The 144,179-nt window shown below is 40.2% G+C and overlaps 4 protein-coding genes and 1 pseudogene across 11 annotated transcripts; 2 read left to right on the forward strand and 3 right to left on the reverse strand.

The window, feature by feature from the left end:
* Positions 1–7,191: 7,191 nt before the first annotated feature.
* Prp4k (pre-mRNA processing factor kinase PRP4K) lies at positions 7,192–45,616 on the forward strand. 6 transcript variants are annotated; one of them, XR_011372257.1, is made up of 17 exons: positions 8,238–8,425; positions 16,724–17,923; positions 22,009–22,185; positions 26,380–26,535; positions 27,862–27,943; positions 28,886–29,096; positions 31,595–31,668; positions 33,489–33,579; positions 34,186–34,333; positions 35,086–35,223; positions 35,969–36,122; positions 38,422–38,536; positions 39,126–39,277; positions 39,839–39,925; positions 41,094–41,831; positions 42,900–42,986; positions 43,750–45,616. XR_011372257.1 is itself a non-coding variant. In XM_070024667.1 (16 exons), the coding sequence occupies exons 2-16, from the start codon at positions 8,385–8,387 to the stop codon at positions 41,295–41,297; spliced, it is 3,030 nt and encodes a 1,009-aa protein (XP_069880768.1). In that variant the 5' UTR covers positions 7,192–7,267; positions 8,344–8,384; the 3' UTR covers positions 41,298–42,586. The 6 variants fall into 6 exon arrangements, 2 of the variants coding, with proteins under 2 accessions (XP_069880768.1, XP_069880767.1); XR_011372258.1 differs by lacking the exons at positions 42,900–42,986; positions 43,750–45,616 and adding an exon at positions 42,342–42,387 and having other exon boundaries at positions 41,094–41,375; positions 41,697–41,831; XM_070024667.1 differs by lacking the exons at positions 42,900–42,986; positions 43,750–45,616 and adding an exon at positions 7,192–7,267 and having other exon boundaries at positions 8,344–8,425; positions 41,094–42,586.
* A 4,342-nt stretch (positions 45,617–49,958) lies between these two features.
* Positions 49,959–61,729, reverse strand: Fam217a (family with sequence similarity 217 member A). Its single transcript, XM_070023488.1, is given in 8 exon segments — positions 49,959–51,344; positions 53,777–53,844; positions 54,268–54,308; positions 54,893–55,037; positions 56,246–56,333; positions 57,626–57,742; positions 57,838–58,070; positions 61,380–61,729. Coding segments are annotated over 8 exon segments (1,908 nt in total). The 5' UTR covers positions 61,398–61,729; the 3' UTR covers positions 49,959–50,146.
* Positions 61,730–61,833: 104 nt separating this feature from the next.
* On the forward strand, positions 61,834–94,493 carry LOC138828483 (testis expressed protein 56-like). Of its 2 annotated transcripts, none has more exons than XM_070024671.1 (5): positions 61,834–62,125; positions 74,695–74,887; positions 80,218–80,450; positions 87,500–87,608; positions 94,009–94,493. In XM_070024671.1, exons 1-4 carry the CDS (start codon positions 61,945–61,947, stop codon positions 87,523–87,525), a joined length of 633 nt encoding a protein of 210 aa, XP_069880772.1. In that variant the 5' UTR covers positions 61,834–61,944; the 3' UTR covers positions 87,526–87,608; positions 94,009–94,493. The 2 variants fall into 2 exon arrangements, with proteins under 2 accessions (XP_069880772.1, XP_069880773.1); XM_070024672.1 differs by having other exon boundaries at positions 80,218–80,334.
* On the reverse strand, positions 72,589–73,458 carry LOC138827882 (protein tyrosine phosphatase type IVA 1 pseudogene; annotated as a pseudogene).
* Positions 80,727–99,775, reverse strand: Eci2 (enoyl-CoA delta isomerase 2). 2 transcript variants are annotated; one of them, XM_070024669.1, is made up of 10 exons: positions 99,655–99,775; positions 97,416–97,560; positions 95,079–95,177; positions 94,209–94,397; positions 90,986–91,055; positions 90,707–90,809; positions 89,676–89,796; positions 83,674–83,763; positions 81,894–82,037; positions 80,727–81,044 (listed from the first exon to the last, which is right to left on the reverse strand). In XM_070024669.1, the coding sequence occupies exons 1-10, from the start codon at positions 99,696–99,698 to the stop codon at positions 80,889–80,891; spliced, it is 1,161 nt and encodes a 386-aa protein (XP_069880770.1). In that variant the 5' UTR covers positions 99,699–99,775; the 3' UTR covers positions 80,727–80,888. The 2 variants fall into 2 exon arrangements, with proteins under 2 accessions (XP_069880770.1, XP_069880771.1); XM_070024670.1 differs by having other exon boundaries at positions 97,416–97,550; positions 99,655–99,735.
* Positions 99,776–144,179: the final 44,404 nt, after the last annotated feature.

The raw sequence follows: 144,179 nt of genomic DNA on the forward strand, positions 1-144,179 counted from the left end.
AACTGTCAGTGAGAAAATCATAGGACTCATCTATCTCTGTATACCACTTGAGGTATATTTTACAAAGGCACAAATAAAACAAAAGCTAACAGAAATCTCAGGCTGAAATTTTATTTCTTGAACTACAAGTACACCACTAGGGAGGATTGGAAAATGAAATCAGGAAAAAATATTTTGAGAGTTAGGCACTAACGAATTCTCACTATTGACAATAAGGTATATTTCAAACATCATACAAAATGGGCTGGGAAGTTGGCTCAGTGGTAGAGTGCTTGCCTCACATGCATGAGGCCCTAGGTTCGATTAGTCAGCACCACATAAGCAGAAAAAAGCTGGAGTAGAACTGTGGCTCAAATGGTAGAGCGCTAGCCTTGAGCTGAAGAGAGGGACAAGGCCTAGGCCCAGAGTTCAGGCCCCATGACCGGATCCCCCCCCCCAAAAAAAACATAGTACAAAATTACAAAGAACCATAACTAGTAAAGCTTTATAGACTAAGGGAAGAAAATAATCAAGAGATTATGTGGTAATTGCTTCTTGAGAATGAATTTTTAATGCTATACTCCATTCTCTCATCAAATCAGGGAGGATATTTTAAATGCTTGTGTACACTTCTTTGCTAACTGTCTCTCTGGATAACTGGCCACTTTGGTAAATTCATACTACTATAGCTTAACAATAAACATCAGAACTAAGGAGAACCATCAACTCTGACCATAAATTGTGGAACTATAAAATATGAACTCAGTCTCTTATATATTATGTTCACTTAGAAAACTTAAAGTGACCAAATTGAAATATGCCATTTTAGTAAATGATTTATTAGTATTCACATGAATTTAATTGCCTTTACTAATCATGTGAATAGATCATGAGTAGCCACAGAGAGTAAAGACCTATTTTTTTCACCAGACCCTAAACAGGACTTTAAGTTAATAGCATCCATCCTAGACTAGGGGGCCATCAGTTTCTAGCTCCAATCGTTTGTTTCTAGGGCTTTCAGAATATAGAATTCTATTTTATTAAAACAATGTGATAGTAGTCACTACTATTCTCTCCCAATCTTCTCATCATTTTCAGTTTGAGGAAACAAGGCTTGGAAAGATTAGTCTTCCCAGGTTAAGGTACTCAAATATCGGCTTACTGAGTGCCTACATTCCAATACCAGGTTATCCCTGACATAGTTGACTATGCAGCAAAAATTGTATTAGACCACATAGGTCAATCTAGAAGTGAAGTAAAATGATAATCATGCCCTCTATTTCCCCTTACTCTTGAAAGATTTTCTATTAACTTTACAATATGGATGAATCATTGTTATTAGATTACATGGTAAGAACAAAATACTTTGCTGCCCTCTTATGGTAGATATACCTAGATAACTAAAACTAACTTGCCATAACAATTTCACACGTTCTGAGCTTTACATAATAGAATTTTCTAGAAGAATGCAATTGGCATATAATAGGCTTACAATGAACATTTGTAGAACTGAACTGTAAGCTCTATTTATTGAATCTTTAATAAGTACTATGAGCTTCCTTTTAATGAGAATCCATTGGTTATGCATTTAAATGATTATTTGCCCTTCAACAGCCTTTTCAGTATTCATATTTGCATATTATGTTAAAAATTTTAGATTTAATCATATAGCCAGCTCAGGTGCAACAAAGGTATAAATGGAAATATAATCACCTCCAGTTTTCCATTCGACCACTTGTTTCAATCATCTTTTTTAAATGCTGAAACTGAAGAAATAGTGGAGAGACTTAAGTTTCTTGTAATTTCCTGCTCTTTAGCTTGTCTCTACTGTCAGTGATGATATTGCTTCTCAGGGAAGACTAAGTGACTTGAAGCATTAAAAGTAAATAGTTAAAGTTCTATAATAGACAGGAATAATCAACTCTCAGCAAAATCCAGGAAGAACAACATTGCTTGAAGTTTGAATGTTTCCATCCTACCTACTTCAGTTTTTACAAGGCTAACAAACACTATAGCCCATAATCTTAAGAATTATCAATCAATAAAGATCCTGTTACAGATAGATGTAAAAAAAAAGAATTATCAAAATTCCAATGTAACCTTACAGAAATAGTAAAAATGAATCTTTTTTTTTTTTAATTTATTTTTTGTCAGTCATGGGCCTGGGCATTGTCTCTGAGCTCTTCAGCTCATGACAAACACTCTACCGCTTGGGCCACAGTGCCACTTCTGGTTTTCTGGTCTCAAGGACTTTCCTACCCAGGCTGGCTTTGAACCTTGATACTCAGATCTCAGCCTCCTGAGTAGATAGGATTACAGACATGAGCCACCAGCACCCAGCTAAATCCTAAAATTAATATGTAACATATAATCATATAAAATGATGTTTACTGAAATTAACTCCAAGAAATGGAACCAAGAGGCTTTTTATTGTACCATTTGTGGGTTGTTTCTTTTCTTCTTTCCATTTTTCTTTGCTTTATTGCCTTCTGTTGCTGTTTTTTTCTGTACCCTTTGCCTTTTATGTAAGTTTATCTGATTTGGGAGGAGAAGGGAAAGCACAGAAACGGTGGGACAAAGGGTGAAAACCACTAGACACTATGTTGTAAATAAAGTGTAGAACTTATGGGGGGAGGGAAGTCAGGAAAGGAAAAATTGGGAGAGAATGACTCATTACCTGATGTATGTAACTGTAAACCCTCTGTACATCATCTTTAAAATAATTTTTTTTTAATATATGTAACAGGGCTGGGAAGGGGGCTCAGTGGTAGAGCGCTTGCCTTGCATGCCTGAGGCCCTGGGTTCGATTCCTCAGCACCACATAAGCAAAAAGAAAAAAGCCAGAAGTGGCACTGTGGCTCAAGGGGTAGAGTGCTAGCCTTGAGCTGAAGAGCTGAGGGACAGCACCCAGGCCCAGAGTTCAGGCTCCACGACCGGACCCAAAAAACAAAACAAAACAAAACAAAAATACACGTAACGTAAGAGATCCTTAAGCAAAAAGAGCAATGCTGTAGGTATCAGAATACCAAACTTCAAAGTATAGTACCAGAGTCATGGTAACAAAAACAGCATGGTACTGGCCCAAAAACAGACATGAAGACAAATGGAACAGAAAAAAATACCTACACAAAATTCTTCACAAAAAATATTGTTTTTTGATAAAGGAGCTAAAAATACACCAGTGAGAAAAGGCAGCCTCTTCAACAAATAGTACTGGGAAAACTGGTTATCTACATTAAGACTGAAATTAGACCCAAATCACTAATCTTCTACAAAAATCCATACAAAATGGATCAAAGATACTGTGTGTGTGGACACACACACACACACATATACACACACTCAAAGAAAGTAGAATTATATTCTCCCTTTGATAAAGGAAGGTAGTAAGGGAGTGGTTAAAGAATTATAACAAAGTGGGTAAACTTGAACAAAGTACACTATGAGCATGGAGTTATTACAATGAAATCTCCTTGGCACTCCCAATGTATGCTAATAAAGCCCATAAACTTAGGAACTCAAAATATTCAGTGGTTGTATGACTAAACAGACACAGTAATTGACTCACTAACTCAGGGGTGAGTATTCTTCCCTGGATGGACTTAAACAGTTTACTTCTATAGATTTTCCACAGGAGTGGACTGTTAAATCCTTGGAATTTGACCCCATCTGGCTGAGTACTGGGAAACACACTAAGATGTGTGCTGTGTACTGTTCACAGATATTGGGTAGATATTACAAATATCATCATTCCTATATATTGAGTAGTTAGAAGTTTTTAATGTTGCAGGCATATTCACCAAAAATATTTCCTAAATTCCCCAACTCTATTGCAACATCTATTATTCCTAGTTTTTCAAGAACTTTGCTACTCACGTCTTCCTATTTTTACTGATAACACACTAGGTTCATGCTCTTATCTTATATTCTTCCATCAATCTCATGAGGACTCAAGTCCATCAACAGATTAATCCCGACGAGTTCATAACTTGATTGGAAGTGAAAGAAATTTAGGAGATAGGACCTAGTCAGGGAGAGTGGGTTCTTAGGGTCCTACCTTGGGGTGGGGGGTTATATCTTGTCCCCAGACCTTTCCTCCCCTCCCCCTACTGGATACAATGAGGTAAGTAGCTTTATTCTCTGCTATGATGCAAACTCCTCACAGAAATGGAGGAACCAAATGACTGTTTGAAGTCCCTAAAACTTTATCCAAAATAAATATTTCCTTAAGTTGACTTTCTCAGGTAGTTTGTCACAAAGATAGAAAGCTGAGTACTAGAACAATGACAAACAGTCCCGTAAGGTTTTATTAAGGAAATCAGGATGCTTTATAGAAGCTGTAGCAAAGATTGTTCCCACTTTATATGTATCAGATCTAGAAGGAAGTCTATCATTCAAAGAAGTGCTTTCTGTGGAACTGATATTTAAGAGTAGAATGAATTGTGGTAATCAAGGTTAAAAGAGAAATCCAAACAGTGGAAACAGCACAAACCTAAGCCTTAAGATAGGAAAAAGTATGGCATATTTTAGAATTAACATGCTCATATCGAGGTAGAAGGATGAGACTGAAAACAGGCTGAGCTCAAATCATCAAGGCTTATTATAGGTCATATTAAGAAGCTGCATTTTAAGTCACACATTTCAAGTGCTATAGTCCCATTAAGTGATTTTTTAAGCTCAAAAGTGACAAACTCTGATCATGCTTTAGAAAGATTGCTCCAGTTTCTGGGTTGAGCAGTTTGGAGTATAGCCAAGGCAGAAGCAAATAGAAAAGACGGCTGTAACAAGATGGATGTAACAAGATGGAGGCTTAAAGTGGTGACAATGGAATTAGAAAAAAAAAGATAAACATAGACACACACTTACATCCAGCCCTACAGGCCATTCTGCCATTCACTTGAACAACCTTGTCATTGATAGCATTTATGGATTTCTACCCAGAAGACTAAGTGGATTAAGCCAGGCACAGAAAGGGAAATATCACTTACATGTGGAATATTAAAAAAAAAAAAAGTGGAACTCACAGAAGCAGAACAGAAAGATGGATATAGGTGTGGAGGTAGAGATAAATGCAGACAAGTTGGACAAAAGGTACAAAGTTGCAGGTATAAAAAGCCAAGCACCAGTGGCTTACACTTGTAATCCTAGTTAACCAGTAGGCTGAGATCAAAGCTAATCCAGGCAGACACATCTCAGACACATCTCTCATCTCCAATTAACCGGCAAAAAGCCAGAAGGAAAGAAAGTTGTAGAGTACCAGCTTTGAGCAAAAAAAGTCTTTAAGACTCAGCTTTCAACAAGACATTTAACACCTACCAAGACTGGAAAACTTACAGCTTTCCCTTCACCTAATATCTACTCTTCATTTAGCTTGTCACTTTTTTGGGGGGGGTCGGTCATGGGGCTTGAACTCTGGGTTTGGGCGCTGTCCCTGTGCTCTTCAGCTCAAGGCGAGGGCTCTACCGCTTGAACCACAGCGCCACTTCCAGTTTTCTAGTGGTTTATTGGAGATAAGAGTCTCATGGACTTTCCTGCCCCGGCTGGCTTTGAACCATGATCCTCAGATCTCAGCCTCCTGAGTAGATAGGATTACAGGTGTGAGCCACCTACGCCGGGCTTTAGCTTGTCACTTTTAAATACATCCATTCAATTGTTCAGGCCAAAAGCTTTTCAGTCTTTTCTCTGAAACCCTCATCCAATAAATCCATGAATTCTATAATCTCTCCATTCAAAACATATTATTTCACATGAAAAAGGCTAAAGGAATCAGCATTAAAAAGGCATTAAAATGTTGGCTCAGCTCAGTATAGGTAAAGGGTTTTTTTTTTCTTCCACTTTATATTGGCCTGTTTTTCATAAATAACAAATCCCAAGCAAATCAAACAAATAACAAATCAAAACAAATCAAATCAAAACAAATCAAAACAAATCCCAAGCAAAACGAAACCCAAACCATAAATTAAGCCAGGCATAGTGGTTCTGATTTATAATCTTACAACTCAGGGGCAGAGGGAGAACAGTGAATTAAAACCAGCCTGGCTTACATAGTGTGTTTGTTTTCTGTTTGGGAGGTTACTGAGGTTTCAAGTCAGAGCTTTGCACTTGCTGAAAGCGTTTTGTAATAAAGGAAACAGTTCATTTGCTTTCTCAAACAGTTCCACATTCCCTATTCAGATCTCAAGTAAATAGACCGTTAAGGACCATCTAAATTTTAGTAATCTACATGCTTTTAGTTGATTTGGGGTGTGTTTACATAGATTAATAAAGGTCTTTAAAGGATTTCTTGACTCTAGGTTACGTTTGTTTGTAGCCTGTCCCCCCATAGGCTGCTAACACGGGATTGATGTAGTTTGGAAGGAGCAAAATCAATCCCTTTCTACCAAAGCGGGGGGGGGGGGGGGGGGGGGGAGACGGAATATATCTTGTAATTGTAGTGAAGAGGAAACCAAGGTGGATAAAAAAGACTAAGACGTTCGCGAACGCACGTTTGTGCCCTAAACCTCATCCCCAGGCCTGTGAACTTTTCACGGGTGGATTAGACCACGGCGAGAGCCAACAAGCCGAGGGCTCATCGTGAACCTGAGCCTTGTTCCCCGGTGATCGAGGGCTGTTCGCCTGCTGTGGGCGCCGGGCATAGGGATCCCCGGTGATCGAGGGCTTTGGCCGGCGGCGGGCTGCAGGCTCCCCGGTGATCGAGCGCTGTTGGCCCGCGGCGGGCGCCGGGCGTAGGGCTCCCCGGTGAATGAGGGCTGGCCGCGGCGGGCGCCGGGCTCCAGGGTCCCCGATGCACGAGAGCTGTTAACCCGCACAGGCGCGGGGCTCCCCGGTGACCAGGGCTGCTAGCGGCGGGCGCAGGGCTCCCGGGTCTATCCTCAAGTAGCTTCACCCACCGCGGCCTCGCCGTGGACAGCGGAAGGTGTCGACCGCAGGGTCCGGGAACAGCAGCAACGGCGCCCCGGCATCTCGAGCGGCAGTGAGCGAGAGTGGAGCCCCGGACCAGGGAAAGATGGTGGGTAGGCGCCAAGCTGAGCCGGAGAGTGCCGGAACTAACGAGAACACACCAGCGGGACAACGGCTCGCGGGCAGAGCCAGGGGCGTGGACGGCGCTCGTCAGAACCCCCACCCCCCACTACTCGAGTACGCAGGCGCCGGCCGCCGCCGCACGCCAACACGCAGGCGCCGGCCGGCCCACCCTCCTCCCACACTTCCGGGAGCCGCTCTGCCGCCGGACGGTCCCGGCCCCGCCTGTCCGCCGTTAACGGCGCCTTCTTTCCTGGAAGGCCTTAAGGTACGAAGGTACTCGCGCGAGGATGCGATAAGGAGCTGAAGTTCCTAGCTTCGCAGATGTTTTTGATGCTTAAGATGACTGGTACTTCCTTAGTTTTAACACAGCCTTAAAATAAATGCCAAATCTACCACAGAACATTGGGGTATTCTTGAAACATCCCTCCTTCAGTCTTTGCGCTGGCTGTATCTCCCGTTCAAAGGATCTTTTTTCTTTTCTTTTTTTTTTTTTTTTTTTTTTTTTTTTTTGCTGGTCCTGACCTTTGAACTCAGGGCCTGCGTACTTTTGTGTTCAAAGCTGGCACGCTATCATTTGAGCCACAGTTGCACTTCCGGCGTGTGTGTGTGTGTGTGTGTGTGTGTGTGTGTGTGTGGCACACGGCTCATTGTAGATGAGAGTATCTCGGACGGTTTTGCCCCGCCTGGCTTCGATCAGTCTCCTAAGTAGCTAGCATTAGACATGAGCCGATGGCGCCCGGCTCGGTGAGCATAATTTCCCTGTAAGAATGCTTTTTACAGTCTGAACTTCATATAGCACGGCATCAAGCAGGAACCACGTAAGCATCTGTTCTATTTCCCACAATCACAACGCATCATTCCACATAAAGCACATTGCAAAAGTTGCACACAACAAAAGTCCACTAGAAGGGCCCTGGGAGATAAAATTGTGGTTGAGAAAATTAAGACAGGTCTATAACCTCTCTACCAGTCGGCACAAAGAGGGAAAATAAAACAATGTCTAAACCACTTCCAAGCCCCCAAGCGAACCAACTTTGGGAGCTCATACAGGACGTCAGCATGCCTCTCTGCTTTTACTCCCCCTGGCACAGCTCATGGAATAAAATGGCCAATTCCTGCGTTACCCAGTGCCCGGGCTTCACAAATCCCCGCCCTTAATCTTAGCAAGCACCGCCCCCAACGCCCTGGAAATTGCGTCATTACGCCACGCATCCCGCCCCCGGATGTAGAGTTTTATATCCGGATTGTTAGCGCGGACGCAGAATCCAGTTTTCCCTACGCGCTTTGCACATGCGCTGCGGGTTTTTCCTTCTTCCACTTCCACTGTATTTCCCTGTCCAGGGAGCCGCCGCCACCGCCGCGGAGGAGTCGGGAAGTTCAAGATGGCCGCTGCAGAGACTCAGGCGTTGCGAGAGCAGCCAGAGTAAGTAGTACCTGTCATTGGGCCGGAGGCCGGGGCCCTGGGGACGCTCGAGAGGGAGAGACGGCGAAGACCCGCACCGGCGGGCGGGAAAGTTCAGGCCTAACGGCCAGAGCCAAACTTTGCGTTTCCCCCGGGCGTTAGTTCCACCGTGGGGCGGTAGGCGTGGAGCGTCGGAGGGCGGCCTGAGGAACCGGACTAGCCCAGAGGCCGCGGCTGCTGTTGGGGCGAAGGCGGCCGTGGCCTGCCGCGCGTCGTTGCCCCGGGAGGCGGAGTCGCGAGCGGCCTCTACAGGTCTGGTGCGCGTGGCGCCTTCCCTCGCTCGGGTCGCGCCCTCCCGCCCCTCCATCGGGACGCAGCACAGCGCCGCACCGGGTGGCATCGCGCTTGGAGACCCGAGGGGCCGTGGCCCTGACGGAGAGAGCCCCACTTTTCTGTCTCAAACAGTCCTCCTCATTGTCCCGCTTGCCACGGGTTGCAGCCTTAGGACCCTCGAGTCGGAAGAGGTCTCTTTTGACTGTCCCTGAAGTAGTTAACTATAGCCAGCGAGCTTTCTCCTCCCTCCCTCGCGATACATTTATCTTCCCCCCTCCCCTCCCCCATGCAAACTTGCAAAAGGTAGAGCCCTTCATTTTGAGTTCTGGCATATTTTTTTCATTTTTATTTTTTTTAGCCAGCCCTTCTTCGGGAGGACGAGTGGAAAAAGTAGTCAAAATTACTAGTTACTTCCAAACCAAACCACCATGAGGCCGAGCGAACACTTATCTCTGTAAGCAGAGACTAACTATTGCTTAACCAAAAAGCAGTATTTCGTTTTACATGTTTTGCGAGGAAATGGTATTTAAACAAGGAAATGGTATTTAAAACAGTCTTACTCCAGCGACCTTCTTTTCTTTTGCACCATCTGATTTCTTTCCAGCCATCTTAGGAAAAGATAGTCCCTAGCTACTGTGACAGATTAGGAGGAATCTTTAACATGCAGAGTCTGACGTTTCATTGTGGTACATAAGTTCTGTACTCTTCAGTTATTTGTTTGACGCAGCTAGACAGAGTTACACAGTTCGTTTTTTTCCCTCAAGTTATTAATAAGGACATTTGAAAGTTGCATTATTATTTTCACAATCTGACTTTGCAGAAACACAAATTCCAAAGTTTTAACTAGGCTTGTTTTATTGGCTCTCAGAAAATTCACTGTGTGGCAGTATTTATGCCAATCTAGAAAATATTATTTGGTCTTAATTTCTAGTAGTATGAAAAGTTATTAGTATTAAAGTACCCATTTGTGTGATTTTTATGGACAAATTATATTCATTTTGAAGAGTGGGTCAGCTGCATTTCATTTTACATATTCCAATATACTACATTTAATTATAAATAAGTATTTATGTGAGCCTTTATCCTGTGGCTCTCACTTAGTCTTCAATTTCCCCCTCCTCCCTTCACTGGTCTAATTGCCCTGTTTTCACGAATTTGAAGATAGTTAACAAAGACACAGTTTGATACGAAAACATACTTTGTGTGCTGACAAAAGTGTTTGTCCAAATAGTGTCTAAATCATTCTTTACAGGACGAGTAGTTTGTATGGAATCTAGTCAGATGTTATATAGAAAAAGGTTTATAAGCTCCCAAAAGGCTTTTTAATGTAGTGGCTTTTACATTTATTTTTGTTCCTTCCATTCAGGTTTTTTTAAACTTATTTGCAAATACCCAAGACCAGGTGCCGTGCAAATCCTTTGGCAAATATTAAACTCAGTGCTTGTAACAACCTTTTGCTGATACTGTTATCTTTCATAGTTTTACAAATAATGACAACCAAAGCACAGAAAAATTAAGTAGTTTGCTAAAGGTCACACTCAGTGATAAATTCTTTAAACCTCAGTCAGTCTGGATCGAAAGCTCTACACCTATGGTAGTGTCTGGCCTTCTACTACATTGTTGTAGTCCTTTTTCTATTACCTTTAAAGCTTGAAATCATTTTTACTATATACCTCCTGTCCCTGCTGTTTCTTTTCTTTTCTTTTTGTTGTGCTACTGGGGGTGGAATCCAGGGCCTCACACATGTTAAGCATAAATTACCACAAAGCTACACCTCCACCTAAAAATCCTTGTTTTTGTGTTTGAGACAAGGTTTCATTTTGTGGGCCCAGTCTGGCCTTGAGCTTGGGACCCTCCTGCCGTAGACTCTCACAGGTTAGGAGTGTAAAGGTCAAAGATTATTTTTTGATGTGATAGTGCTAAAAAAAAATTGCCTAGCTTAAAAACTTAAAATTTGAGCATTCATGCTCAAATTTAATAATTTCTGTGTCTCCAAAGAACAGATTGTGTGCTTGCTAAATAAATTCATTAAGACTCTTCATTGAGTTGAATGTAATGTCCTATAAGAAAGAGTAAGCTAAAATAATACTAGTGATTGGTAATTTATCACTTTTATTAATTTAGAGGTGTTCCAGACTTTTCCATTGTGTCAGATACCCTATACCTTTGTTTAGTTGGTAAAAATTAGCAAAACAAATACCATTAAACACTCCTATATTATCTGTACTTCCAAATCAGCTTTGCTTCCAAATGATTCTGTTCAAAAGATGTTACCCAGTACCTAATAATTTATTTAACAATCCCAACTTATTCCTAAACTCTTAGAAAAAGTTGGGGGTAATGAATCTAATTTAGTTACCTTTTGTTTTTTAAAAACTATAAATAGTTGTATAGAATGGTTTTAACTTGTCAATTTATGAATATAATGCAACTTTATCAATGTCACCCCTTCCATAATACTCCTATCTGTGCCAACCTCACCCATATCCTCAAGTCATTCAGTTCCATTTTCATATGTACATTTTGAATATTATGTGTTTGTCCACCATTCCTCTTGTGTGTGTCTGTGCCTGTGCTAGAACCCAGGGCCTGGCTTATGCTAGGCATGCTGTCTGAGCTATACCCCCAACCAGACTGCAATTTTTTTTTTCTTTCCTGTTGAGTATTTGGTGGACATTCACCTTTTTTTTTTTTCTTTTTTAATTTTATTGTCAAGGTGATGTAAAGAGGCATTACAAGTTACATAAGTTAGTGAGTACATTTCTTGTCTGACTTTTTACTCCCTCCATTTTTCTCCCACTTTCCCTCCCTCCCAACCCCACCAGTTGTACTGATCATTTCCAACATATTGTCTTGTGAGTATTGCTGTTGCATTGGTGCCCGTTTGTCCTTTGTCTCACCATTTAGTTGTTCCCTTCCCTGCCTTAATTCAGATAAATGTATATACAGTACCCAGGGTACCAAAATCAAATACAGTGACAACGAGGGATAAGCCATAGGGGGGGAAATACAAAAGAAAAAAATCACATAGTACATTAAAAACAACAGCAACAACAAAAACCTCTTGTGTCCATGTCTTGGAATTCATTTCGCTTAGCATCATCTTAATGTGGTCATATATACATAACTATTGAGCTATTCTGCTCATCAGCCAGCATTATCCTAGATATACACTAATTATTACAAATGAGGGAAACCATGGGACCTATGTCTCTTTGGCAGACTGCAGTTTTTGTTCGATGTAAAATTTGTTTTGAGAGATCAACCAAAGAGTATGTCAGTACTGGGACAATCAAGGCCTCGAAGTCTCATTGGCCTATCTTGTTAACAGCTGTCCCTCTACCGTCTTGGCCATTCCTCTACCTAGACTTTGGCCAGCTAATTGGAGATGGAGTCTCATCTACACAGGCTAGTTTCAAACCTAGATCCTCCAGGTCTCAGTCTCCTGAATAGCTAGGATTAGAGATGTGAGCCATGGTGATGTAGATCTTGATATCCAAAAGCTCTAGCAGCTTGAGTTCTCCTTACATCTTTGTGGACAAGATTTTTTAAGAATTTGAAGTGAACTGTAAACTATCTGTAAAAATCATTAGAAATGATAAGGGTTCCAAAGCAGTTTTTTTCTTTGGGAAGTAGTTATTTTCAATTTATTTCAAGCTGGTGGTTCAGTCCTGTAATCCTTAGCTACACAGGAGGCTGAGATTTCAGGATCACAGTTTGAACCCAATCCAGGCAGGTAAGTCTGTGATGTGAGACTCTTATTTCCAAATAAGCAACAACAATATCAGCAAAAAAGAGGGAGGAGAAGAAAAGAAAGAAAGGAAGAAAAGAGGGAGGAAGGGAGGAAAAACAGAAGCGGGGCTGTTGCCCAAGTGGTAGAGCTCTAGTCTTGAGCACAGTAGTTCAGGGACAGCATCCAGGCCCTGAGTTCAAGCCCTAGGACAGGCACCAAGAAACAAAATGTTTCCTGTATTGTACAATAAACAAGTATACTCTTACGTGTGCACTCTGTAAGGTACTAGATAGAACTGAACAAAAGCATAATCTTCTTACCCTTCTGGAACAATAGTAGTAAAAACCAACTTTGGCCTAGTGAGTACTGCTTTTAAGTTATTTTGTTACTGTTATTTTATACATTATTTATCTCAATACGTAACTTACTGAAATAACTTACTGCTATGAGCTAGATAAATTTCTTGGCCCTAGGGATAAAATAGTGACCTAAATCGATAATTCTTATTTTTACAGTACTCTGCTTATGACAAAGACAAATAAGAATTATGTTAAATGGATGGTGATTACCTTAACAGTTAAGCTTGGGACCGCATTACCGTTAATTTTTGGTCAAGTAAATTTGACTGAGGAAACATTTGAGGAAAGAACCTGAGTGCGACTAAAGGGACAAGCAGTAAAGAGTACATGTGTGGGTGGAAGTGCTAGTACAAACACTGGGTCCTGAGGTGGGAGGCTACCTGTCCAAAGTAGACATTGTGGCAGAGCAAGGGGAGTGTGGATGGACAGTACAGCACCAGCTAAAGGATTTTTAGCTTTTACTCCGAAAAAGATAATAAGAAATAAGCAAATTTCATGAGCAACAGTGACATAATCTCAAATGTATAATCCGATGTAGAACTTTTTACTGATTGGGAATAAAATACTAGGTTGGTGTGTGTTAAGTCTTAGGCAAGCTTCTTTGAACTCAAACTCTTACCTGTCACGTGCACTTAATGTGAACTCATCCAATTGTTACCACAAACCTATAATTTATCTGCACTGTTATTTCCTTAGTTTTTACAGTTGAAGAAAATGAGGCATAAACTAGCATTTTGAACCAGGTAATTTGTCTCCAAAATCCAAAAAACATTCTCAGTAAGCACACTTTCAGCTCCACAGAGGTTTTGTGAATAAATATATTTACCCAGTAATCTGTACAATAATAATAGCTTACTTTGAGGGGAGAAGGTGGTCACTAAGTTCATGCTTCAGCACTGTTTTTAAGCATTTAACATCTGGTAGCTGTGTAAGCCTCACCTTTTCAGGTAGATACTGTTTTTTCTCCTCTAACATGAAATATACCTGTGGATCCAGAAATCCCACACTTGTCAAAGCCTCACAAGTAAGGATCAGAAACAAGATTTCTAATCCAGGCAGTATGGCTCTAGAGGCTGCCTTTCTACTCTTTATTTTTCCTTTATCTTAAAGGCAGTTGGAGGTAATTTCTAGCTTAATTATTAGAATTTTGTGCTTTGACAACTCATATATCTAAAAATTATTCTCAATCTATAGAAAGGTGGTTGAAATACAGTATGTAATATATATACAGAATATACACTCTATATAGTATTTGTGAAGTATATATATATATATTCTTTTGAGGAAAAAAGTATAATCTGGAGAATATTAGATTTATCCTATGGCTTTTCCTACTCTATAAGTTAGCCTAGACTAAAGCCTTTCAGACTAAAGCCACTCACTGGAGGTTGCAGCTTCCTCTGCAAATCTCCTTTTCCTTTCCCATACGCCACTTAACTCAGGAATGGAGGTTGGCAGAATCAGACCTCTGTTTGGTGACATGCAGTGACTGTGTATTTTCTATTCCCACTTTTTTAGTCCCTTCCCCCATCATGATATAACTTATATATGGAGGGTCAGATTCTAATACCCCAAGTCTTGCCATAATCCCCAGAAATGGCAGATACATTATGGACAACCCAAACAACACTCCAGCCTTGCAGTTTTTAACTGTAATGAACATTTAATTGTACTCCAGGCACTTACTCCAAAGACATAAATACTGTGTTTTGTCATCTCCTAGAATTGGTCTACCTGGGATCTTCTGTTCATGTCTTCCATATATGATATCTTAGCCCCAGTGATCTGTTTGAAATTTGCTGTACATATCTTTTGTTAACTTGCTTTTTCGATTTTAAACACCCCATTCCCCCTCTTTAAATTCTTTGCTTATACTCTATGACCAGTGTTCTCAATCTTTTTTTTTAATTCACATTCTATTTCCTCCCAAATTCCTGCTTATCCCCCCAAACACGTGTACATATATATATATATACATATACATATATATGTAATTAAAAAATATATACACACTTGTCTGCCCTGGTATACAAAAAATCCTCCTTGACCATTCTCAATATGAGTTTAGCTTATCCTTCAGTGTTTCCATAGTGCCCTATTCCTCTCTGTTGTACTTTAATCTTTTGTTTCTATGGTATGGCTTTCTTTTTTAATGCCTAGAGATTAATGAATAGGCTCATGAGTGTGAGTGTGTGTGTGTGTGTGTGTGTGTGTGTGTGTGTGTGTGTGTGTTTGCAAGGGATGATTGGAGTATATAGTACAAATGGTAAACTTTTAAAGTTAAAAGCATGTATAGTTTGAAGTACTGACAAAACTAACCCATATTTGCCTACAAAAATAGTAAGATGGACATAATCCATACTAAAAACTTTAGTTTGGGCCTCAAATTTAGCTGTTAGTTTATTATGAAGTGATTTTAAAGGGGAAAGATACATGCATACTGGATTGCTAAACTATGATGTTTGGTATGATTAGTGTATTAAGTACATTTTCCACTTAGAACATTTTCAAATTACAATGGGCTTCTGGGACATAATCCCATTTCAAGAAGCTTCTGTAATGCTATTAAAGTGGTATTTCACTTGAAATTATTGACCACTACAGCATTGATAAATGAGAATCTTTAAATTAGAATATCTCAGACATTTAACCATATACTTCCCATAAGTTTTTATTACATGGTATCTGTTAATATGACCATTTTTGAAAACCAGTTTCTCATTTAAAATTAAGAGAGGTTAATTTGCAGAACAAATACTAGGTTGAATGATGTGAAATTACTGGTATTAGACTTCATTTGACCTATATATACAGTGTCCTCCTCTGTGGATCAACTTAGTGTTACATAATTGCTTAGTGATAGCTAGCCAGCTACTAGCCAGCTACTGACTGACTCCCAGTTAGTTCTCTATGAAGTTTTTTTTGTTTCCTTGTTTTTTGGTTTGGGGGGTTTTGGGGTTTTTTTTGCCAGTCCTGGCTTGAACTCAGGGCCTGGGCACTGTCCCTGAGCTTCTTTGGCTCAGCCACAGTGCCACTCTTAGCTTTTTCTGTGTATGTGGTACTGAGGAATCAAACCCAGGGCTTCATGCATGTGAGGCAAGCACTCTACCACTAAGCCACATTCCAGCCCTCTCTGCTGTTTTAATGCTTCAGAGTTTTATCTATATTCTCTACTTAATCACTGTCAGCTACCAGCGACATTTATTGCTTTGTTTGAGGTATAGCTTATTATTAGGCCTAGAGACTTACTTTGAGGAGGAGCAATTAGGTTAGGTAAGATACACTCAAAATAAGTAACGTCTTGGGGCTGAGAAGGTGGCTTAGTAGTAGAGTGCTTGCCTCGCATGCCTGAGGCCCTGGGTTCGATTCCTCAGCACCACATATGCAGAAAAAGCTGGAAGTGGCACTGTGGCTCAAGTGGTAGAGCACTAACCTTGAGCTGAAGAGCTAAGGGACAGAGTTCAGGCCCCACGACCGACCAAAAAAAAGTAACATCTTAAATTTGTTAGTTTAAACTTGACAAGTTTTCTTAATTGCAGTGTATATCAGGACGTTTTGTGGGAAAAGAAAATAAGTTCTTAAAACATTATGTGTGAGAAATTTTAAAACTCAAGGTACTAAGTGGCCATTATAACTAAATCATTGTTTATGGGATTTTCCTGTGCCAGGCTTGGATTTTATTTAATTTTTTAAATGTTCGTCTATTAAGTATTCCCTCTTAATACTTATGGTTTGTGAGTCAAGCTGTTACAAACAAAAACTGTATATTACTCAGTTGTTGCTATGTACCTTCTTTATACTAAATTATCTGAAGCTCATAAAAATTTTTAGTGACCAGCTTACTGAATGCTGATAAATATTGTGATTTTAAGATGTGTTTTCATACGTTTATAGGATAGAAGATGCTGATAATTCAGAAAAGAGTATAAATGAAGAAAATGGAGAAGTATCAGAAGACCAGTCTCAAAATAAACATAGTCGTCACAAAAAAAAGAAACATAAACACAGAAGTAAACATAAGAAACATAAACATTCCTCAGAAGAAGACAAAGATAAAAAACATAAACATAAACATAAACATAAGAAGCACAAAAGAAAAGAAGTTATTGATGCTTCTGACAAAGAAGGTATGTCTCCAGCAAAAAGAACTAAACTTGATGATTTAGCTTTGCTAGAAGACTTGGAAAAACAGAGAGCCTTGATTAAAGCTGAACTTGATAATGAATTAATGGAGGGAAAGGTCCAATCTGGGATGGGGCTTATTTTACAAGGTTATGAGTCTGGCTCTGAAGAAGAAGGGGAGATTCACGAAAAGGCAAGAAATGGAAATAGATCTAGTACTAAATCTTCAAGTACAAAGGGGAAACTTGAACTTATGGACAATAAAAATAGTACAAAAAAACGAAGTAAAAGCAGATCCAAAGAACGGACTAGACATAGGTCTGATAAAAAGAAAAGTAAGGCAGGTATTGAAATAATTAAAGAGAAAACAACTAGAAGCAAGTCAAAGGAGAGGAAAAAGTCCAAAAGCCCATCCAAAAGAAGTAAATCACAAGATCAAGCCAGAAAATCAAAGTCCCCTACCCTTCGGCGTCGATCTCAAGAAAAAATTGGAAAGGCTAGATCTCCTACTGATGAGAAAATTAAAATTGAAGATAAAAGTAAGATGAAAGATAGAAAAAAATCCCCAATTGTCAATGAAAGTAGAAGTCGTGATCGAGGTAAAAAGTCCAGATCCCCAGTTGACTTCAGCAGTAAATCCAAAGATAGAAGGTCAAGGTCCAAAGAGAGGAAATCGAAAAGATCTGAAACCGATAAAGAAAAAAAGCCAATAAAATCTCCTTCTAAGGATGCTTCCTCTGGAAAAGAAAACAGGTCACCCAGTAGAAGACCTGGTCGTAGTCCTAAAAGAAGAAGTTTGTCTCCAAAACAACGGGATAAATCAAGAAGAAGTAGATCTCCACTTCTAAATGATAGAAGATCTAAGCAGAGCAAATCACCATCTCGAACTCTGTCTCCTGGAAGAAGAGCCAAGAGCCGATCCTTGGATAGAAAGCGAAGAGAACCAGAGAGAAGACGACTTTCTTCTCCAAGGTATTTTGTCTTTATAACGTTAACACCTTTTTACTATTGTATTATATTAAAAGGAGAAGGGAAAGCAGAACTCAAGAGCAGTTAAAAATAAGATAACAATGAGTTTTGTAACCTACAATATATTAACCCTTAAACTTTTTGTTGTTGTTGTTGTTTGGTCTTTTGTGGGGCTTGAACTCTGGGCCTGGGCACTGTCCCTCAGCTCTTGAACTCATAGCCACTTCACACATTTTCTGTTTTATGTGGTGCTGAGGAATTGAACCCAGGGCCTCATGTATGTGAAGCAAGCACTGTACCACTGAGCCACCTTCTCAGCCCTACCCTTAAACTTTAGCAATGAGTATTTTATGGGTGTTTGCAAATGTTGAGCTTGATGACTGATGATTTTTTTTTTCAATTTCTTGATAATTTAGTATCTATTTGCCAACCACTTCTTTAAACCCAAGTGATTTAATTGATAAATCCTCATAGGATTATCTCAACTCATCAGATGTTACATAAAGGTTACACAGATTCAGCATTCTATGATTTACTTAACAAATTTTAGAGAATTGATTAGACCACTCCAAAGTACTTTGAGATCTTCTGCATATTTGGTAATTACAGTTTGAAATGGTCGCTTTGCTTATTAAAAGAATGTTACCTTGTAAAGATAAATTTATTTACTGTATTCATGTTAATATTTTCAGTATTCTGCTATAGATATAAATGATTTTAAAGTTTATACCATTACAAAAATGTTGTTTTTAGAATGTTCTTAAGATACTGTGTGTGTGTGGGGGGGGGGGGGAGAGACTGGTTTCTGGGGCGTAAACTCAGAACCTCTAGCACTTGCTTGGCTTTCCTGATCGACCACTTTAGCTATACCTCCACTCCTGGCTTTTTGCTGGTAATTGAAGATAGGCTCTCATATTTATCTGTCTAGAATGGCTTTGAACCACAATACTTAGATCTTAGCCTCCTGAGTAGGTAGGATTACAAGCAGGAGCCAGCACTTGGCTTAAGATATACTTTTTTTCCTGTATTCTTCGCTTCTAAGTATTATGAAATATCTTCCTTTTTTCTTCTGCTGTCTGCACTGAAGCATTTGTTAGTTTTTCTGATTATTTTATGTGAATTTCTTCTTTTTTTTCTTTCTTTTTTTGGGGGGGGGGTCCAGTCGTGGAGCCTGAACTCTTGGCCTGGACTCTTCTGCTCAAGGCTCTACCACTTGAGCCACTTCTGGCTTTTTTTCTTTTTGCTTATGTGGTACTGAGGAATCGAACCCAGGGCCTCATGCATGGAAGGCAAGCGCTCTACCACTGAGCCACCTTTCCAGCCCCGCTTTTTATTTTTTAACTTATTCTGGTAGCCTTTTAATTTGCTTTCAGTTAAGAGAAAATAATGACTTGTTTATTTCGCTGCTAGTCTTGGGGCTGGCACTCAGCCTGGACCCTATCTCTGAGCTTTTTTACTGAAGGCTAGTTAGTACTCTACCACCTGAACCACAGTTCCATTTCTGGGTTTTTGGTGTTTAATTGGAGATAAGAGTCTCAGAGACTTTCCTGCCCAATTTGAAGCCCAGGCTGGCTTCAAACCATGATTCTCAGATCTCAGCATCAGAGTAGCTAAGATTACAGGCATGAGCTACTGCTGGCAGCCCGGCTAATAAAGTTATTATTTTAAGACCAGACCTCAGTTTTGAAACAAATTAATTTAAAATTTAGTGATAGAATTTCCTAGTTAAAGAACAATCCAAATAATGCCAAACCCTATGAATTATTTGCCTCATCCATCTACAACCATTCCTAAAGTTAGTTCTGTTAGCCCAGTTTCTGTACACATACAGTTATGTGAATACAAATATTCCTACAAATGAAATCATAGCAAATTGTATGCTTTTTCATGAAATGTTTCAGTGACATCACATGAATTTTTTTTTATTTTTGTCTGAGACTGGTACTCAAATTTGGTACATGTTGCTTTTGCTCATTGGTTAGTGCTCTGTTACTTGAGCCTTGAACCAAGCCTTCAATCTCTATATATAAATTCTTTTTTTTTCTTTCTTTTTGTCATAAGGCTTGAACTCTGGGCTTGGGCGCTGTCCCTCAGCTCCTTAGCTTAAGGCTTATGCTCTACCATTTGAGCTACAGCACCGCTTCCAGTTTTCTGGTGGTTTATTGGAGAATAGAGTCTCACAGACTTTCTTGCCTGGGCGTGAGCGCCCAGCATCTGGCTTAAATTCTTTTATTATTAACATCAGTAACATTGTTTGACAGTGTAGCTGTGTTGTGTTGTTGTTGAAACTGATGAAAATGGATTTTTTTATTTTACTCTGTACAAAGAAGTCCACTGATTCTGTGTAAAGTTTGTCTGTGGAATAGATTGATAAAATAAATTTGCAATCTCCTGTATTCCCATATGTCCTTCCAGAAAAGTTACACCACCTGTGCTTAAGTAGTATATAATACCATCTTGTCATTCTCTTAATATTAAAATAATTTTGGGCTGGGCTCAAGTAGTATTTGCCTAGCAAGAACAAAGCTGAAAATTCAAAACTCACTACCCCAAAAAGAAACAATATTTTCATCTGAATTTTTTCTATATTTTATTTCATTTATTTTACAATTTTTAGCCAGTGTTTGAATAGACGTCTTCTATAAGCAGATTGTATATGGATTAAAAAAGAATTTTCTCAAGTGACCCTCAGTGTTTACCATAAAGAACTACAGATCTGAATCAAGTCTACTTGTTAACTTTGACTGAAGAGAGAAAGTTTGAGGTGTTTTTTGGGGGGCGGGGGTAGTTCTAGATAGCATGTCCAAGCAAGTAGGTCATGTTGTATTTTTACCAAGTGGAGAATTGTTCTTGTGATGTGATGATATTACATTGTGATGGCAAACCTTATGTATAACTTATCCTCATGAGATTAAATGGGGTTTTTGTTGTTGTTTGATGGTACTAGGATTTAAAGTCAGAGTTTGACATTTGCTAGCAGGCTTTCTACCACTGAAGCTACACTTCTAGTACAGCATTTTGCTGATTATTTGGTAGATGGAATCTTAGAAGTTTTTTTTCTGCTCAGGCTAGAAGAAATTAAGTTTTATAGAAAGGCCTATGATGATCATATTTTTTGTGGTTAAATAAGAATGAATTCACTGGGTGGTACTTATGAGAAAATTGTTGAAAAGTTGATTTTAAGTGAAAGAGGCTGAAATAACTCCCTTAGTTCTAAGGTTAATTGTAAGGCTGTCATTCAGTTGACATTAAAAATAAAATGCCATGGTTTCCGTCATTTGCAATAGCTAGTATATGTCTAGGACAAGAGGAAAAGGTGGATAAAATACCATGGTTTCCCTTATTTGCAATAATATTAGTATATGTCTAGGACAAGCAGAAAAGGTGAGATAAGATGATGTTAAGTGAAATGAACCCCAATATAGGGACACAAGTGGTTTTTTTCTTCCTTGCTATTGTTTCTAACAGACTTATAAGGTAACGTGATCTTTTTTGGTGCTTTGTATGTCCCTCCCCCACAATATAACCCCTGTTTTCACTGTATTTGATGTTGGTATAATTTTGGGAGGGGAAGGGAAAAAACAAATTGTTTAGGGATACAGTTTGGTCTGTTGCAACAATGAGATGTACAAGACACTAGGTCGAAAAACAAACTTTACAATTTAGATGTGGGGGAGGGGGAAATGTAGCTGAGGAGGTCGGAGAGAAGGGATGGTAGGGGAAAAACAAAGGAGGAGGCAACAATGCTGGATAAGAAATGTACTAATTTACCTTGCTCATGTAACTGCAACCGCTCTGTACAGTATTTTCACAATAAAAACTTAAAAAATAAAATGCTTAATTACAGAAATGGCAAGATACAAAAAGAAACTGAAATTGAGCTTATCTGAAATTTGAATCAGTAGTCCAACTTTAATATTAATAGCTTTTAGTTATTCTATTAACACCAAAATCTCATTGTCATCATCTGAATTTAAATTGGACACAAATTAAATTGACCAGTGTTTACTGTCATGAGATCAGTGTTGTCTTTTCTAGATATCCTTTTGGTTTGAATTTCTTTTAACTTTGATTTGCTCCCCTTAAAGAACACGACCTCGAGATGATATACTGAGTAGACGTGAAAGATCAAAAGATGCCAGCCCCATCAATAGGTGGTCTCCATCCCGAAGAAGAACAAGTAGATCTCCCATTAGAAGGAGGTCCCGTTCTCCACTAAGACGTAGCAGGTCTCCAAGAAGAAGAAGCAGGTCTCCCCGGAGGAGGTAAAAATGTTAAATTTTTGATTTACTAATGTTTTTGAGCCTTTAATTAGCTCAGTTGATAGATTTTCCTGTACATCATTTTTCTCTCAAATTTTGGCTGTGATCCAGTTTCCTTCTTCCAACAAATGGTATTTCAATGCCAGTTTTTCTTCAGTATAGTTTTCCTTCAGATTTACATAATTATTAATTAATAAAACCTCGTTAATCTGGACAATAGTAGAGTTTGAACTAAGGGCCTGGTACTTCCTACCACTTGTACCATACCCCCAGGTAAAATCTCAAATTATTCTTTTAGAAACAGGACTTTTTACCTCTTTTAACACAGAGGTAAACACTAAATGAACTAGGCTTTAGTTATTTATTTATTTTTAACTAGCAAAATCATAAATAAGTAGCCCAGTTTCTTTTCTATTTCTTCCTCAACAACTGGCAAAAACCTATTCACTGTTAGAAAACTATTTAACCTGAGGCCATGTACTTATAAGATTAATCAAAAAGATCGTTTTTTAAAGCAGGTAATCATTTTTTTTAATCCATATATACATTAACCGGAACCACTCTTTCAATATTTTCCATTGAATATAGTTTGAAAAGACAACAACCAAAGACTTGTATTTTAGCTATCTTTCCATATTTCTGAGGATTTTTTTCACTAGCTTCCTAGAATTGAAAACACATGGTCTGAAAGTACTGTGGTAGTTCTGGGATTTTTTTTTTTAACACATTTATTTTCTTCTGCTTAATGTGAATGAACTTTTGTGTATTCCAAGGGTGCATAATCATTGTGATCAGATGTTCTTTATTAATCAAATGCTGGAGGGAAGAAAAAGAACACCTTCCTTTGATTGCTCCTGGTCTTCTACTCCACACTGATCTCTCACTGTTAATTGTTTTTCTAGGTTCCAGTATTGGTCTTTGAGGGTCCTATTCTGACTCCTGAACATTTTAAAAAGACTTTCCCTTCTTTCATTCCACCATAATGTGATGCAGTGTGTTGATTTTTTTCCTCTCACCCTATTTATTTTGCTGGTTCATACTTACGCCTTCTTATACAGCAAGAAGTATAGACTTCTATTTTCTATTTTCTTTTCTATTTTCTATTTTTGGAGTACCTCCTCCCAGAAAAGACGGTCTCCCTTATTCTACTTGCTTTTATTTTCTCACTCTTATTCCTGTTTATTATTTTATTCTATGTTCAGTTTAGATATTTTCTTTCTACCTTCTTATCCCCTTTTATTTTTCTACCTTCTTATTCTCTTATTTTTCTAAGCACCTTATTGTTTTGAGGAATAGCATGTTTTGTCTCTCAGATAATGTTGTTTATAAACCTTTTTTTATCTTTCTTTTTTAATACTTTGATATTCCCTGGTTCTCTTTGCTGTTTTCCTCAGTCAGCAGGGAGCTTCATTTTTTACTTTTGCTTTTTTGCCAGTCCTAGGGCTTGAACACTTGGCCTGAGCTGCTTTGGCTCAAGGCTAGCTCTCACCACTTGAGCCACAGTGCCACTTCCAGCTTTTTCTGAGTAGTTTTTGGAGGTAAGAGTCTCAGATACTTTCTTGCCCAAGCTGGCTTTGAACCTTGATCCTCAGAACTCAGCCTTCTGAGTAACTAGGATTACAGGTATGAGCCATCAGCATCCAGCAGGGTGCTTCATTATTATCTGTTTTGATAGCTATGCACTAGGAAAGCTGGATAGAAGCAGTCTTGCATATAGGCAATATAGAATTCTACATTCTGGCTATCATTTGGGGATAAGTAGAGACTAGGATATTAGTTACTACAGTTTTCTCTTGGGCATTTTCCCAGAACTTTATAATCTCTTGGCGTGTTTGGACATGGCTACTAGTAGAAGTCTAGTCATTCATATTGTAAGAAAGTAAACCTTAAATGCTATTGCACTGTGAAGGGAGTGATGACCATTTTCCATTGAGTCAAGTGTTTTAGAACGTTTTTGCCTCTCACTTTTTCCTTTAGAGAATACAATGACTAGTTCCTAGGCATGCATTGGTATAACTATTCCTATTATACTAAGATTCTGCATAATTTTCATGTTACTTCTCCATCTGGTTGGCATGTTTCAATTGTTTTTTGCTGTCTTATGTCTTTGCATTCTGCTTGTGGATTTTCTTAAGTTGTTTCTTTGCTGTGATCATTTTTAGTAAGACTTCAGAAGAAATCTGAGGTTAATATGGTTAGATGTAATATTAACAGGAAGCTTGCTAATCCTTTGTAGACCATTTGAAGGGTTGCAGTATTTTTCTAAATTCATAATGCTTAAAGTATGTATGATAGTAGTTTCTCTTTGTTTTTGTTTGATAAGGGCCAAGACCTCAGGGCATTTATAAAAATGTCTGATAGCATTAAACTTAAGGTTTCGGGGCTGGGAAGGTGGCTCAGTGGTAGAGTGCTTGCCTTGCATTCATGAGGCCCTGGGTTCGATTCCTCAGCACCACATAAGCAAAAGAAAAAAGCCAGGAGTGGTGCTGTGGCTCAAGTGGTAGAGCACTGGCCTTGAGCTGAAGAGCTGAGGGACAGCGCCCAGGCCCAGAGTTCAGGCCCCACGACTGGACCCCCCAAAAAAAAAAAAAAAAAAAAACTTAAGGTTTCATTACATTCTTTCTTGTACTTAGCAACAGTCTTCCATTAAATTATAGTTTTTGAAACATAACACTCTTGATAGTTTTCCTGATTAGTAATGTAATTAAAAACAAGTATAGAGCCAGGATGTAACCCTAACTAGAGATCAGGAAGTTTGAGGCCAGGAAAGAGGTTAACAAGACTCCTATCTTAATAAGCTATGTGTGGTAAGTGTCTATAGTGCTAGATACTCAGGAAGCATAGGTAGGATTGCCTGTCTGGCCCTGCCAAAAACAGAAAACCTTGTCTAAAATACAAGTAAAAGTAAAAGGACTTGAGTATGACTAAAGTGGTAGAGTGCCTGAGCGCCACCTTCCCTATTCTCTTCTGAGACATACTGTATTGACCAGTTGCCACATGGGGACTTAACCAATCCTGACCCTGACCACCGCGCCTCCCCCCCCCTTCCTGAGTTCCAGTTTGGCACAGTGGTTGAGTGTTGTCTGTCCTGTTTAGGACTTAGTCTCTGGGGCCTGGATCAATGTCCCTTTCCCTATGCCAGCAACTTGAGTTTAAACCTTATTACTACTCCCTCACAAAAGAACAACATTAACTAGACAACAAACAATTGACTCTTAGTGATTGTATATTTCTACTGGGGAGACCAGAAAGACCTCATATTTACTATATTAATCTACAAATACAGGTTAAACATTTTTCTATGCAACATAGAGCAAGTGTGGTCTTTAGCCCAAACGTATAATCCCAGTACTTAGGAGGCTGAGCAAGGAGGATCACAAGTATTAAGGCCAGCCTGGGCTACACAGTGAGAACATATAAAAACATATAAAAGGAGGTGGTGGTTGTGATGTTTAGTGGTAGAATACTTGACTAGCAAGTGCAAGGCCCTGGTGGGTCCCTAGAACCAGCAGAGGGGAAAAATGCAAAGTATTAACAATAGATTCTTGTTCTAATGGAGCTCACAGTCAAGTTCATATTCATGAGAAACATTTTTTAACTTAAAAGTTGGTAAGAATACTAGCTGTTTCACTTATCTTTAATTAAACTGATGGTTCAGTCTTAATGTTTTGTTATTTTATTTTTTATAGAATTGGGGTTTGTACGTAGGACCTTGAGTTTGCTTCTCCACTTGAACTATGCCTCCAGTTCTGATGATCTACTGTTTGCCCTTTTTTTTGTTTTAGTGTTGGTCCTGGGGCTTAAACTCAGGGCCTGTGCATTGTCTCTGATCTTTTATTTGTTGTTCAAGGCTAGCATTCTACCATTTGAGCCACAGCTCCACTTCTAGCCTTTTAAGACTCAATCTCAACTTCCCTAAGTAACTAGGTGTTTTTATTTGTTTGTTTGGCTTTTTGAGGTTGGACTTTCCTGTGTAGCATAAAATAGTCTTAAACTCATGATTCTCCACTTGAGCCTTCTGGTAGCTAAGATTACAGGTCAGTACCTGTTGATAGATTTTTTTTTTTTAAGGACTTTCAGGTTTACAGCTTTTGAGTAGAGTACAGAGTTCTCATATTCACTGCCTTGAACATGTGCCTTTTTTCCACTTTAATTGGCTTTTTTTTAAATGTAGGTATCTGTTTTTCTTTGAAACAGGGATAGAGGTCGGAGGAGCAGATCACGCTTGAGAAGGAGATCTCGATCACGGGGTGGTCGTAGACGAAGGAGCAGAAGCAAAGTAAAAGAAGACAAATTTAAAGGAAGTCTTTCAGAAGGAATGAAGGTTGAGCAAGAGTCTTCATCTGATGATAAGTAAGAATAGAGCCTTCCCATAATTTAATTATTCTAGTTTAGAGAAACTGTTTAAATGCAAATTATAAAGTGATTTCCACCTGACTTTGTAAGTGAATCTAAGTGATTTTTATCCTGAGTTTAAAAGTTAATCTTCGCTACCTCTCCAGGAGGTTTATGACAGGTAGTAGTGGTTTTCTAAATTTAGGGGTGTCCAGTTTGGCCTGAGTGAATATTTGGCCATCATTTCTCATAAACTTTTTATTAACAACAGAAATATTCTTTAGTGCTACCAGTCTGCATTACTAGTTTACAGGGAACTTTTTCTGTACCAAATTTAAACCTTTTAATTTACATCAAATGTTGTGTACTTTGAATACTACATTGGATGGTAGTAAGTATGTCTATTGCAACATGAATATGGATAAAGTTTCAGTGACTAATGGAATATTAGAAAAAAATTTTAGATGCAAACAAAACTAGTAGTTCTCAGCAAGTGCCTGTTGCCTTCCTGGAGCCATTTGTGGGCAGCATCTAGTGATAGAAGGTCAGGAATTCAGCATCCTTTGCTAATGTTGAGAAGCCCAGATTAAAGCTTAATGACAAAGAGTATTGGGTTATAGAAGGCTGGGCTATATAGTTCCTAGTAGAGTCACAGAATAGATGGCTTGTTGGGTCCCTTATAAAGATTAATGAGGTCTTTGGGGGGGAAACAATGACAGGATTTCCCCCCCCACACACACACTGGTCCTGGGGCTTGAACTCAGGGCCTGGGCTCTGTCTCTGATCCTCTTTGTGTTCAAAGCCAGCATTCTACCACTTGAGTCGCAGTGCCACTTTGGGTTTATTGGAGATAAGTCTTTACAGAGTTTCCTGTTCAGGCTGGCTTTGAACTGTGATCCTCAGATCTCAGCCTCCTGCGTAGCTAGGATTACAGGTCTGAGCCACCAATGCCTGTTCATTTTTGATAGAGTAGACTGATAGTTTTCAGAGTTTTGTGACCCAGAAAAAGTTAACAGTGTACTTGTCCTAGTCCTCTCATTTTGTAGGTGATAAAACAAAAGTGAGAGAGGTAACCTTTTCTTGGGTCACAAGAATGCTAGTAGTGACATTTTAGAAGTTTGAGATCTTTTCCCCAATTGTAGTGTCATGAAATAGGCAAGGAGAAAGCTTAAAACAGAGAAAGAATGTGCTATCGGGTTTCTAGCCGAGCTCTCAGAGATACTTCAGTACTGAGTGATAGGGTATAAGACTTTGTTCTAGCTTAATAATGATTACATTTAACCTTAAATTTTAAGATGTGTAAATTTCAGTTTTAGAATCTAAGGATGTTTGAATTTTTTTAAGCCTTGAAGATTTTGATGTGGAGGAAGAAGATGAGGAAGCTCTAATAGAACAGAGAAGAATACAAAGGCAGGCGATTGTTCAGGTATGTGTTATTAGCAAAAAGAATTGTTTAGTCAGTACTCTTCCTAAGTAATCTCTGTTTTAATAAAGGTGTTTTGCTCGTTCAAAGAAGTAACAGTGCAACTGACCAGGCTTTTAGAAAAGGGTTAGATATAAACAACTTGTGAAGTGGGAGTTGGGTGGCTCATACCTGTAATCCTAGCTACTCAGAAAGCTGAGTTTTAAAGATCAAGTTTCAAAGCTAGCCAGGGCAGAAAAATCTGTGAGTCTTACTGCCAGTTAACCAGCAAAAAGTTAGTAGTGGAGGTGTGGCTCAAGGGGTTAAGTACCAGCCTTGAGCAAAAAAGCCAAGAGGGAGCATGAGGCCCTGAGTTCAAGCCCCAGTATCAGCACCATAAAAAGTTTCTTTAGTTGTTTTGTATACATAGAATTCTGACATAAACTTATTTATTTCATAATAGATGTGAAAATTCAAATAATAAATGTAGAATATACTTATACCCTGAAAATTTGGTTGAATCATCTTTGTCCTTGCTCAGGTCCACAATCCCTTATCTCTAAGTCTTGGTCAAGTGTGCTTCAAAACTCAAGAGTATTTTGAATTTAGAAAGATAATGTGGTGCATCTGTATATCACTTAGGGCCATCTGTAGGGTCTAAAGATGTTTGTATTCCTACCTAAAATTTACTAACAGTCACATGGTGGAGGGGAAAGGATAAATAGAAAAATAAACATCATCTCACCCATTCAGGTAGGTTTTCTACCTGATTAGTATGCACCAAACATAGGAAAACTTGGAAAATTTTGGGAATTTATATAAGAGAGTGTGGCTATCACTCAATCAAGATATTGATACCATGTTTGTTGTTTTACATTGACATTAATTTTGCAAATGTAGCAACTCATAGCAAATTAATATGTTCAGATAGCATTTGTTTATGAACATGGTATATTGTTATTACAGAAATATAAGTATCTTGCTGAAGACAGCAATATATCTGTGCCATCTGAACCAAGCAGTCCCCAAAGCAGTACCAGAACACGGTCACCTTCTCCAGATGATATCCTAGAGAGGGTAGCTGCTGATGTCAAAGAGTATGAACGGGAAAATGTTGATACATTTGAAGCTTCAGTGAAAGCGAAGCATAATCTAATGACAGTTGAACAGAATAACGGTGAGTGATGCTTTTTTTACATACCAGTGAGACTTGGGGTTTGGGGGAAGAATGAGAGGAAATAATATTGCTGTGCTGGATACTTAGTGTACCTTAATGTAATAGTAAGTTTAGCCTTTATAAATGGGTTTCTACTAATTCACTTCCTGGATAGTATACTGAACTTCCCACATTTTCATCTCCTTATATTCTTGGTGTAGAGTATTTTAAAATAAATTCCAGCCATGACTTCATTTCACCTGCAAATACTTAAATCTCTGACAGATAATGACATGAATGTTCTGTATTTTCAATGTTTGTTTACAGTTACTGGGTTTAATTCTAAATCCAGAGAAGATACACACAATGCATAGAGGATGTCTGTCTATCTCCTAAACTTCACTTCATCCCCAAGAATTCTTATACCTTTTTATTTTTCCCCTCTTTTCATTTACTCGGGAGGATGCTTTGCTGTGTCCTATGACATTTTCCTCTGGGTGTCATTATTTTCTTCATCTTTAGTATATCTTGAATAATAGCATTAGATTTAATGTTTGTTTGTTAAGAATACTTCATAAGAACTACTGAATTTTTGAATCACATTTGATGTCTGATTACTGTATTTTTATTGACATTGAAGTTGTGTGTTTAGATGTGATGAACTACATTTATCCAGTATAGTTACACTTTGCCTACTGACTTAATTTTAGCAGTTCTAACTATTATTTTCTTCCATAAAAGAAGTTCCCATTCACTGATTACTCTGGAATATACTTTGGGTATGAAAACAAGCTAAATATGTAAATTATTTTCCATTAATCACCAGTCTTTAGAAGAAAATACAGCTATTTCCCCAAGCTACCACCAGAGATGACTAAATCTTGAGTTTCTGATGAGTTTTTACTGCTTAATATCAGTCTATTTTTGTTATTTTTTCATTTTAAAGCTCATCTATTCTCTCTACAATTAGCCTATGGGTGAAGCCCTTTGAAAAAGGTTTCCAATGAACATTAAATTAATTCCTTCAGTATTTAAGAGCTTTTTTACTTTCCAGGGCATTTCCAGGGCAGATACCACGAACTTTCTTGTGTATAAGGTCATATAGTAATTTAGTAATTATTTTAGATGCTTCTTTCTAACCAGTGTATTGCCACAGATAATGTGTCAGTCCTTGAATATGCGTTTAAAAAAATAATCTTCATGTTCATTGAGATTTGAATTTTGTACGTTTGGTTTTCACAAAGTATTTGTTTACTTGTTTTGCCTCTTAAATAAGGAGTGAACTAGGATTTAGTTAAGTTTGTATATGTAGTAACTTCTTGATTTTCTGTTTCTCTTTTCTCTTGCAATGAAGAATTTAATTCCTAATAACACAGTTACTGACAGGTTATTGTAGTCAGACTGTCCTACACAATGATTTACTACTGACATCAGTAAATAAATGTACTGTCACTGGAAATTTCAGTGGAATTTCTGTCCTTAGAACCCATATTAAGGTATAGGCATGATTCTGTGCTTTAAAATTGTTTGAAATAATTCTCTGTGTGGCTCCACCAACTAACATGATAGGATTCTTCCTTCTTCCCATCCTCCACAATCCCCTTTGAGCCAGAATCTCCAATAGATCAAACTGGCCTCAAATTGGAGATCCTTCAGCCTCTGCCCCCTATATGTTGGAATTACAAGTATGCACTACCACACATTTAAAAATTAGTTATATATATATATATATATATATATATATATACACACACACACACACACACACATACTTTAGTTTCTACTACAATAAACATGGTACAAACCTATATTAGTATAATCTTTCTTATTTCTCCCTAGTCATCTGGATATGAGCATGTATTCAAATTGTTGGCTACTCATTAGATACTAAGTAGCTTCCTAAGTCATTTTTAGTGGTGCATGTACTGCCATACTTCACTCCCCTGGAAAAGGAATAAGGTGCAAGTTTAAAAATAGGTTTTTGTTTTAAGAACTTTCATTTGAGCCGGGTGCCAGTGGCTCATGCCTGTAATCCTAGCTTAGCTACTCAGGAGGCTGAGATCTGAGGATCACGGTTCAAAGTCAGCCCGGGCAGGAAAGTCCACATGAGACTCTTATCTCCAATAAAAACCACTAGAAAACCAGAAGTGGTGCTGTGGCTCAAGTGGTAGAGCACTCACCTTGAGCTGAAGAGTTGAGGGATAGCACCCAAGCCCAGAGTTCAAGCCCCACAGCTGACAAAAAAAAAAAAAAACAACTTTCATTTGAATAGTTACTATTTAACTATTTGCTTATTCATTTAAAGTAATAATAGCTAAAGTTGATATTAGTTCTTTTTGAAATACGGCTTTTTAGTAAAAACATATTGTTTTATATATTAAGTATAGTAAATGATTCTGAATTTAGTATTAATTGAAAACTAAAACTAATATGCTATAATGAAAACAAGCATGAATTACTATTGTTTTTGTTTTGTTTTTGTGTGTCTTCATTTTTCAAATACGTACATTTCCTTTAAGGTTCATCTCAGAAGAAGCTGTTAGCACCTGATATGTTTACAGAATCTGATGATATGTTCGCTGCATATTTTGATGTAAGTTTAAATCAACTATTGACAGAAAAATAGTATAACACATGTGGTCATGCATAGAGAGAGAAAATAAGAATAGCAGTCTGAGTCAACAGTATCCAGAAACCATACCTTACCCTGCTATACTATTTGCACATTTTCTGAAAGTCTAAACTTACGCTGAAAATTTGAAAACAGGTACAGCAGAACAATTTGAGAGTTTCATGAAAGTTACACACAAAGTGACTTAATGTGCAACAGTTGTTTATGTACATATGTATTCATATATCAGTGTACATGTAAATAGGGATGTTTGCATACATCTGTATGTGACATAAGGGATACCTTTATTCGAGCAGAGTCGTTGTGCCTCTGTATTTAGATAGTTGAGGACCTTTAGGATTTAAGGATTTATAGGCATTGAAGGGTAGTTTAAGAAATTTTGGCGGCTTTTTGTTTTTCCTTAATGATTTACCAGTGCCTTTTGAAAGGCATTGATGTCTTTCAAAGATACGTTAAAATATGAGCACATTCAAAAGTGAAGCCACTGTCCATATATCTGTAGTATGAGGCTCTATTAAGAGAAAGGAAGTGAGGACAAATGGAACATGGAAAATAAATTTGTGTAGCATGAGCAATTAAGTGTTTGGGACCTCAAATTCTTTAGTGTTTGGGTCAAATTGGCTCAAGTAATCTGTGATGTCTTACATGGTACAACAAGAGCCAGGAAAGGTTAAGAGAGCTTGGCTTACATGGTAGAACACTTGCCCAGCATGCATGAGGCCCTGGCCTAGTACCACCAAAAAGGGATGTAGGGAAGGACTGCTGTCATTGGTGAAAGGAAGAGAGATAAGGAGAAATGAATGAATATTGAGCTAGTCTTAAGTGTCCCCCACCATCATTTGCCTAGATGGTATGTGTGTGATTCTGCTTTCCATCACCAGAACAAAATACCTGATACAATCAACTTCTAAAGAGAAAAGATCTCTTTGGCTAAGTTTTTGCAGTTCAGGACCATAATCTGTTGTCCATATGGCTTTGGGCCATGCCAAGAGTATGTAGCAGAGCAAAACTGCTTATTTCATGGCCAGAAAGGAAAAATCCTGAAGAGAAGCAGGGGCCCTGCTGTGTCTTCAAGGGCATACCTCAGTGATCTAAGATTTTCCACCAGAGACCATGTCTAAAAGGTTCCACCACATCTCAATAGCACTACCTTGGGGACCAGACTTTTCTCACAGGGGCCTTTGGGAAAGGAAGGGATGGGGAAATATCTAATATTTAAACTATAGTATTGTAGAAAGATCTGGGTATCACAGAGTAATGTACAATAAAGATTCTTCCCAAGTACTAGATATTCTTATTTTTTAATTTTCCACACAGGCTCAACTAGTGCAGCCAGTGAATGTCACTACGTTTCATGCATATATGGGAAGAGTACAAATGTTGACTACGTGGACAGGGCAGTGAAAGAAATGGTGAAAATTGGTAGGCAAGAGTTGCCACTATGGTTGTTAACTGAGCGCCAGTCTGTAGTTTTTGTCACAATCTGTCTATCATCAGCTTAAGAAAACCAGATCTGATTTTCAGTTTTTATTTTAATTTATAATGCCCTAATCATGTTCACAAAAGTTTTTGAAGATATATTAAATTGTTTCCCTAAGTGTTCTTTGATGAGACTTTGATGTTTCAGCTATATTGCATTTGCAATATATTACTTACTGCATAAATGGTAGTAATTGCTTACTAATTCAGAATAAAATACTGCTTTTGCTATTTTTTACTATAAAGGAAATGTTATAGGTGTTGGATTTATAGGTAAGCAACTCATGTTACATCTATTTCAGAGTGCTCGTCTTCGAGCTGCTGGCATTGGAAAAGATTTCAAAGAGAATCCTAACCTCAGAGATAACTGGACTGATGCTGAAGGCTATTATCGTGAGTTGTCATTTCTTACTATGTTTATGGTAATGTAAGCATTGTGTTTATTGTAAATATACATTTATTAAAGACTTAATGCAGTGACTTGTTTTAGGGAATTGTGATAAATCACATCACAGTGCCATCACTTAAAAAGTATGCCACATCCAGCTGCTGCACGGACTTGTGTTGTGCTCTACTAAGCAGCCCAGAGTGTTGGATGGAAGTAAGGTAGCCTGTGTGATGTGCTGCCTAAATCTAAGCAGTTGATAATTTCTCCACCCAGAGATAATTCTCAGAAGGAAAAGATGTATCTCTGCTTATCTTTCTCTGAAACAAGAAATACAATATACAAAGAATTCTGCATGCTAGTCATGCAGCACTACAAATTGAAACAGTTCCATAAGCACATTTTCTTTATTTAATGCTAAACTTGTTCCAGTTGATGGGCTCACAGCTCTTCCAGCCATCTGAAATGGACATGAAAAGAATGACCATAGAGGCCTGACTTTTGACTTCTTTTGTGTCTAGAAAACTACATAGTAGAGATCTGATAGTTTTTAAGTGATTGCATGGTGTTTTCTACTTTGTGATTTACAATATTTGTAATTTGGCTTTTTTCAGGTGTGAACATAGGTGAAGTCCTAGATAAGCGTTACAATGTATATGGCTACACTGGGCAAGGTGTATTCAGTAATGTCGTAAGAGCCAGAGATAATGCAAGAGCCAATCAAGAAGTGGCTGTAAAGATCATCAGAAACAATGAGCTCATGTAAGTTCAAAAGACATTTTGAGTTGAAACTGTTAACACAGTTTACAGATGGTTATCTGCAAGTGAGCATGATTTCTATATCATTTTTTTAATGGCACAATCTAAGACAGTTACTACATTTGTTAAGTGCCATAAATAGTTTTCTTTGGTTAGACATTTAATTTATAACCATGTATTATAATGTGAGGTACTAGAATCATAGGCTGGTCATATTTAACTTATTTCACTACCTGTTCTGCATTATTTTCTTCTGTTGCTTATCTGGTTCTTTCTTTTGTTGTGATAGTCTTAAAACCAGAAATGAGAGATGAGAAGATCTTATTTCAGCTGTCACTGAACATAGGGTAGCTGACAAAAAATTAAATGATAGGATATATTTGTAGCTTTTATCTTTATTCCTTGAATAAGCAGTTACCATACTCATGTTTTAATGCACATTGAAATGAACTTGTTTTGAAATGTTAGAAGTATTGAAATACTAAATCAAGTATAAACTATTAAGAGAATGATACACACCTTTTCCTCAATAGCTAATTAGATTTTCTTTAAAAAAAACTACAAACTAAAGAGGCATGTTGGTGCATATTAGTATTCAGGAGGCCAAGGGAGGAGAATCTTAAGTTTGAGATCAGCTTTTGAATACTTAGGTGCGTCTGAAAACAAAATAAGGCAAAACACTCAACCACATTATCTTTGATGTGCTAGAGGGGGTCCATCTATTTGTTTTAGCCTCATTTTCTTTTTAATTTTAGGCAAAAGACTGGTTTGAAAGAACTAGAGTTCTTGAAAAAACTTAATGATGCTGATCCTGATGACAAATTTCATTGTCTTCGACTCTTCAGACACTTTTATCATAAGCAGCATCTCTGTCTCGTATTTGAGCCTCTCAGGTACAATGTCAAAACCCGGGTATTAAATTAAATTGAAATGCATATTTTCCTTCCTCTCTACTAACCTCATTTTACGTAAATGTTGTAATACATTTACTGAGTATTTGAGTAGTTTTTTTTTTTCCTTCCTCAGTTGACTCTAGTTTTTATATTTTAGCTTTGGGTTATTACTGGGCCTATAATCCAGTTACTTAGGAGGCAGAAACAAGGAGGATCATAGTTCAAGGCCAGCCTGGATTTTTAAAAAATGAGCTGGACACTCCCCATCATATCTTAACCAGTAAATCAGGCTTGTGGTATGCTTCTGTAATCATAGCTATGGAGGAGGCATAAGTAGAAGGACCAGGACAGTCCTTAGGCTAAAACATAAAAACCTTTCCAAAAAAGTAAAGTAAAATGTATGGGGGAGGTATGGTTTGGGTGTTAAGAGTACCTACCTTACAAACATGAGGCCCTGTGTTCAAACCCCAGTACCTTTAAGAAAAATAAATGTAAACTTATTCTAAAATCAAAATAGTTTTTACCGTATATATCTTTATTTTGAAATTTGTGTTTGAGTGAGAAGTTGTGTTGTACTACCACAACTAAGATTCAGGTGCTCATTTCACCCGAATCTGTTCAAAAGAAGCACTAGGGAGAGGCATTTTCAAACAGAATATTTTGCACTTAATTTTACTGTGTGTTTTTGCCTTTATATTCTATTTACATTTTGACCTTTGCTACTTTGTTTTGTCTTTCCTTAAAGTATGAATTTACGAGAAGTATTAAAAAAGTATGGTAAAGATGTTGGTCTTCACATTAAAGCTGTCAGGTCCTATAGCCAACAGTTGTTCCTGGCATTGAAACTTCTTAAAAGATGCAATATCCTGCATGCCGACATTAAACCAGACAATATCCTGGTAAGTCAGTCGAATAGCTAGGCTACCTCATATGCCATACCTGTTTTTAGGAGTATTGCCTCAGCAGTGCCATTTTACAAGCATAATTCAGCCATTGTGAATGACTTTACTAGTTTGTATGTTTTAGAAGTTGGGTCTGTGAAAGTTTTTGGATCTATTGACCCCCTCCCCTTTTGTTTGGAATAATGATCAGAGTATATACCACCCCAAGAATGCTCTACTGCAGTAATAATGGATTGGATTTCCTTTCTTTTGTAAAAATGCTACATATTGTTACTATTTTGAAAGAAGTGTTTATGGATCTCTTAATTTTGTGGACCTATAGAGTTAAAGATATCTTAAAGAAATTACCTTTCTTGAACCTACAGATGTAGAATTCAGTTTTCAAAATGCCTCAGTAACTTGTCCCCCTTCTGCTCTTCTTTGCTTTTGAAGCTGTGGCTTCTGGTAACCCACAGTGTAGGGTTGGTGTATTGAAAGGCATAACATCCAAATTTTACAATAAATTTAATGTTTTTGAATCTGGAAGCATGTTATTCCAGTGGTGTCACTGAGGCACACACTTCTTTTCCCAGCCCCATTCCTGTTCTGTGCTCTTTGAGGGTTCAGGCATGTTTACAACTTGGGGAATTCCTAGTTTAGATACTAGTAACATATTCTGCATTTCATTTTTTTAATGAATGTATTATATCAAGTCTTGTACAGTTAATGCCTAGGAGAAATCCTTTAGAAAGCCAAAGTCCTCTACTAGGAATTTATCCTTTAGAAAGCCAAAGTCCTCTACTAGAAATTTGTTTGAGCTATGATGATTAATTCTTAAAAGATTGTGACCTCATTGAAATTCACTTAAGCTGCTTAGTTCCCATTTCTCTACTGTCTTAAAATATTACTTTCCAGACTATGACAATAATGACATTATAACTAGGACTTGTCATTTTCATGCATTGTGTTGCATATCTAATATAATCTGGGGATAGGATTAGTGGGTAATTATAGTGAAATACGAGGTACGTTGTAAATGAATGGGAGAGTTGTCTAGACATCATCGTTGTTTTCTTTTAACCTCAAACTTGTCTGTCTTTTTAAAATTGTGAATACAGCATCCACAGCAAATACTATGTAAAATAGAGTATTTTTAAAGTTATTCATTGAATACCTGTGTATACTCTATGGAATTTACAGAATAAGATATTTGCTATTGTCTTAGAAGTTTTCAACACCACCCTTTTCCCTAAATTAATGCTAACCTATATAGAATTTATCATGGATTTTAGAGAGTGTTTTACCTTCTTCCTGAAGGGGGGAAATAGATCCCATAGCCTGTTAGTGGAAATCCAATGTTTTTAGCCCAAGGCTGCAGTCACTGATGTTATAGACATACCATTCCTCATAGGGTATTTTTTGAATAACTTAATGTGGATATCCTTTACCATGTCTGTAACATCAACCGTGCATATGGCATTTCCCTAGAGAGCTCCTAGGGTTATTAAAAATGTTACATTTCCTTGGGATGGAAATGGTAGGCCAGGTCCAAGTCCCAATTCGGAGTTTGTGTGTGTCTCTTTTGAAGTGGGGAAGGGACTCTGGAATGTGAATTATCTGCACTTGTTAATCCTGAACATGCTTCTGACTGATGAGTAGCAGCAGTCATGGGAGCAGCTCCGCCGTTTCTCAGCAGATGTCACTCTTACTGTGTATGTGGAAATATTTACAAAGGCACAAGAGCAAATGACTAATACAGAGGTCATGCTTATCACTTTTGCCAGATTTAACATATTCATAACTAATATCTTCTCTATGTTGAAGAGATTAGTGTTTTCTAGACTTCAAAAGTGATTACTAAATTTAGGGGGGTCTAGATGAGCTTTGGATGAAGAGTATTTTGATATTTTCTTTGGTCCAAATTTATCTACCTCATCGTTTTGCTTTCATTGCCATTGTAATTTTGACAACTGAAAGTTTAGTCTGAATTCTTTATTAGTGAATGTTTTCATGTTGTTCTAGAAGGTTAGAAAGTTACTGAGATTTCTAGAAGATGAAGTGAGATTTTTCTCTGCCCTACTTTTCTAAACCTGCTGGCTGTTAAATGCTTGGTATTACTGGAAAAGTTTCACTAATTGTAAAAAAAAATTTTGAGTGCTCATAATATTTTATAATTAGAAATTTGGGTTAAATAGAAAAGGAATTTTTAATTGAGTGTCTTGTTATCAGTAGTGAAATTAATGTAATTTCTTAAAGCCCATTTTATTTGCTTGTCTCAATTTTTGGCATGAATTAAATTTTGGAAAATGTCTTTCAGGTTAATGAATCAAAAACCATTTTAAAGCTTTGCGACTTTGGGTCGGCTTCCCATGTTGCGGATAATGACATAACGCCGTATCTTGTCAGTAGATTTTATCGTGCTCCTGAGATCAGTAAGTTTTTTATGGTGTTCTTTGACCTGGGCCATCGTGTGGTGGAAACAGCATGTTTAATGTCTAAGAACTGTTTTCCATCACACTTCAGCAGCTGCACGAGTTCATTCATGAGGAAGGGAACCGTAGCAAGTTCATCCTCCTCAGGTGGAATGAAGGTAGTTGGGACAGGAGTCTTGATCATGTCGAGCAAGAGTAGCACAGTTGTGGAAAATCCTCGACTTTAGAAGACTGCTCTTGATTATTCAAGGTCTGATTATCACATTTATGGATTGTATGGGACCTTTGGTTTTTCTCTTCCTGTTGCCTTGGTTGAGGTTGATAAGCACCCTCTCCAAAGGTAAAAATGCAAAGAGAGAAGAGATACATATGTTTGCCCCTTTAATTCCTTTCTTATGCCTCTGGTTTTTTAAGGTTTTTAAGTTTTAGAATCTCTATTAAGAATTAGTGGGAAAGAACATGAAACTAACTGCCAAACTGAGGTTAAAGTTATGGTTATAGACCAAGCTAAGTCCCCAGTTATTGGAAATAAAATGAACAATGGTCAGTCGTTCTTACCCACATATATTAAAGCTTCTCTTGTTTTCAGTTATAGGCAAAAGCTATGACTATGGTATAGACATGTGGTCTGTAGGTTGTACCTTATATGAACTCTATACTGGAAAAATTTTGTTTCCTGGCAAAACAAATAACCATATGTTGAAGCTTGCCATGGATCTCAAAGGAAAGATGCCAAATAAGGTAAGATACTAACACCAGTTTGTTTCCAATAGCCTGAGGGACTGCTGCTTAGTCAGCACTGTAGCTGTAAAACAAAGATTTATAGAAGCCAGTGTGCAGCTACCATGCTTCCTTAGCTCCTTTCCTGTTTCTGGTATTTAAATACTGGATCTAATCATCCAAAGCCATCAAAAGAAAAACGTTAGTAAGAGAACTGCTTCACTAATAGACAGAGTAGTACATCTTGATGTAATTTACAAACATATTTGGGAGACTGCATGAAAAAAGATGCAGGTCATGTTGAGAGGTAAGGAAGTACCTGGTCATCAGAGAATGAATGTTACTTGTTAGTCCATTTTGGATAATGAAAGTACAGCTTGATGCTACAGTTGCTTTAAATCACCATCTCAGAGATGTCATTTCATTTCATTAAATGATTTTAGGTGAAACGTGGATTAGCTTTACCAAAGATATTTACAATTAAGAGTTCTGAGAACACACTAGAGTCTAAATTGTGTGAATTGGTAGTAGTCAGGCTGTTTCATAATAGTTTAAAGCCAACTTTTCTGTTTTATTTTGTAGATGATTCGGAAAGGTGTATTTAAAGACCAACATTTTGATCAAAACCTCAACTTCATGTATACAGAAGTCGATAAAGTAACAGAGAGGGTAAGTAGTTTTTAAGTGCATTAAGTGCTTTATTGTTAATTGACTACTAGGTATTACACAAAACTGTGGATGTTTAAAACTCCTTACATAATTTCTTTTGCTGTTGGCCAGTTTCTGAATGAAACTCCTCAGGTCATGAAAAGAGGAGAGATTAAAATGTCCTTCTAGCATCGCGAGTCCCTTAGATCCCATTGTTGGGCATCCTATTCAGTCTTGGTACTTCTGTTGGATAATCTTTCTCCTTGCTTAAAACCCTGTTGGCTCATTCTTTTCTATAAGACGATGTTTGAGTTCTCCAGAGAGACAAACTAAGTACTTCATGGCATGACCTCTGCTTTCTTTTTTTTTTTTTTTTTTTTTTTTTTTTTTTTGTCGGTTGTGGGGCTTAAACTCCGGGCCTGCGCGCTGTCCCTCAGCTATTCAGCTCAAGGCGAGCACTCTACCACTTGAGCCACAGCGCCACTTCCGGTTTTCTAGTGATTTATTGGAGATAAGAGTCTCACAGACTTTCCTGCCTGGGCTGGCCTTGAACCGTGATCCTCAGATCTCAGCCTCCTGAGTAGCTAGGATTACAGGCTCGAGCCACCAGCACCCAGCATGACCTCTGCTTTCTTGAGCAGTTCCCTACATCCCCACTGTTTTGCACTTGGCTGACAGGTTTGCTGGTTCAGATCTTGGTGCCTTTACCCCCAGATTTCCCTGAGCTTATTGCTCCTATACTGCTCCAGTTCCTAATGTGTGTGTACATATATATCCAAAGTCTCATTAGAATATATAGTCTGTATGTGGGTTGAAATAATGGTTTCTTAGTATTTGCCCTCACTGTATTTTATCCGTTTTTCATCATAGCACTCCATAACATTTATGGTATTGGGTTGTTTAGGTGCCTGCCTCTAGCCACCTGAGTAGGATTAGGGAAAGCACAGATTAGGCAGTGAGTTCTTACTGTCGGTTTTCATTGTTCACTATGGAGTCATTTCCATTCCAGTTTTTCAGTTGCCGTTTAAAAAGATGTAGAAGATAGAGAATACGTGTAAACATTTTAAAAGTAGTTTATCAAGATTTATATAAATACCTTCCTACTGTTGATGGTAGACAAAAATCTGATTTATGTTAACATACATTTAGTAACTTATTTAGAGACATGCATTGTAAAAATTATTTTTAGGAGAAAGTTACTGTCATGAGCACCATTAACCCAACTAAGGACCTGTTGGCTGATTTGATTGGGTGCCAGCGACTTCCTGAAGACCAACGTAAAAAAGTACACCAGCTAAAGGACTTGTTGGACCAGATTCTAATGTTGGACCCAGCCAAACGAATTAGCATCAACCAGGCCCTACAGCATGCATTCATCCAGGAAAAAATTTAAAATGAGATGAAGAAACTCCAAGGGTTTGAGTAATTAAATACAAAGACTGAAGAAATTTCACAGCAGTTTATTATTAATGTATATAAACTTATAAATATATTTCTCCAGCAAATTTGAGGAAGCATGATATATTTGAATTAACACCAAGGGTGATACTCCTTTTAGAAATGCTAGTTAATTGTTTTGTGTCTTATGTGAAATTTCACTATTGAACTGTTTAATTGGCAAGACTGCACAAAGTTACAGTACTAATGTATATGGTTGCAGTTCCCATAAAAGACAAAAGCATCTGTTTCAAGTAGTAATATTGGGTGGTTGATTTGTTAGCAGACTTGGCTTCATTTTGGTCTTCGGATACAATGGCCAGCATAAATGCTGTTTATATTCACGTTTTCCTAGGTGTGTGTGTGCAGGCCACAGCAGCATGCCCTTGGTGTAGTCAGTGCCGAAGGGGGTCTGTTCCTTCTTGAGCCTGCCTGCAGGGATGGTCTCCTCTTTTAAAGCAGGTTGTGTACAACATTCAGTACACTGAAGGTAAGCTAAACCATCAACATCACTGGTGTTTTAAGATGTTATTTTATTGGAATAATAATTGACAAATGAGGGATATTAGCTTTGTGGCAGAATTCCCTGCATGTTTGATAACTGATCTTGTTTTATTTTTTTGGCATTGCAACTGTGGCATACTTACAATTTCTGTTCTGTTCATCACATGTAAAATTTGAAGAGTACGCGCTTGATGGGTAGAGCGCCTTCAGTGTACTGTTTCTTATTTCCTTTTTTAAAATCAACTTGCTATAGACTTTCTATACATTTTGTTAAATACAGTTCCTAGCGACATAGAAACAATGCAGTTTTCATTTACTAATTACAAATGTTGAGGCCTGCTTCTGAAAGTCCTCATATTTAAAGGTTAGATAGACAACATAATGAAATTTTTAACTATTTGTATGTCATTTTTGAAAGTGTACTGCTTTATGGTAAAAATGTTTTTCATTTGTTCATTGTTTTCATTATTTGTGATCATGTTGTCTTTCGATACAGGCATAAACCTTCCACTCTTGAACAAAGCAGCTGCTTTTTAAAAGCGGTAATTGCTTCTTTACCTTTTATTTCTTTTGTAAATGAAGCTTTTCTTTAAAAATGTGACTTTGAAGTGTTGTCTATTGCATAAAACAGTTGACACTCACTGTAAAGTGAAGATTGTTCCTCTGCATGTGGTGGACCATGCAGGTTTCTGTATGTTCTCAGTATGCATCACTAGATAATAAAGGCTTTTGTGAACAAGGCATTTGTAGCCATTTTTAAAAGATTTTTGTCTTCAGTGCTGGTAAGTCAGGTAAACTGTAAATAGTTAAAAGTAACCTTTATCGTTCTCCTGAAAGTAACTGAAAGTATTATTTCTTAAAGACATAGATCTGGCCAAAATTTATCATTTTATTAATAATTAGGGTCCTATACTTATTTCATCCCAAAATAAGTCCTACAGATATTGTCAGCTTACAGTTTAGTGAGATTATTCCTGTAGGTTACAGGGTATCATTCAGGATTTAACTAATGTTTCTGCTATTTTCTCACTTTTCCTTTTGATGGTGCGGAAAGAGAAAAAGGAAAACGGGGCACAGGCCATTCGACGCCTTCTCCAAGGGGTCTGATTTGCTGAGACACCAGCTTCACCTTCTTAACAAGGTTATTTCTGACAGCATGTGTAGATAAACATTTAGCAACAATTTTAAACAAAATCATGTAAATCAGCTTGGTTTTGCAACACAAAGGATTTCATATTTTTACCATGGTAGAAAAGAATTCTGAAAACCGTATGTAATCATTTCTGTTTGGGGGGTAAGTTAATGTTTTGTCTCCCTGAGGAGTATGGAGAGCAAACAGATTTTAGGGGTTTAAATAATATTTTAAAATTGTAAATGGGATTTTTTTTATTTACCCAGGCACCTAATTACAACAAGCATGCACATTTTGGTGCATTCAAGAATGGAAAATCAGAATAGCATTCTCCTGGTGGGTTTTGTTCCATTTAAAGACATGAAATGAACTACACAGCCAGGAAGGTGATAGAGATATAATAAGCCACCTCTGAACCTACACCCATCTCTTCGTGGTTTAGACTTACTAAAATCAATGTAAGGTGATTTCATCTGCAGGTCGAGTGAAGCCTTTAAATTAAGGCATCACAGGTGCAGCTTCTCCACCTTAATGACTGGATAGTGATTCTCCCACCATTACTTTATCTGGTGATAATATGCTGCGTATTCAAATCTTTTGTAGTTATTTACCCTCAAAATAGTTGATATTTTGATGTTTCTGGTGGTTTTCATGGCTTCATTTTATGTAATTATTTAGTAAGTTAACTTCCACTAGAAACAGTTCATGCCTCAGAACTATTAGTCATTCTTTAAAAAACAAAGTTGCTTGTTACTTGTTCTTTGTGTTTTAGGTGCAGCTCAGTGGAAGATGATGACAACCAGAAGACATGAGCTCAGGTTTCTGTCCTATAAAAGATTTAAAAAAAAATGAATTCTCCATTTAATTCTTGTCTTAATTTTTTAAGTTTTCAGCATTATGATTTGGGTTTCATTGGTGTTTGGTATTTAGAGTGGTGATGCTACTGTAGTATTTTGTTTGTAAAGTGCTCATTTGGCCATATTTCCTGCCATGTCCCCTCCCTCAAAAAAAAAACCAACAGTGCTCAACTTTAGTGGTATGAAAGACTGGGGCAGTAAGATCACATATAACTGGTGGTCAAATAATCCTAAGGATTATTAGAAAGACCACAGCTGCCGAAGTAGTGGGCATCTAAAGATGCCCTGCAGCTTTAGGCAGATGCAAGAGAGAAAGAACTAAGTTCTTAAGATCATTGTTCAATTTTAGTATCTATTCTCTGACTTTTAGCAAGTCATGGTTGTAAAACAGGTAAATTATTCACAGCCACTACCAGTTTTTCTTTAAGAAAAGAAAAAGATGATACTATATGTTGGTTATTCATGTTTCCAAACTTAACCATTCCTAGATTTATCTGTTTGGAAGGAACCTTGTAAACTGCCTGGCACACATAAACATAGTTTTGATTTCAAAATTTTGCTGAGGCAGAATTCTTGGAATTCTTAAGACCTTTTTTAAATTGAGGTAAGTTAGGAAGTGATCCTACTTAACAAACCTGTATTCGTGTTTCAGAATAATACTTTTCAAATTCAGTTGTCTGTCACGAAATTTTGGCTTTTTACGTGCTTTATGGATTAAAAAAAAATCTTAAGTGATTATCAGATTTGAGGCCTCCTGAGTCAGGCATAGCTATCAAAGATGTCATAGTTTTTTCCCTAGGGTAGAAGGAGTATATAGGTCTACATTCTATGTAAACTTGGTCCTCCGAGGCCATCAGAAATGGTGGGCTATTGAGGTTTTAAACAAGGAGAGTCTCCTGTCAAAAATAAGACCCTGTAATATCTGTATTTAGCCTTTTAACATCCTGTGGATTCAGGGTGATAGCTTACTGGTAAGAGTACTTGCCTAGTATGCCCAAGGTCCTGGGTTCATGTCCTAACACTACCAAAAATAATCAGCATCCTGTTCATTTTCCAATGGCTGTCTCATTTCACTCACCTTTCTCAATTGTTCTGTGTTGTAAGGTAATATAATCTTGACTTGACATTGTAATTACTCCTTTTTTAAAAATTTCCTAACAAAAGTTAATACCCAAGACATTTTTACAATACAAAGTATGTGATGCTTTATAGGATGTGGTAGAGGTGGTGAGATGTAATGTTCTGTTTTATTCCAGATCTGCATTCCTACTACTCTGCTTTACTTGTACTTCCTCATCATTCATAAGCAGAAAGCTAAAAGAACTCTGAAGTGAAACAAAGTAATTAAAATTTAGGCCAAACATTTAAATACTGGACATACAAAACCATATCGTCAAATTTGTAATTTCCCTCCTTTAGTTATGACACCATTAACAATTGGGCTCCACCATGAGTATACTTTTAATAGTGTGTTAGTGCCAGCATAAATTCATGGCTGTTTTTTACATGTCAGTGATATACACAAAATTGACAGTATTAATGTTTTTCAGTTACTTTGAGATATTGTGGATTTCTTACTTTTTCTTCTTCTGTATATAGGGTAAGGGACTGTTCTTCTGAAGAATCTTTCCATTTAGTGGTCAAGATACAGAAGCTGGTCTCTGAAAGTGCTCACTGTGTATCCCAATTGTCCTTGTTAGCATTTGAATTGTAACTTGGATTTAAACAACTTATGTTCCCAAATGACTTGTGGGTAAGCTCAATAAAGAAGCCTCTTGGTAACATCTTGCCTGCTGTTTGCTTTTTTTTTTTTTTTTCCCTTTTGCTTGAGTTTAGCGTTTTACATTTAGTTTTGAGTTATCTGGTGTTTCTTAGTTGCTTTGAAAAGTATTGTGGTGTTCAAATTAGGTTAGGGACTGGGGCGGGGGTGGGGGGCTTGGGGGTGGTGATTGAAGTGATGGAGAGTTATGGAGTGTCAAACTACTGAGCAGAACCTGCCCTTCAGAAAACCCCCAGCATGGAAATAGTTTGTCATTTTCCTCAGGGACATCAGAATGTTTTCAAAGCAGTAAGGGCAGGACACCGAAGACTAGTATATTCATGAGTCTGTTATATATTCCAGTGCTCTTGTATCCAGCTATGGAAATGTGAGTGATAAGCTAACTCCATTTTCTACAACGGTTTAAATAGGTTGGTTCATTGCTTGTGTGGAAACCTTTTACACTGGGCTCTGACTGTCATTGTGCCCACATTTTTCTCAAGTCAGAATAAGGGAGTATGCAAGTATGACTATGTGGTACATGCAAAGCAAAATTGGAGGATTGGGGGGTAGAAGTGTCTGCCTTGTAGATAAGGCTCAGTCCAGCTGGAGCAAGCACTGCAACTTAGGCTGATAGGGATCAGGATCTACCTAATAACCTACCTCAGGTGGTCTTGTGGGCATTGGATTGGTACACAGTCAGGTGTATAGTGTGTGTGTTGAAATGAGTACTATAAAACCTAGACAAACTTACATGGCCTCTGAAGAGAACCTAGAAAGATCCACATGAGGAACAAGCTGACATAAGGATAGGATGTATGTGCAAAGTTAATTTAAATTTTCCTGGATAAGGCTGGGAATGTGGCTTAGTGGTAGAGTGCTTGCTTAACATGCATGAAGCCCTGGGTTCTATTCCTTAGTACCACATACAGAGAAAAAGCTAGAAATGGCGCTGTGGCTCAAGTGGGTTAGAGTGCTAGCCTTGAGCAAAAAGGAGCTCAGAGATAATGCCCAGGGCCCTGAGTTCAAGCCCCCGGACTGGCCAAAAAAAAAAATCCTGGATGGAACTGCTTTATATTAATTTGTGTGATAAAAAAATTACAAAATGTTTCCAGTCCAACGAAAATTATGGTAAAGTTGGTTTTCAACAATTTTCTGTTACCTTCTAATTTTCTCACAGTGGTGAATTCACCTTGTTTTTTTTGTTGTTTGTTTGTTGGTCATGGTGCTTTAACTCTGGGCCTGGGCGCTGTCCCTTAGCTCGTCCGCTCAAGGCTAGCACTCTGCCACTTGAGTCACAGTGCCACTTCTGGGTTTCTGGTGGTTTATTGGACATAAGAATCTCACCGACTTTCCTGCCAGGGCTGGCTTTAAACTATGATCCTTAGATCTCAGCCTTCTGAGTCCCTAGGATTAAAAGCAAGAGCTACCTACACCTTTCTCACCTTGTTCTTGAGCCGAGTATCTCCAGCATCAAACTGACATTGCTACTTGTGTGCTTTCTACAGAATTACTTGGTCTAGTTTTAGGAGCCAGACACAGAAAAATATTCCGTTAATTTATTGAATGATCTTAAAAAAATGTCAGTTCCTTTGCTCCATAGTTGAGATGGCAGTACTTCTGCCATATCCCTGAAATTTCAAGCCATTTTAGAGTATAGTTGGGGGAACCTCTGCTAAACGTTTACCTAGCTTTTGCTTTTAAATTTTGTTTTGCAGTACTAGGGTTTGAGTACTAGCGCCTCACACTTGCTAAGTAGCTAGGGCTATGTGTGTGAACCATGGGTGTCTGGCTCATTAGCTCCTTCCCCTCCCCCACTTTTTAGGCCCCTGGCTCATTAGCACTCCCTCTCAGGCCCCGTCCTGCTTATATTGCCAGTACGAATTTGGTGCTTGGCTGGGTGCTGGTGGCTCATGCCTGTAATTCTAATTACTCAGGAGGCTGAGGTCTGAAGATCAAAGTTGGAAGCCAGCTTGGGGAAGAAAAGTCCATGAGATTTTTTTTTATCTTAGTTAACAAGCAAAAAGCTATGGCTTAGAGCCCTTTAGTGAAAAGGCCATTAAGAATGTGAGGCGTGACTGGTATACACGCACACAATGGTGCTTAACTTCGTTTTCATTGGCTTGCCATATGTTTCCATGTGACCTAGAAGGTGGGTTCATATTAAAGCTAATATTAATATATGTATATATTCTTAGCAGATATTAAAGCCCAGGATGAATTTCTTTTCCTTCATTCAAAAGAACTGAAGCTGTCCTTCCATACAGAATCTGTCCAATGGCTCTGGATACTCTTACCTGCATGGCCTCTGCCTCCATGGTGCACTTCCCTGTCATTTCTTTCTATCTCTAAGGCCCTCTTCAGCCCCTGGTCTTCGAACTTTGGGCTTGTGTCTTTGTTGACCTATACCATGTCCTTCCTGACATGTTCCTTGCAAGAAGTAGGTTGTAGTTGTAGTTTGTTTGACATTGTCATTCCTCCACCGTTCTCACAATTGCATGAAATAAAGGGTAATCCATCTGTTTTACCAATTAAAAAAAAAGCACAAAGAAGTCAAGGAAAACTTCAAAGTATTAGCACTGTTCAGTGACAGGTCTGGCCTAGAATTCTCAGAACAAGTCATGGCTGTGGCCATAGTCTCATAACTATCCCAAAGATGGAAGCAGTCCATTTGCCAGGCAGATACTTAGTGTCTGCTGATCACTAGTTAAAAGTACTGCTACCTATCAGGACGCTGGTGAAGTAGGCAGGCATGTCTATTGCTAAAGGTCTTAGGAAAATTAGATCATTATAAACCTAAAGGCAAGGGGGTGAAATCCAGGTAAGTAAAGAGCAGTCAAAGAGCTTAAAGAGTAATGTTGAGGACTTGAATTACATGGATATCAAAGATGAGAGTAAAAATGATCGAACAGAAACAAGAGGGGTCATTGTGAGTTGGAACTGAGTGAAAATAGTCTTATGAAAGGATTGCTACCTTGAGACCCATTTTATGGGATGCAGGTCAATTCAATTAAGGTGCCCTGGCTGTTTGCATTACTGTGGTTCCAGAAATTTCCTTGAGGTTACCTAAAAGCTGTAAACCCCCCTCCCCTTGCTCTCCCCCCTCAGGAAATTTATTTAAGCCTTGCTCTCTTACAAAGGTAAAAAAGAGGAAACAGCTGGGCACTGGTGGTGGTTCACAGCTGTAATCCTAGCTACTCAGGAGGGTGAGATGTAAGGACCAGGGTTCAAAGCCAGTCTGGGCAGAAAAGTCCATGAGTCTCATCTCCAATTAACCACCAGAAAACCAGAAGTGACACTAGCTTTGAGCGAAAAGGCTCAGGGATAACACCCAGACCATGAGTTCAAGCCCCACAACTGACCAAAAAAAAATTTATTTTGTAATATATTTATGAGTTGCCCTTTAATCTAGATCATGCAACCCTAATTCAAATATTCCATCTCACATGGGAAGATGTTACACAAAATCAATAACAGCCAACTTGGCAGCATTACTTAGTACCTGGGAGTATGTGAAATTTTAACTTACTTTGTACTGTTTAGAACTAGTTTTGAATTCCGTTATCCACTTAAAACCAAGTTACATTGTGCCAAAGCACACACACTATACAAGCTGCAGTAGTTTCCCTTCACATTTTTTGAAGTGTGATCTACAAACATTCTGCATTAGAATCACATGGAGTGGACAGATGTTGATCCTACTCCCCAAAACTTGGGTTTTCATATATACCTTGAAATCAGGACTTACTTTTAACTGTTCCCTGATTTTTAGGTGCTCTAAAGTTTGTCCATCACATCCCTTCCTTACCTGCCAGTTAGTGGGTGAGCTTTTAGTTGTTTGGGTTTCCTTTAGCCAGGGTTAAGACTCACAGCAATATAGAGCCTTGGGAGAAAAATAAACCAATAACATGGTTTTGGCTACTTTGTGAACTGTGGTCTTACTGCTCCTCCAACACTTTTTAACTATTAGGTCTAAATGGGAAAATGTTATTTTCTACCTAAGAGAATTAATAGTTCCTGTAGATTACAAAGAAGGATCTAAGAAATAGTTGCTAAGGATTTGGAAGAACCTAGTAAAATCCCTTAACGGAACAGGAGCTTCTTTAACTGAAGGGCCAGATGACCAGAGATAGCTTTGTGGAGATAGAGGAGAGGGAAAAGGTGTCAAAGAGAGGACTAAGGAAAATCTGCAGCTAACTATATCTTACATGATTGTATAATGGGATATAACAAAAGAAAAACAGCAGGAAGTCAATTATACCATTTATTGACTAGAATTATACCAGAAAAACAATCACAAAAGATTGATTTTCCTGAATACAATAGTTTGCTAAGAAAACTATCTTTGAAATCTAACATGCAAAAAAACAGTCAAATGTCAAGTGTGGAAGCCATCTCAACAGTGATTTTCCCACATGTCCACTCCATATGCCAAGCAATCATTTGGGGGTTGAGGAGGTTGTTCTTAATACTCGTTTCTCAATGATAAACTGTGTTTTGGCTGGGCTTCTTAAAGCAGATTTACTTGTACAGTATGGTTCTATATGAAAGAGTTACTTTTGAGCAATAGGAGAGTGCTTACCCTTAGCTATAAATGAAGGTGACAAACAGTTTAGTTTCTGAATATAGAATGGTCTGTTCAATAGTATACTTCTTCTGTAAGGTTTCTTTTTGTTCTTTGGTGCCTTAATTTCTTCCCTTTGATTTTCAGGAAAAGACAAGGATATAGGTGAAATCGGTCCTGGGGACGGTGGTGGCAGACATCTTGTTGAGACCATTTTAATTAATGATTGAGTTGTTTGCCCAGTAGTAAGTTTGGGTGACAGTTCCTGGCATGGATTTAAAATGGAATTTTTGGGATTCTTGAAATCATCACAAGTCGCAGTCAACTGTTTTGTGGTGGATAAATTTTTAAAAGATGATGGTCTAGAATTCCATTTGTATTTGCCAGCATTGCTCCAGCTCCATCTTGAAGCATTTTGTTCAGGCTTGCTAGATCCAGAATTGTTTTTTCTCTTTTCTCGACTTTTATCTATACAAGCTATCGGCAAACTTGAAGGGTCAGGAAGTTTTGGCTGTCTCAGTTTCAACACAGTTTTGGAAGAGGAGGGTCGCTCAGAAACAATGGGAGTATAGAAAGTTGACTGTGGTCGTGGCCTCTCTTTTTGTATAGTGGCATGTTGTAATTTTTCCAGTTCCAATAAACGATTTATCAGGTTCCCTAGGGGGTTTTCTGGAGGTTCCACTATCATCTTCCAACTTTCACATTTAGAGATGGCGAGTCTGTGCAAGTCCAGAGTATTGAAAGGAGGGGGCAGGAAATCTGGATATAGAAACGCTTCGGCTGGTTCCTCAGTGAAAAAGTCTTCCATGTTTTCTATTGTTTCTGGCTTTAAGTTCAGCTCCATCTTTTGAAAATAGCTGAGTAAACTATCACTGGTCTTCTCACCTTCCGATAAATCACTTTCATCTGTTAAATTTTCTTCTAAACTGCTGTGTCCAGATTTTAAGTTCCAACGTGGGATGGATAAAGTATCACCACTATAGCTTTCTATAGTTGAGTTTGAATTAATATGAGAATCATTTCTGGCTTTTAAAAAGTCTCCATCCGCATAGGGCCAGTAGAGACCTAAGGGTATCATCACTGGGTGGTCAGCTAGAGCATTTGCTAAGGAGTGGCTTAGACTGAAGATCCTTGAGGTATTTGTGGTTATTTTAGCACCACTTTCCACTGAAGAGTTTTCTAATTCCCTTAAAAAGAAAAAAAAGTCATTAATGGTTTGTTGACTAGAATTAAAATGCCATTAAATGATAAGTGACTTTTGTCAAGGAATGGTTAAGATACCTGACATAGAAATAGGTTAACTTTCAAATTACATCCGTGTGTGTGTGTGTGTGTGTGTGTGTGTGTGTGTGTGTGTGTGTGTGTGTGTGTGTGTGTGTGTGTGTGTGTGTGTGTGTGTGTGTGTGTGTGTACACACATTTGTTTTAAGAAAAGACTGAAACATTGGGTACCCTTGTGGAAACATAGAAAGATTGTAGTTTGTTTTTGGGGGGGCAGTTTGTGTGTGTGTGTGTGTGTGTGTGTGTGTGTGTGTGTGTGTGTGTGTGTGTGTGTGTGTGTGCGTGCGTGCGCGTGTGCACGCACGCACGCACCAGTACTGGAGCTTGAACTCAGGGCCTTGTACCCTCATTTGGCTTTTTTGCTGTTTAATTGGAGCTAAAAGTCTCATGGAATTTCCTGTCCCACCTGATCTTGAACTGAAATACTCAGATTTCAGCCTCCTGAGTAGCTAGGATTACAGGCATAAGCCACCAGCACACAGCAATGGGTAGTTATGATATCTGAGAATGGTTAACTGTGTTTATGAATAGACACTAGTTAACAATGGCTAGCTATATGTATTTGTCTGTGTTGTATGTGCAGTTCTGGTGTCTGCAGATGAGGCTATCAAACTGAAATTATAGTAAAGTGTTTTTAACTTGGAATTAGATAAAAGGAACCTAGGGAGAATGGGGGTGGGGATAGCAGTGGCACGGAAGTTTGAACTTAGGACCTTGTCCTTGCTGAGCAAGTACCATCTGAGCCATGTCTTCAGATTGGTAAAAAGAAAAAAAAACGTGTGCCAGTCCTGGGGTTTGAACTCAGGGCCCAGGAGCTGTCCTTGAACTTTTCTGCTCTAGGCTAGAGCTCTACCACTTGAGCCACAGCTGTACTTCTGGCTGTTATAGTAGTTAAGTAGACATAAGACTGTCAGACTTTCCTACCAGGGCTGGGAAAAAACAAACACCATGATCCTCAGATCTCAGCCTCCTGAGTAGATAGAATTACAGACATTAGCCACCAGCACTTGGCAAAAAGAAAATTTTAAAGAAAGGTTTCCGTGTTAGCCACTGCAGGTTTAACAATTCTAACAAGAAACGAAGTCAACAGTGCCTATGAAACAAAAATTGGCTTCAACAGTTCCTAGAAATTTCTCCATTAGCAGAAATACTATTTTTAAAAAGAAACTGTAGAGCTGAGAAGGTGGCTCAGTGGTAGAGCGCTTGCCTTGCATGCATGAGGCCCTGGGTTCAATTCCTCAGCACCACATAAACAGAATAAGCCAGAAAGTGGCTCAAGTGGTAGAATGCTAGCCTTGAGCTGCAGAGCTGAGGGACAGTGCCTAGGCAAGAGTTCAAGCCCCACAACCGACAAAAATAAACTATAAAAGTACAAAAACAAAACATAAAATGCTGAGTTTCTAGTTTGTTTTAAAGCACTTAGAGAAGAAGGTGTTACAGTTCACACCTGTGGTGCCTGCAGAAGGATCATGTGAACTCAGGAGTTCAAGTTGAGTCTGGGCAACATTTCAGAAAAAAAAAAAAAAAAGATATCTAGAAATGCTAACATTGAAAGATTTGAAGCATTTAGTTGATGGGCAGTCTCAACATCTTTTAATAAAGAAAATCTTAAAGATAGCATAATCTAAGTCTTGGGGAAATGCTTTCATTTTTACAGAAAGTGATATGATGTATTCATTTAGCTAAACAGGTATACTGCCTTATTTTTGAAAAAGTTCAGGCAAATCACTTCAAATCTATACCAGTTAACAGTTATAGTCCATGTACTATATACTGTAAAAGGAGAAAGAAATCTGCAGGAGGAAGGCAGTAGTGGATGGAGGGGGTAGAGAACAACATGAATTAATAGGAATCTCTGAAATATCTAACACTACATGAAAATATATTTATTGATACTCTTTGTGTATGACATGTGGAAGAGAAAAATTTCAAATAAAATACTTCATTGAAGACCGGTGCTGATAGGTCACACCTGTGTTGTTAGCTAATAAGGCTGAGATCTTAGGATCACAATTCAAAGCTATCCCAGGCAGGAAAGTCCATGAGATTCGTATCACCAATTAACTACTAAATAGCCAAGAGGAGCTGTGACTCAAGTCATAGGGCACCAACCTTCAGTGAAAAAGCTAAGGGACAGCTCCTAGACTTTGAGTTAGAGCATCAGCAGCACAATAATTTTTTTCTATTGGTATCAAAACTTTCATCCCTGAGACATCATGATTATTCAATTTTATAATCCCAACATCCCTAAGAAAGCTCTTTTATTTTCCACTTGTCATGGAGAAGGAAGCTGAGGTATAGAGAGGATAAGATCACCTCTGAAGAATCTATTCTCTTACCTGTTCTCCATGGTATTTCCTTCATTAAAAGGATAACTCCATAAATGAAATATCCTTTGTTTACTGTTCTGGCAATAGAAAAATCATGGACAATATTTCAGAAACTGCAAGGTATTTTTCTTTTCTCTCCCTTCCTTCACTCCCCTCCCTCTTTCTATCTCCCTGTCTCCCTTCCTTCATCCTTCCCTTCCTCCCTTCCTCCTTCCCTCTCTTTCTTTTTCTTTCTCCTTCCTTCCTCCCTTCCTCCCTCCCTCCCTCCCTCTCTCTCTCTCTCTCTTTCTTTCTTTCTTTCTTTCTTTCTTTCTTTCTCTCTTTCTCTCTGTCTCTCTTTCTTTCTTTCTTTCTTTCTTTCTTTCTTTCTTTCTTTCTTTCTTTCTTTCTTTCTTTCTTTCTCTCTTTCTCTCTTTCTCTTCCTTCCTTCTTTCCTTCCTTCCTTCCTTCCTTTCTCTTTCTTTCCTTCTTTCTTTCATACTGGGGCTTGAACTCACTGCCTGGGTGCTCTTCCTTATTACTTTTTCACTCGTAACTAGTACTCTACCACTTGAGTCACAGCTCCACTTCTGACTTTCTGGTGGTTAACTGGAGATAAGAATCTCATGGACTTTCCTGCCCAGACTGGCTTCAAACCCTGATCCTCAGATCTCAGCCTCCTGAGTAGCTAGGATTACAGGTGTGAGCCACTAGCACCCTGCTTAGCTTAGTTTTTAAATAAGATCCTGCATTTTGCCCGGGCTGGCCTGGATACAGTCTTCCTAGTTACTCTTTCTGTGTGGCTGAGATGACAGGGGTACACTAATATGCCCAGATTTTATTAGTTGGGAAGAGGACTCAAGAACTTTTTACCAAGCTAGCCTCAAACCATGATCCTCTCAATTCCTGCCTTCAGAGTAGCTAGAGTAGCAAGTGCAAGCCACCATGCCCAGCTTATAGAAATAAAGTTTTAAGTTTGAGGAGGAAGAAAAACAAAAATTTTAAAGAACATATATATTATTTCAGACAATATATTTTGTGAATGAATTATTTTAAACCAAATATCCTTACCTTGTTAATTTTGCCTGGAAGAATGTATATAAAAATGACAATTAATAGTTATATAAAACAAGCAATAATCCATACAACCTCCCTTCAATATAAATAATTATTCCAGCATAAATATATACATCCAGAATTTCTTACCACCTGTTGCATTATCCCTTCCAGATGGGAGGATTTTATTTTCAAGAACAGGTACTTCCAAATCCAATTTCCAGTGAGATAAGTTCTAAAACAATATTTGTTACTCGTTTTAGGATAAACTTCAAGAGTAAGAAAATTGTAAAGCTCAAGTACACAATTTTATACACTCTTTGGGGGAGATATGAAAACAGGAACGGAGCTCCATAACCCTCTGCTTCCCCAATGACAGAAGCAGTGGTGTGATAAGATTTTTCTCCTACCAAACCAATACAAGCTTGGGAACACCTGCTATTCAGGAAATGGAAAGAATTTTCCAATCATTTAAGGCTTCAGTCTCATTTTGGTTAAAAATGATGGCAGTAGGATTTGAACATTGATTTAAAATATTAACAAGGCATGGTGCTGGTGGCTCAAACCAGGGATCCTAGCTACTCACGAGGCTCAGATCTAAGGGTCATACTTCGAAGCCAGCCAAGGCAAGTAAGGGTAGTAAAACTCTTAAACTGAACTAGAACTGTAACTCAAGTGGTAGAGTACATACAGTCTTGAGCACAAAAGCTCAGGGACAGCCCCAGGCCCTGAGTTCAAGCCTCAGGATTGGAAATAATAATAATAACAATAAGAAAGGAATAACAGTTGGGGATTAGGGTGTGGCTTAGTGGCAGAGCACTTGAGCATGTATGAGGCCCTGTCTCTGGTCCCCAGCACTGGGAAAATAAAATAAAATTGAAAAATTGCTATAGATTCTGATTCAAGAGGATGAGTAGGAGGTCCAGTTTTTATGCTCTGTGTTTTGGGAAGTCATATATGAGAGAAACAGCTGTATATTTAACCCAGTAAAGCAAAGTTTGTGAAAACTGAGCTTTTTACACAGTGAAATTAGCATATCAACTGGTAAGGAAGGCTAGTCCTCTGGTTTGTAAAATTTCCTAAGGTTGGGAAGTTGTTGGATATCTTTGATATCCCACCTGCCTAATTTCCCGCCAAAATACCTTGCGGAAAAAGTAAAAAAGTAAAAAAGTGATCCTTGCTTGACAAGAGAGCATCTTTATACTGAAACATTTGCAAGAGATTTAGGGAGAAGCTACATTTCTCTTTGTTAAAAGAAACCAAATCCCCCCCACCCACCCACCCACACCGGCTATCTCAAATATGCTCAGGGGAAAACTCAGTACAAAGTGCACAAGAAGAGCCAGCAGAGCAAAATTACCTCTGCAGGAAGACTCAGTGAGAGTTATGTGTCAGCTATGGGAGCTGCTGCCTAAAGCTCAAGTGCAAGAGCATCTGCCATACCTCCTGAGTGATGCTTGACTCCTGGAGGTTAGTGTCGTAACTCTCACCGTTTCTTCTCTCCATTTTGTTGTAGCTACTCCTCTGTCTCCTATACAGGTTGTAGGATAAGCACACTTAGGGGTAAGGTCTACATTTGTATGTGGAAAGTATAAGCTTGAGTTGGGTGGCTCACGCCTGTTATCCTAGCTACTGGGGAGGCTGAAATCTAAGGATCCTATTTTGAAGCCATTCTGGACAAAAAAGTGAGACTCTGGTCTCAAATAAACCACCAAAAGCTGGAAGTGGAACTATGGTTCAAGTGGTAGGGTGCCAGCCTGGAGTGAAAAAGCTGAAGGACAGCATCCAGGCCCTGAGTTTGAGTCCTAGGCCAGACCCTAAGTTTGAGTTCCATAGAGAAACAGCAAGAGACAATCAGACACAGGGAGAGAGAGAGAAACAGAGACAAAGAGAGACAGAAACAGAGAGTGTATATCTTGGCTCCCCATCTAAAGGAAGCTAAGAAAAATGCTTAGAGGTCCTGAGAGAGTGCTTGCCTAACCTGCTCATGCCCTGGGTTCCATCTTCAGTTCACCTCTACCCCTACTTACAAAGCAGAGGAGAACTGTGGGGGTAGGGTGGAGGTAACCCTATGAATTCACCCTATGAACCAGAAACAGCATACAAGAGTGAACTGGGAGGTCTAACTGTCAGAGATTAAGAAATTAAGCTTAGAGGTGAGAAAGAAGCTATTAGATAAGGAAATGGAATACAAATTGGAAAAAAAAAAACATAGGATGGAATTTATAAAACTGGGCCCATGTTGTTGACCATGCAAAACAAAAAGTAATGCATTTGAAAGCAAAGCCAGCCTCACCTATGGACAAAATAAGAACTTCAGGCAGGTTCAGGAGATACTAACCATCCTATGGGACTGACAACTTCCTCCTCACTAAATTATTATCCTGTCTAAAATACCCATTATCATTTAAGGGAAAAAAAAGTTGTGAAGTAAAGGAGAACCATCAGTGGACTGAAATAAGGCTATCTGAAAAAAATGACAAAGCCATTGTAATAATCCCTGGTGGATGATTTACCTTGTATTGTTGTCTACGGGAGAAAAAGCTCTATCTAGATCCACCTGCTATTTGCTCTGGAGTTGAAACAGGCAGGAGGAAGCCAGCTGCTGAGTAGGGTAAGCTGCTTGGGCCTCCCCTCAGGTGTGTGTCCTGGGAAGGGACCCTGGAAGAGGCCCTATGACTGCATTCCAGGGGTAGGAACTTCTGGGCTGCATAGGGTAGGGAGGCAATGAGTGGAGGAGACTCCTTTGGGAGAGGTTCCTGATCATGATCAGCCTCAATGGCAGCAGGTGGGGTGCAAGTGGCTAGGGCTGGGGCTTCTTACCCCTCAGTGTGGCTGGTCCATGTGTCATTCCCGTTGTCTTCTCTGGGGGTACCCCAAGGCCCGGGTCCCTCCCTGTGTGCCCCAGTCTGTGCAGGTGCCCCATCCACCTCGGTCTTCCTGCAGCAGGAGGATGTCTGGACTTAGTTGTTTTCCTAGCCATACAGCACAAGTTCATGTTGCACTTTCATCTAATTTTCAGTGTCAGAACTTACTTTCTGGAACCAGGAAAAGTGGGGCTGGAATCCTCTCTCTGGTCCTCCAGATTCTCCCACCTCATTTGGTGTGAGCCAAACACTCTCTTCAGGACACTTCCTTTGAGAAACTTTGATATCATCTTCTCTCTCTGAACGTTACTGAACACTCTGCCTTCTGGAAGCCAGCTGACCTTGTCCCATCCACTGTGGCCCAACGACAGGGAAAGATGCTCAGGAGAATCAAGAGTCCTCTTTGGAACAAAAAAATAGCAATTGCCATTTACCTAAGAATCACAAAGATCTACCTAACTTGAAAAACGATCCAGAGTTCTGTTACCCTGAAGGATCAATTTAGTCAATAATGAGCTGCCAGGATAAATAGGTAAACATGCTTGGTCGGGCATGGAAGACTCTTGGCAGCAAGGAGAAGAGCTTGGCAGAGCTCTAATCTGTCCTTGGAAAGGAAATCATGGTCTTGCAGGGCACTGGTGGCTCACACCTGTGATCTTAGTTACTCAGGAGGCAGAGATCTAAGGATTGCAGTTTACAGCCAGACGGGCTAGAAGTGGAGGAGTGGCTTAAATGGTATAACATCAGCCTTGAGTGAAAAAAATCAAGGGAGAGTGAGAGGCCCTTAGTTCAAGCTTCAGGACAGCACATGACCAAAAAATAAAAACAAATAAGGAAAATAAAACATAGTCTTGAAAAACTCAATATACAGGATGCAATTGCAAATCAGACAAGCTGATCCTGTGATACTCAGCCTCTTAGCCTGAGACCTGGTGGCTCAAACTACAGTTGCACAGCAGATCACTTTGCCAGGCTGGTCCATGGTTGTTAGCCATCACTCTGAACAGGGTTTTTTCTACCACATCAGAATTAGAGAAAAATGAATGATTGATCCCTTGAAATCTTACTCATTTAAAAAGCTGAACCATGGCTAGCTTATTTGGCTGAGTGATATTCTATTCAAAGCATGTGTATATGTGTGTGTGTGTGTGTGTGTGTGTGTGTGTGTGTGTGTATACACACATACATCTGTGTATATATGTTAATAAAATATATGCAAAATATATATAAATTATATATATTTGTATATGATACATATTAAAATCTATTATCTCACATCATATTTTCTTCCTCCATTTATCCACTGATGGACACTTGGGTTGATTACTTATCCTTGTGGTTGCAATGAACCTAGAAGTTTGGGTGTTTCTTCCACACACGGATTTTATTCCCTTTTGTGAATGCCTGGCAGTGGGATTGCTGAGTTTGCAGCAGTTGCACTTCCATAGTGCTTTGCACAATGATTGTGCTCATTTACATTCACCTTCGATGCATTTTTTTTCTTCATCCTTGCTAGCAGTTTTTATTTGACACTAGAAATGTTCATGGGACATCATCTCTTGCTCCCTTTCTTTCCTTTTCTCTCCCATTCCTCTCTAATTGTTTTTTTTTCCTAGAGAGAATGTGGAGGCCATGCTTTAAGGAACTATAGAAGAGAGAGAAACACCAAGGGCCAGGTGGAATGTGTAATGTTGAGGTGAGCTAGTGCAGAAAATGTGCTGTGTGGATTGCACATGGAATATTCTTTTGCTGTTCTCTCCTATGTGAAATTCAAATCATGGTCTGAGTCCACGGAAAGGAAGACAGCCTGAGGGGTAAATGGTAAGCTAGATTTCTCTCACCATAATTTTGGAGGGCTTGGGCCTGCACTTCCCAAGGCCTAGGATTCAACTGGTTCTGCAAATTCACCTAGCCTGGACACACACACATATACACATGTGCTACGTTAAGTAACTTCACATAGCCTTGAGAATGATCGCACATGAGCATGCAGTCTTATGTTGCTATCCTTGGCCAGATGTCACTTTTGTCTAGAGAAGGTATAAATAAGCATCACTGGAGGACCGGGGGTGATGGGGTGCTGCTACTTCTGAGGAATAGAATGTGAACATGTGAGCAGAATGACACTGAGGCTGCTTGGCAGAGTCTGAATCTATGCTGGGATGGGACAGCAACTTCATTTGGCCTAATGATGAAATCTATGGACAGAGTTTGGAATAAACATGACCTCTATCCATCTGGTATCTTTCTGTGGCTTTACCTAAAAACCACCTGTTTAAGACAATCCCCCTAAACCCATAAAAGCATAAAATCTGTACCCAAACCCCACTCCTGCAGAGCAGCGACAGTGCTAGTTTCATCTGGCTAGCTGCCTGTGTGTGTGTCTCTCTCTTCTCTCCTTTTTTCCTGTCTCAATTTTTTTCCTAATCATTCACAGCTCCCAAAAATTCACAGAAGCCCCCCTCCTACCCTCACCCATTAGGTTTTGATAGTATAGCTGCAGGATATTGAAGTTCATGTGATATCCTTACCAAGAAGAGGACAGAAGACCCACCCTTGGGTGAGAACACCACCCAACATCTGGGCATCCTGCCCATGCTCTTTCTGGACACTCTTTTTGCTCCTAGAAAACCTCTGTGCCCTAAATGTTCTAGAGTTGCTTTGAGATGAAGAATGGCCTTTGTCTTCTTCAGAGCTGGTTTGGAATAAGCCTCTTTCTTTCCATCAGTTTCTGTCTTCATAATGTTCAGCAGAACAGTGATCAGTGCAAACCTTAACATTCCATTAGCTATAATAAGTGGATTTAAAAGTGCATCTTAATTATTTGTGATCTACTTCTGATTTCAGCCAGGCCAACAATCTTCAGACAGCTAGAGGAATTCCAGCCCTTGCCGTTTAGATCACATTTGGGTTAATTTACATGGCATATACAGAATCACTTTTTTTCATTTTAATGGTTACAGAATTTAAATGTGCAATAACTAATGTAACAGAAGTCCTTAAGAACTACAATGGAATAGATCACATTGTTTGGTATGTGGTAGATCACTACATTGGTATGGCTTGTTCTTTTCTAATTATGAAAATGAAGTTTTAGAGTAATGTATTCTACTTTGCTTGGAAAAAATAAACTAAGGGATCTGTGTTTCAGATGCTAGAGTTCTGCCAAAAATACCCATATAATCACAAGATTTACATTGTGTTTAAGTGATTAGTTCACAAACTATTTTAAAGATTTTTAAGTTAAAAGTACTACTTTTGCTTATTGCATGTGTGTGCGTGTGTTTGCACACGTATGTGCAAATACGAGTTAATACTAGAACTTAAATTCCAGGCCAACACTAGCTGCCACCACCATCCAGGTTTTAGATGTTCTTCCTGGTTTCCTAACCATTTTGCAATGTTTCCCTACTCTATTCACAACAGTGAGTAATTACAGAGAGCTTGCCTCACTGGCTGGCCACTGAAATCAAAGAGTACTTCTAACCAATCCTGCCATTTGTATTTTTCTCCTAAATCAGGAGTAATTCTTGGTAGCTTCTAACTTGTTTAGAGCAATGCTAAAGTTGGTGGTTTCTGATTATTTAGTACCTTTTGAGTACACTGAAGAATGGCCTTTTATCAGAAATGCTCCTATTAAACATTTTTGTTGGCTTACTTTGTTTCTTCAATGTTAGTTTAGATAAGAGAATCAGAAATAGTCCTCTTACCTGTGCTAATCTGGACATTTCCTTAGTTTTGGACCATGAAGCTCTTCTTCAGTTGTCACAGAATATGCTGTGTTAACACCTCTCTCTCTCTCTCTCTCTCTCTCTCTCTCTCTCTCTCTCTCTCTCTCTGCCTTGTAGGTCTATGAAGTCTTAATTATACATATACATTCATGGGTGCTAAGCCTCTCTGAAGTGCCAGATGGGAAAATATTATGGGCTGTGTTCCTAGCAATCTCCCTCCTTCCCTTTAGGAAAGCTATCTTTTCTCCTTAGAACTCATCCATATTCAGAAAGGAAGCTGGAATTTCTGTGGAAAATCCCTGAAGAAGGACTTGGCAGGATAATTTCCATGGACTGTTTTTCCCTGCTTTGAAGATGCAAGATGAACACTTAAGAGTTCCAGGCTCAACTGTGGACCATTGTGACTCTCAGAATGTGAAGCTGTCAGAGACCATGAAGTAGGTTCTATGGTCTCCTCTTGCATATGGAGGGATGCTGAGAGGAACAACCCCAAGACACCTCACTCATCAAAGTCTGTTTCTTCTTTGTAACTCAACAAGCCATCATGGGAACACACAAGGACAATACCCCTCTATTCAAATTTCCACTCCTTGACACAACACCCAAAAACTATGCCAATTCTGATGTCCTGATTGATACCTTCGAGAAACTATCCAACCTTCACAATCTGCTTCCCAATCACCTGTCAGACATGCTACAGTCTGATAAGAGCAAGGAGCCCGAAGGTAAATATACATGGGGTAGAGGGCAACTGAATCATTTTTGGAAGCAAATATTTTATCTTGGTACAAATTGCCTGTTTTAGCCACGAGTAGGTAAAAACATCGTCGTCGTCCTCCTCCTCCTCCTCTTCCACTTCCTCCTCCTCCTCCTCTTAACTTTTGTGCCAGTATGGGTCTTGAACTCTGGGGGCCTAAGCACTGTCCCTTAGTTTTTTCATTCAAGGTTAGTGCTCTACCCCTTGAGCCACAATTCCACTTCCACCTATGCTACCAGTTAATTGGAGATACTAGTCTCACGAACATTTTTTCTCTGGCTGGCTTTGGACTGTGATCTTTATATCACAGCCTCCTAGTAGAAGACTTTATTCTTGACATAGAAGAGGTGAGGAGTTTTTGAGACCCAAGGACCACTTATGGACTTCCAGGCCCAAGTTCTCAGAGCTCACTGTAGAACTGACTCTGGCACTGAGGTCACTGTCCCTTCCTCATGGCTTTTTGATGTTTGTAGTCTTTTTATGAGCCAAGATACATTCATTAGTGTTGTTGGTAAAACTTAATTGTGGAATGATGGAAAAGATCACAGGGAAATATACCAAACATATGAATTAAGCTTTAGGTTTGATTGTAAAATTAGTCTGAGATCAGGGTGCTTGTGACCTATGCCTCTAATCCTAGCTGCTCAGGAGGCTGTGATTGTAGTTCAAAGCCAGCCCACGTAAGAAAGTCTGCGACACTCTTATCTCCAACTAACCACCAGAAAAGTGAAAGTAGAGCTATGGCTCAAAGTGGTAGAGTGCTAGCCTTAAGCAAAAATGCTCAAGGACAGTGCCTAGATCCTGAGTTCAAGCCCCATGATCAATGACAACAAAAATTAGTTGAGAGAACTTCCAAGTTGAAAGTTTTTAAACCAATTCCTTCACTGTTTTCTACCATTCCTTTCTTCTATTGCTATTTGATACAGCTCAGAATATTTTGTCTGATGATTGGAAATAACCTGCAATTTAATTATTGCTGCTGCTGTTTTGAGATACATACACTGTAGTTACATTGTTCAAGCTGGCTTCAGACTTTGGGCTTATGTGGTCTTCCTGCCTCAGCTGCCTGAGAAGTTGAGACTGAGACCATAGGCATTCCTCATCCCACCCAGCTTGGAATATTTTATTTGTAGTTTGGGGTAGCCTGCTATTCCTAAAATTTGCACAGGGTGGTTGACAATATGATTGCCTTGTGGAACTGTGTGAATCTTTCTTTAATTGTTAATGATTAAGTGGAAGACATAGGTAGATTATGGCCACCTGTGCCTATGAACTTAGAAGACAAATAGAAGGCTGAAGATTTGACCTAAGTGACAGATCATCTGCCTAGCAAGAATGAAACCTTGAATTCAAAACTTGTGCAGAAGAGAGAGAGAGAGAGAGAGAGAGAGAGAGAGAGAGAGAGAGAGAGAGAGAGAGAGAGAGAGAGAGAGAAAGGAAGGAAGGAAGGAAGGAAGGAGAGAGAGCAAGGAAGGAAGGAAGGAAGGGAGAGAGAGAAAGGAAAGAAAGAAAGAAAGAAAGAAAGAAAGAAAGAAAGAAAGAAAGAGAAAAAGAAAGAAGGAAGGAAAGAAAGAAAGAAAGAAAGAAAGAACAAAAGAAAGAAAGAAAGAAAGAAAGAAAGAAAGAAAGAAAGAAAGAAAGAAAGAAAGAAAGAAAGGAAAGGAAAGGAAGGAAGGAAGGAAGGAAGGAAGGAAGGAAGGAAGGAAGGAAGGAAGGAAGGAAGGAAAAGAGTTCTGGGGGGCGCTGGGAAGGTGGCTCAGTGGTAGAGCGCTTGCCTTGCATGCCTGAGGCTCTGAGTTTGATTCCTCAGCACCACATAAGCAAAAAGAAAAAAGCCGGAAGTGGCGCTGTGGCTCAAGTGGTAGAGCGCTAGCCTTGAGCTGAAGAGCCGAGGGACAGCGCCCAGGCCCAGAGTTCAGGCCCCACGACCGGACCCCCAAAAAAAAAAAATTAAAAAAAAGAAAAAGAAAAAGAAAAGAGTTCTGGGCTGGGAAGGTGGCTCAGTGGTAGAGCACTTGCTTTGCATGCATGAGGCCCTGGGTTCGATTCCTCAGCACCACATAAGCAGAAAATAAAAAAGCCGGAAGTGGTGCTATGGCTCAAGTGGTAGAGCGCTAGCCTTGAGCTGAAGAGCTGAGGGACAGCGCCCAGGCCCAGAGTTCAGGCCCCATGACCAGACCAAAAAAAAAAAAAAAAAAAAAGAGTTCTGCTGACTTTTGGATGTCTTTTAATCTTCAAAAGTGTTCTTGAAAGAAACAAAGGTAGTCAGTAAGCTAGCAAGCAGTCTGTGTGTGTACCAGTCCTTCATGAGTGAGTCAACCAAATCAAGAGTTAGTTAAGAATTTAACTGGGACCATTAGTATATTCCATTCATTTTCTGGCCATTTTCAGCAGTCCTGTGCATTGAGCCAAAATGCAATTTTGTAGCATTAGTTAGTACGGAAACTTTAACAATCATGTTTGTTATTACTGCCCAATTGCATTCTCCTCCCATCCTTTTTCCATTTCTACTGTATGCTCACTTCAATTCTGGCATTATTTCTATGCCATTTGTTGTTGCCCTCATCTAAAAGTACCTTAAGATTATATTGAAAGTGGAAATAGCAGTGTAAATAATTTTAACGGAGCTTATGATGGGTGCTTCAGAATATGTTTTACACCACTTTACAAGTTTCGATGAGGGCCACATAAGTTTTCTAAGACCACCTGAATTTTCCTCTCTTTGAGATCTAACTTCTTGACTTATCTAATGTTTATAAAATAAAAGCCCAATAAAAGTTCCATATATTATCTCTGCTATTCTTTAGAAAGATCAAGAAGGCACTGATGTTGATTTTATTTTATCTTCCTTCCCTTAAATATTCTATTCCCTGAATTCAGTAGGCACAAGCATTTAAAGCTGCTTATAGCTTTCCATTGGCAGCATTCTGATAGGGTTGTCAGTGTTAAACATCTTATTTGGTTTTTGCTTTTTAATGGCTTTTGAAGTCTAATTTTAGGATAGATATATTCAGATGTGTTCTAGACAGTGTATTTTGCTAAATGTTCTAATTTGTAGATTGTCTATTTTTTTTAGTAAGGCCCAACTGATGTGACAAAACTATTATTGTCTCACCATAAAGCCTTGATGATCAACAGGGAAAACAGATATTGTAAAGCTTAAAAAATACAAAATAATGTAACCAAATTTAAATAATTTAAAAAAGAAAGAAAGGAAGGAAGAAAGGAAGGAGAAGAACAAAGCTTCCATAGAGATTAAGACCAGAAAAGGAAACTAGATGTTGATACATTGGTTTTAAACTGCGAGGAGAAATTTGGTCTCTTGAATTCCAAATCTCTGAATTTAAGGTTTTGTGACTAAATCCTTACATTATTACAGATGACATAATATAAAACATAACTAAAAATACAAACATCTCAATAGAGTGATAAATCCATGGACAGATAATCCACAAAGTGAACTACAAATCCTTAATAAACATGAAAGATTTTCAAATGCTCTGATCATCAAGGGAGTAAAAGATAATTATTAACGTGATCATAATGGTCAAATTTAAAATGATCAATAGTGATGAATATGAGAAGTCAGTGCTTTCACAGACTATCAATAGATCAATGGCATGTTAACTGATTTAGAGTTTTTGAAGAATCATTTGAAAGTCCTTATCTGTAGCTGAGCACCTGAGTCTCATGCCTATCATCCTAACTACTCAGGAGGCTGAGATCTGGAAAATTGGGATTTGAGACCAGCCTATGCAGAAGTGCCATCAAGACCAAATAACCAGAAAAAGGTCTAGAGAGACAGCTCAAGTGGTAGCAGGCTAGCAACCACATGGCCCTAAGTTCAAACCCCACTACCAATTTTAAAAATTCAAATGAATGTTATTGGGCATAAAGAAACTGAACTTGAGTCAAATGTGTCATTCCTCAAATCCTAGTAATCCTAGCTACTCGGGAGGCTGAGAATGGGAGAACCATGAAGTGAAGCTAGCTCAGGCAGAAAAGTTTATGAGACTCTTTCTTAACCCATAGCTGGGTGTGGAGGCCTCCTAAACTACATGAAAGACTGAGGTTTGAAAGATCAGTTTGAAGCCAAGCAGGAGATTGCAAAAGATCTCTCTCAACTCACAGCTAGGCACAGGGGCAACCACCTGTCATCCTAAACTTTGTGGAAAGCTAAAATCAAGAGAATGGGTCCAGGCCAACTTAAAAAGAAAATTGTGAGACTCTCTTAGTGGAGGGAAACTAGATGAGATAATGCCTTCCTGTCATCTCAGAAACAAGGTAAAACCTAAAACAAGTGCATTGAGGTCCAGGCATATGCGTGGGCAGGAAGTAAGACCCCATCTCAAAAATAACCTGCAAAGCTGACGTCAGGGGCTCATGCCTGTAATCCTAGCTACTCAGGAGGCTGAGATCTGAGGATCGTGGTTCAAAGCCAGCCTAGGCAGGAAAGTCTGTGAAACTCTTATCTCCAATAAACCACTAGAAAACTGGAAGTGGCACTGTGGCTCAAGTGGTAGCGTGCTAGCCTTGAGCTGAAGAGTTCAGGCCCAGAGTTCAAGCCCCACAACTGACAAAAAAAAAGGGGGGAGGCTAGAGGTGTGCCTCAGTGGTTTGGGTACCACCTGGTAAGCACAGACCTTGAGCTCAAACTCGAGTTCTGCACACACACACACACACACACACACACACACACACACACACACACACACACACACACACACACACACACTTCACCCTTAGGGGAAACTAGGCTAACTGTGGGCTTTTCTGGTCACAGTGATATACCAAAGTCATCTCTAACATCTGATCTCTAAACTTTCACTCAGTTTAAAATTTTTCTGCTCCATACTACTCTGTCTCAATTGAGACTTACAAACTGGTAGAGACACAGTAGTGGTGTGCGGTTTTTGTTTTTGTTTTCTTTCTTTCTTGTTCTACCTAGTTAAGTTGATTAGGGTAAGGAAGGGCAGGGAGAGGAAAAAAACAAAAAATGTTTTCTGGGGGGACAATATATATTTGTTATTTGGTTATTTGATAATAAAACATTGTGTGTGGGGTTTTTTTTTGCCAGTACTGTGGCTTGAACTCAGGATCTCACTCTATTGCTTGGCTTTTTGGCTCAAAGCTGGTGCTCTACCTGAGCCACAGATCACCTTTTTAGCTTTTTGCTGATTAATAATGGAGATAAGAGTCCCACAGACTTTTCTTTCTGGACTGACTTCAAACTGCCAGTCTCAGATCTCTGCTGGCTGAGTAGCTAGGATTACAGGTGTGAGCCACTAGTATTGGCAAACATCTTCTTACACTCTGCCAATCCTGTCCTCTGGTAATAGTCGCTAGCAAAAGCTGGCTCTTTCCTTCCAGAACTTTTGTATGGGATTTTGGGCTATTTCCTATTGCTGAGTGTCTTGTTTTTACAGCTTCCTATCAACATTTCCCTTTCTCTACTCCCACTAGTCTTTGCTTAGGCTGCTGTAACAAAGACTGAATAGATTTTTTTCAGTCGTGGGACTTCAACTCTGTGCTTGGGCGCTGACCCTCCACTCTTCAGCTCAAGGCGAGTGCTCTACCACTTTAGCTAGAGCACCCCTTCCGGTTTTCTAGTGTTTTTATTGGAAATAATAATCTCATGGACTTTCCTGTCTGGGCTGGCTTTGAACCATGATCCTCAATCTCAGCCTCCTGAGTAGCTAGGATTACAGGTGTGAGCCACTGGCACCTGGCTGGTGTTCTTGAGGCTGGGAGTACAACATCAAAGTAGGTTTAATGTCTGGTGAAGACTTTCTGACTCACAGACAGCAACTTCTTGCTGTGTTTTACATGGAAGAAGAGGCTGCACCACTATGACTTATACATATCCTAAGATCTCTACTTCTGACAGTCTCAAGGTTAGAATTCCAACATAGGAATTTTGAGAGGCATAAGCATTTCAATTACTTCCCTTCCCAGCTTTTATACCATATACTTCCAGCCAATTTCAATGAATATGGCCTCATACTTTGACAGAATTCTTCTTGAGAGCCTATTCAAGATGGCTCAGAACCAACTACTTGTCAGGCGCCAGTAGCTCTCACCTGTAATTCTAGCTACTCAGGAAGCTGAGTAGCTAGAACCAGTTTGAACCAAGCCCAGAAACTGTAAAACTCTGAATAAACCAGCAAAAAGCCAGCAGAGGAACTGTGAATCAAGTAATAGGGCACAGCCTTGAGAGGAAAAGCTAAGGACAGAGTCCAGACCCTGAGTTGAAGCCCTAGTACTTCTCAACACACACACACACACACACACACACACACACACACACACACACACACACACACACACACACACACACACAAATGAAAGCCTACTTCCCATGGGGTTTAGTATGTAAAATTATAGGCCCCTGTTCTATGTACCCTCACTGATTGATGCAAATATAATGGCTTCCCACATTGCCCTGTTTCTTCTGTGGCCACAGGTAGCCACAGTCCCAAGCACTCATAGCTGCATGCTTCCTTATGTTAAGAACCGAAGAACCCCCAGCATGCCACATTATGATCATATTTAGAAATAGGGGCTTTCCAGGGGTTCCTTCTTCTTTTACCTTTCTTTTTCTTTTTTTCTTTTCTTTTCTTGTTCTTCTTTTTATTTTTTGCCAGTCCCAATCAACTTTGCTCAGCTTGTTTGCTCATGGCTCTTCTGCTTAAACCACATACCTCAAGGCTTCTTGCTGGTTATTTTTGGAGATGGAATCTCAGGAACTTTACTATTGAAGTTGGCTTAAAACCATGATCCTCTGGACCTCAGCTTCCTGAGTAGCTAGGATTACAGCTAGCACCCGACTAGGGTTTTATTTTTGTAATATATAGATTAGTGTTTTGTGTACTAATAGGTATCTGACACCTGCTGGATTTTTTTCTCTGACTTTCTTAGGACAAAATTGTGACACCAGAAAAATTCATACTTTCATCTTGTTACATATTCATGTCCCTCAGACTAGCAGTTTCCCATTTGCTATCAAATATTGATGAATACACCTATGCGCACAAGTGCATTAACAGGGATGTGTGTGGATGTATGTGAACAGCCCAATGTCATTCAATAGCCGAATGATCAAACAAATAGATATATTCATGCTGCAGGGGGTTACAGTTATATAGGTAAGGTAATGAGTACATTTCTTTAAATATATATATGTATATACACACACACACACACACACACACACACACACACACACACACACACACACATACATAGTAAAGATTCTGTACAGAGGGGTTATAGTTACATGAGTAAGGTAATGAGTACATTTCTTTTTTGGGTCCGGTCGTGGGGCCTGAACTCTGGGCCTGGGCGCTGTCCCTCAGCTCTTCAGCTCAAGGCTAGCGCTCTACCACTTGAGACACAGCGCCACTTCCAGCTTTTTTTCCTTTTGCTTATGTGGTGCTGAGATATGGAACCCAGGGCCTCATGCATGCAAGGCAAGCGCTCTACCACTGAGCCACCTTCCCAGCCCCTGAGTACATTTCTTGTAGAGCAGTTACCCTCTCCTTTGTTGTTCTCCCACTATCCCTTTCCTCTCCCACCTCCTTCACTCCTCTCCCTCCTCAAAGTTATAAAGTTCATTTCCAGTATAGTGTCTTGTGGGTATCATTGTTGCATTAGTTCACTCTTTGTCCTGCTATTTCTGTGATTCCCTTTCCTTTCTACAAATCAGAAAAACTTAATTATAAGACAACGGGTACAGAAAACTAAAACAAAACAAATAGAAATAACTGCATATAGGACATAATAAGAACCTCTTATTGGGCTGAGAAGGTGGCTCAGTGGTAGTGCTTGCCTTGCATGCATAAGGCCCTGGGTTAGATTCCTCAGCACCGCATAAGCAGAAAAAGCCAGAAGTGGCGCTGTGGCTCAAGTGGTAGAGCACCGGCCTTGAGTTGAAGAGCTGAGGGACAGCGCCCAGACCCAGAGGTCAGACTCCACAACCGACAAAAAACAACAAAAAATGAACCTCTTGTCTTCAGTTCTTGGAGTTCTTTTTAGGGGGTGGGGGGTCTCATACGTGCAAGGCAAGCACTCTACCACTGAGCCACCTTCCCAGCCCCCTTGGAGTTCATTTTGATATGCTTTATTATAAACGGTCCTATGCACTTAGCAATTGGGCTAATGTGATCCCTTGCTAAGAATACCATAGACATAGTCTAGTTATTATAAATGAGGGAAACCATGCAACCTACATTTCTTTGGGCCTGGCTTGCTTCGCTTAATGTAATTTTTTTCAAGATTTTTCCATATCTTTAGAAATGGGGCAATGTCATTCTTTTTGATGGAAGAATAGAACTCCATTTTGTGTGTGTGTGTGTGTGTGTGTGTGTGTGTGTGTGTGTGTGTGTGTGTGTGGTGTATGTGTGTACCACATTTTCTTGATCCATTCATCTACCGAGGGGAATGTGGGTTGGTTCCCTATCTTAGCTATGGTAAATAATGCTGCAATGAACATGGTTGTGCTGGTAGCTTTAGTATGGCCTTGTTTGTGGTCGTTTGGGTAAATGCCCAGGAGTGGGATTGCTGGGTCATAGGGGAGCTCTATGTTTAGTGTTTTGAGGAATCTCCATACTACTTTCCAGAGTGGTTGAACAAGTTTAAACTCCCACCAATAGTGTAGTAGCATTCCCTTTTGGCTGCATCCCCACCAGCATCTGATATTAGATTTCTTGATAATGGCCATTCTAACTGGGGTAAGGTGGAATCTCAATGTTACTTTTATTTGCATTTCTCTTATAGCCAGGGATGTTGAGCATTTCTTCTTGTGTCTATTGGCCATTCCTTATTTCCTTTCTAGTTATTTTGCTAGAAATTCTGCAGTTTAATACAATCCCATTTATCCAGCCTTTATTTGATTTGTTGTGTTTCTTCCTAAAGGCCCCATCTCTCAAAATGCTACACGATAGCATCCAAACCTTTAAGCACATGGGCCTCTGAAGAATATTCAAGATCCAAACCATAATGAAGGTTGACATTCAAATATCTACAAGACTACTAGTGTAAAGTTTTAATAAATAAGTCACAAAAGAAAAAAAAACACAACAGGATTCCATTTATGTCCAATGACACACATATAAATTTGTATGTGAATTCAAAGAAAATTCAGGAGAATAAAAAAATTCAGGCTGGGAAGGTGGCTCAGTGGTAGAGCGCTTGCCTTGCATGCATGAGGCCCTGGGTTCCATTCCTCAGCACCACATAAGCAAAAAGAAAAAAAGCTGGAAGTGGTGCCGTGGCTCAAGTGGTAGAGTGCTAGCCTTGAGCTGAAGAGCTGATGGAAAGCGCCCAGGCCCAGAGTTCAGGCCCCATGACTGGACCCCCCCCCCCAAAAAAAAAAAGAATTCAGGAGAAAATACTTTCATTTTATATATACATTTCTCAGAACTGTTTAATTTTACTTATACCAATGAAAATCTTCTCATGTCAGTTTTGCCATGAAAACACAACTTTAAAGTTAACTTTAAAGTGAAATATGTTTACGTGAAGTTAGAGAAGTGGCTTTTGCTTTTTTTTGCATTTAATTATTTATTTAGGTGTTTAAGGTCTCGCACTAAGTTTTTACAAGCTGGTGAACACTGACAAATTGTTTCTCCCACAGAACTATAACCACATCTTCCCAGATAGTATAAATATATGGTTGAACTAACATTAATACACATCACCATTTTATCAATTACATAATAGGACAAATCATCAAGTATCCAAATATTAAGTTACACAGCTCAAAAGGCTTATAAAATATTAGATATCTGCTCAATTTCAATAGCAGAAACTGCCTCCCCCCTTTTTTTGCAAGAGAGGCTGGGAAGAGAAAGGGGGAAAAATCACAATTCAAACAAAAATAAGGTGGTAAACAACTTGTAAGTATGGAAAAAAATACAATATCAGAAATTTTATGATTAAGAATGTTTGCTAAAACAAAGCATGTATACTTTAAAAATATTTACTAAACAGCATATTCTACATGTCCTGCATAAGACAAAGGCAAAATTTTACTAAAAATAATCAATAGCTCCCTCCCATTCTTTCAGGCCCTCCCTGTGAAGCTGCACCTCAGAGTGCCAACATTAAATTAACTGTAAGGGTTTTCTGTCTGGAGACATTAGTAGAGACATATGCTTCTGTAACAATGAAGACTTTCAAAATGGAGGTTTCCCATAACAGCATAAAGACATATAGAAAGACTTTAAATAATCACCTTAAGACTTGGTAAAAAAAATATCAATGGTTACACAAACCTGATGTATGAATACGGAATATGTAAACGTAAAATGAACAGGCAAATAGCCAGAAGCCCTACAATGTTTGAAATGACTGAAGGAATAAACCATATAGGTCTAGAGTTTCTGGAATTTTGGTCCTGAATGGTATTAAAAATACACAAATATTGTGGTGGATATTTTTGCACCTAATCTTTCTAAATTTCTTATATATTGATAAAGATTCTTGCATGGGAATATATTTAAAAATGTAACTCAATGATTTTAGGAAAGGCCAATTTAGTGATAAGCACATTTTAAATGCTGAACAACAAGAATTTTGTGTGTATTTGTGTGAGTGTGTTTTGCGAAGTGTCCAAATAGGTCAATCAAAACCCAAACAGCAATTGTGTCAAGCTTGCAGCCTGAGAAACTGCTTTTCAATATTCCTATGGAAGTTTCACTAGACTCATTCACCAAACCAATATTGTTATGACAAATTAGGTTCCACCTCAAAATCCACTTCTGAGGTAATGGCACCAGGCACTCAGTTTTATTGAATGCAACAGTTGTTTCTGTGACCCTTAACATCTTTAAAGCATAGCCACATTTTAGGTGGTACTTTTCCAAATACAGAAGCTGCTTGCTGTTAAAGGCTCCATGCTGCTTTTGTCTTATGAACTGTACTGCATCTTCCTATTTCATTCCACCTTCGATTAGTGCCAGGGCACCAAGCACTGGAGCTCTTCCAAGGCCTGCAACACAATGCACAGTAATACAGCAACCAGTTTCTTCATGAAACTTTATTTTTACAAGACTTAACCAGTCATCAACAATCTGGTTAGAGTGGTGCACCATCATCAAAAGGCCAATCGAGAATGTGGATGCCTTCCTTCTCCACCACAGTAGTGTCATATGTTGCTTCACATACTCTTACAATTGTGGTAACTCCATACTTCTTAAGTTCCTCAATAAACTTGTTTAAGGCTGCATTGGTTGGATTGTATGTAATAAGGAATCTCATGTTCATGTACGTGACTTCCACAGGAGCAGGGTGATTCATTCCAGCTATGTTAACTTACTTAAAACACTCAATAGGGTTATGAAAGACTTTAAAAAATCGAATACAGGAATGATGCAAAGATACTGAAGTCTACTTCAATATACTCCACTTAAAATTCTCAGTGTTCTTTGAAATTGGGAGTAATCATAAACGAAATGAACCTCCTAATGGGAAGTAGCAACTCTTCAATCCAGTCATACTGAGGCAATAGAAAGCAAGTGCATTGAGGTTTACCCCATCCAGGTCAGAACTCTTGGAAAATGCTCTGCAGATTGCAATCCAACACTTCTGTGTCCAGGTTAACCACTCTTACGGGGCTTCTTGGTGGAGTAGTAATGGATTTCTACAGTTCACTTGTCTGCACAGAGGTCGTGCTGTGTCTAACAGTAATCTCCACTGCCCCTCAGAAACTCCATAAATGTCACCAAGAGCACCACAGAACTGAGGTGGCGGCTGCTGCAAGGCAGGGGGTGGCGATGGTCGTTGCAGGGCAGCAGCAGCCATGGTGAGGCTGGCATCAGGGAGGCACCAGACTACCATGCCGTGAGCTGCCCCGCAGAGAGCCGCCCAGCAGGCCACAGCCCAGGAGCCAATGCGTGTGCGCCTGGTTTTTGCTTTTATAGTGATATTCCAGTTATATGTTGCTTTTGATTTTGTTCCTTTAGCATAATACAAATGCTGACTGACAATGATATACTTTTAGCAGCTGGTAGTTTCTGCCACAGAAACTTCCATGTGTCTTGTTTCAGAGGTATTTGGGTTCAGTAAGACTTTGCTTTGGTTCAAACCAATTTAAAGAGGGCAGATGCAGTCAAGATGTATTGCACTACAGGGAAGAAATGATTCCTTTAAGTCCTGAGCCTGTGCTTTGGAATTCTGGCTAGGGTAAAGCTTTATCTGCCCATGTAGATAAATCTGAGGAGGAACTGTTATCTCCAATTAACCAGCAAAATGCCTTAAGTGGACCAAGAGTTCCAGCTTTGAGTAAAAAAAGCCAAGTAAGAGTGCAAGGCCCTGAGTTCAAGGCTGGTATTGACAACAACAACAACAACAAAAAAAAGAAAGGCAGAGGGCTGTAGTATGTCTTAGCAGAACTCTTGCCTAGCATGCTCAAGTCCTTGGCTTCTGCCCCCAGCTTATGTGCTCCCACCCCTGTATACAAAAGCATGTCGATGCCAAAGAACTCTTGCTTTGCAAAGACGGAAAGGAATGATACATTTTTGTTTGTCCTGTTATCAGATGATGAATCAGAATTATCTGGCATAGAAAAGATCTTAGCAAGACAATTGCCAGCAGAGATTTGTCTGTCCCCAAAGCCAAGCAAGATGCCCTTGTGGAAGAAGAGGAGACTCACCAATGTTGAAGGGTGGAAGAGATGCAATTTGTGGAAGAAAAACGTAAAGGAGCCTCCAATGTGCACCATAATTGTCAGGTAGGTTGTCTAATTTTTGTCTTACAGAGACACATTCAGAAATAGAGAATCTCTCTCTCCTTCCTTCCCTCTCTCTCTCTCCCTTCCTCCCTCCCTCCCTCTCGCTCTGTTCCTCTCTCCTTCCTTCTTTTGGGCTCTTGCTTGGCTTTTTTTTGCTTAAGGATGGCATTCCATCATGAGTCACTTTTTCACTTCCAGCTTTTGCAGATTAATTGGAGTTGAGTCCTTTGGATGTATCTGCCCAGCTGGCTTCAAACAGTGATCCTTACACCTCAGCCTCCTGAGCAGCTAGGATGACAGGCATGAGCATGGCTAGGATGTCACTTTTTTTTTTTTAATAAAAGAAATCAAGTTTTAAGCAAGGCATTGGTGGCTCACTCTTGTCATCCTAGCTACTCAGGAGGCTGAGATCTGAGGATTGCATTTTAAAGCCAGCCTGGGTGGGAGTCTTTGAGACTCTAATTAAATCACAGAAAAAGCTGGAAGTGGCCCTGTGGCTCAAGTGGAAGAGTGCTAGCCTTCAGCAAAAAGGAATTCAAGTACAGTGCTCAGGACCAGGGTTCAAGCCTCAGAACTGGCAAAAAAAACTCTTCCAGACTTTATCACTAATTAACTAGTAAAAATCTGGACTGGGGGAATGGTTCAAGTGGTAAAGTGCAAATAGAGCAAGTGCAAGGACCTTAGTTCAAGCCCAAGTACTGGCAAAAAGGAAGGAAAGAAGGGAAGGAGGAAGAAAGGAGGAAAGAAGGAAGGAAAGATGGAAGAATAATCCAGTAGCTGGTGTCTCATGTCTGTAATCCCACCATTCAGGAGGATGAGATCTGAGGAGCACAGTGCAAAGCCAGCTGAGGTATATAAATCCAAAAGACTCTTATCTCTAACCAGCAAAAAGATGGAAATAGAGGTATACCTTAAGTGGCAGAGCACCAGCCTTGAGCCACAAAGCTAAGTCAGAGTGTGAGGACCTGAGTTCAATCAAAAGACTTCTGTGTCTTTTTCTTCTCCCATTTGTTACCTCTTCCTCCAACTGAGGTAAGACCCACAGGCCTTCAGAGCTGTATGAGCTCTAGGTGAAGCCAACTCATCCTTGTGGGATGATAAGGAGATGGCACTGAGGAGTTGCAGCTATCTCCCTTCAGGACAGCAAGCACTAGAGCCATGCCTGAACATGTCCAAGTCCTTGCCTGCTGACTCACCAATGCTGACATTGCATCAAAGTCCCTGAGCTCATATGTAGGCGGGAGTAAAACTCATTGGTAAACATTTGACATGCTGGTTACTTATTTATTCATTCATTTTAAAATGTGAAAAATATTTTAATATTTTTATTTTAAAATAAATTTAATGTTATTATAGAGGCGATGTACAGAGGGATTACAATTACACGAGTCAGGTAATGAGTATATGTCCTTTCACTCAGTGTCCTCTGTTCCCTCATTCTCTTTTAGTCCTTCCTTCCCATCTCCACCCGACTTGGATAGTTCACTTTCATCAGTGTCTAGTGAGCTCCACTGCTGTACTTTTTCTACCCTTTATCCCTCAAGTTCTGTGCCTTCCCTCCACCCTCCCAAAGATATACATGTGCATATACACCCTATATAAGGTAAAGAAGACAGAATCATCAAAAAGTAAAAAAAAAAACAACAAACTTTTGTTTCCATATCTTGGAGTTCATTACAGTATTTATATTATTTTATATAAATATGAATAGGCAAAAAATTTAGGCATTGTACCTTTGTGTTTCTCTCCTAAGAATATCTATCCTCTTCTAGTATCACTGTGTGTGAGTATCTAGAATCCTGGTGCATTTTAGATCTAACTTTGCATATCAGAGAGAATATGAGCCATTTGTTACTCTGAGCTTGGCTTATCTCACTTAACATGATGTGTTCTAGTTCCATCCATTTCCTGCAAATGACATTATTGTATTCTTTCTGCTATGTAAAATTCAATTGTGTATAGGTACCACATTTTTTTGGATCTACTAATCTATTGTAGGGCATCTGGGCTGTTACCTTATTTTGGTGATTGTGAATAGTGTGGCAATGAATATGGATATGCAGGTGTCCTTATCATATCCTGTTCATGTGTTCAGGGTAGATTCCTAAGAATGGTGTGGCTGGGTCATAGGGAAGGTCTATGTTTCTCTCTCTTCCCCTCTCCTCCTTCCTCCCCCCTCTCTTTTCTCTCTTTGCCAGTTCTGGGGCTTGAACTCAGGGCCTGGGCACTATCCCTGAGCTGCTTTTGGTCAAGGCTAGCACTCTACCACTTGAGCAACAGCACCACTTCTGACTTTTTCTGTTTATGTGGTACTGAGGAATTGAACCCAAAGCTTCATGCATGCTTAAGCAAACACTCTACCACGAAGCCACATTCCCAGCCCCTGTGTTTAATTTTTTGAGGAACCTCCAGACTGCTGTCCAGAGTGGTTGTACTAGTTTACAACAGTGCAGGGTTCCTTTATCCCCACATCCCCGCCAACATTTGTTGTTCGAATTCACAATGCTGGCCAATCTTACTGGGATGAGATGAAATCTCAGAGTTGTTTTGATTTGTATTTCTTTATGGCTGTGTTTTTCTTTGTCGTTATTACCTCTTCTTGGGAGAAGTCTCTCCTTAGCTCCCTTGCCCATTTAGTGATTGGTTTATTAGGCTTGGGAGGGGTTAGTTTCTTGAGCTTCTTGTACATATTGGACATTAGGCCTTTGATGTATTGCTGGTAAAGATCTTTTCCCAATTAGTTGGCTGTATTTTTAGTTTAGTAACTATGTTCTTGGCTGTGCAGAAACTTTTTATTTTAATATAGTCCCACTTGTCAAATTTCTCTCCTATCTATTGTGCCTCTGGGACTCTATTCAAGAAGTTTCTACCTATACCTGTACGTTCTAATGTTTATCCTACTCTCTCTTGCAGTAGTTTAAAAGTTTCAGGTCTGATGTTGAGGTCTTTAATTCACGTTGAACTGATATTAGTGCATGGTGACAAACAGCAATCCACTTTTAGTTCTTTGCATATGGCTGCTCAGTTTTTCCACCAATTGTTGAAGAAGCTATCTTACCCGCCCCCATTGTATGTCTTTAGCTCCCTTATCAAATAGCAGATAACCGAAAGTTATGGTTTTATTTCTGCGTCTTCTAAAATCTATTCCATTAATCTTTGATTCTATTTTTTGTGCCACTATCAAGCTGTTTTTGTTATTATGGCTCTGTAATAGAGTTTGAGGTCTGGTATTGTGATACCACCCACAATATTATTATTATTATTTTTGCCTAGAATTGCTTTGGCTGTTCTAGGTCTTTTGTTGTTCCATATGTAATTCATACACTAAAAAATATGTCTGGCTATGTAAACAGGCTGGGTTATGTAACTCCTGGTTTCAAATAACCCTCCTAACTCAGTCTCTGAAGTAACTGGGATGATAGATGAACTCTCCTGCACTCAGCTTACATGAAAGTTAACTTTATACACCAAATTGGCTGGGTACCTGATTTGTTCGCACACTGGATGCTGCTGTAAAGGAATGTTTTAGACGAGATTTTCATATTAATCAGTAGTGTTTAGGTGAAGAAGATGGTCTTCTATAATTTGGTGGGTCACATTCCATCTCTGGAAGGCCTCAACAGAAAAAGACTGAGGCTCCTGAAAGAATAAGGGATTTATCCTCCAGTCTGCCTTTGGACCAATCCTGCTGAGATTTCTAGTCTGCTTACTGGTATTACAAACATCCAACTCATCTGTGCCAATAATTGCAAGAGCCAGTTCCTTAAATTTTTCTTGCCATGTGTTGGAGCATTGTTTACATTTGTGGTCCTACGTTGCGTGGTCCTACGTTGCTTAACCACAGGTATGCATTTTGCAAAACAAGCAGGTCACAGGTAACCTCATCATTGTGACTCTGAACATCAGTTACTTTCAATGTATCTTTTTTTTTTTTTTGTCAGTCATGGGGCTTGAACTCTGGGCCTGGGAGCTGTACTCTTCAGCTCAAGACAAGCACTCTACCGCTTGAGCAATAGCACCACTTCCAGTTTTCTAGTGGTTTATTGGAGATAAGAGTCTCATAGACTTTCCTGCCTGGGCTGGCTTTGAACTGCAATCCTCAGCTTTCAGCCTCCTGAGTAATTAGGATTACAAGCGTGAGCCGCTGGCACCTGGCTCAATATATCTTTGGATACAATCAAGAGAGGCAGTAACAAGAGTCGCTGTAGCCACCACAGCGCCACCTGCACACCATGTGCATTGAAGCACCATTCATAATTAGCCAAACAAGGAAATTAACCTAGATGCCCACAACAGATGAATAGATATTATGTACATTGGAATTCTTTTTTTTTTTGGGTCCGGTTGTGGGGCCTGAACTCTGGGCCTGGGCTCTGTCCCTCAGCTCTTCAGCTCAAGGCTAGCACTCTACAACTTGAGCCACAGTGCCACTTCCGGCTTTTTTTTTCTTTTTGCTTATGTGGTGCTGAGGAATCGAACCCAGGGCCTCAGGCATGCAAGGCAAGCGCTCTACCACTGAGCCACCTTCCCAGTCCTGTACATTGGAATTCTATTCAGTCATAAAAAACAAAATCAGGGTGTTCACAGGACAGTGGACAGAACTAAAGATCACGTGAAATAAAATAAGCCAGACTCAGAATGATATGAATCACATGTTTTCTCTCATATCATGGAATGTAGAGGTAGATCTTTGGTGAATGGTTGCCAAGACTTCCCCTTCCTGCCAAATCAAATGGAAGGGAAATTGCACATCCCCGTAACTGTAAGAACCATTTCATATTCCTACTAGACATCTGAGTATCTTCTGTCATGAAATGACTGCTTAATTTATGCATTGTTACTGAATTATAAGAATCCTTTATACATTCTCAATGGAAATTCTTTGCTATGGAAGTGGTAGACTGTGGTTTGCCTTGCATTATTTCATGGTATTTTTTTTAAAGTACTAGTGATTAAACCCAAGAGGCAAATGTATTTGAATTATATATTTGAATTATGGCCCCATCCCCAGAGTCTTACAACCTTTGTGTCCCAACAGCCTACAACTAGTTTGGTTGCAATTGAGTTGAATGTGTAGATCAATAGAATAGAATGCTCATAGCAATTGAGTCTTCCAATCTGTATCTGTCCATATGTTTAGTTCTTTCATTTCTTTAAAACAGTATCTTATAGTTTTCGGTATAGAAAAAGTCTTGGACATGTTTTATTGACTTCCTTACTAAAATTTTGTATCTTAAACCACTACTGTAAATGAAAATTAAAAAAAAAAAAACCCTAAGATCCATATTTGGTTTCTAACTGTTTACTTCTTCCATTTCCTCCTTTGCCAGATGGTTGAAAAAGAACATGCAACCTATTGAGGATCTGAGGTCCGTGGTCCGAAAGCTGTCGATGTTTGGCCCAATTCGGACCGTCACTCCTTGTGGACGACAAAGCGCTATCTTGGTGTATGAAAATTTAACTTCAGCTTGCAGAGCAGTGTCTGCCTTCTACAGCAGAATCCCAGGCACAATGTTCAACTGTTCCTGGCAGCAACAATTCATGACAAAAGATCTAAAACTAGGTGCTGTCCTTAGCTTTTTCACTCAAAGCTGATGCTCTGCCACATAGGCCGCATCTCCACTTCCAGCTTTTTGCTGGTTAACTGGGGTGAAGAATCTGATAGACTTTTCTGTATGGACTGGCTTCAAAGTTCAATCCTTAGATCTCAGCTTCCCAGATAGCTAGAATTATTGATGTGAGCCACCATGGCCCACCTAGATGTAAGACTATTATCAAAACACAAACACAAACACATGCACACACACACACAAACAAACAAATGTGAAACAAAAGACCTTCCTTTACTGAAGGTTTTATTTTTCATCAGAGGTGTAAGGGTAACAGTTTAATGGTAACATTTTTACTATCATAATAGTTATGTTAGCAATGGAAAAAGGCACAAGGAAGTTGATTTAGATCAAGTATTAGAAATCAGAACTCCCAGCATACCTAATGGTCATCAGAGTTTTGCTTTCCTGGATAGGAAATTCACAATCGCATTCATGCACTCATCAGACAGCCATCTTCCCTGGAGGATAGTGCATTCTTCAGCATTAATTGCATGTAGCTTTTCTTTTTCATTAGATCTGATTAACTCTTTGGAAATCTTCATGGCCTGATAAAACAAAACCCACAATATTGTTAAAGTGGAATTATTTTTGATGGATTTTAGTCATTCAAATGTCCATGAACTAATCCTGATAAGTCTTAAGCACTTGTGTAAGCCCAACTTTAAATATACATACAAATCACTTCAATAGATATCAGGCAGGTCTATCCACTTCTAAAAATGCCCAAAAGATCAAGACTAAAACTTCAAGTTCCAAGAGTACATATGAAAAACAAGAATAAAAGAGCAAGCAATCCCTCTAACAATCACATAGAAAAACAAATGAGCTACGCAGTAAGGCTACTAATGAATAGTCAATATCTCTGGATTTTCTCTCAAGGAGGGGTTTTCTCTCCTTGGAACTAGGACTTGAACTCAGGGTCTGAAGCTTTCACTCAAAAGCTAGCTGAGCCATGCCTCCTGCCCTTCCCCTGTAATCTAAAAGTTCTTAGTAAATTCTTTTTTTTTTTTTTTTGCCACATTGACATTTTTTTTTTTAATTGTGAAAATACCATACAGAGGGGTTACAATTACATGGGCAAGGTAATGAGTACATTTCTTATCAAGCATTGTTGCTTAGTAAATTCTGTCTATCCTCTTCAAGTTATTCCCATAAAGAACCACTCCTCTGTCCTGTGTTATAGAAATGTCTATTTGATAAGTTTTATTTTAAAAAAGCAATGCTTCTAATATTTTTATATTATTTTCAATCCCAAATTGACATGTGTTTGAAGCCAAATACGTCTTGTCATTTTAAACAATGCATTTTTTTAAGGCAAACACATTTTCCCCTTAGGGAATTAGTTTCATGGTTCCTATGTGGGGGAGGAGGAGAGGGAGGGATAGAATACTAACATTTGGGGGGAGTTTTGCATATGCTTTAAGTCTGGCCCAAACTTCTTTCTGGAAAGTGCTTTCAGGAAAAACTTCAGTTACAAGGCCTTGGGCACATGCCTCTCTTGCTGTTAACTTCTTCCCAAAAATAAGCATCTCAGTTGCCTGAAATGGAAAGAAAGGTTAAGACGCTAGCTTAATCAAACAACAAGTCTTCAGTTCATATGAGAGCTGAATGTTGTCAGGAGACACAGATCTGTGAGCGGGCTATGGGGTTGTGTGTGTTTCACAGTAAGGGAGAAGCTAATGACCTCACAGTTTACAAAACAGGCTACTTTCATTGCAGGCTTCTATCTTTAAAAGGAGATCCAGGAGGATCTATGTTGCAGAATGGCAATCTCCAGACAAAAATGACCTGAAACCACAGAACCTATGGTTTTCTGTTTGCCCTATGAAGTGATTACAAAAGAAAACATTTAAACAAGGGAGAAATATCATGATACATGTCAACTTTTAGAGCAACAAAATTCTACTGCTTGCTGTTTTTCCCAGAAAATTTTCTTGACCTGCACAGACATTTAAATTTATTTTATAATATTCATTTATTTATGTGCCTGTAATGGGGCTTGAACTCATGGACTGGGGACTGTCCCTTATCCTTTTGCTCAGGGCTGGCTCTCTACCACTTGAGGGACAATTCCACTCTTGGCCTTCTGGTGCTTAATTGCAAGTAAGAGTCTCACACAAACTTTTCTGCCTGAGCTGAGATTCTCAGATCTCAGCCTCCTGAGTAGCTAGATTACAGGGATGAGCCACAGGCATCTGGCTGAGTTTTATTTGGCTGAAGGAAAATGAGGCTGTCTTATATTGCATTTCTAATCTGAAGCCACTAAATGGAAGTTCTTTCTACATTTGCAATGTCTCTTCCAGAACAATAAACTCTTTTGCAAATGTTCTAAGTCTTATGAGTTCGTTCTGCTCTACTTATAACAACTCAGGGTATATGATAGCATAATGAGAGTTTAAAAACTGAACAAGAGGTATGGGATTCTAGCTATCTGGGAAGCTGAAATTTGAAGATCTGGTTCACAGCCAGTCTAAGCAGATAAATCCAAAAGACCCTTATCTCCAATTAACCAGCCAGAAGTGGAGGTGCAGCTCACGTAGTAGAGCCCTGCCTCTGAGAGAAAAAGCCAAACCTAGAGTGTGAGGTTCTGAGTTCAAGCCCCAGTACCAGCACATGCACATGTACACACACACATGTACACACACACACACACACACACACACACACACACACATTCATTCATACATCATGTATCTTTTCCTCTCCCTTGCTTTGAGATGCTAAAGAATATTTGCTAAGCATTTTCTTGGGCTCCACCTTTGGAATCATGCCACAGGATCTGGCCAACACAGAGATGGACCTGAGAAACCAGTGTCTAATATACTGGCAAACTGGGCTGACAGAAAGGCTGAGGCATGCTAGTAAGCTCTGCCCACATAGTCATGTGACTGCAAGATGTCAGGTGGTCTCATTCTCAGTGGATGTTACTTATCCACAAGGCCCAGCACTGTCTCAGCCACTTGGCAGAGAGAGAAGAGGGTCCCCCACACTAGACCCTACACAGAGATCCTTCTCAGAGCCTGATTTCTCCATATGTAAAATCCCTCAAGTTGCAGCAAGTGATTTAACTTCTATAGCTTGCTTATCTTAGGAAGGGAAGGGAGGGGGAAGACAGGATTATTTTATGAAGAGAAATTACACATTACATCTTATTTTTAAGCTTCTCAAAGTTACCTTGGCTGGGCCCATTATCTTCGGGAAAGTGTAAGAGGAGCATCCCTCTGCCGTCTGGCCAAGGTGGCTAAATGGAGTATGAAAGGTTGCCTGTTAGGGATAGGAGAGAACTGAAAATCAATTTTCATGGGATTTTAAAAATCATGATTTATTAGCCGGGCGCTGGTGGCTCACGCCTGTAATCCTAGCTACTCAGGAGGCTGAGATCTGAGGATCACGGTTCAAAGCCAGCCCGGGCAGGAGATACTGTGAGACTCCTATCTCCAATAAACCACCAGAAAACCAGAAGTGGCGCTGTAGCTCAAGTGGTAGATCGCTTGCCTTGAGCTGAAGAGCTGAGGGACAGCGCCCAGGCCCAGAGTTCAAGTCCCACAACCGACAAAAAAAAAAAAAAAAAAAAAAAATCATGATTTATTTATAATTTCACAATTTTGGTTTTCTTTTCCTTCCTTCCCTCAGTTTTTTTTCTCTTTCTTTTTTCTTCCCCTCCTTTGTTTACCTTTCTCCTTTTTCTTTCCCTTTCTCTCTTCTTTTTGTGCCAAGATTGGGGCTTGAATTGAGGACCTTGCATTATCACCTGCCTTTCTTGCTCATGTGTGGCACTCTATGAATTGAGCCATGCCTCTACTTCTGGCCCCTTGCTGATTAAGTAAAAAATCTGGACTGTCTGCTTAGGCTGGCTCTGAACTGCAACCCTCAGATCTTGGCTCCCTGAGCATCTCACAGTGTAGTCTGGAAACACATTCCAGCCTGGAAATATATTCCAGGATGGACTCTCAATTCACAATCCAGCCTCAGCCTCTTGAGTGCTGGGATTACAGGCCATATACCACCACACCCAGTTGTGTGTGTGTGTGTGTGTGTGTGTGTGTGTGTGTGTGTGTGTGTGTGTGTGCGCACGTGCACAAATGTGCCAGTCTGGAGTCTTGAACTCAGGGCCTAGGTGCTGTCCCTAGGTGCTGTCCTTTGAGCTTTTTTGCTCAAGGCTACTAGCATTCTACCACTTGGCCACAGTTCTACTTCCAGCTTTTTGTGGTTAATTGGAGATAAGAGTCACAGACTTTCCTTCTAGGCTGGCTTCAGATCTCTATTCTCAGACCTTAGCCTCCTGAGATTATAGGCATGAACCACTGGTATATGGCAAGATATACTTCTTTAAAAGTGTGTTGTAAATAGATTTTTTTGTTGTTGTTGGTTGTGGGGCTTGAATTCAGGGCTTGGGCACTATCCCTCAGCTCTTCAGCTCAAGGCTAGTGCTCTACCATTTGAGCCACAGCGCCACTTCCAGTTTTCTAGTGCTTTATCAGAGATAAGAGTCTCATGGACTTTCCTGCCCAGGCTGGCTTTTAACAGTGATCCTCAGATCTCAGCCTCCTGATTAGCTAGGATTACAGGTGTGAGCCACTGGCACCCAGCGTAAATAGATTTTTATAAACATTGAGTTAATAGAGTTATACCATTTCTGGTACAGGGAAGACCTCCATTGCCCCCAGAGTATACCTTCCTTGTAGCTAATCCATTCTTCCTATCATCCCCATGCAATCAAGGGACCAATTTGCATTTGGTCCCTACAGTTTTGGCTTTTCTATAATTTTACATAAATAGAATCCTTAATTCTGAAACCTTACTTTGGGCTCTGTCACTTGGCAAAAGGCTTTTGAGTGTTATGCTGTTGCATACTAATAGTTTGTTCCTTTTCATTGCTGTATAATAATCCTTGTAAGGATGTATCATAATTTGTTTCTCCATTTTCCATTTAATGCCACCACTGTTAAGTCCAGTGATTTGGTTATTATGATTAAAATGATTTAAAAGTATAATCTTTTTTATGCAACACGAACAATTCCTGTTTTGTCAAAGAAGTTGAAAATCAAGGTTTTTTTCTGATTAATTCTAATAAAAAGGTGGTTGTGTACAGGATTCTGGGTGACTTAAGTTTTCAGTTCTCATGGATATAAACCTGGCAGCAGAATTGCTGGTTGTGAGAAAAGTGTAACTCAAATTATAGGATTCTCTCCCAAAGTGGTATATCATTGTAACAATCTAGCACTGTAGAGTTCCATTTGCTCTGAACTCTTTGGAACAAACTAAACTTGGTTACTATATCTTTCTTCTTTTCCTTCTTTCTTTCTTTCTTTCTTTCTTTCCTTTCTTTCTTTCTTTCTTTCTTTCTTATTTTCTTTCTTTTTCTTTCTCTCTCCTTCCTTCCTTCCTTCCTTCCTTCCTTCCTTCCTTCCTTCCTTCCTTCCTTCCTTCCTTCCTTCCTTCCATCCCCTCTCTCTCTCTCTCTCTCTCTCTCTCTCTCTCTGGTCCATCTGACATCTAACTCAGGTCCTGGGCACTGTCCCTAAGCAATTTTGCTCAAGACTAACACTCTACCACTTTGAGCCACAGCCCCATTTCTGTTTTCCCAATAGTTAATTGGAGCTAGGGGGTCTCACAGGGATTTTTCTGCTCAGGCTGGCTTTGAATCTCGATCCTCAGATCTCATCCTCCTGAATAGCTATGATTACAAGCATGAGCTACTGGCTACCAGCTACTATGTCTTTTTAGTTGCACATTTGTTTATTTTTTGGTGGTTCTAGGGATTGAATTTAAGGCCTCCTTCTTGTAAGGCAGGCCCTCTACCACTTGACCAGGGCCGCTTAGACCCTTCCTTCTATATCTTTTTAACTTTAATCATATGAGTAGGGGTGTAGAGCTGTCTGGTAGTTTTATTTTACACTTTATACTTATAGAACACCTTTTCATTAGCCATGTATACTACTTCTTTGGTGAAGAACTGTTGAAAAATACTTGCCACTATTTTTAAGTTAGATTCTTTGTTATTTCATTTTTGAGTTGTAAGAGTTCTTTATACATTTAGGTTGCAAGTCTTTTTGCTCTCATTTGTTATGGAAATTATTTTTCTGTAGCTTATCATGCCATTCTTTTAAAAGATCTCTATCCTTATAGTTAAAGAGCCACTATCCTTCAGCTTCTGTGGGCAGTCCTCATTTTTAGATTATATTGATGATCTACAACATTACATACATACTTTAGCAAGATTAGCCTTTGTTGTGAGTTGAAAAATTGTATCCTCTATTTTGAATTTGTCTTGACTTTGCTCTAGAGATCTTTTTTTTTTTTTTTGGTTCCGGTTGTGGGGCCTGAACTCTGGGCCTGGGCGCTGTCCCTCAGCTCTTCGGCTCAAAGCTAGCGCTCTACCACTTGAGCCACAGCGCCACTTCCGGCTTTTTTCTTTTTGCTTATGTGGTGCTGAGGAATCGAACCCAGGGCCTCAGGCATGCAAGGCAAGCACTCTACCACTGAGCCACCTTCCCAGCCCCCTCTAGAGATCTTTTGATTGGCTTTATATACCAGAATCATTTCAAATATCAGTTATCTATTTTTGGTTTGTGTGTTTCTTTTTTCCTTTTTCCTTTTTTGTTGTTGCCTACTGGATCCTGAACCCAGGGCCTGGCCCTTTAGCTTTTCCACTCAAGCTGGCACTCTACTATTCCAGTCACAGCTCTGCTTTTGGGTGGCTACTTGAAAGTCAGAATCTTACAGACTTTTCTGCCTGAGCTAGCTTCAAATCATAATCCTCAGATCTTAGCCTCCTGAGTAGCATTATAGCCATGAGCCACCAGTGCTTGTCTATTGTGCTCTTAATTTATTTATACAACATAAGAGGATATATAGATCTCATTTCACATAATCAGCATAGTGTTATCTTTAATGCACATTTGTTAGAGATATAAAGTCATAATGTATGCATTATATGAATAAAAATGCAAAATGAAATGTTCTCATTAGAATTATTTTTCTTCTGTTTCTCCAAAAGAAATCTTACTTAAACCAGTAACCTGAGAAGACACAACCAAAGGAATACAACCAGAAAACTGATAGAAAAACAAAGGAAAACATAACCACATCTAAGGAACCATAAACAGGTACACAGAGCTTCATTACAATGCTTATTTTCAGAAATCAAAACACGGATGTATGAATGGTTTAGAGTCTGGCATTATTATTGTTTGGAGAATTACCTTGGGAGAATTTTCTTTCCTCTAGGTGCCAGTTTACTCATCTGTAGAATTGTGAGTCCCTGCCTCATAGTGTGCATTATGTAAATATGTAGGGGGAAGGGAACTATGGGTAGGGGTATAATGTGGGTTAGTTAATGGAGTACCAAGTACATGGAAGTACTGAAAAAGTATTTTATAATTTTGTTTTTTGTGCAACTATTGGGCTTGAACTTAAGGCCTGAGCACCATCCCTGAGCTTTTTTGCACAAGGCTAGCTACTCTACCACCTGAGCCACCGGTCTACTGCATTTTGGTGGTTAATTGGAGATGAGTCTCACAGACATTCCTGTGCAGTCTGGCTTCAAACCATAATCCTTAGATCTCAGCCTCCTGAGTAGCTAGGAATACAATAGTGAGCCACTGATGCTGGCTTATTTTATAAATTTGAAAGCCACAGAAAAGGTGCCATTTGCTGGCCAAGGGGTAAATAGACATTGTTAACCACTGCTTGTAATAAAGAATGAACAGCATTTACTAATTAGTATTTTGTCTCTATGGCTTAAATACAAGTCCATCATTTAATATATGGTATTTGCTCATGATGTCAATGAGAGCTCCTGGGACTCTCTTCAGTGGTAGAAAGCAACTGTTTTTCATAGTAGATAAGAACTCTACCTCCACACAAACAAAAATCACTTAAAAGAATCTTCCAGTCTTAGAGGTGTGATTAGTTCTATAATAAATGTTCTACAGCCAAAGTTCATCCCATGTTTGTTTAAAGTGACAAAAATGAGAAACAGCCTAGGGTTCCAGAAGTCAGGAACCACTTAAACCAGACTTATATAAACCAAATACCAGTACTGGTTACCTCTGAATGGTAAAATAATGAGTGACTTTATACAAGGTATACATTTTACTTTAACATATATCACATGGCATTATGAGATACATATATAATAAAATGAATGCTTTAGTGGAAAAAAATTAGCTTATCCACCATCTCACATAGTTAAAATCCTCTACAAGGCAGTTATAAATATACTAATTCAGCAAAAAACCTGCCTGTAATCAACTGCTATTAACTCCAGTTGCTCTTGGAACGTTCCCTCTTATTTATGTGTTCCTGTGTGTCCTTTGACCTTCATCTGCACCATAGGTTGACTGATTGGTTGATTGCAGGTACTTGCACTTTCATTTTTTTCTGCTCACAGATGGCACTCTACCATGTGTGCTAGGCCTCCAGTTCTGGCTTTTTGCTAGTTAACTGGAAATGAGTCTCAAGGATTTATTTGCCTTAGCTAGCTCTGAACCACAATCCTCAAATTTCAGCTTCTTGAACAGCTGTTTGAATAGAGATGTTTAGCTTAAATTTTCTTTTGTGCTTTTCCATATTTTTCAAAACATTATTTTCTGCTATAACAAACACACACTGTAGTAAGAACAAAATTCAAGTGTTTAAATGGTAAGCTCAAGGCTGAGCTGCACTCTGGATAAGAAATTACTTATAAGCTTTAGTTTTCTTATCTGCAAAGGAGCAGAATTAGAGTGGTAGACTGATAATAGTTTGATGCTCATGGGCTCATGCCCAGTGTTCCAGGACTTACTTAGATAAAGAGGCCCAAATTATCTATCTGAGTATAACCTGCAAAGATGTTACTTCTTGCTTTCTTATTAGGGGAAGCATTCAAGTTTCTCCCGTGTATTTGAGTAACATGAAAATTGAGTTAGTATTGTATATTTGATTAGAATACTGAACCATCGTAGTTGGGACAAAATTTATAGCAAATTAGTATTTAGAAAACTCAAGTAAATGATGGAGGAAAAAACATAATCCTTCAAGTTAGTTGAATTCTTTGGGGAAAAAAATCTTGATATAGCATATTCTATCATAAGCTATATGAAACATACTTAGTACTAGCAGCAATCCAAGAGAATCCCAAGGATCTCATTTCACTACTGCCTGGCCTCCCAGGTTTCTGGGAGCTGACTTACCCGATCCGATGCATATACAGCATCAAACAGCCCAAGAAGGGTGACGGGGATTCCCACAGCTGGACCATTCACCACTGCAATCAGAGGCTTAGGAAAATCTATAAAACAGTCTACAAATTCCCTATAGCAATGAAAATAGAAAAGCATTTAATGGGGCTGGGAAGGTGGCTCAGTGGTAGAGTGCTTGCCTCCCATACATGAGGCCCTGGGTTTGATTCCTCAGCATCACATAAACAGAAAGAGCCAGAAGTAGCACTGTGGCTCAAGTGGTAGAGTGCTAGCCTTGAGCTGAAGAGATGAGGGACAGTGCCCAGACCCAGAGTTCAAGCCCCATGACCACAAAATAAAGAAACAAAAAAAGAAAAGAAAAGAAAGGAAAAGCATTAACATTCTAAAACAACATTCCCAAAGTACAGGCAAGACAGTCTGAAATGAAGACACTAACCAACACTGCCTTCCTGTCTGGCCGCATCTACTCTTCCTACCCCAGATCTGTCCAGGATAACCCTACTCAAGCCACCTGGTGGTAGCAGCAAATCCTACAGGCTGAGCCTGGCTGTATGCTAGCTACGGTATAAGAAACTGAGGTGGGCGCCTAAAAGAATGCAGCAATACTGTAGCCCAGTGGGACTCAGAGATGGTGGAATCAACCAGACAGGAAGAATGATGCCTTCATACTGCTTTCTGTGGCTCTTTGTATGACTTCAAGTCTCCTACAGCCAGCATTCATGGAATTCTGTTCATTCACCTGACCAGATGACAACCTGCTAAAGTTCTCTGCCTCAAGATGAGAGACCCTTCCTTACAACTCTAGTTTATCTTTTGCCTTTAGTCAATTTGACACACAGTGGCAAATGTCAAATAGATAAAATGAATGCCTGTATACTCATGGACAGGATGGAGACATGCCCGTCCAAAGTCTCAATGAGTCGAAGCAATGCAGAGAAGGAGGCATTTTACTTTTGCTCAACTGAATACAGCTTTGATGCATAAGAATGAGCCCTCAGGGATCAGGCAAATGTCACTCTTACCTCAGTAAAATGGCACCACTTTTGGCTACTTCCTCTATTCCTCCTGGAGGAATCTTGGTGAAGTTAGTTAAATCATTTCCACTGCTGTAATAGTCACCATTTCCTAGAAACAATAAAAATACCAGATCTAGCATACATTCAATGTAAGCATTCAGTCTAGCGTCTCTTTTTAGAGTATTGCTGCTTTTCTTTCACTTTCAAATAAACTTGCTCTGTCTGCTTTAAAAAAAGAGAGTGCAAGAAAGACATTTAAGTAGGAGGTCTGAGAAAATGTCTTACCTGTTATAACAGTGATGGTTGAGTTATCCTTGCTTGCAGCTTCAAGTGCAAGTATAATCTCTCGATACATCTGTGTGAATGGGAAGACAGACAATAAAAGAAACTGAAATTGATTCATTGTACCAGTCTGCAAACCTGCTCCCAGAACAACCCAAACATGTATACTGGTTGCATTTATATGTGTGTGTGTGTGTGTGTGTGTGTGTGTGTGTGTGTGGTGGGCCTGTATTTTTGTGAGCACATGCCTGTAGTACTTGGGCTTGAAATCAGCATTTATGTGTGTGTGTGTGTGTGTGTGTGTGTGTGTGTGTTTGTGTGTGTGTGTGTGGTGGGCCTGTATTTTGTGAGCACATGCCTGTAGTACTTGGGCTTGAAATCAGGGCTCTGTGCTTTTGCTCAGCATTTTTGTTCATGATTGGAACTCTACCATTGGAGCCACATCTCCAGTCCAGCATTTAGCTGGTTAATTGGAGATAAAGAGTTTCAAGACTTTCCTCCCCAGGCTGGTTTCAAACCTTAATCCTCAGATCTCTGCTTCCTGGACAGCTAATATTACATGTGTAAGCTATGACTGCCCAGCTTTATTGTTATACATTTTTTTTCCTGTCAGTCCTGGGGCTTGAACTCAGGGCCTGGGTGCTGTCCCTGAGCTTCTTTGTGCTTAAGGCTAGTACTCCTATCACTTGAGTCACAGCACCACTTCCATATTGGTTGTATTTAAATACCTAAAAAGGTAGTTGATTACTCTCTAAATCATTTTCATTCCTCTGCGATTCCTCAGTACATGCTGTGTCTCCATGCTAAGGTAGAGGTAGAGGGGCTGTTCACAAAGTGAATTAAAAAGACAGCTTCGTTGAGCTTCTGGAATTAGCATATTTTTAACTGAAAGAATACTGTGCTCAAGTGTGTGTGTGTGTGTGTGTGTGTGTGTGTGTGTGTGTGTGTGTGTGTGTGTGTGTGTGTGTGTGTGTGTGTGTGTGTGTGTGTGTGTGTGTGTGTGTGTGTGTGTGTGTGTGTGTGTGTGTGTGTGTTTAAAACTTAAGCAAAAGGAAGGTCATCTGAGGTACTGATGTTTGTCTAGAGCAGGTGAGATGGTAGCTGGCCAGAGGAAACATTCTTGAAGCTGCATCTCAGTTGTCACTTCAAGAAACAGCACGTGTCAAAGGCAGTCTAGGACATGTTAACAAATGCCAAAAGGCTGGTATTTTTGAGCTGCTAGAATGAGATTCTTGGGCAGAAGTCTCTTAAGTTTTAAATTAGTAACATTTCTGAAAATTTTGTGTTGCTGTACTTCAGAAACTATTCCACTGTGAGAAAGAATGATGAAGAGGACAGATATTCATGGATCTAAAGACATAGAAATATTAAGGGAGGGATTTTACATAATGCAAAATTAAAGGAAGAAGGAGAAAGTAGTTTCTATACTGTGAGAATACTGATGACCTAGCATGGTAAAGTGACTCACCGTAGCCAGGATTAGGAGAGGCATAAGTTGGGTAAATTACTTCTTAACATGTCTGTCTATTTATTATTAACTGAAAGCAACAAGCTCCTTGTGGAAATTAGAGCAACCCTTGTGCAGACAGTACAGAAACTTATTAGACACTTGTAATGAGGAGCTATCACTGCCATGGTTACAGAGACATGAGGAAGGTAAACAGAAATCAAACTCTCAGAATTCAGTGCTTTATCAACTAAATGGTACATATCCAATTTCATGCAATTCTTACTTATACATATATCAAGTTAATACCCAGGACCTCTGATGCAACTTAGAAATCTAATGAAAACCCAGAAATGGAGGGATGAGGGGTTAATAAATGTAGCAATGGTTCTTACTGGACACCATGCTAAAAATGAACTATATAATGTGAGTGGAGATGGGAAGGAAAAACAGAGAGAGCAAGGGAAGTGGTAACACTGTCCAAAAAGAAATGTACTCATTACCTGACTTATGTAACTGTAACCCCTCTGAAATATACAAAAAAAAACCCAAAACAAAACATGCCTACAATCCTAGCTACTTTGGAAGCTGAGATTTGAGGATGATAGTTGTTCAAAGGCTGCCTGGGCAGGAAGGGCTGTGAGACTCTTATCTCCAATTAACCACCAGAAAACCAGAAGTGGAGATGTGGCTCAGAGTGGTAGAGCCCCTTGAGCAAAAGAACTCTGGGACAGTGCCCAGACCCTGAGTTCAAGCCCTACAACTGACAAAAACAAAACAAAAAAATCAACAAAAAATCCATAATGATTAAAGACCTCTCAAATTTTACTCCCAGTTCATCTCCAAGCATCTGATGATTTCCCTGTAATTTATTTCAAAGGGAAGGGGCTAAAATAGTTTATCTTGTTATCATTCTAGGTCAAAGGCATGATGTGAAACCCTTGGAAACTGCTTTTTCAAAGCAAAGCTGGGCTATGCTCTATTTTTATATTATTTTTTTAAATTTTTCTTTTTTTATTATAAAGATGGGTTATAGTTATTATAAAGAGAAGTTACAATCTGTGAGACTCTTCAATTAGCCAGCAAAAAGCCAAAAGTAAAGGTGTGGCTCAAGTGGTAGAGAGTCAGCTGTGATAGAAAAAGCCAAGTTCAACCCCCAGTACCAACACACACACACACATACACACACACACTCTCTCTCTCTACTAGAATACATTTGTACAGGAGGGGATATCATTGTGAAGTTTTCCCGCCTATGTGCAATCAGTCTCATCCCTTCTATTGCTCTCCCTTCCCTCTTTCCTAAAACAGCAGGTTTCACTGAAATATTTTCATACATGTAAACCATTTACTTCGGTCATGTTTGGATTGGGCTATTAGAGGCGAAGTCTCTCCCCTCTCCCTCTGCTTATATTAAATGAAGGTCCATGAGAGCAGAAAAGACAAATTTAGGTGACTTGAAGACACTCAGGGAAACATTATAATGAAGCCTAACTTTAGACGGCTTTTCTGTGCATTCTATGATAGCTACATGTATTTCACTTATACTGATTTAAATGATTTGTGCTTCCATTCACAGGAAAGTCACTTCTGGATATGTAGACGCTACTTCAAACAAATGCTAAGCAAAGATTTCACAGTTCTGAATGCATTCTTATCTTGTACAAATCAATCCAGAAAACCACACAAAAAATATAACTAATGTAGAAATGACAATATTTTGAGTGAAATAAGTAGAAGAAAAGAGGAACAGGAAATGCTTCTAGGAAGTGTCATTACCTGAGTGGTGATGGCATTTTTCTGGGCAGGACGGTTAAACATGATCTTCGTGATGCCATCTTCAGAGGTCACAACCACATCTTCAGATCCAGGAGTCTTCTGGTCAGCCCCAGGCTCTACGTGGCTAGAGGATTCAGATGGAGAACTCAAACTGGACACTAAATCCACATAATTCTGCCTGGCAGTTTCCTGAAGAGTAGATGACAAAGAACTCAGCTATAGTCAAGGAGTAGGCATTCTGAGGACCATACTATGCAAATAAATAGAACTTAATGGTAGACAAAAGAGCATAAGACCTTGATCATTAAAACACATTAAGGCTTCAATGGTGGCTCATGCCTATAATCTCAGCAATGGGGAGAAGGAGACAGGAAGATTAGAGTTTGAGCCCAGTTTCTGCTACATTGAAATACTTGTGGGCAGGATAGGAGGGGAAACCGGAGGAAGGAAAAGGAAGGGGTGACATTGTCCCAAAAGAAATGTACTCATTACCTTGACTTATGAAACAGTAACCCCTCCATACAACATCTTAATATTAACAATCCAATTATATTTAAAAAAAGATTTCAAAGACTCATTGAAACACCAAGCTTTTAGAAATCCAGCAAATAAATGCAGAGTAAAGAAGTTAATTTACGCTGGGAAGTTGGCTCAGTGGTAGCGCTTGCCTTGCATGCCTGAGGCCCTGGGTTCGATTCCTTAGCACCACATAAGCAAAATGAAAAAAGCCGGAAGTGGTGCTGTGGCTCAAGTGGTAGAGCGCTAGCCTTGAGCTGAAGAGCTGAGGGATAGAACCCAGGCCTAGAGTTCAGGCCCCACAACCGGACCCCCCCACACACAAAAAAAAAATCCCAGAAGAAGTTAATTTACCTTGGGCAGGCTGCCGAGGGCATTCCAAGCATCCCATTTGGCCTTGTTAACAAAATCAAATACACCAGGTTTGGGTATACTACAAGGTCCTTCAGTAGCCTGCAAAAAGGGTAAATGTGATTAGTGGTCAAATGTTTATGCAAACTGAAACCTTACATATTTAACACTCATAAAGTTCAATGCTAGCAAGAATACCTCTCTCAAATCTTTTCATAGAGTATGCAAAATGATCTTGAGTTTTTCCTTTCCTATACTTCATAGTATTGGTGAGAACACCCAAATAAGAGAAAAAAAGTAGAGAGGCAAAAGGTGCTATTAGCTACCCATTCTTACTGCTTATAAATGGAAATAATGCAAGAGAAAAACTTTGAGAAATTACTTTCTAAAAAAGTCTAATAGATCAGCCAGTGCCTGTAGCTCACACCTGTAATCTGAGCTATTCAGAATGCTGAGATCTGAGAACTGTGGTTCAAAACCAGGCTAGGCAGACACATCTGTGAGTCTCTTATCTCCAATTAACCAGCAAAAGGCAATAAGTAGAGCTGTGGCCCAAGTGATAAGAGTATCAGCCTCAACTGAAAAAGTTAAGAGAGTGCAAGACCTTTAGTTTAAGCCCCAGTACCATCATGTACATTCACACCAACCACAAAAATATCTGGTAATTAATTTTGTTGATAACCTCATTTTTCACAAATGATCAAAATAGCCACTAATTTTCTAAAGAAATTAGTTAACATTTGAAAACTCATAGGACTCTACAATATCCTGCTCCCAAATTGTACTGGGATTGAATCTAGGGCTTCAAACAATAGACAAGTGCTTTACCACTGAGCTACATTCCCAGACAATCTTCACATACTCTGAAAGCCTGTGGACAGATATATATATATATATATATGCCACCAATTCAGTGAACACACCACTGTAGCTAGTCACTAGTAGAGAGAAGGTGTGAGCTGTTAGAACCACAGGCCCTCAGGAAACTTGACTGAAAAGTATCCCAATTGAAAATGAAAAGCAACTAAATTTTATTTGTTTGAGCTTGGGTGCAATGGGTGTCCTGAGCTGACTAAAATGTCCTATTCAGCTATATTTTAGAGATGTCAATTTAAAACTCTTTCTAAAATTTCTATAACTTTGTAATACAGTTAGCTAAAAGAGGAAAGAGGCTTTGAAAAACAAAGGTAGGAAAAATGGCCTTGACTTAAATATGCCTTGAAACTGAAAGTCAAGACTTAGCTGTCTGCAAAGGGGGAGGGAACATACTCCATAGGATAGAGTTTGCCTTATCTTCTGCCTATTTTCACTTCTGAGACCAATTGTAAGTAGAGGAAAGGGCAGTACTCAACACTACCCTCAGCTTCAATAACTTGCTAGAAACTCTCACAGAATCCACTGTAAGCTGTTTCATTCATGAGTATGATTCAAAGGGGGGAGTTTATTTTTTAACTCCATTGGTAAAGACTCATAGCTTTAACATAGCTGGCTAGTTACAAACAACACAGATGATAGTTACAAATAAAATCAAGAAGCAAGTAATTTCAGGAAATAGCGGTACAGAATGGTGATTGGTTACAAGATAGAGACATTACCATTTGACAGATTACTTTTTCTTACAATGTAAGTTCTCAATCACACAAATGAAATGATCAAATTTGGCCATTTTGAACTTCCTTCCTTCCTTCCTTCCTTCCTTCCTTCCTTCTTTCCTTCATTTTGTGCTCTTTATTTCCTGTTTTCTGTGTCCTTCCCTCCCTCCCTCCCTCCCTTGCTTCCTTCCTTCCCTCCTCCCTTCCATCTGGGTACTGGGCTTGAACTCAAGGCCTCTAACTCTTTCTTAGCTTTTTCACTCAAGGTTGGTGCTCTACCACTTGGGCACCTCCATTTGTGACTTTTTGCTGGTTAACTGAAGATAAACATCTCATAGACTATTTTGTCCAGGTTGGCTTTGAGTCACATTCCTTATATTCTCAGCCTCCTGAGTAGCTAGTATTGTATTTGTGAGTCACCAGAATGCAGCATTCATGTGTTTATTTTAATGAATGTCAAACATGCCAATATCATACTATTTCACTCCTACATACTCAGGTATTCATCTCAAAAACAAAAACAAAAACCCACCCCGGCACACTTAAGTAGTTGTTTTGTGCCATAATAGTATTTCAAGACATAACAAAGTACAACAAACAAAAGAAAACAGAGCTCACATGTACACACACTTCAGAGGAAAACCAAAACTTAAATATTAAAGCTCAATTTTAGTGGCCACACAATGTGTCTATTTGAGAAATCATCAGTTCAAAATGTCTCTAAAGATTTCAGACCATAGGCAATTACCTGCTTATACAGGGCATAGAGTTTTAGCTTCACTTCATTTCCTGGATCCTTCTTCAAGAGCTTCACCTGATTCATTGCATTTTCGAAGTCCTCCTGACTTGCTCCCATGGTTCTGCTCAGATGTAGCTGAACAACCTGCAGAAGACTACAAAGAATGGACTACATTCTATTTCTTCCTTTACTTTTCTACAGCCTGATTTCTTTTTTATTGAGGAGGAGCAGTTGGGGGGGGGGCGGTCCCTTAACTTTTCACTCAAGGCTGGAATTCTACCAGTTTAAGCAACAGCTCCACTTCTGGCTTTTTGATGGTTAATTAGAGATGTCTCATTGACTTCTGCTTCATCTGTTTTTGAACTTCAGCCCTCAGATCTCAGCCTTCTGAGTAGCTAGGATTATAGGCATGAGCTACCAGCCCTCAGTCACAGCCTGATTTCTAATTGTTCTCAACCTTTACATACCAAAATTCAATGTTTATCTATAAACATGTTCTCTATACTAGTCCTAGCACGGTAGCAGCAAATGGGCCCTAGATAACAGAGGCTCACTGTAGTAATGTTTGACTCATAGAAAAGAAGGCTCCATCCAAGAAATATTGGTAAGCAATTCAAAATGGCCAAGTACAATTTTTCCATAAGTTGAAAATCAAGGGCATGAAAAGTAGAACTAGGGAAGGGGACAAGAGGAGTAAAATGTACAGAATTTAATCTTGAATCCCAATGTCCTGAAATAGCCTTTGCTGAAGGAACAAAATTTATTATCTGGCCAATTCTTGTTGTGCAGTTGTCAAAACACATGTCCCAACACGCGCGTGTTGGGACACACACCCACACACACACAGACACACACACACACACTGAAGGATGGAAGGAGGGGAGACTGGTAAAGATGCAAGAAATGGCTCAAGGGACAGATGACGAGTTATTGCTGATTGCACACACATCTTTCTCAACTGTTAGGGAGGGAATCTACCGGGCTGGAAAATAGTGGAGAGGGCACAGGTAGGCCTACCTTCACCTCAGGCAATATGTTTAAATAGCCAGACAGGAGCCCAAGAAAAATACGAAGCAATGCCAGGTGATAAGCAATGTTTTAAGCTAGAGACGGTGGCCCAGTTCAGGGAACAGCACTGAGACCACAGGCAAAAAAAAAAAAAAAAAAAAAAAAGGAATGGCAATGACAATATCAATAGCATTAAGGGTAATTAAAGTTAAAATAACAGTTACAAAAAAAGCCCAAGCATAACAGAGTTATTGCCTTTCCTACACTGATGTAATGTATATGGTATCATGAACTCTACACTTCAATCTTGAAAAATTAGTATGTAACAAAAAAACCCACATGTACTTTTTCTGAAAAAGAAAACAATCAAGCATTTTACTTGAATTTGGTACAGGGAAAACTCCAAGTGGAAAAGGAAGGAAGGTGGGTGCTGGTAGCTTGTGTTTGTTAATACTAGCAGCTACTCAGGAGGTTAAGAACAGGATAGAGGTTCCAACCAGCCCAAGAAGCAAACATGCTTAAGGGACAGGCCTAAGACCTGAGTTCAAGCCCCAGTCCGTGGAAGCACTTGCACGCACGGCGTTCACAAGAAGGCCTAAAACCTGCAACTCCCATAAAATGTGGTACAAACTTTATGTTTCACAATGGAGTGTGTTTCCTCCCCACAGGTGTGTGGGTGGGGGTGGTTTTTGTTTTAAGTAAGTAGGTCGCTCGGAGTTCCACCACGGTTAGGCGGGGGTTCCCACGCACAGAGTCGCTTCGGGGCTGCTGGGCTGGTCCTTTGCCTCAGCACTGCAAGACACAGACTCGACAAGGAAACAGGTGTAAGTCCACGCACGCCAGCGGCCACCCACCGACTGGTTTCCTGCAGCGCTCAGCAAAGCAGCAGCACATCCTTGATGGTCCCCGCGGCGTTGGCAAAGCGGCCTCCGCACCACGTGGGGCCCGCAGGCAGGGCAGCGGGCGGCGGGGGGCGGACGGCGCGGGGCGGGCGGCGCGGGGCGGGCGGCGCGGGGCGGGCGGCGGGGCGACGCGGCCCCGCAGCAGCACCACCGCTTCCCTCACATCTCCCCCAAGCCCCAAGCCCATTTGCGGGCACTCCCAACCTCTCGTTGGGAAACGAAGGAAATCCTGCTACCGAGAACAGACAGAGCGGGCCCAAGGGCGACAGGCCTCCTCGCCAGCAGGGCTGCGGCGTCGGCAGTGACCTTGGCGTGGGCGGCCAGGGCCCCGCACTCACCTCGAACGCAGAGGACGCCCCAGTCTCCCAGTCACAAACGCCATCGCAAGTCCCGGCCGCGCAGGAGCAGCGGCTCGGGGGCGGGGCCTGAGCTTAGGGGTGGGATCGAGTCCGGTGTGAGTAGGGTCAGTCGAGAGCCATGGTGTGGGTGGGGAGACGGGCGGGGCTTGAGATTGACAGAGGCGGGGATTGGGGCTCAGCCTGGACTCGCAGTGGGCGGGGCCGGGATGCGAGTCCTAGGTGGGCGGAGCCAGAGGCAGGGCTGAGCTTGGTGTGGGAGGGGCCAAAGTGAGGGCGGGGGGGTGGGGCGGGGCTGGAACTGGGAGTGGGCGTGTCGAACCGCGGGTACCCAAAGTAGGCGGGAATCGTAGCGAGGCCGACCACTGCGCGTCCGAGCTGCTGGGGTATAGGGAAGCCCACGTCCCGGGGCTAGGCGGAAGCCCAGGCTGGGAGCTCTGGTGGCGGTTTTTCGTCCTGCGGCGCACCGCGGTGCCCAGCGGTGGAGGAGAGCCGAGATGTTGGAGGAAACACCCCACTGTTTGGAAGTGCGGCTGCGGCTGCCCCGCGCGGTCCGGCGGAGCGGGGAGGGAGCGTTTCACCCTGTAGTATAGCAGCGAGCTAAGCTTCGAGACCCGAGCTCGAGAAGCTCGAGGCGGGGGCGCGTGGTGAACAATGATCACCGACCGGAGGGATGCCTGAGGATCCGGAACAGCCTTGATTGTGTGTGTGCCTGTCCACGGGGCTGCCCTTAAGCTTTGCTCCACAGTTCCACTTCGAGCTTTTTGGTGATTAATTGGTGATAAATATCTCGGACTTTCTAACCCAGGCTGGCTTCGAACTGCGATCATCAGATATCAGACTCCGGAATAGCTAGGATTACAGGCTTGTGCCACTAGGGCCCAGCTTTCTCTGGAATGTTTCCATTCAACATGTTAATGTCACTAACCATCTATGGGTAGTTTTGAGTCTCACTGAATCATTTAAAAAGTATGGGCTTTGAGCTGGGCACCAGTGGTTCATGCCTGTAATCCTAGCTACTCAGAAGGCTGAAATCTGAGGATCATGGTTTGAAGCCAGCCTGTGTAGGAAGTCCAAGAGACTCTTATCTCCAATTAACGACAAAAAGCTGGAAGTGGAGTTGTGGTTCAAGCGGTAAAGTGCTAGCTTTTAGCAAAAAGCTCAGGGACAGTGCCCAGGCCTGGAGTTCAAACCTCATTAACAGCATCTATCTATCTATCTATCTATCTATCTATCTATCTATCTATCTATCTATCTATCTATCTATCTATCTATATCTTCTTTGGAGAAATGCTGAGAAAGAGTGTGGGGGGGGTGTGGATCACTACTACTACAAGGTAGGTGTGGGGAAGCATGACTGTAATCCAAGCACTGGGGAAGCTTTAGGAGGAGGATTATAAAGTTCCAGGCCAGCCATACAGTGAGACTTGCAAACATCAAGTCTCTTAAACTTTGTGCTTAAGGTTCAATATCTACATATGCAGAATGAAATGTGGTAGGTTTCCTTTGCCTTCTGAACAAGTTCAATTTTCTTATTCTGGCAAAGAAGAACCCCCAAATCTGGCCCTTGCCTGCCTGCTCAGTCTGTTACATTGTGCTTGAAACTTCTATTTCAGATGAGCTTGAGGACCCACCTTCTGTGAGTGTTCCTGGTTCCGGGTTTTCTCAGTCCAAACACTAGGCTATTCAGGAAGCCTTGACCTACCCATTGGGTCCATTTGGTCCTCCTGAGATGGACCTTGTCTCCCCAGCTTGTCTTTCTCCTATCTGTATGTCTCTATACTCGCTTCTGATGAACAATTCATCACACAGCTCACAAAGGGCACACTCTGGGAAAGGCTACACGCTTTAACTCCATTTCTTGCATCTTGATACGCAACACTTTGAAGATGTTTATTGAATATTAGATGAACTGTTGAAAGTTCTCTCTAGCCTATGTGTTTCTTCATGTAATGCAGGTACAGATCAATTGCTACCTTTTTAGTAAGTTGTCAGCAAATGTTAACATGAGTGTTCGGGTGCTTAGAAGTATTTCTTTTTCTATGAGTGGTAGCTAGAGGCAAAGGGATTTGGCTTTTTATCAGGTTCCTGTATTGAAGCATACTAGGAAAACTGGTACTAATGAAACTATGAGGATACTTATTTCTAGACAGTTCAGGGGGAAGTGGATCTGTTATAGCTTCTTCTCTTAGTAAAGATTGTTAGTTTATCTTCTTTCTGTGTTCTGCATTATAATTATGTCTGGATTTTTTTGTAGTGGGAGTTTAACTGAGCTGGAGCTCTACCATTTGAGCCACGCCTCCAGCCTGGCTTTTTGCTTGCTGGTTATCTTGGAGAGAATATCTAGAAAATCTTTCTGCTATACCTGGCCTCAAACCTTGATTGTCCAGATCTGTCTCCTGAGTAGCTAGAATTATAAGCATGAGCCCAGTCCCTGCCTCTCTGCTTTAGTTTGATGACAAACAGTTAATTTAAACTTGCGCTTGTGTAATAGAGCCATTACTTATGTCATCCTTTCCTGCTTTTTCAAAGCTATGTCCTCCTAGCTACTCAGGAGGCTGAGATCTGAGGATCGCGGTTCAAAGCCAGCCCGGGCAGGAGAGACCGTGAGACTCCTATCTCCAATAAACCTCCAGAAAACCGGAAGTGGCGCTGTAGCTCAAGTGGTAGAGTGCTCGCCTTGAGCTGAAGAGCTGAGGGACAGCGCTCAGGCCCAGAGTTCAAGCCCCACGACCAACAAAAAAAAAAAACCAAAAAAACAAAAAAAACAAAGCTATGTCCTCATTATACAACTCAGGCTAGCCTTAAACTCCACCTGCCTTAGCTTCCCAAGGGCTAGGATTACAAGGGTGTGCTACCATACCTGGCTTTTCCCTAATCTTTTAATGACCCAACCCTTCACTATAGTATTTTACATTCTAAAGGAAACCCTCAGTAATGACTCTCTCTCCTCAGAATGAATTGACTTGCCCAAAAGCAATGTAATCTTTCTGGAAAGAAAATACAGATCTGCCAGGAAGCTGAAGTGCAGAATCATTTTGGTAAGGAAGGAGAGATGACTGATCCCATCTGGTTGTGGAAGCAAGATCATGCCCTGCCAACACAGGGCTTTCCTGCCTACTGACTCACCATACTCTGTTCTGTCCTAGAAAAGCCCTGTGCACCCCATTCCACCAAGATGGAAATTTTGGTTGGAAAAAAATCTATTTTTTGTGGGAATGGGAGGAAAAAACTGAGAGAGTATGAAGGAAGCGTGACATTGTCCAAAAAGCAGTGTACTTTTTACCTGACATATATTGATAACCCCTTTGTACATCCCTTTTACAATAACAATAAAAATGTTTAAAACATCTCTATTTTATTCAGGACTGGATTCAAATCAATCTATTTCCTTCCACTACCTTTTTGTTTTATAGCTAAGCTTTGTGTCACCTGTCCTAACAATAGCTTGTATTCAAGTCAGAAGTGCTAAAATAATATGGTGGAATCTTACCAGGTTATGAATATTCTCTCTTGTTTCTAATAGTTGTAATTAGTGAGAGGACATTTCAGCAGTAAACATTTGACTCATTTGATCACTTCTGGCTAAACCTCTTACATTTCTATGGTTTATTCTATTTTGTCCACTTTCATTTGTGTTTGTTTCATTAACTTGGTTTTCTTTCAACTGCTTTTATAGCAAAGAAATGTCCCTCATGTATCTCCCTCCCAGGATTGGAACAGGTAAATATCACCATGTAAGATGTAACTGTCTTCTTTTTCCCCAAGAGGTTTTTTTGTTCTTGTTTACATCAAAGTTTAACCTACTATCTGTTCAACTCCAACAGAACAGAATGGAAATGGCTATAATAAAGTTGGCCCAGGAGAGCTACAAAGAGAATAATAAAACAATACATCATGCATAATGTTGCATTGGATATAACAGTACAATATTGACTGAATTAATTCAAGAGCTGAGGAAGATATTGGAGAAGGGCACCCATTGTTGATGGAAATAAGTGACATCAGGTTGATTAAGCTCAGGTGATCTGCCCTTCTCCCTTTTTTTTTTTTTTGTCGGGTGTGGGGCCTGAAGTCTGGGCCTGGGCACTGTCCCTCAGCTCTTCAGCTCAAGGCTAGCACCCTACCACTTGAGCCACAACACCACTTCCAGCTTTTTCGGCTTATGTGGTGATGAGGAATTGAACCTAGGGCCTCATGTGTGCAAGGCAAGCACTCTACCACTGAACCAACTTCCCAGCCCCCTTCTCCCTTCTATGCTAGACAGAGAAAATTTTAAATTCCATCTACAAGTCACCTACTCAAGTCTTTAAAATCATTAAGACTTGGTAATTCCTCTTTATTTACAAATTCAGTATTTGTAGATTTTATTTTCTTTTGGTCATGGGGCTTGAACTCTGGGCCTGGCGCTGTTCCTCAGCTCTTTAGCTCAAGGCTAGCGCTTTACCACTTGAGCCACAGCTCCACTTCCACAAATTCAGTATTTGTAAATTTACCTAATGCCTAAAATTCATCTGCAAACCTCGTCAGCCCTCTTAAGTTTCTCAAGACTATTCACAGAGTGCAGGAATAGTTGACTGACCAGAAGTTCATTTCACAGCTGGATATAAGCAAGCAAGATGACATTCTGTATTGTTTCCACTGACGTAATGCAAACAAAGGTCCTTGTGGTCTAGTAGGTGCCATGTTTTAAGTTCTGGAGCTTAAACTCAGGGCTTTGTGCCCTCACTTAGATTTTTGCTCATCTCATGTTCTACCCATTGAGCCTCACCCCTACTTCTGGATTTTTTTATGGTTAATTTTAAATAAGAGTATCTCAGAGTTGTCTGCCATGAGCTAGCTGCTGGTGGTTCACGTCTGTAACCTTAGCTACTCAGGAAGCTGAGATCTGAGAGTCACAATTCAAAAACAGCCTGAGTAGATAAATCCAAGAGACTTTCATCCCCAGTTAACCAGCAAAAACCTGGAAGTGAAGGTGTGGCTCAAATGGTAGAGTGCCAGCTCTGAGCAAAAAAGCCAAGCAGTGGCACACACACACACACACACACACACACACACACACACACACACACACACACACACACACACACACACACACACACACACACACACACACACACACACACACACACACACACACACACACACACACACACTGGCTTTAAAACTGTGATCCTGGGCTGTGAATGTGGCTTAGTGGTAGAGTGCTTGCCTAGCATGCATAAAGCCCTGGGTTCTATTCCTCAGTACCATATAAACAGAAGAAGCTAGAAGTGGTGCTGTGGCTCAAGTTGTAGAGCCCTTGACTTGAGCGTAAAGAGGCTTAGGGTCAGTGCCCAGGCCCTGAGTTCAAGCTCCAGGACCAGCCCCCCCTGCCCCCGCAAAAAAACCTGAGTAGCTGGGATTACAGGCATGAGGCACCAGCACCCCACTTGGTTTTCATCTTTTTGACAGTGACTTTGCTGTTTAAAATAGACCCCAAAGGTAATGCTACAGTGCTGTGTTGTATGTTCACACAATCAGAAGGCTATTATGTGCCCTGGGGAGGGATTAAATAAACTTCTTTAATATAAGTTAAATAAAGTTTCTTCAGGCATGAATTATAATCCTGTTAATGAGTTCAATGTTAATGAACCAGCCATATATCTTAAATATGATACCTTTCAACAGAAACATAGGGGCATAAGGTTATGTTTTGATCTGTCGATGAAAATGTAATTAAAGGCTCAATGAAAATGAATCCTGTGTTTTCTCTAAGAACAATGATTCCATACAATTATCCCTTTTCCCTCAAGTGACTGACTGGTCTAGGGCTTTTCTCAAATATCAAAGTCTGAGGACATTCCAGTTCCTTGTAGAAAATCATATAATATTTACATATAACATGAGTATATCCTTTAGCAGATTTAAAGCCATCCCTAGTTCTCTTGTAATAACTAATACCGTGTATATGCCTATGTGTGCCCGATTGCTTTCTACTTGTATTTGTATTATAAGATGGTCCTTATGGATTCATCTATTTATTCTAGAATTGGCTGATGTACAACCTGTGGATTTGGAGGGATGGCTGTATGGATTTGTTCAATATTCCCTGTGATTTGAGAAAATATACTTATTATGGATAATAAGAATTAACTATATGAGTAATTGTCTTAGCCTTGGCCTCTCCCCAGAAGCAGACCACAAGAAAAAAGAGGTTATTTGGGAAACAATCCTAGGAATAATTTTGTGAAAGGGATGTGAAAACCAGGGACAGTAGGTAATAAAGAGAATTATCAAGTAGGTTTCTTATGTGGACACCTGAAGTTCATGCTGCTGGGAACCAATGAAGAGCATGGTCTGAAGAGTTGTCCTTGAGTGGAGACCATGAGATTTCCTATGTATTTTTCTTTTTGTGATTGCAATTTTTTTAGGTCAATTGTTGGGCTTGAACTCTGGACTAGGGTGCTGTCCCTCAGCTCTTCAGCTAAGGCTAGCACTCTATCATTTGAGCCACAGTGCCACTTTTGGTGTTCTGGTGGTTTATTGGAGATAAGAGTCTCACGGACTTTCCTGCCTGGGCTGGCTTTGAACCATGATCCTCAGATCTCAGCCTCCTGAGTACCTAGGATTACAGGCATAAGCTACTGGAGTCCGGCTTGCAGTTTTATATCCTATGTTCCCCAAATATATTTCATATGTACTCCTTTCTCTTAAATTTGTTAAAGTATTTTCTAGCCCTCTTCTGTGGTCTATTTTGGTGAATGTTCAATGTGAATGTTCAAAAACAAAGATAAAAATTAGCCAGGTGCTGGTGGCTCATGCCTATAATCCTAGCTGCTGAGAGTGAAGATAGTAGTTTGAAGCCAGTCCAGGCAGGAAAGTCCATGAGACTTGTATCTTCAATTACCCACCAAAAATAATCTGGAAGTGGAGCAGTGGCTCAAGTTGTAAGGTGCTAGCTCAGGGACAATGCTGTGGCTTACACTTGTAATCCTAGCCACTCAGGAGATTGAGCCCTGAGGATCATGGTTCAAAGGTATACCTCATAGAAATGTGTGTGAGACTCTTGTTTTCAATTAACTACCAAAAACCCAGACGTGGAGCTGTAGCACAAGTGGTAGAGTGCTAGCCTTCAGCAAAAAAGCTCAGAAACAGCATGTAGTCCCTGAGTTCAAGACCCAGTACCAACGCGCACACACACACACACACACACACAAACATCAGATACAGCTCAGGGACAGTTCCAGTTCTAGGACACACACACACACACACACACACACACACACACACACACACACACACACACACACACACACACAATCAGATAAAGCCAGATAAAAGCTCAGGGACAGTGGCCAGGCCCTGAGTTCCAGTTCTAGGACACACACACACACATACACACACACACACACACACACACACACACACACACACAAATTATATTCTACTATTGTTGGGAAGATATTCTTTAAATGGCACTGATTTTCTCTGCACTTCTATGGGTTACTGAGAGAAATGTATAATCGTGAACATGTATTGTGAACTTGTGTATCTCTTCAGTTCTATCAAGTTGGACACATATGAGTGTTTCTGTATCTTCTTGGTAAATTGACTGTGTCATTACCTACTATCCTATTTCCCTTGATCTCATTTATTAGGTTTCAGTATAAACAATAAGCTGTTATTATGATTAATGCTTATATGATTTCTCTGTTTTTTTATCTCTTTAATAAATGTATATCCTGATTTGTGTATGCATATATATGTGCAATAAATTTCTTGTAGAGGTCATGCAGGTGTTTTTATTTTAAATTGAACACAGGGCCTCAGGCATGCAAGGCAAGCACTCTACCACTGAGCCAACTTCCCAGCCTATATGCATGTTTTTGTATCTTTAAAACAACCACTTAAAAAAGAACAGAATTAATAAATTTAATGCTATTTTATTTTATTGAATATTTTTTAAAATATTCAGAAGAAGGAAAGCAGGAAGAACAGAAAATAAAAACAAGACAAATAGAGAAATTAAAAAGTGGTAGGAGGGCTGGGAAGGTGGCTCAGTGGTAGAGTGCTTGCCTTGAATGCACAAGGCCCTGGATTTGATTCCTCAGCACCACATAAGCAGAAAGAGCCGGAAGTGGTGCTGTGGCTCAAGCTGTAGAGTGCTAGCCTTGAGCTGAAGAGCTGAGGGACAACGCCCAGGCCAAGGCCTAGAGTTCAGGCCCCACGACGGGACCCCCAAAAAAACCCCAAAACAAAACAAAAAAAACACATGCATATATAGGTATACATGTATGACTGCATTTTCAGTCTACTTACAGACTACTTACTATTTATTAACATCAAATAAAATGTACAGGACCTACAGTTACTGGATTCTTTCTCCTCTCCCTTTGTGTAGTAGTTATATGTTACATTTACCTACACTATCACTTTCCAGTGTTACAATCGAACACGTGTGTGTGTGTGTGTGTGTGTGTGTGTGTGTGTGTGTGTGTGTGTGGTGCTTGTGTACTCATAGGGCTTGAATTCAAGGACTCTTGTTCTCACATTTCACTTAGCTTTTTTCTCTACAAGATGATCCATATCTCCACTACTGGATATTTTTGGTGGGGAGGAGGTAATTGGAGATAAGAATCCCTTGGGGGGCTAGGAAGGTGGCTCAGTGGTAGAGCACTTGCCTTGCATGTTTGAGGCCCTGGGTTTGATTCCTCAGCACCACATAAGCAGAAAAAGCCGGAAGTGGTGCTGTGGTTCACGTTGTAAAGTGTTAGCCTTAAGCTGTAGAGCTGAGGGACAGTGCCCAGGCCAGAATTCAGGTCCCATGACAAGCAAAAAAAAAAAGAATCCCTTGGGTTTGTCTGTGTGGAATAGCTTTGACCCACCACCCTCAGCCACCCTCAGATCTCAGCTTCCTGAGTAGCTAGTTTTAGGTGTGAGCCATAAGCACCCACTACCATACCCAACTAGTGTTAAAATGTTTACTTTCAACCTTCATACATAATTTCAACAACTTAAAAAACATTATTTTAGCAGCTATTTATCATTTTATTTTTCCCCTTCATTCCTGAGGTTCCAAGTTTTCTCCTGGGAATGTTTTCCTTCAGCTTCAAGTTCCTTTAGCAATTCCTCTTAGAGTGAATATATTGCCAACGATTTCTCTTAGCTTTCCTTCCTCTGAAAAATACCATTACTGTGCCTTAGTTCCTGAGGGATACTTTTACTTGATATAGAATTGGAGTTGGCATGCCTTCATCTAGCGCTTGAAACCTTTTGATCTATTGCTGTATGATTTTTGGCAAGGAATGTTTACATATTATTACAGGTATCTTTAGTGTTTCTATTGCTATTCCCCTATATAAAACATATGTATCATTTTACTGCAGCCGGTTTCAGGATATGCTTCTTTATCTTCTTTTTTTTTTTTAAGCAGGTATCTTTATCTAGCACAGTCTAACCTTGAACTCTGGATCCTTTTTCCTTAACTTCCTGATGAGGACTGAGTATTGGGGTTGCTACTCCTAGCTAAGCTTTTGTTGTTGTTGTTGTTGTTTTTGGTTGTGGGGCTTGAACCCAGGGCCTGAGTGATGTTCCTGTGCTTTTTCTCTCAAGGCTAATGCTCTACAACTTTGAGCCACATCACTCCAAGTGGTTTTCTGGTAGTTAATTGGAGATAAGAGTCTCACAGACTTTCCTGCCGGGCTGGCTTCAAATTGTGATCCTCAGATCTCAGCCAACCAGTATCCGGCCTTAAGATATATATATATTTTAAACAGTCTTTATGTTTTTTTTTGTTGTTGTTGCTGGCTAGTTTTGAGGCACATGAGTGTATCTTGTTTGAGATTTGATAAAATTCTTAGACTTGAGATTCTATCTTGTACCGTTTGCAAAGTGTTTAGTCATTTTATGTTTAAACACTGTTTCCCAATGTCTTAAATGGCTTTTCTCTTCTTAGTGATCTAATGGCACTAAGATTCTCTCACAAGTACTGTGGCTGGTTTTCTTTTTTCTTTTTCTGTTCTTTTGTCTCATTTGTCAGATGCAGTAAAGGCCATTGGTCTATCTTCAAATTCACTTCCTTCTCATCTCTGCCTTACTTTTAGTGCCTTTGCAAAATTTCAAATTCTCAAATATCTTTCTGTCTTTACAAAAGAAAAGGAAGTTTCCTGACCAATTGCTGGGGCTCATGGTAGCTACTCAGGAGACTGAGGTCTGGAAGATTTCAGTTTGAGGTCAGTCTGGGCAGAAAAATGTCCTAGCTACCATCTCCAAAATAACTAGCAAAATATGGCATGGTTTAAGTAGTAGAGTGCCAGTCTAGCATGCATGTGGCCTTGCATTTAACCCCCAGTACTGTGAAGAAAACAACAACAAGGAAACCCAGCTTCTCAGTCTGGGAGTATGGATCAGTGGTCTAGAGCTAGTTTAGCATTGGAGAGGCCCTCAGTTCCATTTCCAGCAGCATCCCCAAAAAGGGGAAGGGAGGCTCTAGATGATTGATTCCTATTGATTCTTATAGATCTGTACCTTTGGCCCATTGTATTATATTTGACCACTTGGACTTTTTTCTGTCACTGATACGCTTGTTTTGGTACTCCACTGAATCTCTTGGGCTTCCCATCCTCCACTGACCAGGCACAGGCCTGCATTAGGCAATTCTGAGTTTGACAATGCCAGGTTGAAGATATGTCTGTTGTCTCCAGCTAGGTTTTTCTTTGCTGATCGCCCTCACCCAACAATGTCTTTCATTGTGCTAGATATGCTGAATTAAATTAAATAAATGTATTCGCTGATAGTTCACAGGTCCAATCTAGCCAATGTAATATACTTTTCAAATTCCTAGTGCTTTACTCCTCTCCCTCTTTTTCCTTCTCCTTCTCCCTCTCCTTCTCTCTTTCTTTCCCTGTCTTCTATTCTGGGCAGTAGCCATTAAACCTTGGCGTTGGACAGGCAAGACAAGAGTTCTACCGCTGAGCCACAATCTTAGCCCAGTGATTATTCCTTTCACTCTAAATGTCTCCAGAATTTAGTGGTGCATATTTCATTGCAACTTTTTAAGCCCAGTTATCATCACAGACAGTCTTTACAAATCTAATGACATGGGATCTAGAGACTTTATAGAGCCCCAGGCAAGATGGAATTACTGTATTAGAGTATTGCAGTCAAAGAACAGGAAGCTAAGATTATCATTAGCATGACTGACATGAAGTGGATGATCTGCCACTCATTGGCCATGAAGTTGTTGGCAACGTTTAGAAAGCTGTCAAGTTGACAACACTTACTCATTTTCAGTCAGTCCTTCAGTAGCTGTGTATTGGTCATCTGTCTGTGCCAGGAAGAAACAATGAACACTGTTGAGATGCAGTTGAGGCTTTCTGGGGGTCCCTGGGTACCTGTAGAGTCACAAATTTGCTGAAGAATGGCAGGTTTCAGCTCTTTCTGAGGATGCTGAGCAAGGATAATAAGTCTCCAGCAGAACTGGTTCCAGGAAGCACACACTGAGGAGGTAAGGGGGCCTGGATCCAGATCTTTATTGTAACATTACCAGTAAGAGTTCAATGACACTAAAGTTCTGTAACTCAAGATCAGCTTTACCAATAAGCCATTATATGCCAGCTATGTACCCACAATGACCTCAGTGATAAGTAAAGAGTTTTTGTTGTTTTATAGACAGATCTCGAAACTGAAGCACAGAATCCAACAGCTTGCTCAAAGGCTTAGTAAGCAGTCTGTGACCTGAGGGCTCAAAGTCATAATCATTGTGGTCTCTCTGCTGATTAACCTCCTTGTGAATTGAGCCGTGTACATGAATTATCATCAAGCCAGGCAACAGTGGCTTATGCCTGAACTCCTAGCTACTCAGGAGGCTTAGATCTGAGGATATAGGTTTGAAGCCAGCCTGGCAAGCAAGCCCATGAGACCCTTATCTCCAGTTAACCAGCAAAAGGCCAGAAGTGGAACTATGGCTCAAAGTGATTGAGGAAAAACAAACAACAACAACTCAGGGACAACATCCAGGCCCTGAGTTCAAGCTCCAGGACTCATACACACACACACACACACACACACACACACACACACACACACACACACATACACACACACACACACACACACAATTACCGTGAAGACCTGAAGCATTACAGTTTCTTGCAGACAGTACTTTTTTTAAGTTAGAAAATACAAATATTGTGGCCAAAAAAGTCAAGCCATTTATTATTTTAATCCAAGTAAAACAAATCTGAGTTAAATTGACAGTAGGTAAATGAATTAGATATTAATTGTGAAGGATATACTTGGAGTGATGTGATGGCATACAAGCTCTCAGAAAAATATGCTTAAGAGTCAGAGACCACTAGATATTATCCCTAGGTACATGTTTACATGGCAAACAGAATTAATGGTCTATAATTATTGCTATTGGTGTGTGTGTGTGTGTGTGTGTGTGTGTGTGTGTGTGTGTGTGTGTGTGTGTGTGTGTGTGTGCGCGCGCGCACGCACGCGCGCATGCTGGTCCTGGTCTTTAACTTAGGGACTCAAGTTCCCCTTCAGTGTTTTTTTCTACTGGCTGGCTCTCTACCACCTGAGCTATGCCTCCACTTCAGGATTTTTGATGGTTAGTTAAGATAAGTTTCCTTGATTTGTCTGCCTGGGCTGGCTTCAAATCTGAAATCCTCAGATCTCAGACTCCTGGGTAGGTAGGATTACAGATGTGAGCCACTGTCCCCTGGCATCTAATTTTTTTAAATGATGGCAAAATATACATAATATTTACCATCTTAATTACTTTTAAGTGTATAACTTAATTAGTGCTAAGTGCTTTTATATGATTGTTCATTCAGTTTCCAAAACTCTTTTCATCTTTCAAAGTTGGAACTCTGTCTCCATTAAACTGTAATGTATGATCCTCTTTCCTTGGCCATCATCATCATTATAATTTGTCTCTATGAATCTGAAGGTCCTAATTTTTGGCCTTACAGGAGTGTATGCACTGTTTTTTTTTTTGTTTGTTTGGTTTGTTTTTTGTTTTGTTTTTTTGGCCTGTCTTAGGGCTTGAATTCAGAGCTCTGCACCTGAGGTTTTTTTTTTTTTTTTTTTTAAATTCAATGCTAGCGCTCTGCCATTTGAACCACAGTCCCACCTCCAGCATTTTTTCTTTTTTTCTTCATTTTTTTATTACCTTTAAGTAGTCCAGCTTTTTTTTTGTATGTGTGGAGGGAGGATGGTTAATAAGTCTTATGAACTTTCCTGCCCAGGGTGGCTTTGAACCTTGATCCTCAGATCTCAAATTCCTAAGTAGCTAGAATTATAGCTGTGACTCACCAGCACTGGGCTTGTTGTTTTTAATTAAATGTTCTCTAAATATCGTGAGTACCTTTCTTAAGAGATAAGCTATCTCTAGTAGTAAGTGAGGAGAAGAAGTAATTTATGTCAATTTTCTGGTATAAACTTCTTTCAGTTTCCAGATTGTATGAACTAGCTTTCCATTTTCTACTAGAAAAATAAGAATAGACATTAATTGTGCTCCACTGAATCAGTTAAGAGAATGATGCACAAGATGCCCACGGCTCTGCCCCAGGGTAGGTTAAAAAATATGAGTACCCTCCTGTTTTATAGGATGTGTCACTTGCTGCGAAGACACTCAGCTAGAAAACATGCTGCTCCCTTGGTCACAAACCCTTAGATAAATGAGGGCCACCTGGACACCTGCAGCCTACTTGCCTAGAAACTTGGCTGAACTTTGCCAAGATTGCATTTGAGTGGCAAGGAAGGGACCTTAAAAACCTTTGGAGAGAACTTTATAACATGTGGGGGGGAGGGAGGAGTTGGGGAGGTGGGAGGGAAGGGAGGGTAGAGGAAAAACAAAGGAGGAGGTAACAATGCTCGATAGAATATATACTCATTACCTTACTCATATAACTGTTACCCCTCTGTAAGCTATTTTTACAATAAAAACATATTTAAAAAAAACCTTTGGGGACAGTCCTTCATCTCAAATTTCTACAAGTTTCATGTTTTTCAATTAAAAGGATCAAAATGTGTTGTGAAAGACAATTCCCTTGTTTTGCAGGCCTTAGGAAGAGTTGGGATCTCTCTCTCCCTCTCTATTTCTCTCTCTTCCCACCAATCCTCCAGGATTAGTGTATGAATTAGAAAAGGTAACTGGGCAAGGGCAGCCTTGGGAGCACAAGAGTTGAGCTGCCTGGATTTCAGTGTGTCTAGGCCCCTCAGTGTGCCCTTTGCCCTCAGGCAGCAAGCAGGCTTGCACAACCCCCGAAGTGCTAGTGGCCTACTACTGTGACCCCAAGAGCCTATTGCATGGTGAGAATGGACCAATGGTAGTTACAAAATGATTGTTACTTGGCTCAGCCAAATAGTCAAGAGATCTTCAGTATAAGGAAACTTGAAATACTGGGACATAGGAACTGCCTTCGCAGATGGCATGATGGGGGTGAGGGGGTTAGGAACGCCAGACACCTAGGGATTGTGGAAAGAAAGATGCTCTCTCTTCAGAACAGGTTTTATCTCCATTTTTTAAAAAAATGGGCTACAGGTCCAATCTACACAGCAGGAAGCAGGCTCTTGTCTGAGTGGTTTACACTCTGTAGGATGTGGACAATTGACCCTCTTTAGGACTTCCCATATATGCTCTGAAGTTATCTATGTTGGCTAGTCAGTTCCACTGTATTGTCCTTCCAACAGAAGAGAATCAGGACTTAAAGCAGAACTAAAACTGTCTCTCTTCTTTTTTTGGTGTTGGTCTTAGGGCTTGATCTCAGGGTCTGGGCTCTGTCCCTGAGTTTTTTTTGTTTTTTGTTTTACTCAAGGCTAGTGCTCTACCATTTAAGCCATAGCTTCATTTCTGGCTTTGATAGTTGATTGGAGATAGAATCTGACAGGCTTTCCTGCCCAGGCTTGCTTCCAACTGCAATCCTCAGCCTCCTGAGTAGATAAGATTACAGGTGTGAGCCACCAATGTCTGGCAAGAGTTGTCTCTGTTACAGAAATCTATTACATCATCCCTCCCAGAGAGTATTCTTAGTAAAGAGTATGTTTTAAAAACAAGAGTAGCTGGCTTCTGGCGGTTCACACCTGTATTCAGAGCTACTCAGGAGAATGAAATCTGAAAATCAAGATTTGTTTGAAACCATTCAGGGCAGAAAAGTCCAAAAGATTCTTATCTCTAACTTATCACTAAAAAGTTAGAAGTGAAGGTGTTACTCAAGTGATAGAACACCAGCCTTGGATGAAATAAACCAAGAGAAAACTTAGGGTCCTGAATTAAGCCCCAATAGGCATAAAATAAAATGAGACGGTCTATGGGCTGTTTCTTCTTTTGTGTCACTGATGTTGGGTATTGGCATGCAACAAATGCCTTTTAATGTTAATAAACTAATGGCAGATATCCCAAAGCTACAAACAGTATTAATGTAATTGGGTATAATTTGCTTAATTGTGGATTTCTACCCAGTGACTTCTTAAACTTTGTACTCAGCTTCATTAATTCTCAGAAGCCAAGATAAACTTTTCTTGTTGAGGTTATACATATAAAAAATGACACTAAGTACTAATTGCTGACCTCAACTTCATTTCAAAACGAATACATTCTATCTGCCTAACTAGATTCTTTTCTAATTGATTTTACGTTGATCTTTTGGCTACTGGGTATTGTAATCAAACCTTTGCCCCAAGAAACTTTGCACAGAAAAATGTTCACTTTGATAACTTATCTAGATGCCCAGAATTGGAATCGATACTTTTGTCTTCAAATGAGTTTAGCTGAGCAGTTTCTATGTGCTGGACCTATTCTGGGCACCAGGGAGATGGGGGAGGGGAGGTAGAACCCTGTGCATAAAGATGTGAAGGGGACAGTATCAGGAAGGAAGTGAATGACTATCTTCAAGTATTTGTACTGTACCAGACCATCTAGGACCTTGTGTGTTCAGAGATAAGATTTAATTTTATTTATTTATTCATTTGTGCCAGTACTGTGGCTTGAACTAAAAGCTTTGAGCTCTTGCTTTCCTCTGTCACTCAAGGTTAGTGCTCTACCATTTGAGCCAAGCAGCTACTTGTGGCTTTTTGTTGGCTAATTGTAGAAAAGAGTCTTATGGGCTTTTCTGCCTGGGCTGGGTCCAGAGTAGCTGGGATTACAGTAGTAAACCATTGGTGCCTGGTCAGAGATTATATTTTGTTTTAAGAACAAATTGAAGTTAATGAGAAATTTGAGGTGGATATTTTTGTGTGTGTGATCCTAGAGTTTGAACTCAGGACCTTGCACTTGCTCTTGGCAAGTACTCTATCACTTGAGCCAGGCTCCTAGCTACTACAGGAAAGTTAAAGTCATCGTACACTGGTTATCAGCTTAGTCTGGTGAGACAGAGCACCCCATACATAGTAGTTTCTGTGTTATTACTTACCAACAGGAAGTTAAGGGGTAACAGAAGCCTGGGATGCATGGTGAGCTAGTAGGCCAAGTCTCAGGGAAGCCACCCTAGGCAGAGGGAGTGTGTGGGCTCCACTTTTTACTTACTTCCTAGGGCAGAGTTTGTCCTGAGTTTATGTTCTGGGGCTACAGGAGTCACTGGATAAATCAGTGAAGGACATCTAGATTCTAGACTAGAACTGGAAGTGACCCTTCAGGTCTGGATATTGCATTTCAGCAATTTTTAAAGTGGTGTGTGTGTGTGTACACAGGTACTGGAGCTTGAACTCAGGGCATCCAGCTCTTATTGGTACTTGACCACTTGAGACATAGCTCCACATCCCATTTTTTAGAGGCTAACTGGAGATAAGAATCTCTGTTGAATTTGTATTACAGGGCTGGCTTTGAACTTTGATCCGCAGATCTCAGTCTCCCAGGTAGCTAAAATTACATGTGTAAGCCACCAGCTCCTGGCTCCATTTTACAATTGTTGACAATCATGAATGAGAAAGGAAGAGGTAAGAACCAGGTTGATTACAAAGCCTGAGAACTAGCCTACACTGTGTCTGAAAAAGATTGAGTGGACTGTAATAGAAAAAAATGATGCCATAGTCTGCTTTCTTCTGCTCTATAAATGTACTGCAGACAGGGAAATTTATGAAGAAATTATTTGGCTCCTGGTGTTGGAGGCAGGGAAGTTTAAAAGCATAATATGGCATCAGCTGAGGGCTCCTTGCTGTGTTATCAATAATAGAAGATGGAATAGCAAAAGAGCATAGAGACAGAGAGAAAAAGGAGCCCAACTACAAACTTAACTTGTGGGCTGGGAAGATGGCTCAGTGGTAGAGCGCTTGCCTTGCATGCCTGAGGCCCTGGGTTCAATTCCTCAGCACCACATAAGCAAAAAGAAAAAAGCCGGAAGTGGCGCTGTGGCTCAAGTGGTAGAGCGCTAGCCTTGAGCTGAAGAGCTGAGGGACAGCACCCAGGCCCAGAGTTCAGGCCCCACTACCGGACCCAAAAAAAAACAAAAAACAAACAAACAAAAAAAACAAACTTAACTTGTGCATGTGACCAGCTTTAATTCATCAGTTTTTGGTGGTATTGGGGTTTTGCTTTTGATTTTTCTAGTACTGAGATTTTCTGGTTAACTAGAGAGAAGAGACTCTGGAATCTGTCTGTTGGCTTCAAACTACAATCCTCAGATCTCAACCTCTCAAATTACTAGAATTATAGACATGAGCCACCAGTGCCCAGCCATATATTTCTTTAATAACAATTTTAATGAGATTTTTAAGGGAATGGATATACACATGTGTGGGCACTTAGATATTTTGAGATGGAAGTGCAAGCAGAGATCTTGGTATTAATGTCAGTCAAAGTGAGTTAAAAACATAATAATAATGTGACAGGGGCTGGGAAGGTGGTTCAGTGGTAGAGTGTTTGCCTTGCATGCATAAGGCCCTGGGTTCAAGTCCTCAGCACCATATAAGCAGAAAAATCTGGAAGTGGATCTGTGGCTCAAGTGGTAGAGTACTTGCTCTTCAGCTAAGGGACAGTGCCCAAGGCCTGAGTTCAGGACCCACTACTGGCAAAAAAATTAAAAAAATACGTATTTGTCACACACACACAAAGTGTGTGTGTGTGTGTGTGTGTGTATGTGAGACAAAGTAGCTACTTTACTAACTTTATATTTCACCTATTAGGGAAACTGAGTACAGTAGCCACACAGGAAATACAGAGGAATAGATGATAGTCTGCTACGAGACAGGAACTTTCACCTTGTCATACATGGCAGGTTAGTGAACTTAAAAATTTTAGGCCTTGCTGGGCACCAGTGGCTCATGTCTACAATCCTAGAGACCCTCGAGGCTGTGGTATGAGGACTGAGATCCAAAGATAGCCTGGGCAGAAAAATCCATTATCTCCAGTTAACCACCAAAAAGGCAGAAATGCAACTGTGGCTCAAGTAGTAGAGCATGAGCCTTGAGCAAAAAAGCTCAGGGACTGCACTCATGCCTCAAGTTCAAGCCTCAGTGTGCTTGAGCATGTGTGTACATGCATGCACACATGAAAACACACACATACATACAAATAAATTAAAAAAATAAAAATAGATCGCCAATCTTCCTCCAAAGCCATCATACTTTTGAGTGTTTTAAATGATAACACCATGGTTGTGAAAGAATGGCTCAGTGGCCCCGGAAGCTTCCAACTCTTCTAGGATCTTCTATTTTAGGATGCCCTAAAAGGTGATCAGAGTTGAAGTCAACACTATTCTCTAAATGACTAACATGTAATCAAATTGTGTGTTTGGACTTAAGCTTTCCATTTTCTTATTTGTGTTTCTCCTCTCTTGTTTGGTCTTTTACCTCTACTTTCTAGCCCCTTTTGTCATTTGAACTTTTGAAACATTCTGTCTTAATTTATCTTGATAAATAGTATTTTGAGTGTTCAGAGAAAATTATCTTGACTTTTAAGTACCTTCTTGTATATCATTTTTAGTAGTTCTTGAGGCCAGGTATGGTGGTGCATTGCCTGTGATCCCTGCAACATGGAGGGCTGCAGGTAAGAGAATCACAATCCAACCCTATCTAGGGAAAACCACAAGACACTACCTGAAAATGTGGCAATACCACTCTTGGGCATTCATCCAAAAGATTACAAATCATGACACAGTAAAACCAATTATATAGCCATGTTTATTCCCATAGTATTCATCATAGCCAAATATGGAAATAGCCCAGATGCCCCTCAATAGATGACTAGATCAGGAAATGTGGAATATATACACAATGAAATTTTACTCATACATTAGGAAGAATGATATTACATCATTTGCAAAGAAATGGATGGACCTGGAAAAATTATATTAAGTGAAGTCAGTCAGGCCCAGAGAGATAGAAGATATGTGTTTTCTTTCATAGGTGGAAGCTAGAACTAATTTATACAAGCAAACACATCAGGGTTTTATGCAAGTGTATACACATGTATTAACTGGGGAGTATGTATTTGCAGGGCAGAATTCACACCATGTAATTCCTTAGAGAAACTAACTTAGTCCAACAAAATAGATACCAGGAAACTGGTACTTGAAACATGTTGGGAGTTCAAGGGGGGATGGTGGATGAATAAAGAAAGACGGAAAGAAAGTCATAGTTAATGCATAATCCACAAAAGTAAGACACTTGAAGGGAGGGGGTGCTAGGAGGGATGGGGAAGAAAAATGAAAGGGGTGCTATTGATCAAGATGCCTTGTATTCATAAGCTGATTTATGGAATGGCAATCCCTTTGTCCAACTACTTAAGGACAATAAAAATATAAGTGAAAAATAACTAAAGCATAAAAGGACTGGTGGCATGGCTCAAGGGGCAGAGCATCTGCCTGGTAAACTCAAAGACCTGAACTTATACTCCAGTATCATTAAAAAAAAAGATCTGGGGAATGGTTCAACAAAATACAAACATTTTGTAACTTATAAGGAAAAAAGAGGTATCTTTTGGCTCATGGTTTTGGAGATTTATGTCCAAGATCAGGTGACCCTATTGGTTTGGGCCTCTTACAAAGAGTGGCATTCTATGCAGGTGCTCAACCACAGCTCTAGCCATTATTTTTTGCATTGTTTCTTCATCACTGTAATCTTTCTTCATCTGCTAGAACTCTAGGTGCACAAAGCTAGAGCTGTCCACAAGTCTCTGAGGATGCCTTAGGTTTTGTTGTTCAACTTTCTTCCTAGCAATCTATTTTCAAATATATTCTATCAAATCCTTCGTGGCATTGATCTGATGGGGCATTTGTTGTTGTTGTTTATATATTGTGTTGAGAGTGTCTGGCCCTGGGCTAGGCCTTATCTAGGGTAGGGGCAGGGAAAGGTGTGGCTACAATGAATCCAGATGTGACCTCAATGGATGCAGATGTGACCTCTTCCAGTGTGCCAGTTGCCTAGGTAAGGCAGGTACTGGGTGGAGACTTTGCTGTGAGGAGGGTGGAGTCTGCTTGCCATCCAGGAGTGGACCTTACATATTGGTTATTGTATTTTAAGAAATATTAGAGATCATATTTTTAGTTCTAACATTTCTATTTCCTTCTCCTTTATACCTTGTATTTTTCCAATGATCTGTATTTGGTTTGTTTCAAGAATATTTATGATGGCTCACTCAAAAAGTTAAAAAAAAACTTGTCAGATAATTTTAGCTTTTATGTCATGGTATAACTGACATCTTTTGATTATCTTTCTTTATGTATGTTGACATGTTCATGCTTTGTATGTTTGTTCTGTGGTTTTGAATTCTTAGTCTAAATCCTTTGGGACATGTTAATACTTTTATTTTGATGAACATTTGGCCTGTTTTAAGTTCAGGCATCAAGTTTCAGTATACTTTCTCTGGGCTCCGGTTTCAAAATCAGCTCAGTTTTCCAAGACTTTCCAGTGCTATTTAGGTGGGACCCCTGCATGCACCTCTGGCTGGATGGTCTATCTGGATTCTGGAAGATCTGGCTTTTTGTTCTCAAAGTCTTTGTAGGGCTGATTATGGCTGATGCACATTGTGGCCAGGTGAGCTCAGGATTCAAAAACCTCTTTCTGGAGCTGCCTTCTCAAGCTCCTCTTCCTCCACTATTTTCCCAATATCCCTGGCATCCTGACACTCCCTTCCAAGGTAGAGCAGCTAGTAATCATCCATCCACCTCAGGGGCAATGAAGAGAGGCCTGCAGTAGTGTGGGTGGGTGCCATCTTCCTTGAACTCCAGTGCTGTCTTGTTCCCGGCTTGTTGCTGCTGATGCAGGCCCAGATATGGGCTTGCTTGAGGGTTGGCTGCTAGAAAAATGGAGGAAAAGAAGAGTAAAGTTGAGTGTTTCCCCTGGCTCAGTGACTCAGATATCAGAGGTACTATCCTGCCATAATTGACTAAAACTCTGCCTTTCTAGAAGCACGATGGTTTTCTTACTTCCACCCCTCCCCCTTCCTTCCTTTCTTTTTCTTTCTTCTTATTTTTTCTTCCTTCTTTCCTTCCTTCCTCCCTCCCACCCTCCCACCCTCCCTTTCTTTTTCTTTTTTTTTTTGCTTTTGTGGTGCTGAGGAATCGAACCCAGGGCCTCATGCATGCAAGGCAAGCACTCTACCACTGAGCCACCTTCCCAGCCCCACCCTCCCTTTCTTAATCCTTCCTTCCTTCCTTCCTTCCTTCCTTCCTTCCTTCCTTGCTTCCTTTCTTTCTTTCTTTCTTTCTTCTTTCCTTCCTTCTTTCCTTCCTTCCTTCCTTCCTTCCTTTCTTCCTTTCTTTCTCTCTTTTCTCTCTTTCTCTCTTTCTTTCCATATGTTCATACTGGGGCTTGAATTAAGAGCTTTGTGCTCTCACCTGGCATTTTTGCTCAAGGCTGGCACTCTACCACTTGAACCATACCTCCACTTCTGGCATGTTGCTGGTGATAAAAGTTGGCTTTGAATCTTGATCCTCAGGGCTGGCTTTGAACTTTAATCCTCAGATTTCAACTTCCTGAGTACCTAGGATGAAAGGTGTGAGCCACAGTTCCCATCGATGTTGTATTGTTGTTGTTAACAACTTATCTCTATTGGACAGTGAGTCCTTTAAGAGAAGAATGGTGTCAAGTGCTGTCTTCCTAACACATGCACATGATAGGAGGTTATTACATGTCTGGTAAATAAATGAATAAGTAGTAGTGCTTACATTTTTGTTGTTGTTTATATTTGGGGTGAGTGGGTTTGGGGTACTGAGACCCCAAGAGAATCTTAGACTGAACATATCCCACACTGAACTCCCCTCCTATTCCTTCCTCCATCTTCACCCATTTCCCCATACACTGATCCCATAACCCAGAGGTCCTACCTGCATCTTAGGATGCGCTTCCCTATTTCCTATCAAATAATGGTTTCCCTCTTCATCAGTTCTTGGTTATCTTCTCTCTCCATTTCCCTTACCCCAAGTCCTGCCTCAGCACCATATCACTCTCCCTCAGGTCCTGCAGTAGCTTCCTGATAGGTAGGTCTACCTTATTCCTCCATCTTTGCCTGGGACCTTTGACCTGCCTGGAACCCACCTGCTGGGGTGAAGTGCAGATGAATGTACTCCAGGAACTTCTCTGTGGCTGGCCTTTGCTCAGTCTTGTCTCTTGCTGACACTGGCCATTTGCTATGGTCAATCCCACCAACATATCTCCCTCCCTACAATGCAAGCTCTTCTCTTCCCCCTCGCTTAGCTGACTTCTGCTTTGCTGATCATTTCTTGACCTGCCAGCAACTGTTCCAGCTCATCCCTTAGGCCCTGTGTTCTTGGCCCTGTACCCAGGCTGAGGAGTGCCATTTGCAGTCCCTGATTTCCTTGGCCAAAGGGAAAGGACACAAGGGGGTGGGACACTACCACTGGATCTCACCTCAGATTTGGAAACAACAGATACAAGAAGATCCGTCTTCTGTAAATGCTTCAAGATGAGTAGGGGCTTTGGCCCTGCCTGGCCAGGGACCTAAAGTCTCCTCCTATCTTATCAAGGAGTGACATGAGAAATTCAGTCGTTGGATTGCCAGGATCAGATGTTATAGGAGAATTTTTTTCAACTCCAAACTGGAAAGGAAGCCATATGAGAAATTAGGGAGGATAGCAAGCCACCAAAACAATGTAAGGAACAAATTAATATCCCCTGGCATATTAGTACCATAGAGATAGACAGCAATTTTTAAATCAGTGGTTCAAGAGAATCATGGATAAGGAGATTGTTAAAGCTAAGAGCAGAGCTATACACAACATTTAACTTTTACAACTGTGTATATTTCTTGGGCTGCAGTAAGGATGTTTAAAACCATCCTATTTTGAAGGGAAGTTTGTCTGGTCATTTTTCACCCCTAAATTTAACAAAGAGATCCCTTTGGCAGTATACTCTAGGCCAGCAGATAGAATAGAGACAGAGGCCAGGTGATCATACCAGTAGGAAAACAGACCTAGTCCACCCATGTCATAAAGTTGGCAGATTTGCAAGCTTTGTTGAAGTTTGGACCTATCATCAAAATATCTTATAGTGAGTTGTAGGACTACTAAGAAGAACTGCATAGGGTTCCTTCCATCTAGGTAAAAGTTGATCTGAAGGAGTATGAAAGCCATTTTCATACAGCAGGCTAGTACAACCTCTTTAGCACTCTAGTTTGCAAAAGCATTTTCCTGCTTGACTGGGGAACCTGATCTTTGGTGAACCTCACAATGTGGAACAGTTACCTGTGAAGGTCTAGACAGCTTTTAATAGGGATTTGATTTTAGGTCCATGTTTTATTGGGAGTCATCATTATCTAACAAACCCCTTTTTACCCAGGCACCAGTGGTTCATGCCTGTAATCCTAGTTACTTAGGAAGCTGAGATCTGAGGATCATGGTTCAAAGTCAGCCCGGGCAGGAAAGTCCATGAGACTCTTATCTCCAATTAACCACCAGAAAGCTGGAAGTGGCATTGTGGCTCAAATTGTAGAGCACTCTCCTTGAGCTGAAGAGCTGAAGGACAGTGTCCAGGCCCAGAATTCAAGCCCTATAACCGACAAAAAATAAAACAGCACTTTTAAATGTCTTTCTTATAATACCAAGGAAGCACACTTAGAATCTATGTAGAAATTTATTAAAATCTCTTTAGTTAGTACATGAGACCTATTAAGCTCTAATGGCTAGGTGTTCAGAAGAGAGTTTTGATTTACTAACACTCCAGCCTTACCCTCTTCCCCTGACCAGATGAATTCATGTGACTGTTCCAGATCAAAAATTTACTGCCAGTTAGGGCCTTAAGCAGATACTGAGTTGGACTTTTTGTTAATTTTAAGTTATCCCCATTTGACAGCTCTAGCATGTCTTCTTAGACTTACTAAAAATAAAAGTAACAGTTGATAGTTCCTGCTCAGTTAAAAGGTAGACAAGTAGCAGTATTAGATAGGCATGCTTATGAACTATTTTCTTTTGATCTCCAGGCTTCACTTTTGGAAGGGCAAGCACAAAGTGTTGTATTTTAGGAAGGCTGGGCTTTCATCTCCATATGTTAAAGTAATAACCCTCAATTGGCTACCCAGAATTACTGTCTAAAGGTCAAGAGTAGCCAGACAATATGACCACATGGTATATTACTCCAGCTCAGAAAAATGAGAACTCCTATTTTGATTCTTTACTCCCATCTCCTAACTGTTGAGCAGAAACATTGCTTTCCTTTCATTCTATTTCTCCCTACTTTAGCTTGTTATATTAAGACAAATCATTGCTAAAACTTCCACCTTGTAAGACTCTCCTGTTTGTGAGACACTCTAAAATACTTTTCCTGAGTAGTCTCTAGGACCTGGGATTTTGTGTGGAGGGCATCCCTTCATCCATCATCTGGTGTCAGTGAAATTGGAAGTTTTAGTTCCCAGCCCCAAATTCCAGGAGTTGCAACTACTGACCCTTTATACACCAAATAAAGAGATATGGTGAAGGGCAGAGAAAGGAAATTCATTACATGGCAGCCACAGTAAGACAGCACTTCACCACAACTCCACGCATCTCTAGGGCTATAGACACGAGCTAAAAACAGACAGGGAAGTGGAAGAGTTGAGAAAGATGCGCATAGCTCTGAGTTCCAGTCAGAGGTGTGGCTTGGTGTGGCTACTAGATCCGTGTTGCTGTCTAAAGAAACCCAAAGAAGTTATCATTTCATCCTTTGAGTCAGTCACTGCTGCCTGGAGGTGTCTGTCGTGAGCTTTTGGCTAGTCTCCCTTTAGGGACAACAGAACAGAAAATAGTTATGCTAGTCTTTTTGAGATTTCTGTCATCTATAACAACAAAAAAAGTTCAGATAAATGCAGTGTCTGAGGCTCCGGGGTGTTCGTTTGCTATGAGACAAGCACAGGAAGATAAGCAACTTTACTTGGAAAATAGTTGTGAGAACTGAGGAAGAGTCCTGCGGGCTTGCCACATTAACACACTTGATGTGTCTAAGCAATGGATACACAAATCTGAAATATCACAGCACATTGAGAACATTAAGAATATTAGAAGCCAGGTGCCAGTGTCCCATGCCTATAATCCTAGCTACTCAGGAGGCTGAGATCTGAGGATTGCAGTTTGAAGCCAGCCCGGGCAAGACAATCTGTGAGACTCTCCAATTAAGCACCAAGAAGTCCAAAAGTGGAGCTGTGGCTTAAAGTGGTAGAACACTGGACTGAAGCAGAAAAGCTCAGGGACAGTGCCCAGGCCCTGAGTTCAAGCCCCAAGACTGACAGAAAGAAATTAAATTAAAGCAGTTGCAGCCGCACACACTAGGTCATCTACTGACCTAGTGTCAGAAGAGGGTCAGGGTCACTGAGTTCCAAAACCTGTGTCCTTCACACTATGGCTGACCACCAGCAGTAACCCTTCTCCTTGCTTTGTGTTGAAGCTTTTGCCTCTGTACTATCAGATAGCACAGGGTCCTAGTTGCCAAGGAAACAGGCAGAGTGTATTTTCTATAACTGCCAAGGTCACTTGAAAAGGCTAACCCATGAATCACCCACCAAACAGCCCTGCCTAAAGCAATTCCCCTAAGACCCTTCAGAGGATGCTTCCAAGACTATAAAAGGGTGTTGTTAGGGCTGGGAAGGTGGCTCAAGTGGTAGAGTGCCAGCCTTGAGCTGAAGAGGTGAGGGAAGTGTCCAGGCCCAGAGACCGACAAAAAAAAAAGATGTTGTTAAAGGTGCTGAAAAAGCTGGGTGCTGGTGGCTCATGCCTATAATCCTAGCTACTGAAGAGGCTGAGATCTGAGGATCACAGTTCAAACCCAGCCTGAGCAGGAAAGTCTGTGAGACTCTTATCTCCAATTAACGACCAGAAAACCAGAAGTGGCACAGTGGCTCAAGTGGAAGAGTGCTTGCCTTGAGCTGAAGAGTTCAGGGACAGCGCCCAGGCCCAGGGTTCAAGCCCCACAACTGACAAAAAAAAGTGTTGAAAAAAATCCTTAGGGCCAGACAAGTTAAGATCCTGATAGAAGACCTCATCCCTGAGATTCTCACCTGGTAACTTTAACACTCTTGTGTATACTTTAAAGATGTCTAAGTGACCATCTTTCTCTACTATATTTGTTTCCTAATAAGCTTTCTTATCACTTTCATTACACTTTGGGTCTTTCTTAAACTTACTGGACACAAGGACCTTGGTAGGTTCTGCACTGATTTTCTGTTACTATCTCAAAAATATCTGTGGCTTTGGATCATCACACCATTACCACCTAGATTAGAGCTGTCAGCTTTGCTACTCAGTCCTTCCTCGGTTGTATAATCTTGAGCTGCTTGTACCTTCTTAGTATGTTGCTCCTCTCTGTGATCCATTCTGTCTTTTCATGCCCAGATAGCAAACTTGAAGGGAGTCTCAAGCCCCAAGGCAACTCAAGCTAAGGGGTAACTCATAGACATCCAGACATTCTTTAATGCAGATACTAGCAGTCATTTAAGGACAATCTCAAGACTTCTAGGAAAAACAAAAGCCTAGTGGGACCTGGGCACAAATTCTGGGAAAGTGAAAAGCAAAAGGAGAGAAAAAGAGAAACTTCTGGCCTCCCAATCAGACCATGGAAGTCAGAACTAAGCAAAAGCATCTGGAGCCTACCGCTCCTGTCACAAACTTAGTGGCATAATCACAAGATGTTGAAGTCTAGGGAACACTAGATGATTATCAGTCTTTCTTTTGAAAATATCCCCAAGTGTTCCTGGAAAAGTATCTGGTTCCAACAGCAGACCTCAGCCCTGGGGCCCAGGAGTTGTCCAAGTGCAACAAAGGTAACCTCTGGATTGCTTCAACCCCTGGATTTCCTCAATCCCTCTGGCAAAAACAGTTCAATACCAATGTTGACTCTGCTTGTCCCTGAACTTTGTTCTCCCTTTCCACACTTCTCAGGACCACTAAATGAATCAAGAAAACTGCAGACTTTGGAGACATTTGCATCTCCAACTGTAACCAAATGCAGTACACTCAAATTGTTAAGGGAACTCAGCTGCAAAAATCAGAAAAGCCACATTTTGAGAGGTCTAATTGGGAGTCTTTATTAGAAAGCTGGTGACTGCAGGTAGACTTCTGTCACAAAGACCTTCAGCCCCTCAAATACACTTAACACTGCCAGAAAACTGAACCATGAGAGCAGGAGAGGAAAGAACAAACAGAAAAGCAATGCCAATAAACCAGATCAACTGTAATGGAGAGCTGAAGGAGGACCCCATGGTGACTGGAGGAGAGACAGGAGACAGGAGATGGGAACACGAGGCATGGTATAATGACACCTGAGCTGGTTTGGGTCTAAATACAGTCAGGAGCAGGGGGTAGGGTCACAGCAAACTCAAGAGTCTCCTGAGTTCAAAGCACAGGACTGACAAGCCCAAGTCCCCATCCCCACCTCTAGGAATTCAGGCATGCCCATCACCTGGAAGTGGGACTTCACCTTCTCCTACCATGAAGACAAGATGGTGCCAGTTAAACCCAGTTCCTTATCCACCATGTTGCCAAGATGGCACCGGATAGACCCAGCATCCCCACTTAAACATCTTGGTGACTGCACAGCCAAAACAAGCATGGATGAGACATAAAGTGGGGGAGAAACATGTATTGTCCACAGCAGGGAAGGAAATTACAGGATTACCCTCCAGTGAAGGAAGCCCATGCACAGAAATGCAGGAAAGCTCTGTAGGGGTGAATCCATTCCTTAGCATGCTCTGTTTAAGGTCACTATTTAAGAAGATGGCAGACACATTTTCAGACAGACTTTGCTCAAGGTCATGGAGGACATGTTCAAAAAGTCAAAATGGTAGAGAGGAATGCCTCTGAATATGCTCAGCTTGTGACATGAATTTGTAACTGAAAATAAAGAAAATAACACTTTGAAGCTGTGTTAATGTAAGAGTTTGACCTTTAACATGCCTTTCTCACTTAGTAACTAACAAAAGTGTCTGGAACATATTTTCTTTTTTTGTTATACTAGGGATTGAATGCTAGGAAAGTCCTCGATCACAGAGCTAATATCCTCTGTCTGCTTGGAGACAGGATCTTGCTAAGTTTCCCAAGCTTGCCTCAAACTTTTGATTCTCCTACCTCAGCATCTCTGATAGCTGTGATTACAGACATGCCTACCATATGCAATTTCAAACATGTTTTAAATGGCCAGATTCACCAAGATGGAAATGGATTCTTATGCTATCATGTGCACTTTTATTCCTTTAGGGCTCTTGTTAAAAATATATGTATATGGCCGGGCACCAGTGGCTCACACCTGTAATCCTAGCTACTCAGGAGGTTGAGATCTGAAGATCCTGGTTCAAAGCAAGCCCGGGCAGGAAAGACAGTGAGACTCTTATCGCCAATAAACCACTCAGAAAACCAGAAGTGGTGCTCTGGCTCAAGTGGTAGAGTGCTAGCTTTGAGCTGAAGAGCTGAGGGACAGCACCCAGGCCCAGAGTTCAAGCCCCACAACCAACAACAAAAATAAATAAATAAATAATGTTTATACATTCATATACATATACATATGCATATGTGTGTATATATGTATATATGCATGCATATATAAATTGGTTTCTTACCACTTGGAAGAGTTTTTGGAAAAGCATCTTAACAAACTGAATAATGAATAGGACAGATATTGACTCAGTAACATTACCCTGTTGAGAGATGTGACCCCTCTTTGCTGAGAACAATCTCTTTCCATATGCTTTCTTTATTTGCCACAAGAAATTCAAGATACATAATATGTAATTATTAATTTTGTGCCAGTATTGAGGCTTGAATTCAGGCCTCATGCTCTTGCTAGATGTTTTTTTCCTTTGTGCTAATCCTGGCACTTGAACTCAGGGCTTGGGCACTGTTTTTTGCTGAAGGCTTGCACTTCTGGATTTTTAGCTGGAAATAAGAATCTCATAAATTTAACTGCCTTGGCAAGCTTTGAACTTGATCCTCAGATCACAGGCTCCTGAGTAGCTAGGATTACAGGCCTGTGCTACCAGGTCTGGTTTGCTTAGCATTTTTTGGGGGGGGGGTCCGGTCGTGGGGGCTGAACTCTGGGCCTGGGTGCTGTCCCTCAGCTCTTCAGCTCAAGGCTAGAGCTCTACCACTTGAGCTACAGTGCCACTTCTGGCTTTTTTCTTTTTTCTTATGTGGTGCTGAAGAATCAAACCCAGGGCCTCATGCATGCAAGGCAAGCGCTCTACCACTGAACCACCTTCCCAGCCCTTGCTTAGCATTTTTGATCAAATGCTGGTGCTCTACCACTTAAGTCACATTTTCATTTCTGGCTTTTTGCTAGTTAACAGGACAGAAGTATTTTATTGGATTTGTCTGCCCAGTTTAGCTTTGACACATCATCCTCAGATCTCAGTTTCTTGGGTAGCTAGGACTGCAAGTGTGAGCCACTGGCACCCAGCCAAGACAAGACACAGAAGCACTACCTTTTCCCAGGACAGTAGCCTGGTGAGCACAAGAAAGCGAGTTTCTTCTAGTGACAGCCTCGGCAGCATCCAGAGGTAGTATAGTAGGAAGGAAGCTGCTAGAAGGAAATGGAAAGAAGTAGAAAAGCTGAAAGCTCATGCAGAATGGGTCCTCAATGAATGAAACCTTGGTTCTAGTATAGGTTTTTATAGTTGGGGGTGGAGGTGGGGAAATGCACAGTGGTCCAGCCTTGAAGGTGGGGAGCAGGCACGGAGAGGTCATCCGCCCCCACGGTGTGCAGCCTGATCTGAGGTCTCCATGAAGCTCAGACCCCAGGAAGCCAGTTTACTTCATATTGGTCAAATCCAGATGAGAAAATCTGCAGACTATCCAGGGCAAACAAGGCATATTTCACAGCTACCATTTAAATGAAGTGATATGCAGAGTTGTCTCTTGTGCTGACACTGAGACATGGAGAGGGAGGTGGCAGCAAAGTACAGGCTTTCAGCCAACATTGGCACCTCCCTGGGTTCACCTGTTAAGAATGGCAGTTTCAGCTGGGCACGAGAGGCTCATGTTTGCAATAGCTACTTGGGACCTCACATGGGGGATGGTTCAAGGCCAATCTGGGCAGAAAAGTTCCTGAGATTCCTTCTCCACTGAAAACTGGATGCAGTGGTACAGGCCAGACACCCCAGTAATGATAGAAAGCCTAAAAGTAGGTGGATCAGGGTTCATGAGAGGAAATGTAAGACCCTATCTTCAAAACAATCAGCAAAAAACAGGGCTGGAGGTGTAGCTCAAGTGGTAAAGCAGCCTAGCAATCTTGAGGCCCTGAGTCCAAACTCTAGCACTTGTCCCCCCCCCCTTCCAACCCATGCCAAAATGAAGAATAGCAGTTGCTGATTGGCGCTGCGCAAACAATGCAAAGTGAGAACATAGCTCCTTGGCAACTGGTTGTGTGGGTGAGGATCCTAAAGCCCTGGACCAGCCTCCAGCTCATTCCAACTCAATCCCCAGGCTTTTCGGAAGGGTTATACAGGAAGAATGTTTGTTATTCTATGGTTTCACCCCCATGCTAACCCTATAAGAGCCTCTGGCCTTGGCTTGCCAGGCCCCAGCCAATAATTTTAAGTTCCAATTAATGACTCAACAAATTTACACTTGGTCAATTAGTCCTTTAGCAAATGCAGTAATTTCTTGAGCCTGTGCAAATAGTAGTTTCAATCATGGAGGGTCCAGGGTAGTGGCCCATGTTGATGTTTGTAAGGGCCATCTTATCAGGTGTGCGCTGATCTACTCTGGACAAGGAGCTCACAGAGCTGTCCCACTCCGTCTCCCTACACCAGCCATCCCTACACCAAGTAGTCTCCCATTTAGTGGTGGGGTGGCTGTTCTGGGTGTAAGCCTTTAGGGCACAGTGGGACAGAGGGAGGGAGGATGAAGAAACCATCTGCCCTTTTCTCAACCAACAGATGCCTATGGAGTAGAGTTCCCAGGCTCTGAACATTTCAGATAGCAGAACATATTCATTTTGAGAATGATGCAGGAATGAAAAGTGGAGAGAGGTTCCTGGGGATTTTCTTTAAAATTCTTTCACAGCAGCAAGAGAATTTGTATGATGAGAGAGTTTATGGGCAGGATCTGAAGGAGAGAGAGGAAGAGAGAGAAATAAAGACAGAGACAGATAGAAGGGAAGAGAGAAAGAGACAAAGAGAGACAGATAGTTGGAGGGAAAGAGACAGACACAGAAACTGAGATTGACAGAGACAGAGACAGACACAGAGACAGACAGACAGACAGACAGACAATATTATTTCAGGCTGCCAATAATCCTGCATGAATCTGGTATTTTTTTCTCTGAGAATTATACAAGGCCTTGCAAATATGATGTTGCCATGAATCCTGTAAAATGAAGAATACAATAGAACAGTTCAGACCAATGCCAATGGCCTTCACCTAGGCTCATCCAGTCCCAAACTGAGCAATGTCTGATGGAACTTGTTCTCATGCTGGTGAGGTACTAACAGTGCTGGGAGAGCAACAAGCACACGGTTCTGAATGCTGCACATCCAGGGGCTCTTGCTAACAGCTAGACAAGTGTTTCTCTGCCAGACTTAACATCTTTGTGGAAAGAAATCCTACAAGCTCTTTATTCAGAGTCATTTTTAGACTTCTTTTTCTATAAAAAGTCTATTTGATACTGAAATATGTACATATATGTAAATGTATAAATTTATAAATAGTCTTTGGGAGAGAGAGGAATAATTAAATTATTTTCCTTATATAAACCAAGGAGTTTTAGAGAAAGAAAGGATTTTTTCTTACTGAATTAAATTATTATTATTTTTTGCTATTTTTACCAGTACTGACATTTGAACTCAGGACCTCATGTGCTTACTTGTCTTCTTTGTTCAAGGTTGGCACTCTACCATTTGAGACACACTCTCATTTTTGGCTTTTTGGTGGTAAGAGGAGGTAATTGGAGGTAAGAGTCTCAAGGACTTTCCTGACCGCTGGCTTTGAACTGTGATCCTCAAATCTTAGCATCCTGAGCATCTAGGATTAGAGGTATAAGCCACCAGTGCACTGCAAAGAAGGCATTTAAAATTGCCTATTTTAAAATTTGTCTAATGGTGAGGCCATTGATATATAGAAAGATGTGCACACTTGTAGCCCATAGACTGAGAAGACCAGGTCTAGCACCTACCTCTGTGTAGCCCCTAATTTAGTCCCACCAGGTAATATATGTGCAGCACGCATTTCCAACTCTGCACTCTCCTGTCCTGGGCAGACATGTACAATCAATCCCAGCATGGTCTATATTCAATCTCACCTGGAGATCCAGGAAGCCTTTCCCCTCCCTCATTGGCAGTAGTCACAGCAGAGTGGTTGAATATAGGAGATAAGAGTCAATAGACCTACAGTGAAATCTTCAGTCCTGTTATCCATTACTTGGGGCTTAGGCTAAATGGCCTAAGCTTTCTGAGTTCTAGCTTCCTCAATTATAGATTAGGAATAGTAGTCATACCTTCCTTATTGGTAGAGGATTATCCGTGTTGAGTCAGGAGAAACTGTACATGTATGTAGGTGAACAGCACTTGTTGGCTGTGGTTTTGGTGATGCCAATGCTGCTGCTTTTTCTGGCCCATTTATGTCATCACACGGTGCCATACTCTCATCTTACTATTGAAACCAAATGGGTGACAGCATCCCTTCATCCTCATCTCTCTCTGGGAGTGGTGCAGCTTTGCTCTTTGGTCCTGCTTGTCTTTTCTTCAGCCCCTTCAAGCTGGGTGATGTGTCCCAGCTGCTGCTAGAGGCTGAGTCCGGACCCGCTCAGCAGTCTGGGGGCTGAGTCTGCAATGATTTTTGACCTCTCAAAACTCATGAAGTCCGAATGTCCATAACCTCAAATGTGACCTTATTTGGAAATAGTGTCCATGCAAATGTAATTAGTTAAAATGAAATAACATTGCAGTAGGTTGAGCCCTAATCTACGATGACTGATATTTTCAGGAAAAAGATAAAATTGAACCGAAGTAGGACACAGTTGGGGTATGCCATGTGAAAGTCAGAGATAACATTGCTAAAGTGAAGAAACTGCCAGAATCCAGGGGAGAGTCAGTAACAGGGTCCTCTGCAACATCTTCAGAGGAAGCATGTCCCTGCCTATGCCTGGATCTTCGATTTCCAGCCTTCAGAATTGCCAGAAATTATTAATTTTTAGGGGTGGTAATATGGTTTGAACTCAGGGCCTCACACTTGCTAAATTGATGCTATACTATTAATCTACACTCCCGGTCCTTTTTAAAAAAATTTTTTATTGTGACACTCCCGGTCCTTTTAAGTGCTGGTTATTTTTTAAAAAAGTTTTTCATCCATTTAATTAGATTTCCCTTGCACAGAAGGGGAAACTGAAATAGGGGTAATCTTTATGGAAAAAAACAAATAAACATCAACATTCTGTGATTCACATTTGTGGTTGTAGCATAATTTGCTGACCTTCTGTCATGTGTAGAAAGACCAAAACAGAAACACCATAAACCAATAACAGAAGCCATATATGCTGCCCTTCACTCTACAACTTCCATTCATTATTATTATTATTATTGTTATTATTATTATTTTGTCAGTAGTGGGGCTTGAACTCTAGGCCTGGGTGCTGTCCCTGAGCTCTTCAGCTCAAGACTAGTGCTCTACCACTTGAGCCACAGCGCCACTTCTGGCCTTTTCTGTTTATGTGGTACTGAGGAATCAAACCCAGGGCCTCATGCATGCAAGGCAAGCACTCTACTGCTGAAAACCTTCCCAGCCCCATTAATTTCTTTAAAAAATTATTTTATTGTAAAGATGCTGTACAGAGGTGTTAAAGTTACTTGAGTAAGGTAATGAGTACATTCTTGTTAAGCATTGTTTTTCTTGTATTATTCCTTCCCTCCTCCACCTCCCCCACTCCTCCCCCCCACCAAAGTTGTAAAATCCATTTCCAACATGGTGTCTTGTGAGTACCATTGTTGCAATGGGTCATCCTGTGTCTTTGTTTTAGCATTTTGTTATTCCCCTTCCCCTCTCCAAATTAGATAAACATATATACAACATGCAAGGTATCAAAATCAAATACAGTGACAACAGGGATATACATCAGGAGAAAGAACATACAAAAGAAACAAAAAAATCACATAGTGCATTAACAACAACAAAGAAAAACCTCATATCCATATCTTGGAGTTCATTTCACTTAGCATGATCTTATATATGGTCATATATATATAGCTTTTGAGCTTTCCTGCTCATCTGATAAGATTATCCTAGACATATACTAATTATTGCAAATAAGGGAAACCATGGGACCTATATTTCTTTGGATCTGGCTTACTTCACTTAATATGAATTTTTCCGTCTTTCCATTTCCTAACAAATGGAGTAGTATTATTCTTTCTGATGGAAGCATAGAATTCCATTGTTTATATGTGTGTGCATATATATGTATATATGTGTGTATATATATATATATATATATATATCACATTTTCTTGATCCATTCATCTACTGAAGGCATCTTAGTTGGTTCCATATCTTAGCTATGATGAATAATGCTGCGATAAACATAGTTGTGCTGGTAGCTTTTTTTTGGTTGTTGTTGTTGTTGGTCATGGGGATTGAATTCTGGGCCTGGGCACTGTCCCTCAGCTCTTCAGCTCAAGGCCAGCACTCTACCACTTGAGCCACAGCACTACTTCTGGCCTTTTCTGCTTATGCGGTGCTGAGGAATTGAACCCAGGGCTTCATGCATTCAAGGCAAGCACTCTCCTGCTGAGCCATCTTCCCAGCCCCTGTTCTGGTAGTTTTAGTATGACCTTGCTTGTGATCATCTAGGTAAATGCCCAGAAGTGGGATTGCTGGGAACCTCTAAACTGTTTTCCAGAGTGGTTGAACAAGTTTACACTTCCACCAATAGTGCAGTAGGGTTCCCTTTTGGCCACATCCCCTCCAAGTGCTGGTTATTTTTAAGAGAGGATCTTGCTTCCTGCCTAGACAGATGTTGAGACTATGATATACCTATTTTAGGCTTACTGGGATGAAAGGCATGCACCACAATGACCAGCTTCTGTTGAGAGGGAGTCTTGCAAACTTTTCTGCCTGGAACTATCATCCTCCCAGTCTCAGCCTCCCATGTAGTTAGGATTATGGGCAGGAACCACCAGCATATGGTTTAATTTCTCCCTTCCTTCCTTCCTTCCTTCCTTCCTTCCTTCCTTCCTTCCTTCCTTCCTTCCTTCCCCTCCCTCCCTCCCTCCCTCCCTCCCTCCGTCCCTCCCTCCCTCCCTTCCTTCCTACCTTCCTTCCTTCCTTCCTTCCTTCCTTCCTTCCTTCCTTCCTTCCTTCCTTCCTTCCTTCCTTCCTTCCTTCCTTCCTTCCTTCTCTTCCTCTCTCCCTCCCTCTCTCTCTCTCTCTCTTTCTTTCCTTTCTTTCTTTCTTTCTTTCTTTCTTTCTTTCTTTCTTTCTTTCTTTCTTTCTTTCTTTCTTTCTTTCTTTCTTTCTTTCTTTCTCTGTCTTTCTTCTTTGTACTGATCCCCAGGCTTGAATTCAGGGTCTGGTCACTGTACCTGAGCTTTTTTGCTCAAGGTTAGTGCTCTACTACTTGATCCAAGCTCCACTTCCATCCTTTTGATGGTTAGTTGGAGATAAGAATCTCACAGACTTTCCTATGTGGACTAGGTTCAAACTATGATCCTCAGATCTCAGTCTCCTGAGTTGCTAGAATTACAGGCGTGAGCCACCAGCCCTTCACTATTAATTTGTTAACTTTTTTCATCTGTCACATGCATATTTATTTAATTTTTTTTTTTGGTCCAGTCATGGGGCCTGAACTCTGGACCTGGGTGCTGTCCCTCAGCTCTTCAGCTCAAGGCTAGTGCTCTACCACTTGAGCCACAGCGCCACTTCCAGCTTTTTTCTTTTTGCTTATGTGGTGCTGAGGAATCGAACCCAGGGCCTCAAGCATGCAAGGCAAGCGCTCTACCACTGAGCCACCCTCCCAGCCCCCCATATTTATTTAATTTTTTATTATCTTTAAGTAGTTCTACAAAGGAGATGCTATTTAACAAAGCAGTTTATGAATACAAGCATCTTGACTGGTGTCACCTGCTTCAACATTCTCACCCCTTTTTGATCTACCTCTTCTCTTACTTTTTAAAAAAATTCCTGGAATTTACAATGAATTTTTGTTTTGGGTCGGTTATAGGGCTTGAACTCAGGGCCTGGGCGCTGTCCCTGAGCTCTTTTGCTGAAGGCTTGTGCTCTACCACTTTGGCCACAGCTCTACTTCCAGTTTTTGAGTGGTAAATGAAGATAAGAATCTCATCGGGACTTTTCTGCTCAGGCTGGCTTCTCGAACCTCGATCCTCAGATCTCAGGTTCCTGAGTAGCTAGGATTACAGGCGTGAGCCACCAGCGCCGGGCTTACATGAATTCTGACTGCGATTCTCCCCCACTTCCCCTCTTCATTCATCTCACCCTCTTCCCTTGGCTCCATCTTCCTCTTGCATGTACCCATTTTTTGATCATTTCCTGGTATTGATTGCCCTGGGGCTTTGACCTAGGTTTTCTAAAGATTGTATTATTTGAGCTCTCTATAGTCTGTTATTCTTCAGTTAATGCATTTGTAACCAGCTGCATACTGCCCAATGTGTTTGCTTATAGACAAATGAAAGGAACCATGCAAACCTTTGTTTTTTTCTGGGTCTGGCTTGTGTCACTTAATATATATATTTTTTCAAAGTCTTTTCATTTATCCACACCACTCAACTTATGATGCAGAGGTCCCCACTTACTATATTTTTAATTTTCCATAGTTTTAGGCTATGGTCAACGATAGCTTAAAAATATTAACTGGAAACTTCCAGAAATAAACAATTCATAAGTTTTCATTCACCTACCATTCTGAGTAGTATGCTGAAATCTTGTGCAGTCCTGTTCTATATAATCTGGAACTTGAACCATCCCTGCGTTCAGAGTATCCACAATGCTTGTACTTCCCACCCATTAGTCACTGAGCAGCCATCTTGGTTATCCAATAGATGTGGTATTGCCATCCTGCATTTGAATAACTCTTACTTTACTTAACAGCTACCTCAAAACATAAGAATTGTGTTGCTGGTAATTTGAATACATTAAAGAGAAGTCACAATGTGCTTCTTTTAAGAGAAAAGGTGGATGTTCTCCATTTAGTAAGGCTGAAAAGAAATATATGCTGAGAACAGAAATGGACACCGAGTTTGCTAGAATCTACAGTAAGTTCTTGTTTTTCTGTTTTGTCTGTGCTGGGATAAAATCCAGGGCTTTCACATAGGCATGTGCTCTCTGATTCACACCCTTAGCCTAGCAGTAAATTATTCCCTCTAATCTTTTATGTGACTAATTTAAAATGAAGTTTTATCATGGGGATGGATGCTAAAGAGACTATTCTATTGGTGGCTTTGGGGTATCTAGTGGGGTTGTTGGAATGTGTAAAGAATAAGGGCAGAGGTCCTCAGACTGTGTTACAGTCTGTAACTTAGCCCTTCAGCCCCATGTTCCAGGAGCTCAACTATGAAGCCTGGGGTCCACAAGCCCCTCTTTGCCCCTCTCCAACCCCTCTCACTCACCTGAGAAATCACAAGTTTGGAGACCAGGAGAACCTAACTTCTTCTGGTGGCTTTTCCTGAATTTCCCAAGTGTACAAAATTTTCTTCCTGCAATCCTCTGGTTTCTCCTTAAGACTGAGGCCCACTTAGACTGTCCCCCACTTATCTGTTTTCTTCTAGGGAATGATGGTCAGCCTGAGGTGCAGGCCTGCCTGCTGGTCGATGGATGGATCTCCTGACACAAGGCAGTTAACCACTAAACCCTGGGGCTCCAGCTCTGCCTTCCTTCCATACATATCCTCCAGCTTCTCCGCCTGCATCTGCTCCGAGTTGTATAGTGAACACTTCAGAAGCTAGAATCCAGCCTGATGGGCAGTGTGGGCACTTCTTAGACCAGTTGATTATTCTTCCAGGCCCAGCAACATCTCTGCCACCAATCCTGTACTGTGTTCTATACCAGTGTTAGAGACAAGCACTTCTGTTCTTTTTTATTTTTTTTTTGTCTTTTCTGGCCCCTATAACAAGCCAATCATCTATTTCTAAAATGCAGCTACTTGTTGTGAAAATAAAGATTTAGATTTCTTATAATGTCTCCACCTCCCACACGATCATTCCAATTTGGCAAAGTAATATCCAGAATATCAATGTACATACATACATACATACACACACACTTAGGACAGCTGAAATTTGGAGAATACCATGATCATTTCCTTCTGCTTTATTTTTTGTCCCTCAAACATCACTGACTCATGTCTTAATTACTTAGTGTTTGGGACTGTGTGCTAATTGCTTATTCTTTGGATATCTCTCAAGGTCTCTCCTTACAGTTTTCCTTTAAGTGATTCCTATTGCATACATGCTCAGTTTCACAGCCTGCAGGCCCTCCATGCAGCTGTTATCCTGGTAGTTTCCTTTGCTTCCATACTTGGAATTGTCTATCATTTTCCTGTGTTGTGTTCCTGGTTTTTCTAGCACTCGTGCCTTTTTTGCTTGCTGTACAAATAGCGCTGCTGTAAACACTCCTGTCATTTGTGGCACATGCATGCACACTGAATGCATGTAAGGAGTGGGATTTCTGGGTCTTCAGGGCTGGATTTTCTCAGCATTGGTTGGTAGTCTGTTTCTGAACTCTATAGTACAGGCCGGTTATGTCTATTTTCTCAACACTATGATGCTATTTTAAGTGCTGTGTCTTTATGATAGATTGATAACTGTGAAATGTGTCTTTTGAACTTTTTTTGGACTTTTTATTTTGGACTCTTGTTTTCCCTATATGCTTGCCAATTAAAAAGTTCTAAGGGATTTTGATTTGGATGACATTGAGTGTATTATTCAATTTGTCAAGAATGGAATATTTACAATATTCTTTTCCCCCTAATTCTTGTACATGGGATAAATAAACCCTTTAATTTTTTCCCATAAAAATGTTTTGCAATTTGTATGAAGTTGCAGAGCTTCTGCATGGCAAAGGACATAGCTAGCAAGATCAATAGAAAGCCCATGGATTGGGAGAAGATCTTCACTAGCCATACAATGGACAAGGGTCTCATATCTAAAATATACTTGGAACTCAAAAAATTAAATCCCCAACAACAAATCCTCAAAGAAACAACTGCCCAATAAATAAGTGGGCTTATGACTTAAAGAGAAACTTCTCTGAAGAAGAAAGAAGGATGGCCAATAGACACATGAAGAAATGCTCAACCTCCCTAGCCATAAAAGAAATGCAAATCAAAACAACATTGAAATATTACCTCACCCCAGTTAGAATGGCAAAAATCAAGAACTCTAATAACAACAGATGCTGGAGGGGATGTGGACAGAAGGGAACCTTACTTCATTGTTGGTGGGAGTGTAAACTTGTTCAACCACTTTGGAAAGTAGTATGGAGGTTCCTCAAAAGACTCCACATAGAGCTCCCCTATGACCCAGTAGTCCCACTTTTGGGCATTTACCCAAATGTTTACAAACAAGACCACACTAAAGCTACCAGCACAACTATGTTATTGCAGCATTATTTACCATAGCTAAGACCTGGAACCAACCCAGATGCCCCTCAGTAGATGAACGGATCAAGAAAATGTGGTATATATACACAATGGAATTCTATGCCTCCATCAGAAAGAATGACATTGCCCCATTTGTTAGGAAATGGAAAGACATGGAAAAATTATATTAAGTGAAGTAAGCCAAGCCCAAAGAAACATAGGTCCCATGATTTCCCTTATTTGCAATATCTACTATATGTATGAGTCAAACAGAAAAGGTCAGATAAGGTGATGTTAGGAAAATGAACCCTAAGATATGTATTTTAAATGTTTTTTTTCCTTTCATGAATTTGTTTCTAACGCATTTATAAGATTATTTCTTTGTTGCTTTGTATGTCCCTACCCCACAGTATCACCCCTGCTTTCACTGTATTTGATGTCTGTATAATTTGTGGAGGGGAAGGGGAAAAACAAGTCGTTTAAGTAAGGATACAGGTGGACCTGTTGCAACAATAAGAAGTACAAGTTGTCATGTCGAAAATGAACTTTACAACTTGGGGGAGGGGAGGATTGGGTGGGAGGGGAGGGAGGATGGGAAGGGATGTGAAGGGTAAACAAAGGAGGAGGCTACAATGCTTGATATGAAATGTACTCACTATCTTGCCCATGTAATTGTAACCCCTCTGTACAATATTTTCACAATAAAAAAATAAAAAATACCATTAAAAATATTTTGCAATGTGTGTGTGTGTGTGTGTGTGTGTGTGTGTGTGTGTGTGTGTGTGTGTGTGTGTGTGTTTGCCAGCCCTGGGGCTTGAACTCAGGGCTTGGGAGTGGTCCTTAAGCTCCTTTGACTCAAGGCTAGCATTCTACCACTTGAGCCCCAGTGCCACTTCTGGCTTTTTCTGTGATTATTTGAAGATAAGAGTCTCACAGACATTCCTGCCTGGGATGGCTTTGAATTGCCATCCTCAGAGTAGCTAGGATTGTAAGTGTGAGCCACTCATACTTGGCTTGCAGTGTTTTTTTTTTTTTTTTTTAATTCAGAAAATCTTTCCTTCTTTCTTTCTTTCTTTCTTTTTTTTTTTTTTTTTGTCGGTCATGGGGCTTGAACTCTGGGCCTGAGCGCTGTCCCTCAGCTCTTCAGCTCAAGGCGAGCGCTCTACCACTTGAACTACAGCGCCACTTCCGGTTTTCTAGTGGTTTATTGGAGATAGGAGTCTCACGGTCTTTCCTGCCCGGGCTGGCTTTGAACCGCGATTCTCAGATCTCAGCCTCCTGAGTAGCTAGGATTACAGGTGTGAGCCACTGGCGCCCGGCTCGCTCTTTCTTTCTTTCTTTCTTTCTTTCTTTCTTTCTTTCTTTCTTTCTTTCTTTCTTTCTTTCTTTCTTTCTTTCTTTCTTTCTTTCTTTCTTTCTTTCTTTCTTTCTTTCTTTCTTTTTTTTGGTGTGTGTGTGGGGGGGGGGTCTGGTCGTGGGGCCTGAACTCTGGGCCTGGGCGCTGTCCCTCAGCTCTTCAGCTTGAGTCTAGTGCACTACCACTTGAGCCACAGTGCCACTTCTGGCTTTTTTTCTTTTTGCTTATGTGGTGCTGGGGAATCGAACCCAGAGCCTCATGCCAAGGCAAGCCCTCTACCACTGAGCCACCTTCCCAGCCCCCAGAAAAATCTTTCTTAAAAAATTTTTTTATTGTAAAGATACTGTACAGAGTGTTTACAGTTACATGAGCAAGGTAATGAGTCCATTTCCCATCCAGCATTGTTATCCCCTCCTTTGTTTTCCCCCTACCATCCCTTTCCTCTTTACCTCCCCAACTCCTCCCTTCCCCACCCCCCAAAGTTGTAAAGTTTGTTTGCAACATGTTGTCTTGTACATCTCATTGTTACAATGGGTCATCCTGTATCCTTATTTCAGCATTTTGTTATTTTCCTTCCCCTCCCCAAATTAGAAAAATGTATATACAAGATGCAGAACACCAGAATCAAATATAGTGACAACACAGGGTTGTACCATGGGGGAAGAACATATAAAGAAACAAAAAAAAATCACATAGTACATTATAAGCACATTAAAAAGAACAACAAGAAAGATAAAATCTCTTGTGTCCCTATCTTGGAGCTCATTTCGCTTAGCATCAGGCTATGAATGGATCAAGAAAATGTGATATATATATATATATATATATATATATATATATATATATATATATACATACATACATACATACATATATATATATATATATATGTATGAATTCTATGCCTCCATCAGAAAGAATGACACAGCCCCATTTGTCAGGAAATGGAAAGAAAGACTTGGAAAAATTTACATTAAGTGAAGTAAGCCAGATTCAAAGAAACATAGGTCCCATGGTTTCCCTTACCTACAATAACAAGCAGAAGAGGTCAAAAGCTATGTACATATGACCATATAACCTGATGCTAAGCAGTTTTTTGATATACTAAAATCTCCTACTGGGGCTGGGAAGGTGGCTCAGTGGTAGAGCACTTGCCTTGCATGCCTGAGGCCCTGGGTTCGATTCCTCAGCACCACATAAGCAAAAAGAAAAAAGCCGGAAGTGGCACTGTGGCTCAAGTGGTAGAGCGCTAGCCTTGAGCTGAAGAGCTGAGGGACAGCGCCCAGGCCCAGAGTTCAGGCCCCACGACTGGACCCAAAAAAAAATAAAATAAAAAATAAAATCTCCTACTATAGTTTTACATTTGTCTATTTCTTTTTTTTAAGTTATTTTTTCCCTTACGTATTTCAAAGTCATGTTATTGGGTGCACATGGTTTTAAAATAGATAACTTCATAGATTATCGAAAATTATATAGGTTCAGAACTGTTAAAATTACATCTTCATCATTATATTGTAACCTTATTCATCTCTATGTGTTTGTTGATTTAAAGTCACTTTATATAATTATAGCATAGCTGTATGACATACTCACTTCATTTTCAAAGTTTTTGTCTATCTGATTGATTTAACCCTTCAATTGAAGTATTTAATCCAATAAACATATGTTTGGGTTTATATCTGTGCTGTGGTTTGGATCTTAACTATTCCTCATACCTCATGTCTATTAAAGGCTTGGTTCCAGCTGATGGCACTATTGAAATCTGGCATAATCTAGAAGAGGTGAGATCTGGTGGAAGGAGGCATCTCTGCTTTCTGGCTACCACAAGGTGAGTTTTGTTCTACTGTGTGCTATTGCCATGATTGTCTGCCTGACCAAAGGCTTCAAGTGACAGAATGCAGTGATGGATTGAAAACTCTGAAAGTATGAGTCAAAACAAATCTTTCATCACAGCGTTCCGCTGACTAACAATCCGTCATCAACGAATTGCTTTCTATTTAAGCTACCTACTCTATACTTCTATGTTTTTCTTTTGATGGATCAACTTTGCGTCTTACTGTTTGTTAGTTACATATCTTCTTTTAGTAACTATGCCAGTTTCTAACACACAACTGTGTCTAACTACAGTCAAAACCACTTGCTACTTCCATAAGAAGTCCCTGAGGACTGCAGTGTATTTCATCCCTCTTATTCCCTCCTTCTTTTGTTTTAAATCTATTTTTAAAATATTCTATGGGCTGAATTGTGACTTCCCAAAATTTATATTTGCAGTCCTAACCTCAATCTGACTATCTTTGGAGAGAGGGGCTTTTAAAAGGTAATTGAGATTAAAGAAAGTCATAAAAGGAAGCCATAGTCAAATAGAGAGGTGTCCTTATAGAAAGAGAGAGGAATACCTGTGATGTACAGACACAGAAGGGAGCTCATGTGAGGATGCTGTAGCAGGAGACAGCAAGGCCTCAGGAGAAACCAATCCTGCTGCCAACTTGATGGTGAGTTCCAATTACCCAAGCTGAGTATTCTGGTTGCCTAGCAGAACAACATAATCTACTTTGAAGAACAATAACAATAATTATTTTATACATCCAGTATTAATTTGTATGTTTAAAAACATCTTTATTTTAGTGTTCTGCATCCCTTTCTATGTGTTTGAATTTCTTTTTGAAATTGTTTTTCTGAAGAATTCCTTTCAGTGTTTCTTTTTGTGCCACTCAGCTGACAATCATTTTGCTTTGGCGTGTGTGTGTGTGTGTGTGTGTGTGTGTGTGTGTGTGTGTGTGTGTGTGTGTGTGTGTGTGTGTGATAGTACCAGATCTTGAACTCAGGGCCTTGAGCTGTTGCTTGGCATTTTTGCTCATGGCTAGTGTTCTATCACTTAAGCCATGCTAATGTCCATTCTAGTCTAGTATTTTACTTGTTAATTGGAGACAGAGTCTTGTGGACTTTTCTACCCAGACTGGCTTTGAACTTTGATCCTCTTAAGTAAAATATAAAAGAGAACATTGATTTGGGCTGAGTTCCTACATTGGGCCTCAACAGAACAAAACAGAATAATTCATGCTAAGGTCATATGTCATCAAAGTCAAACTTAAGCTGTTTACTTCTGAAATCATACTTTGGGAGAAATCTGAAAAGAAACAATAGCCAAATCCTACGAGGCCAACAAGATTTCCTATAATGGAAGTGATGAATCACTTTTCTTTCCTTGTTTCTCCTTACTTCAGCC

The sequence above is a fragment of the Dipodomys merriami genome, unplaced genomic scaffold, assembly GCF_024711535.1.
Source record: "Dipodomys merriami isolate MVZ:Mamm:240054 unplaced genomic scaffold, mDipMer1.0.p SCAF_16, whole genome shotgun sequence".
NCBI classification, from domain to species: Eukaryota; Metazoa; Chordata; class Mammalia; order Rodentia; family Heteromyidae; genus Dipodomys; species Dipodomys merriami.

Excerpts from the sequence above, each read along its gene's own strand:
- LOC138828483 (XM_070024671.1), top strand. The coding sequence starts at position 61,945 with ATGGGAACACACAAGGACAATACCCCTCTATTCAAATTTCCACTCCTT. Across the intron at positions 74,888-80,217 it reads ATGTGCACCATAATTGTCAG|ATGGTTGAAAAAGAACATGC; the intron begins GTAGGTTGTCTA and ends CTCCTTTGCCAG. Across the intron at positions 80,451-87,499 it reads GACAAAAGATCTAAAACTAG|AAATCTTACTTAAACCAGTA; the intron begins GTGCTGTCCTTA and ends TTTCTCCAAAAG.
- Eci2 (XM_070024669.1), bottom strand. The coding sequence starts at position 99,698 with ATGGCGTTTGTGACTGGGAGACTGGGGCGTCCTCTGCGTTCGAG. Across the intron at positions 90,810-90,985 it reads AACCATCACTGTTATAACAG|GAAATGGTGACTATTACAGC; the intron begins GTAAGACATTTT and ends TATTGTTTCTAG. Across the intron at positions 83,764-89,675 it reads CTGTATATGCATCGGATCGG|GCAACCTTTCATACTCCATT; the intron begins GTAAGTCAGCTC and ends TATCCCTAACAG.
- Prp4k (XM_070024667.1), top strand. The coding sequence starts at position 8,385 with ATGGCCGCTGCAGAGACTCAGGCGTTGCGAGAGCAGCCAGA. Across the intron at positions 8,426-16,723 it reads GCGTTGCGAGAGCAGCCAGA|GATAGAAGATGCTGATAATT; the intron begins GTAAGTAGTACC and ends ATACGTTTATAG. Across the intron at positions 29,097-31,594 it reads GACAGTTGAACAGAATAACG|GTTCATCTCAGAAGAAGCTG; the intron begins GTGAGTGATGCT and ends ATTTCCTTTAAG.